Below are 126,335 nucleotides of genomic sequence, written 5' to 3' on the forward strand. Positions count from 1 at the left end.
AAGAACAACGCACTGCAATTAGAAGCAATGATAAATGTACAAAAGGTTTTCCTTTCTGCACTAGTGTAAAAGCTTTGTTTTGATTGTTGTGTTTTCTATTCACGCTGCTATTTTGCCAGGCGGGTTTCTTGTGTTCTTTGGCACGAAACCCACCAAACCAGTCTTTAAAACTCACCACACCCACTTTGGGCTTTAACCACGTCTCCCTCTGTTCTCTAAGTGACTGACAAGCTAGTGCTTATTGAAGCAAACCCTCCCTTTAGGCAGGAATCTGCTGTACACATGTATGAAGCCTCCCCCATTCTCATTCTAACCTTTCACCTCATTTCACTCCCAAACGGACACTCATTTTCTAGCGCAATAAGTGTGAATTGGTTGACACAGTTCAGCAGCGTGACTTGCTAGGGGTGCCCCCGGGGTGTTCTGCTCCTTGACCGAGCTCTCGCACAATCCCGGCTCCCTGGCTTTACCCAGAGGCAGTGACAAGGATAGTGTTTGGCATCCAGCTGTCTCTGGGCCTCTACTGATTCCAACCAGCTGCACACAGACACTGGTGGGCTGTTCCAGCTGACACTTGGCTACATAAACAAGGCCCTCTTATGTGCTTCTCTTCATTTATTACATTGAAAAAAAATGCACGTGCAAGCTAGTACTATAGGAATACGGCGAAGGTTTTAGGATGAGCACAACTACTACAACGCAGGAACTCAGATGAAAGAAAAACTAGCGGTACTTTTGGTTTATTTATTAATGAGTACAAAGCACACCACGAACGAATCTCTGCACAATATGTGGCGGTTCTACATGTGATCGGGGCATTCAGTGGCTGGGCGCCTGCGGATGACGTCACGCATAATCACGTATTTCTCAAAGGTATTTCTTGGTTGCTGTTTTTTAAGCCCCTGCTGTTCTATTTGCCTATTTCGATTTGCTAAATTAAAAAAAATTATAAAATGCATTACTGTCACATTAATGTGACAGCTCCGACGTCACTTCCTCCAATGCGCCCAGAAGCCGCCGCTCCATTCGTAGTGGAACGCTTTCGATTCTCCTGCCGAACTTGCAAAAATGCCGTTCACTCGGGCTGCAAGATTGTAGGAATATGTCTGTATTTAGTGCGAAATATTTCTTGATAAATCATTTCCATGTTTTCCAGCCAACCCTTAACCACAGTCTGATTCCCATAAAGCAACGGAACATTGACGTGACTTCTTCGATACGCACGACACTGAAGGATGATGCTCGCAAGCGTAGCGGTAAATGTACTTTTTTCTTTTTTTTTTATTATTATTATTTACTAACCCAGAACAGACACACACAACAAACAGGGGTGACAAACATGGAGGCAAAGAAATACATTACAAAAAGGTATTATTGTGGCGTGACGTCATCGACGGGCGCGCATGTCAGCGAAGAACCCCAATCACAAAAAAAAAAAAAACCCCAATCACTTCAATTACCGACACCTGTGCGCAAAAGTTAAGGACGACTATGACGGGTCGTCGGCGGAAAAAAAAGTTAAGGATCACTGGTGTTTTCGACACCTGTCGCGTGTGCACGTTCTGCGAGGAACGTGAGCAGCTGTCGTATTGAGAACAAGAGCCTGCACTGTGCTGCCCGAGACATGATTTGACGTGAGCTCATTGCCAGCAGCGCTTCACAAGTTGCACAAGATGGAGGCTGTCATATCGAAGAGCTACACAAGTTGGTGATTGTTGTTACCGCACCTGTAAGAGGGACAGGTCATTTCAGCTATCATCCACGCCAAATTAATTTCTTTAGGGTTGCAGCGTTTTCTTTGGCTTTTTCTGTATTGACTATTTGTGGTGATCCCAAGAGTATCAAAATGATAACTAAAGAGCGTAAAGAAAATAACTTGTTGATCCATGTGTAGAGAGCTACGCATTTACTACACAAAACAAATCAAAAACTTTGCAAAGAAAATGTCTTCTTATTCAGTTCAATAGCTTGCAGCATTTTATCCTTACATTTGGTGAACCAATAAAAAAAAAAGTCATTTTCAGTGTGAAAGGGTGGTCACAAATATTTGCATTAAAGTATGTCCAACTAGTTTTGAATATAAATCAAAGATGTAACCTTGCAAAACACAAAGCACTGTCAGTCTTAGACTCGAACTTTGCATTTCTGCATGAGTGATGGAGGAGAAACAATCTGACACGGTGCTCCACTAACATTTGGAAATGGATTACAAGAATTCACACATCGCTCTCTGCTCTGGTCTACAATGTGAAGCAGCCCATCGATTAACATCAGCCAAGCTAATCAATCACGCAGAGGACCCTGCCAAGATTAAAGACTCAGGAGTGCAGCTGGATTTGGCTTAAGACCTCAGACCCTTTTGAAGTCTTCACTTTTCAAACATTGACACAGTGATGTGACTCATGTATTCTATTCATTGTGGCTCCGTGCAAAGACGGTACTTTTTGCTTTTATTGCAAAGAATCTGACCTTGGCTACTCTCTGTTCACATGAGTGCTAAGGTAAACTTGATGTGGGGTTACAAATACTTGAAACAATACCGTCTTTAGAGTACCTTGGCGAGGACGTGTCCCGTGTGCATTTTCTGGGCCTTGTAATAAAGTTTGACTTAAGGAAAACTGCCAGGGTTGACGTCTGTGAGTGAGTAATACAAGACAGATTTTCGATTTGGGGAGTAGTCTGGTAGGAGTGGAATACCCTGTGGGTATAGTATAATGCTTGATTCTCTTGATAATGGAAAGGAACTATTTGGGGGCAGGTTCAGACAGACAACTGAGTCAAGATCTTTGGTCAACAGTTGAGTGCATTGTCCATTCTCAGTCCAGTCACTCCTTCATTTTGGCCTCCAGGTAGTTTTGAATCTTTTGAAAGTTCTCCTCTTGTTGACCTAGAGACTCCAGGAAGATGCCCATTGGTGACCTTTTGAGGCCAGAACACTCAATTTTATTCTCCAGTTTATTCTTCATGTTGCGGAGGCGAAAGGAAGAATGGGCCAGTATCACTAAAGGGGTAAGAAATTGGAAATGAGTCAACCATAGATATAGCTAATGCCGTGACTCCCAAGCACTGTAACATGAATGAAAAGTTGCCAATTCGACATTGAACGGTTCAAAATAATATCTCGTTTTCTCAGCTATCTAGGTCAGCAATGTATCTTGACAATGAAATTTTAAAAAAAAAATAATGTTTGTTACTTACAGGTGAGAGGTAAAGTGATTGCTGTCATGAACACCATGACGCTTCCCATAATGGTTATTAACATGTAGCTGGCCACCATGACAGCAATCACAAAAGCTGTGGGGTTGTGACTTTTGAAGTTCCTGATGGCCCTTCTGTTATCTCCCGCCCACACTGAGCCCAGATATACTGCTGAGACCACGGCAATGGCAGTGAAAATTCCCAGAGGGTTCAGCAAACTGCAAGACAAGGACAGGACATTGCGACTCAGTTCGGTTGGCTGACAAGCGGATTTTAATTTGGTCGCTAGCGCCACCCAGTGGTGAAAGTGAGTCATTGCAATAACAAACCTACACAATACACTGACTGTGATCATAATTGGATTACTTGCTAAAATTGGAAAAGAAATAAGAATTGACTATTAGAGATTGAAGTTCACTATGTCAAAGTTCAAAATTGGTGTTCACAAATTACTAACGCCGCTAAAAGTTGACTGTGACGGAATATCCAAAGATGGGCTATTTGCCTTCATACACAGGAACAGTGCAGTTGTTGATGAATAAGCGCTGTCTGTCACTCATATCGCTCGAAACGCTTCCATGAACAGCTGAATAAATAAATGCCATCACAAGCTTCACATTGTGCTTGCAAGCCTCATCACCACAGTCCCAATAACAGCATGACAGATCATTGCTATATTGAGCCAGACATTGTCACTACTTCAGCCTATCTGGCATCAAGATGGCTTCATGAAGGCCAAGTCCTGGAGAAGAATAAACATCCAAGCACAATATTAGGTGCACATAGAACATGCACTTGCATGCAAAATGTAATGTAATATTCTATGCTACGGTTGTTTTTTAAAGTGCTCTATAAATGTTGAGTTGAGGCTATGTAGCTGAAATAAAGAATTGATTTTATTTCAAATGACCAGTGCTTGTTCCCTGTTGTCTGAGAGGTACGCGTTTATTCATTCCTTCATTCGAGAAATTTATGATCTTTTGGTGTCAATGAGCATATTTTTTTAAACGTCATCTTGCACAACGTCCAAGCAGCTCACTCGTCAAGGAATTGACGACAGTTAAGAAAATATTTAGATGGGTTTTATGTGGCTGTCATCACAAAAAACTCCCTTGGCATTTGACTTAAAAAGTTCCCTTTTCCGAGTTGCGCATTAAACAGACGCATTGGTGAGACTTGCTTCCACAATCCAGCAGATGGAACGTTACTGTTACTTACCCGACAACAAGGAAAACACCGACAGACACGATCAGATAATTAGTTTGATAGTAGAGCAAGTTGCTAATAACTCTGTTATTCCATTTCGCCATATCTTTCGTGTCAGGTTTGGCAAACCTGTCCCACCCGGGAAAGAAATCACCCCACGGTCGGAGTGGCGTCAATTCGACGTTCGCCATCTCACACTTAACACTTTACTAATCTGACAGCAAGGCAACGGGAAGTCGCGTAAAAAGAGCGTCTGGTCACGCGAGATTATCGCGGTTGCGTGGCCTCCACGTAAACCCTGCTATTGGTCAGTGATCATATGACGCCACCAAAACTTCCGGGGTAGCTTCGTTTCTGAAATATGATGGCAACTACTAAGCGCGAGGCACTTTAAATGCTCCGTTCAGGTGACGAGTTTGTTTTAATTTACCATACGTGTCGACAATTTTTGTTTCTCGATGGTTTTGAATGAATATAGTTTATTTGGTGCGCGTGGCGGCCAAAATCATGTCTGCGTTCCAACGTGCTGTCACTACCACGTACAGTGCCAGCAGATCATTCAAACACGCTTTGTATTTTTCTTCCAACAGATGTGGAGCAAAATATTGAGAACTGGTGTGACGGTTAGAGCGTGCTTCTATTGGAGGAGTCTTTTCACCATGCAACTAAAAAGCAGCGAGTTCCAGGTTTTGTTCACCGATGGACTGAACGAACTGGCAGGTGAGACGCACGTCAGGTCACGTGGCATGTGGGTCTTTAGTCAAACTTTTCAAAATGGTTAGATGTGAAAATAAATTATTTGGACTGATATAGCTTGAAATAAGATTTCAAATGACACCATGGTCGCTTTGTCGATTGGATGGCAGATCCATCATCGTTTAAAATGTTCTGTGTTTGACTTTGTTAGAAACGTTTAAAAAGAACCAGTATGAGTTGAGAATAGCTGGAGGTGCTGTACGGGACCTGTTATCTGGAAAGCAGCCTGAAGATGTGGATTTTGCCACCACTGCTACACCTGAAGAGATGAAGCGCATGTTCCAAGATGCGGGGATCAGGATGATCAACAACAAAGGAGAGAAGCATGGGACCATTACAGCAAGAGTTAAGCATTTGCACATATTAAATATAAAAAAAAAAGAAATATCTAGTCAATTTAAAATACTTTTATGAACAGCACTTCAGGTTCTCATGACAAGATGCTAATTCTATGATCCTTTCTAGCTTCAAAATGAGAATTTTGAGGTGACTACACTGCGGGTGGACGTCCAGACAGATGGCCGTCATGCTGAAGTGGAATTCACCACTGACTGGCAGAAAGATGCTGAGAGAAGAGATCTTACAATCAACTCCATGTTTTTAGGTTATTGGTCCAATTATGCTTTTGAATGTTGCTTCCAGTTTGCTGTCTTGGGTTTGTTGACTCATCTGTCCCTTTCCAGGTCTAGATGGCACGTTATATGACTATTTCAAGGGATACGATGACCTCCAGAGCCGAACCGTCCGGTTTGTTGGCAGCGCAGAACAAAGAATTCAAGAGGATTACTTAAGAATACTGCGTTATTTCCGGTAGGCTTACCTTGAATTCAGGTGATTGAAACTAACAGTGATGTTCTGTTGACTCGTCTGTATTCTCAACAGATTCTATGGCAAGGTGGCCCTGAAGCCCGATGAGCACCAGCCTGAGACGCTGGAGGCCATTCGAGCCAACGGCTGTGGGCTTGCAGCCATTTCAGGGGAACGCATTTGGGTGGAGCTGAAAAAGATTGTGATTGGCCACCATGCTGCGCAACTGCTGGAGTTGATGTACACTTTGGGGCTAGCGCATTACATTGGTGAGACGTGCTATTGACCACTTCTGTCATCCTTGGTTCTCGTCAATTCACATGACACATTATGAAAAAGACACATTTGATTTGTGTTTCAATGAGATAAGACCAGCATTAACCTTACTGCAATATTCGGAGATACTTTTGATGAGGGGGGGTTTATATTTTGTGTCTTCCTAACTGTGGCTAATTAGATTTGATTACTTTTGGAGTATGGCCAAGCAATTTTTTCTTAATGACCAATTATATAATTTAATCGTACAAGGTGGGAGTCTCCAAATGCCGTCTGTTTAAAGCTATCCAGATCCAAATGTTTTGTTTTAGGAGCGAGGAAATCCAAAACTGGCTATGGTGACACACTGCTCACAAAAAGATAACGGGATCAGTCTCGTGAAATTTCATAATGAACCAAAGATGCTCATTTACGTTTGCAGGTGAATTTCATTTCACCTTCTTTCAACTTCCGAGTGCTCATGTCCAACTGTTCAGCGTTTCAGTGCACAACTTTCTGCTCTCCAAAAAGCATTCCGACATAACCTCAGCATATATTCAAACTAGAGCTCGGACTGGCACCCAAAATGCCGGTTTGCTCCGGCAACAACTAGCAACAACTTTGCTAATTGAAACAGAACAGACCCAAGAAAAAAAAATTGAGACTTATTTAGCGTATTTTCTGAATAGAGCGCCCCCTACTGGTGAAAAAAAAATCCACAGAAGCAGCCTGGTTCAAAATCGCGGAAAAAAGTAGCTTATAGTCCGCAAAATCCGATTTATCAATGAAATGAAATCTCAAGCAGTCGATTATGAAATGCAAAAGTGTAGCTCCACTCTCATTTTGTATCACGCAGAAAGCAGCTCCATTTTTTTGTTTTGACTGTGATGCAAGAATTGTTTAAAAGGCGCCTCATAAAACCTGCCGCGTCTGTTTAAACAGACGACTCGTTTGAGCACAACATTTCTTCACAGTCTGCGCGCATAATGACGCCGGGACTGACTGGGCAAGGGATCAATTCTCATTCCTCTCCTGAAGTGGTTTCAGCGCATTAACTGTTTGGGCCCTGAAGCCGCGTTTACGCCACACTTTAATCAAATCGGTTTGAAAGCATGACTTGTTTAAGGGCTCCCAGGCTCACTTTTCATCCGTTCTTCAACCCGACCTCAAAATGTTTGCCTCGCATGTCTAAAAGGCGAAGTGAACAAAACGACTTTGGTCATGGAGGTCAAAGGTCTAATTTGTTCATGTTCTTTGTGATTCCTCATCCAATGGTTATCTTTAATTGTGTTTTGCTCAGTAAACGAGATGTTATTTTCCTCGGAGTTTGTTCAGGTTCAGCAACCCGTTTCTTATCGTCTTTGCCATGACTTGATCTGTTTTGTTATCGCAATGAGCTCGCCCTAGTTGCGATTTTCAGTCGGCAAAGTTTACGGTTCATAGTTGCCTTTATTTATGACCTTTGCTATTTCTTGACGAGGTTTCCTTTTTACATTTTTTGTAGTTTTTCTATAACACACACTCTGGCCAAAACACTGAAAGTAGTCATTGGTGCCAAGGAAGTACGCTGAAGTTGTACTTGGCGACTCGCATCAAAAGCATAACACTCCTCCTGTCCATCCTCAGGTTTACCTTCCGATGGCAACGTCGATGAGATGAAGCGCGTTTGGCAGAATGCCAAAGGTCACTCCCCCAAACCGATGAGCATCTTAGCGGCTCTCTGCCGACGCTCAGAGGAAGTCGAGAGGATGGACGTTCGACTGAAGGTGTCAAAGGAAGAGAAGACGCTGGCTTTGTTTCTGGTCAAATACAGACAAGATCTCCGCAAGAATGATGACGAGCAAGATGGGCTCAAAACTTTTACAGACTTCATTGTAGATGTAAGTTTTGCCTTTTTTTCTTTGGTTTGTTGTGCGACAAAGTGAGGGCGGGGAGGACTTGTAGACATGCTCGTGACTCAAAGTCAAATGGCTACGTCCTTGTGCATTGCCTTAGTTTGCCACTATTAAAAGGAAAGTGGAAAATCAATTTCAATTCCTTGGCGGTTGGTCACTATTGGTATTTTTGCCACGAACTTAAACCTTCAAAGGCCTCTTTGCCGGTTCGTTTTTTTGTTTTTGATGTCTTCAGCTGGCGCTTTTATTGAAGCGAAAAGTGCACAAGTATGAGTTTTCGGATGAGTTGCATTTTAATTGCGCTAATTGCGTCTCAAAAGCAGCTGAAGTCTCATCCTGTCTTGTATCCCATCGAGCGCATCTCACCGCCGGAATACCGTCCATGTCTTGACAGAGTCGCGAACTGGACACGCGGACCAAAGTGTGTGAGCTGCTCAAGTATCAAGGCGAGCACAAGCTGCTGGCTCAACTGGGCGCGTGGACCGCCCCTCGCTTCCCCATCAGCGGCCACGATCTCAGGAAAATGGGTGTCATCACGGGCAAGGAGATCGGAGCTACTTTGCAGAAGCTTCGTGACATCTGGAAGAGAAGTCACTATCAGATGGACAAAGACGAACTTCTCAGTTACTTGAAGTCCTGATGTGCTGATGCACGCGTCCAAGACGAGCATGCGTGTGTGTCTGTGACCAGTTTGGATGCGCTTAAATCAAGTCTGTATTAGCACTGCGTGCGTGCGTGCGTAGCAAATGGACATTACGAGAGACATGCACCTCCATTGATGAATCCAATTTCATTCTAAATGACACCACAGGGCGGCTTTTTATACAACGACATAAAAAGGAGGACGATGCAACAATGCAGAGTATACGTTAGTGCCGTTGCATTTAATTTGCATAAAAGTCTGTCGTTTCCTCCACTTCATGGAATAAGAAGTAAGCACAGGTTATTTTCAATGTCATCATTGTGAATTTTTTTTCCTCCCAAGTACAGGCTTTACATTCATTTAAGTCTCCTGTAAATAGTCTGGCATCTATAAAGAACATTTTCCCACAACCAGTGATGCAAATATTTTTGTTGGCCTGCTTTATTTTATGCATTTAATCAAGTATGGAATTTAGAATGTGTCCTCAAAGACATTTTTGAGTTGATTTATGAATTTATTTGTACATATTATGAACAATTTATCCAAAATGAAAGTAATAATTTTGTCAGCGTATATAAAGACGCACTGTCACTGCCGTGTTGAATCTGAAATCGATTTAGTTGAAACTGCAGCACATTTATTTCACATGAATGGATTCCTTATCATTTCTCAGCGTTACATTGAGCGTCTCATGAGCCATTTGAATTTTTGCCAATGATTTAATCGTCATTAAGAAAACGAATTTCAGTATAAGTTTCTCCACTGTAACCGTGTCAAAACTGCTCTTTCAGTTGCAAAAGCAGAATCTCAATTTTGTGCTGCACAATTTGTGTTGGTAGATTGGCGCATCATCATCATCATCATCCAACACCCTTTGCAAGTCCTTCACAAAGACGTCAACGGTCGAGTCAACTTGCTCCTCCTCCTCCTCCAGACGATATAAAACATGAATGCTCTCCTCTTCCATCATTTTGGGTTTGCTTCCACTGAAGATGCGCAACACTTGGAGCTGATCGGACATAATCCACTTGACGCATATGCTCACCTGAGAGGGGGGGCGGGGATGCTTAATTGTCGCCTCTCAGTGCTGTGATGCGCCACCATGGATCGGCTCAGCGACAACTTCACCAAATCGCACCCCGATGAAAGCGAGCCCCGAGACGAGCGCTTGGCTCGAGTGGAAGTGGCGCTTCTCTCCGTCATCTTCATCACAGCCGGAATCCTCAACTTGGGGCTTTTGTTGCTGTTGTGGAAGAGGAGGAAGCAGCTGTCCAGGATGCGCGTGTTCGTTTTCCACCTGTGCGTTGCCGACTTGGTTGTGGTCTTCTTCCAAGTTTGCCCGCAGCTCATGTGGGACATCACCGACCGTTTTGTGGGCCCGGACGCGTTGTGTCGCTCGGTGAAGTACCTGCAGGTCGTCGGCATGTTTGCCTCCACTTACATGATCGTGGCGATGACCATAGATCGATATCAAGCAATCTGCCATCCCATGGTCACCTTCCAGAGGCACCGAGCGCGCTGGAACGGGACCGTGTGCGCCGCCTGGTGCGTCTCATTTGTCGGCGGCATCCCACAGGTGTTCATCTTCTCCCGCCTCGAAGTGGCTCCGGGCGTGTATGACTGCTGGGCCAGATTCGTCACTCCGTGGGGCTTGAGAGCCTACGTGACGTGGACCACTTTGGTTATATTCGTCTTGCCTGTTCTCTCCGTGATCGTGTGCCAAGTGCGCATTTGTCGCGCCGTGTACTCTTCCAACTTCCACCTCAAGTCGAACTACGTCCTGGAAGAAGACGCGAGCACCAAGGTGATGTCTTCCAGATCTTGCAGCGGGGCAGGCGTGTCCAAGGCCAGGGCGAAAACTGTGAAGATGACCGTGGTCATTGTGCTCACCTACATCATCTGCTGGACGCCTTTCTTCACCGTGCAACTGTGGTCCGTGTGGGACCAAGACGCGCCCACGGAAAGTAAGGCCAGAAAATAATTGAGAAGCACTGCATTAGACCAAGTTGCCTAATAGATGATGAAATTATAATCATGACAAAATAATGATTCTAAGTAATAAACATACAATTAGCCATATATTTAATTTCCAATGAATTGATGTCAGCAGTGAGTGTATTATTTTTAGGAACTTTTCTCAACGCCCCCCCCCCTTTCCATTTACTTCAAGTGGTTCAGTCCACCAGCTCCAGCTTGCAGAGATTTCAATTCATCATTTCAATTCTTAAAGTCGACGTCAATCAAAATGATTCATTTTATTATTATTAACCTTCTTTTTAAACCTCAAGTCGTTAGCGTGTGTACTTGTCACCCTTACTTTGAATTTCATCACGTTACCAGATGCAACCTTCACCATCCTGATGCTGCTGGCCAGTCTTAATAGCTGCGCAAACCCTTGCATCTACCTGATGTTCAGTGTGAAGTTTCCCCGGAGGTTGCTTGGCCTGTCGTCCAGAGGCCAATCTCAACGGCGGGAATCCACGCTGGAAGAAGCCACCATGGTCAGCTCCCTTTTCATCAATCTCAAGAACCTGTCAGACTCCAAACAGTTGCCTGGCTCAGACGACAACAAGGTACCGTGCGATGTTACAAACAAAGTATCTGTACACATTTAATCACAATCTGCAGGTAAAGAAGTCTAGACTCATTTTAGTAGTCAGATTTATTTCTATTTATTCCTGATGAAAGACATTGCAGCGAGAATTATGATGTGTTTGCCACTCATGCGTTGTGATAGAGTAAAGTGTTTGCAATTGAAAATTGTTGTTTGTGTGTATAATGTGCTGAAATGTCTCAGTCAACCAGTTATTTATATTTCCTTAAGCACTTGATGGGAATTATGTTTGCTTTGGATTGAATCCTTCAATTGAATGGACAGTGTGCCGCTCCTTCTGTTGTGTTCATCTTGGCCACCGGGGGCAGTGTGATAATGATGGTCGCAGCTTCTCAGTAAGATGCAGGAATTTTGGTCGTTCTTTCAAGAAAATGAAGAATATATTTTACGAGTATTGTCATGTGATCTGTCTACATGTGTTGCGCCACTGTTTGTGTTCAAATATACGTCGCTTACAAGGTTACAGCGCAGCCGCTCTGGTGCTATTTGTTTGAGAAATATATCTATTTTTGCAATGTATGCATGGTGTTCTGTTGATATGATGTGTAATTTGTGGTTTTATGTTTAGCTTGAAAGCAAACTTGAACTGGGAGTGGCAGTAAACAACCTGACGCCCCCCCCTTTTTTTTTTTAATTGAGTTCACTGCAATCAAGCTGATTGTCTCAATTTTTTGGTTTTCGAGTCAAAGCGGAAAACAACTCCAATTTCATCGTAAACAACAGATAAAGCATTTCGTTATTGCCTATGATTTTTCAGAATGAACAATTCCTCACTTATGCAAATGTGTCGTGTCAAAGGAAATGGACAATTACTGTATGTGCGTCTTTGGTCCTCTTTTTTTGGATTCAGCAAATCGATGGCCTCTAGATGACCGAAGTACACCGCAATGATCGGATTTGTGATGTTGTCAATGTGCACCAATAAATAAAGCCGTTAACAATCTATTACAATTAATTTGTTTCCTTTTGAACTGGTACAACTTAAAAAAAGAGAAGTATATTTGAAATTGGATTCATACAGTCTTTCTGCCATATGGGAATTTACTTTTTTTTTTGTTGCTATTTAAACTCAAAACTTGGCAACTGACAACTTGGCTGGTGTAGCCCAAAACAAGAGTCGTGACGTGAACTTCTCAGATGAGAGGCGAAACGCCTTCCAATACAAACAAAGCCGCCCAGATGCCAACGATTCAAAGAAATGACCTGGATGAATGAAGTTAAACAAGTTTGGCAAGTAGTAGCGAGTTCATTCCAAGAGACTTGATCTTTCGACCACATGGATAAAAGTACAAATATGTCATTTTGTGAAACCTGTCGGTGGCGCAAACAACATTCAGGACCGCGAAATTATGCAATAACACACAATCCATTAATCAACGTCGACTTTTATCACATTACTGCATATTCAATAACATTTCTTTAATCGTTCAACCCACGAGTTCATAAAACGGCATTTCGCATGCCGTCTATAAGAAACGCGCATCAAATTGCATAATGAATCCACGACATCAAATACGAAAGCCCTCAGAGGTATTTATTCGTATGCCATAAATGATGAAATTATGATAAGTATGGCAAAGTATATTCCGATTTAAGGGAAGTGACGCAAGTGATTTTCACATTCATAAAGTTGGGAAATGCTGATCTTCTCGGCTTTTCAAGTTTCTCCTGCGAGTTCAAGATGTGCTCGGATGAATAAAGCTAAATGTTTAATTCATGCTCCTCACTTCAGCATAATTACAACGAAACAGGCCTTGATGGCAGATTTTCTCCAGGAATCGTGTTATTCATCGCAACGTTCACGCCAGGCTCAATGTGTCCGTTCATCAGAGTCTCTCTGAAACTTTGAATGGCTGTGACCACTTGAAGATGTAGATCGAGAATTGATGGCGGTCAATTATTTTTTTTAACAAAGAACTCCGTGCAGAGTCGACGATGAATGTTCCACTAGCGTGTGCATGTGATCTACTTAATTTTCTAGCATGCGGCATGTAATAACAGGAAGGTCATGAAGCTCAGCCCATTATTAAATTTAATTATAAGCAATAGGAATAAAGCATCCATCCATCACTCCATTATCATGTACTCCGCGGGCAGATGTTGCTCGGTTGTGCACCGACAGACGGATTTGCTTGTGATGCGTGTGCGTGCATGTGTGCGATTGATTAAAGAAATGCTGCACTATTTACATGTTGCATGAAATAACAACACCAGAATCAGATTTTGCGCAGATAATATGTTGCTTGTTTTGATGTCCATGTGCAGTTTTTCTTATTTTATTTTTTAATGCAGAACAACAACGACTTCACAGCATCATCATATACACCATGTCAAGGGCAAAAAAAGCTCTCTCCATACAGTGGGGGAATCATCCCTGAAGATCGGCTTCAACGATGGTAATATGCCAACATAATTTGAGGACAAGCTTTGAAGCCTCACATGAGATTAAATTGATAAAAGAGCATCTATTTGGAAGGCGCTGTGCATAATTCCACGTCCGGTGTGGAGTACATGAGATGGGGGACTCGAGCACCGGCTGAGTTATAGGATTTTTTTTTTTCCATTGGAGAGGCCATGAGGGGGCCAACGATATCTCACCGGGCTGCAAAGCAAAAACATTATATAAATATATTAAAAATAAATAAAATAAAACATTAAAAAAAAAAAATAAATAAAAAAAAAAAATATATATATATATATATATATAGGTTCACACTTTCAAAGTGTTTCCTTCAGCAAGCATATTAAAAAAAAAGAAAAAAAAATGCTTTTGAAATGTTGGACCGTACTCGTATTTGCTTCAACTCTAGATTCCCCTTTTGATTGCACCATATTTTTTTTTCTTTTTTAAATGTATTTATTTATTTACATACACATGTATGAACTCTCAAGTTTCATGTCATATTGTATTCCAGTGTCATATTTTTAGGTGAGAGTTTTATCCAATGACTATTCAGCTAGCTTGTGTTGCCGGGCAGATTTCATAGTACCAAAGGCATGTAATATTGGCCCAAGGCCACACCAGACAGTCTTACCTGGCGACCGTTCGAAAATCTTAAATATGTTTTTGCTTTCTTTGAAGCATCGAGACGTTAGCTTGCTCAAGTGCACATGGACAGAAGTCAGCCAGCAGACGAGCGCCAACGCCAACAAGCTGCTGTCGTTTTTATCCACAGCCAAAGTTCTTACAGATACGCTACGAACGCCCCATCAGAGGCATCCGAGATATCATGTTTCTTTGTACTCTGTAATTGCAGCATTTATAGATATTTTTTCTTTTTTGACAGCCAATTGCGCACAGCTGGAGCCGGATCGACACCATGCGGGCAAAATACTTCAAGGACAGCTTGAAGGCACAGCTGGAAGAGTGACAAAAATAAGACAATGACGGTTGACCGCACGGCTGTACCTTAAACGGGAACACTTCCGAGAATCAATTGGAATCAAAATATTAATGCTTATTTATGAGTTCATTGTTGCATTTGTTGACACTTCCGTGAAGAGAATGTAAAGGTGGAAAAGGGGATGGTTGGCTCAGGAGGGGAAAATTGCTTAAGTGAAACAATTGCTGACATTTAAAATGGAAAGTAATTGCTCCGTGACCTTGACGCTTGAAGAATTAATTCAATGTAGAAAATAACTAATTGCAAAAATGTGCATCGTGCTCGTTGTCATGAGAGGATTTGAAAGGATTTTTATCCAACATGTCCAACGATGAAGTGGCTCAGATACCATGGAAACATACCTTGGATGTGAAGACAGCCACTTGCTAAATATATTCTGAGTCTGAGATACCGAGAAGCTTCAAGTACACTCGGCAAAATGCAAATCAATACACACGATACACATTTACAGCAGGCGTCAGCGGCAACGGAACAAAAGACTGCAGTGTCGTTTATTTCGATGGCACTCCTGCAGGTCTCTGCCTATTTACTGATTGATTGATTTTGGAAACCCTCAAGTGAAGCAAGTAAGGACGTCTTATTCTTATCATTTTCCAAAGTCACATTTTCCCTAAATCCATTCAGACTTTTTTGTGCATGGTTCGATGATTACAGAGAGGAAAAACAATATCTTTGGTGCTACATTTCAACAGGGATTAAGAGAAAAATGAAAATGAATGAGTGGGCAAAAATCCACATGGATGCACTTTTAGTGTATTTAATATGTACAAACACATCCTCTCAATGTCTATTTTTTTTTTATTGAAACGTTCTACTTGAATAATGAATTTGTAATCACACATCGAGTGTCCAGTTAGCTATGATCACCCAATTAGGGACGAACAATTCCAAAGTCGCTTTGTGAACGTTCAAGAGTGGCAAATCTGAAATCTGATTGGTTAAGAAAAAGGAAAGTGAGTCACATACTACCCTTTGGGATTCTTCTTGGGAGGAAGGCCTTGGGCTGAATACATTGACATGGCAATACGTCGAAACTGAAATCAGATTGAAAATAAAAAAAGACTTGACGTGCTCATATACAAGGTGCACTTCACTGAAATAGCCACAAGGTGTCAGTGTTGTTTAGCTGTATACCTGATCTCAGTTTTTAAAAGCAATTTTTAATTCTATTTGTATTAAAGTTTTGTACTTTTTGTCTACTCAACAGCATATTCGGTCAATTCGCCGCAATATGAATGAAGCAAATAATGCAACACTGACTACTTTATTATTCATCTGACTAATTTAAATTAAGAGCCATCAAAACTCCTTAATCCAAAGAAAAACAGTGCGACGTTTTGACGTTGTAACTGACATGAGCAGCTTTTTTTTTTTAATCGTTTTTGATTGGACATTTTTGTCATGTTCTTCCTGTTGTCTCTCGTTAGGTTTTTGTGTCCACCTGTCCTGGTCAGCTGTAAAGGATAATGTAAATGGCAGTCAATTTAAAACTGAACAAAGGTTGGACTGCTCGGAGCCACTTTTGTGATCCTGGCATGGAAGTCCATTGTTTCAGAGGGGTCTCGTTCACACCTCCTGTGGTGCAGCTGTGATCTAATCTTCCTGCATTCCTCTCCTGAATGTCTGGTCATTAGCATGGTCTAAACTTCAGTTACACTTAAAGGATTTCATACTTTTGACTATTAAAGGAATATAAGAGTTTGAGCTTAACATAGTTCATTAGATGTTGGTGCATCCAATGTATGAAAATGTGATATTGTAAAATGCTGAGAGTGTGACTGGTGGCGCGAGGCTGGTTGCGGGGGTTTGTGCATGAATGGAATGTTTTGGAAGCAGATGGTGATGAGCGAGACGAGATGACTCCGGGACCAGTGGACGAAGGAGAGGCCATCGGGGGATAGCACAAGCAGGAGGAGTCGCCACGGGATTCGGCGGGAGGAGAAAGACCAATGAGAGCGAGCTAAAGTTAACTGCAATACACATAGCCAATAGAATCATGCCAGGATGCCTTTGTCTGTGCCATTTGCATGTTGTATAGTATGAATCAGTACTGGGCAACTCGGGGGTAGAACACATTCGCTGGTGGCAAGAGAGGTGTAGAGCTGTATTGAGAGGGACCCAAACTCAAGTTGTAGATTTGTGTGTTAGGAATAAATCCACTCGTGTGTGAAAATGCCGGCTTCCTGATACCTTTCTATTGCAGAACGAGCGCGCATATTGTTGGATGTGTGGGAGTTGGGTAAGGTCGCAAATTGGAGTCAGATTACTTATTTGAGTTTACATTGGGTTAAAGTTAAATTCTAACATTGATATAAAGATAAATTCCAACAGCTGTCTTGTCCAGGTGTTCCTCGTTGTCTCGTCAATTTGCTTGCAGGCCTATTTCGTTCGCATCTTTCTTTCATTCTGTCTTTGCCAAGTCGTTGTGTTAGTTGCCTCTAGCTGTCTCTGTTCAACAAATCTTATCCTTGTTTGTTACTTTGAATCTTGTTTTTGGACTTTCTTAATTTTCTCTTTTGATTATTTCCTGTATCTTGGTCCTTTATTTTGTTCCTTTCAAATTCTATTATTTTTTATTTTATGTTTTTTGGAGGGAGTGCATTTCTACCTTGTTGTCCCCGGCATTTGACAACAGAAACGTCAATTTATTATAATCCATTTTTGCTCCGCTGGGTCAGCTGAAATGGGCTTATAACATATTTTCTTTATTTTATTATTTGTTTATTTTTTTTGCACAAAGTTTTGAGGCACTCACTGCAATTTCTGTGACTCTCAACGGCACGTGCGCACCTGACATACTTCGGGCAAACTGCTGCAGCTGCCTCAGGGTTGATGCAGGCAATTGTCCTTCTCTAGAGTACATTTCCTTTCAGAGATGTTCCATGCTGCAATGTTCTGTTCTTAGCTATTCGCGGATGTTTTTAGACTTTAATTTTTCATTTCATTTATTTGAATCTTCCCCTTGAGATGAGTCATCTCATGTTTTAAAGCCTAACCCTAGATGTGTTTATTTTTATCCTGTTGGAGGAGCTATTCCCTAAGTTTCCAGACAGTTCGTCACACATTTCAATTCAGAATGCTTTAAGTTTTAATTTTTGTTGTGTTTTTGTTCGAATATTTTTATAATTATTTTTGTACCCGTAACCAGAGCTGATGGAATTTTCCGTAAAACAAAGATTTTCATCAATCCAAACTCAGGACATTCCCTCAGAAGCTTTGTACCTTGCTCATTTGCATATTGGCGATTTAGTCTTTTGAGTGTCGAGTTTTTTTTCTTCTCTTGAATAGAAGTGTGCCAACAACCAAAGATGGGACAGTGCTGACGTTCTGTACTTGAGTAGAAGTAGAATTACTTGCGTAAAAAATGCTTTGGTTAAGTAGAATGACTTATTCAAATAATTACTCAAGTAAAGGTAAAAAAGTACAGTCTCTGAAATGTGCTTTAAGAGTAAACGTTAAAAAAAAAAATGGGGGGCCAATGTGTATATAGCTGCAAATCGCGATGATAATTAGTTCCTTGAGGAAAACGCTCAAAAATGTTGGCGGTCTGTTATTGGTAAAAATTGAGAGCAAGTTCGGGGGGGCCTGTCTGTTTTACAGCAAGACCTTTAAAAAAAAAAAAAGAGTGATAATGGCGGCGGTGACACTCGTGACCTTTGAGTTTGCCACGGTGGAAGAGGACGAGGCTGAAATTAAACTTCTGCTTCGTTTCTTAATAAAAGTCGATGTGCAGTGAGCACATCTAACATGAAAAGACGGCTTCTCTATTTATTGTTGTCATCGCCATGACGACCATGAAGAATGTTTATCTCAAATCTGACCACCGATGTAATGTTCCTCAGCTGTTGTGTAGTGAGGGTTGTCCTCTGCTAAATCATTTTCGTTCTTAGTTCATAATTATTAAGCCAAATCAATGGAAAGGCAACAATTCCGTTTCCTGTACACGCACACACGCTGGAGCTTTGCATCACTTGGTCAAATTAAAAGAGTATCAGTTGGGTTAAGCTGAATTTTAAATACAATCCTTGCTTTGGATCGCACTCATTTGTGCAGAGTCAATTCAAGTTTTGCTCGTTCATGCCGAGTAAACAAAGGCAAACAGTGTTCCAATGAAATGCTCCATCTTGCCAACTCAGGCGCAGCACAAATGGCAAAGTAAATAATTCATCACTTACTGCATTTACTGTCGCTTTTCCTAAGCACTGAATAATTGAAGAAGATATTGTTTTTTTTTCTGGAATATCCTGAATTTCCGATTTACTTTCACCATGAGACATTTCTTAGGATTTTGCCTTTCGTCACCCCCCCCCCCCCCGACATTGAATGTGAAATAAATCAAGCAACACGTGACGGACATGTGGATTTCATTCAGAAACGTTCACAAAATGACGGCATTGGGCAAGTCATCCAAGCTCCTCCCTCCTCGTCACCTTTTCATGGTGAACTGGTTTATGTGTCCGAAGTTCCGAACTATTCTCAGATTGAAATTGTATTAGAGCCTTGGTAGGGGTCTCTCAGGGGGAACGGGTATATATATATACATATATTAGTGGTGTAAGCCTAAAGTGATTAAAATGCAAAACTTAATATATTCTGCAAGCCTGTGGGTTGAAAAGCTCTCGGTTTACTGCATGCAATACCTTCGACATTTCTTCTTTTTTTTTTTAAGTAAAATCATTGAAGGACTCGGATTATTTAGTCCATAAGTCCACCACAGCTGATACTTAGAAGACTTGTGAGCTATTTCTATTTTATTGCGACAGCTTTGTTCTCATATCACACAAGCGAGAGTCTGAAGAATGTATGATTAGACATGACAGTAGCTGTGCAAAAATAGTCCGACTCATCTATTTCAATTACACAAAAATGTCAAACCATCTTGCCAAATTGCTTGATGATCACATGTTTGCATCTTTTGGGTTTAACACTGTCATCTATTTTGGGGGGAAAACGGCATCGCGTCTTTTTGTTCTCGTTCGGCTCGTCGGTCGCATCTCCGTTGCTTTGCTTTTATGAGGACTTTCAAAGGCGTCAGCGAGACCTAAAAGTGAAAGCCATCATTTGAATTTCAAAGGCCCGACAGAACACGTTGCTTCTATCGGCAGACGAAACGTCTTCCTGACAAGAGGTGCCTTCCCAACATATCATCGATGCAGAGACGCCTCCTTCCGCTGCCTGGGAGATGGTCAAGAAAGCATCCTGCTGGGTGTCATTGGGAGCAAACGTGTATTTCGTCAAAGCTACGTGTGTGTTCCCATTGCGCTCTTCGTTTAATTCAATCACTACCAGCCGAGTAAAAAAAAAAAATGTAAAAAAAATTGATCTCTGACGTCTTTAACCGTCAATGGCAGTAAATGAGTTATTACATGCAACATTTACATTTCAACCTTGAGAGAAATATTAAAAAAGGGGGCAGAAATATGGAGTTCTGCTGTGTAGATTGCAGAAAGCAGCTGCCATCACCTAATTAAGCATCACTAATGTGACGCCACTCCACTTTTCCTCACTTGGATTTATTGGAACCGTGCCCACCGCATCTCCATGGAGATGATCTTTCTGCTCTGTTGTGGGCTGCGCACTAAATGATTCCATTAGAGAGATTTTATAACGACTTAGTATCATCAGTTCATGTTGGCGCGGCGACTTGCAACATGCCCGGGGTACGGCTTTCGTGGCCGCACAATAAGGTGAAGGAGGCCATTACTGCAATAATACACTCAACTCTACTCAGTTGTATTCATAGAGCGCTTTTGAAAAAATGACAGCATTGTAAATGAATGCAAATCTAAGGTAAAAAGTAATACAGTTGGTGATTTTACAAAGACGTGTGGCTCGATTATCATTTGATCAGTGGTGAGCGGTCAAGGCCTTCGAGGCGTTCTCTGCTGGCCTAACATAATCAAGAAATCATGATCGTATTCTTCACATTGATGTCATATTATATCCTAGTAATGTATTTTTAGGTGAGAGTTTTTATCCAATCAGAATTCAGCTAGCTTGTGTTGCCAGGCAGATTTCACACTAGTCGTCCGAGGCCTTCAGAAAAAATCGTGCGGGCGTCGGTTTTGCGTCTCAAGAAGGTTTATACCGTTGATAGACAGTTTCAATAGCCAATCAGATCACGAGTTGATGAACGCGTCTTGTGATCGGATACTCACTCGCGAGGGGGCAGCGCTATGCGGAATCAACACACCTAAAAGTCGTAATTGGCAACCGTTCAAAAATCTAAAATAAATTCTTGCTTTTATAACCACAATGGCTGAAGGTGGGAAAAGTGTGGATTTAATTGCAGATACATTTTCAAGACTCGTCCAACAGTCGCTCAGTCGTGCGTAAATGTCTTTCTGTATATTATTTGTCCAGCCGTGGTGTCATAAATACAGTTTTAATACATCCAGCATCTGGTTCATTCGTGGTGCATATCCAATCAAATAATACCGAAATCACGGTTTGAAAAATAAGATGAAAGAAAATTTTATTGAATTTGTTATTCAATAAGCATGTGGCGTGTAAACAATAAACAAGTGATTGTAGACATTTTCTAGCAAGATACAAAGTATTCAAGAAATGTAGAAAGCTTTACATCAATTGACCTAGTTCAGAACATTCATCTTTCTATTGCTGGTTTACGGTCGTCTCGCCGCAAACAAAGTCTAAATCAAACGTGATTATCAATGTACAAAAGGTAAATGAAATCGTTGATACAACATTACATAGAAATGGCTAACATTATCCAATAGACGGCATATAAAGTCTAAACGTACTTTGTCAGCTTACATTTGAGTTCATAGATATATTTCAGTGCACGACAGTCAACGGTGAAGCTGATTTACGTGAGAATGATTGCGTCCTTACACTCCTGCTAAAGAAACAAGTGGAAAAGTCAGGATTTAGCCAGGGATGCAACGATATCCAAAAGACACCCTAAGAGAATATCACGATATGATAATCGTCACAATATTGTGGGGTGGCGATGTTAAAAAAATATATAAAGAACAATATCATATTTTTGCACATAACAACGACGACAAAAAAATAGACTTGGCCATTTGTTATGTTGAAGTATGTTTTACATTTAAACCTCCGACCACTTGGGGGCAGTGTGGTGTCAATTAGCCACAGGTCTATATAATCGATGGGATAATGAGACCCAGGTGTTGCTATTGGGAAAGCAAAAAGTGTGTGTGGTTTATGTAGAACACAAAATACAAGTACAAATAAAATAAAGATGAGAAGTTGTATATAAATGTCTCGATCCAATGTGGTCCTAATTATACATGTAAATCAAATAGTACAGTTAACATGAACTTCAATGTTCCAAATTTACAACAACTTGGGCTTTTTAAACAGATATTTTTTTTGCAGATATTTAATTTTGTGACATGACGACAACAATAATGTGGCAATTTTAATATCATGATATCGCCGATATCGTTACATCCCCTAGATTTACCCACATCTACTGAATCTGTGACAATACTCATGCTGTGCTCTCAAAACGTACTATAAATAAATCAAAGTGTCTCCTTTATTCAGTCAGACAAAGAAAGCTGCCAGCGTCTGTCAAAAATAGACGACGGGAGTTCAAATATGCTAAACTAAGGAGCGAGAAATGTTGCGTCTGAGAGAGATCCAAAGAAAAAGTGTGAAAAAGATCAGGTAGTTCACTTCTCCATGCACATATACGTCATATATGTGCTTCTGACGTGTCTCTCCAAAAAATGTGGCGGCTCTCACCACATGTAGTAGCTGCGCGTTGTGTCCACCTGGCTCCGCTTGCTCTCGGAGGAACCTTCTTTCTCTTTTTCGCTATCCGCCTCCCACAGATTGATAAGCGGCGGGTACAGCTCGTTCAACGGGATGGACGACGTTTTCTGCATGTACTTTTTCAGGGAATGGTGGTAGTTCTTCCTTTTCCAGCGCTTGGCAACGTAGACGCTCAGGGACGCCAAGCTGACGATGGCAAACATTGTCCCCATAACGGCAGCCACAGCCACGTTGGTCGCTTGGTCGGACACTTCCACCGCAAACGCCGTTTGTTTCGTGGTTACGTTCACGCATGACCTCTGCGTTTGTTGGTGGGTGTTGGAGACGGTGAGGCAGACCTCGTACTCGGTTCCTGGTAGTAAATGCGTGAGGTTGTACTCATGGACATCCACGGGCACCTTGGCGGTGTACGTGATATGCGGGTTGTCGATTTTCATGGTGGCAGATGACCACTTGAGGTTGGAGGTCATCACGTTGGCGTTGACCTTCCAGGAGACCAGAATCGAGTGGGAATCTGTCTGCTTGACGTACATTTTCATGAGCTGCGTGTTGTCGAGCAGAGTGCCGTTCACCCGTATGGCCGTCACTCTCGTGTCGGCTCCTTGTGAATTTTGAGCCACGCAGGTGTACCTGCCAGAATCTTCAACCTGAATGCGGGAGATTCTCAAGGTACCTTCACTGCTGAGGCTGTACTTATCAGACAGGCTGTCCATCATGACCTTGGTCCCCGTTGGGGTCACCCAATAGATTTCCGGCCGAGGCTGCGACATGGCTCTGCAGTCCAAGTCGATACTTGCGCCGATGTCTACGTTGAGGTGACTGTCAAAGGTGTCGTGGCTGATCATGGGCAAGCATTGGTTTGCTAGGTTCTTCTGCAGAACGTCCTGGACGCGCTTTCCCCGGACCTCGGTCGGCATGGCGCAAAACATGGATAAAGGTTCCATGAAACGAACGGTCGTCTTGTTGGCGGCCATCCATTGGATGACGCAGTCACAACGAAAGGGATTGCTGTGGATGCTGATCTCACGCAGGTTGGGGAGAGAATCCACGGTGGTCTGATAGAGGGCGTTCAAGGCGTTGTTGTTCAACATTAAACTCTCCAAGGCTGGGACATCACGGAAGGCGTGACTGTTGATGTAAGAGAATTTGTGATTGTTTGTGGCTTCCAGCTTAGTGAGCTCGGGAAGATTATCCAGAGCGTAGCGGTCGATAGAAACCAACTCATCCATGTTGTTTATACCCAGCTCCTTCAGTCTCAGCATGTTCTTGAAATCTCCCTCCTGAATCTTGTGTACGGGATTTTTGTTTAAATCCAGGAACTTGAGGTTAGGTAGTTTTTGAAAGGCTTTCTGAGGAACTCTCATTAATTTATTATCGTAGAAAGAGAGACTTTCGAGGTTGTCGAGGCCCACGAAGGCATTTCCGGGGATGTCTGTCAAATCCATGCCTGCCAAGACCAAGCTTCTCAGATTTCCTAGAGGCTTGAAGTTAAAATCCGCAATTCCTTGAACAGGATTTTCCCCAATCATAAGGATCTCTAGATTGGGCGTTGATTCAAACCACTGACTGCTGATAGTCTTCAACTTATTGGAATTGAGGTGAAGCCTTAGCAAATTATGGAGTCCAGAGAAAGCGTTGGCCGAAATGTTCTTGATCTGGTTGTGGTTTATGTAGAGCTCCTGCAGATTGCTGAGGTCTTGTAAACAGTAATCGAGCATTTCTGTGATCTGGTTCTCCTCTAAATGAAGCGTTGTGAGCTGCGACATATTTGTGAGGCCGATATCCCGAATGTTGCTGAAGTTGTTCTGGGATAGGTCCAATTCCGTGAGGTTGAAAAGCTGCTCCAGTTCTTCACTGGTCCTGCCGATGTAGTTGCTTTGCAGCAACAGAACCTGAGTATCACTCGAGAGGTTCCCGGGGATGCGTGTCAGGTGCAGGTCATTGCAGTCCACAGTGGTGGCATATCTGTACGTTGACTGCGGGGTGAACCAGGGTCGGATCTCACAGACGCACAGCTGCGGGCAGTCATTACTTTGCACAAGGGATATACTTGTTGATACCACAATCAGGACCGCAAACATCTGGCCTGGACCAAAGCATCCCAACCTCCATCTCGCCATGCTATAGGAGGACAGGAAGAGGGGCAGATGACTTTTGAAATGGAGTACCTAACAGTCATCAACCAGACTTTCACTGAATATGTCTTTGAGTCAAGAGGTGAAGCCGAATGACGTCTTGGATGGCAGGATTATGGAGCAGGATAATCTGAAAAGGACAAGACAAGGAAAGACATGAATAAAATGCAGTGGTGGGGGGTCAAGGCCTTCAAGGCCTTCTCTGCTGGCCTAACATAATCAAGAAATCATGATCATATTCTTCACATTGATGTCGTATTATATCCTAGGGTTGTAGTTTTAGGTGAGAGTTTTTATCCAATCAGAATTCAGCTCACTCGTGTTGCCAGGCAGATTTCATAATACCAGGAGCACGCACTATTCGTACGACGCCTTCAGATACAATCGTGCGGGCGTCTGTTCTGTCAAAGTCGATGAGCTTTCAGATTTGATGGACAGTTGCGATAGCCAATCAGATCACGACTTGGTTAGAGTGAGCCTTCTTGTTGGCCTTACGTTGAAGGTGATGAACGCGTCTTGTGATTGGATACTCACTCGTGAGGGGGCTGAGCTATGCGGAATCAACACACCTAAAAGTCGTAAAAATCTAAAATATATTTTTGCTTTTTTAAACCATAATGGCCAAAGGAGGGAAAAATGAGGATTTAATTGCAGATACACTTGCAAGGCCATTTTCAAGACGGAAATTTCAAGGGAAGCTAGGTCATTATTTGTCCAGCCGTGGTGTCATAAATGGTGGTATTATGAGGGGGATTTATTCAAGCAGGACGAAATAGGACTGCCACTGATAAAATGTAAAATGGAGTGATTTTGAATCAATTAACAATTTAGTGACTAGTCAAGCATGTCATGAATGAAACTATTTCATCAGGTAAAGAAGAACAATCGCTACCCTCGTTTCCTTGTAAGGCAATAAATTATGTGCAGCATCAACACTTTTGAGACTGCAAGTCAGCTCATTATGATGCAGGCGCAAAACACTGCTGCGAACGACTTGGAAATGTCTCAAAATCCTCCGAGAGCTTTCATCTATGCAGCAGGCCCATAAGGACGTGATCATTAACTTTTGAGCTGAACATCATTAAACACAACAAGACACCAGTGTGAAAAGATGCACAGCTACATTTTTAATGCAACAACGTCAGTGAAGAATGTAGGACAACGTGAGAAAAAAAAAAAAAGATTGGATGAGTTGTTACATAAGTGTAACCTCCCAGATCTTAAATTGGAATGAAGAGTTCAAGAGGAGGGAATTGGCGCGTTTGGCTCACAGAGGGTGGACAGAAATGTTTCTAACCACCCAAAGCAACATTTCTGTTGAATGATGTGATGTCCACATTTTGGAGATCTTCCACACTAAACTCAATATTTTTTATTTTTTTTTACCTTTAAGGACCTTTTTTGTGTAACTGCTTTTAGAGAGCATTTTAACAACAAGCATAGCTGCACACAAAGTGCTGGACATACAGTCAACAAAACAAAACCAATTAAAACCAACAAACAGCAACGTCAACCTTGCAATTTCCTCCAAACGGGATTAGCGTCGCAGCACATCTTTAACAAACTCTTTGAGTTTGCATTCGCAGCAACGTGAGAGATCCCATTACTCCATTTACCAAAGAAGGAAACCTTCCCGGTGTCGATATGCAGCAGTCCACCGTGTGGCGTTAAAGTTAACGTAATCTTAAGCAGCTCGACCTTAAGAGGCTTTCCGGCAAGAGAGCTGACTAATTCTTCAGAATGGAACCTGCCTGGCAACAGCGGCAGGGGAGACAGAAGCAGACAGCCGCCTCCTCCACGGAATTCCCTACGAAGCGTCTGCAGCAATGGTGATCGCTACGGGGATAAGGTGATGTGCTTAGAACTATCCAAGAGGCGGCGTTCAAGCGGCACAATAGGCGACAAAGTTGGAAAGAGGAAATTGAAACTCCAGCTGGGACCGTGACCATAGCAGTGATGTGACAAAAACAGAACGTCCCTTTCTTACAAATACCGTTTAACGAAAAGGTCTGAGATATACTAGACAGTAGATTAGTCATCTAAGATATTACATAGCAGTGCCGTACACATGCCGATCCAAGCAAGGTTCTTTTTAGTTTGATTAAAGGCAAACGATGCATTTACAAATAGTGGGAACCGAGTAAAGCTGCTTAAACGAATATGGAACCATTTTGAGTTTCGTATGTTCAGAAAATAAGTTCATAATACCATACATTAGACTGTAATTATGTAGTATATATTACTTTTACTACTCTTTATATTTTAATTACTTGATTGTTTGAAAACCATTATCAGCGTCCACCACCGATTTTTTTTTATGTGAAAAACAAGCCATGTGCAGCATCGTCACGTCAAGTCATTTTTAATTTTTAATTATAAAAATACACACACACACACACAAAGAGTGTAATATTTGAGTTCACAATTTTAGATGATTTTCTGGTAGAAATTAAAAAGTTGAGTTTATAGCGAGGTCACTTCATTTTTGTATACGCAAGCCAGAAATTAGGTTCATCTTATTTTTTTCCCTCCGTATATGGCAAACGATGGATTTATACAACAGAACATTAAAAAAAGTTGATCAAAGCCACTCAACAATGGACACATGAATAACATGCTTCAGAGGAAGCCAGTGTGGAAAAAAAGAAGAAGAACAACAACAACAACTGCTCAGCCGTAAGCACTTAAAGCATCCCATGAGGTCATTTTGCAACAACAAATCCTGACGACTCCATTGTCATCAAACTCCCAAAAGCCACAGGAAACCTTTAAAATACTCCAAACAACAGAAAACTAAAGGCAGGAAACTGAAAGCACGGACGTTGAAACAATTCATTAACCTAAGACGAGTGTTGCATTGAATCTTTGGTACAACGTAAATTACAGGACAATACTTCCTGAGAAACCCTCGGGTGACTCCTCAAACCGGACATTTTCTGCTCATTCAAAAAATAATATTTGACACTTTTTGCGCTCTAGCTGTCACGTGACTCCGATGAAATCCCGCTGCTTGAAGACAGCAAGGCCACGAGCCATCAACGATACTCACGCTATTGATTTTAAACCACGTAATCGCTTTCCTCGCCATCGAGTGTACAGTCTGAGTGGACTAATGGGGAGAAGCACATGTCGGATCTTTTACAGTTAAATTTCGTACTTGCATATGCACATGTGCTCGCTATAAACCCTCCTAAAAAAATCTCAGAATAACAGTACAACTGAGCCCATAAATCTTGGCTCCTTTTCAGTTCTTCACAGTTGTACTTTTTTTTTTTTGGTGTGAAATGAAGTCATGATACATGAAGTCTGGCTTTTCTTTTTCTTTCCTATTTTTTTTTTTAATCCAGTTAGCTTTACTTCTATTATTAAATGCTTACACATGTATATTAATTATTATATAATAATTCACATCATGTAACCTTGAGGAAAATTACTATATTGTTCTTAGGATACAAGATCGCCTCTATCAGGATATAACATTGTCCATATTACGCGTCACTAACTTGGAGTATATATATATTTTTTACTCTCTTTTTTGCACGAATGGGTGAAGAATTCCAAAATAGTTCCAGCCGGTTACACTTGCACTTGACAGACACCTGTTAGTCGAAACCTAACGGCAGCGCAGGTGAAACATCCTGAGCCAGATGGCACTGACACAAATAGTCAAACACAAACTCATTCTATAGAAGCCATACTGTATTTACTGTTCAACCAGAATGACTGCAGTAATGCCAAAGGAGATCATCTGAGCTGGACTCGAACTACATCTGTTGTCTCAGAGACAAAGGGACTAATACCTCAGCCCTTCTTATATGATTATATGAATAATGGTTCGAGGCTTTAGCTCAATAACTACAAACCAACCCCCCCCCCCCCAACCATACTGCAATCTCTCTCTTTCTTTCTGCCATACACCCTTGAGATCTGAATGCTGCTTGGGGCAGGAGGGAGAGTTTGGGGTGGGGGTTTGGGGGGGTGTTCTGCTGTTTCCTAAAACGTGCTGATGGACGCAGACACCTGCTTGCAAAGCACACGTGATTAATAAGTGCTTGTTAAAGTAAATAAAATGGCACAATAAAAGAATTTGATTTGATCCGAAGCCCCCTACAAAATAAAATAAAAACAATTACAGACAAACAGATTAAGTTTGCGAGGTGAGAAAGTGGAACCCAAAACTCTTATGGGATGACTCGCAACATGCTGGTAGTGTCAAAAATGAAATCATCATCGCTGTCTCGCCACACGTGTCCGATTGAAACTCAGCATCCCTCCAAGCAAATGGAAGTGAAGCCATCAGCATCACTCCGTCACATTAGTGCAACAGCTGCAGCAAGAAGCATCACAATCCACAATGGACCCCCTACCAACACGACCCCCATTATCTTAGAGAAAGGCTCAGCCGAGCCACAGACCAACTTCTTGAGCTTAGAATGCAGCAGACAGCTGCCCATATATACATATATATTCCATGTCATTAATATGCAAATCACATTTGGAGAATGTTGCGCACGCGTGCGGCTCCTGCGGGCACGGCAAGTGCGGCAAAGACATCAAAGTTTGTTTTTGACGCATTGCCGAGTCGACATATTCGGTGAAATCCTCCAATAGGGCGAACTGCAAACTTGATACTTTGAATAATCGTCTGACTCTTCAAGTGATGGGCTCGGTTGTAGGTGATCGAATCGTTAAATTGATGGACATGCCCTTGAGTGCGTCTGTATCCCAAATAAAAAAAAAATAAAAGCGCAGCTCATCATCGCTGCAGGAAGGAAAACACATGGACGGGTCATTTTTGCAGTTCATAACTACAACAAATGCATTTTTGACAACTTGACAAATATATTGTTCTCCCCAAAAGAGAGAAACTGGAGAAATCGAAAAAAAATCATGCTTTCTTGGCTAGGGGTCTCTCACCTTCTCGTCATTCCAATTCAATGACATTTACGCACCAGTCGGTTCCTCCAAAAAGGGCAACGCGTAGCAAGCCAAAAAGAACGTCTCGTCACAACAAAAACATCTCGAAACGTTTATTCCGTCCTCACGCCACGCCGTGTGTGTCCCACCCGATCAGTCCCGCGGCTGCATGGCACTCTGCGGCGAGATGGCCAACCTGCTGCTAGCCTCCAAACACGAATTGTCGCCCGGCTAGCACTCCTCTCCACCAACAGATGGACAGGGCGGCGGGGGGAGAAAAACAAATGATAAAAACACCTGGCGCTAGCGACACCAGTCAGCTGATTCCCCGGCAGCCGATTGGCGGAGCGCGACTGTCTGTCAAGCGCGGCCAAGCCAAGCAGCGCGCCATCTGCTCGGGCTTGGTGGGAGGAGAACAAAGGAGGCAGAGGGCGGCTGGCCAGGGTGGGGTTGTTAGCTAGGCGGGGTGGGGGGGGGGGGGGGGGGTGTTGCTTGGTGGTTGGACAGGCGGCCAGCCACTGCTCCTATTGTCGTATTACTCTTGGAAACATATCGCTGGCCAAAGCCATTTATCATCATTGTAAGCGGCTTGGCTAATGGATGGATGGATATATTTTTTTAGAACCAGATTAGGCTATACAGTAATTTATAATACGGCGTTATGGACGATAGTAAACGGCACTACTGTATTGTCGATAGTGAATATGGACAACCTGCATTGTTGCCTCATCGAGCATCCTCAAACGTTCTGTAGCGGTTTTCCAAATAGGTCGCAGGTGAGCTGGGGGCTGTCACAGTTAACTGTACACGCAGAACATAGTTCAGCAAACTGTACACGCAGTTAATAAACACAAAGCAACACAATACCGCTTCACAACAATAGTGTCTTTGCAACTGTAATTTATTTTATTCAGCTCTATTTGTTAATGCAAGTGTACCTTCTGAAGTATCAAGTAAAGTATATGATCACCTTGTGTTATCACATACACATTAATTGAAGGTTTTTGAAATCAGAAGCCAGTAAGTAATTGTTCAGCAATTTTTTTATTATTTTGAAAGTGGAAGATTGGTGACAAATAAATGAGTCCATATTTTTTTAAGTGCGAGTCAAATCATCGGAGGTTACAATGTTTCGGGTGGGTTCGCTATTAAGGATCTGACCCAAATCCTCGGGGTCTGCAATTTTTTTTCAGCGTGGCTGCTAATTTGACTTAGTAAATCAAATGATGTGAGCTTTTTTTCCCCCAGTTTGGCCGCTAAGTTCAGTTAGTGATCCAAATTATCTAAGTCGGCGATGTTTCTGCTGAGTCGGCTAATTTGAGTCAATGGACCAAATCATCTGAGTCCACAATTTTTCTGGTGAGTCCACTGATCAGATCAACTGAGTCTACATTTTATTTTCTCATAAATTCATTCACTTAAAGGGGATGTCAACCCCTCAAAAAAAAAATCTTTGCAATAAAATGTTCTCTATGTGTCTTCGCTCGTCTATGGCATTCTGATTAATATTGCGTTTGTGGGATATGAGAAAAAGCAGCAAAATTAACCCGTTTTTAACCACCTCAGGGGGCGGCCATTTTGTCACTTCTGTCGACTGAAAATGACATCACAGGTGCTTAGGGCTCAGGTAACAACCAATCACAGCTCATCTGTTTTGTGAAGCTGAGAAACTACATTTTTCCTTGGACTTTTCCCTTTAAATTGGTGAACCAAAAAAAAAAAAGAAATCAGATTCGGATTTGCTGGGTTGACTTTCATTGTGAAACATTCGCAGCGACCTCCTAAGATCAAATACCCCGAGACAGATCCAACCTTAGTTTGGTGTAGCGAACAGTGCGCACCTTTTTGCTTCTAATTGATTTTGAGTCCACCCTCATGACATCTCCCCTCTACATAAACCCGTTGAGCCTTTTGTATTTTTCTGCTGCAGTGTCCCATTTACAAAGACACATCATTTGCTCTACAAAGTCCAAATACAAAAGAAATAGTTTCCTTCTTCTTGAACACTCTGCGGAAAATGTTTATCTGTGGTGAGTCATGTCTCGGCAGCTAATACAAAGTAAGAAAAAAAAAATCATTTTTGGGTGTCTTCTGATCAACTTTAAAGCCCCGAGCATCCAACTGTCTGATGTATCTGGGCCAGTGCGCCGCTCAGTCGCGAGCAGAATCTTGCTCGCGCTGGTTTTATATTTAGGGCCTTTGTAAGTTTGAACAGCTGAAGGTGCTGATAACGTCTTGCTTAAATTAACAGCCACTCTGTATTCAGGGTATCAAGTGCTGCTATTGATTGTCACTGTTGTCTTTTTTGAGCGAGTAAACTGGATTGTCAAGCCTTGACATCACGCTGAGTGTGACATGGTGCATTGCTTAAACAATAAACATGATACAAAAAAAAAACTAAACAGATTATGAACATCTTTCTTTCTGATACCTTTTGAAATCCTTTCCAAGTGATGTGAAGCTGAGAAGTAGAAAAGTGCCCGAGGTGAGTTGCGGTGCGAAAATGATTGAGCGTCCAGGTTTCAATGGGAGCCTGATGTGACATGACGTGTTTTCCAGGAGGTCAAATTGTCTGCACAACAGATAGTCAGCTGGACTCCAGCCAGGAGGTGCAACACAGGGCCGGCAGCAGATGGAACTCTCAAATCAAAGATAGAAATTGGCTGATTTTTGAGTTATATTTTTTAAACAAACAATTCCCTTTTCTTCTTCCCTCCAGTCAACCATGTCACAGATTTGAAAAGTGTTCCTTTCGACGATCATCTCGCTCAGCAATTTGTTCACATGAAGACAGCGTTACTGTACAGCAGGTGTGGGCAAACTACGGCCCGGGGGCCACATGCGGCCCGTTCAACGTTTTAATCTGGCCCGCCGAATTTAAAAAAATTCAATGAATAAACCTTGTTAATGTTTTATTTTCTAAATACTGTATTTTTTTTTCAAATACATACATATTGTTGTAATGCTTTTCTTCACTTTCATTTAAAATTAAATTTATTTTTTTTCTCCAATGAAGTGAGGTTACCAAAACACTACTGGTCCGGCCCCTCTGTCAAATTTTAGAACCCATTGTGGCCCGCCAATCAAAAAGTTTGCACACCCCTGTTGTACGGCAAGGACCACCTGCATTTTTCTTTTATTCATACGTTTGTGTGCAGGATGATATTATGCACAATCGTGACCATGCCCTCCACAGATGAGGATTATGTTTCTCCTTGCGAATGAGGGAGTGGTGTTTGGAATATGCATACGAAAACACGGAATAAGAGGGTTTCTCTGTAGTCTGTCGACTGTGTGCAACCATAACAGAGCAGCCATCTGCCTCCAGAGATGACATCACAGAGCCCCAGAGGGGTGTGCGGCATTCGCACCACTAGAGAAGTGAAGTTACACCAGAACATGCACAAGAACACAGTCTTTAAATATTAATAACATCTGCCTCGTAACCCAACGCATGGTTTCGATGGGACACTCTCCATCTATTAAACTGCAAAGAGAGGTCAGCTGTTCACGTTGACGGGCTCAGGGAAGATAATCAACAAAAGTATTTGAATGGTCTACTTGTGTATTTTGCGTCTTTATTTAAACCGGGATAAATTTTCTTCATGCAGTTGTGTACGTGTTAGATTTTGTGAAATTATTGTGATTGGAACGTGTGAACATTTCTTGCTCATGTTTGTACCCAAATTGCAAATAGCGCCCTCTTTTGATAATGTTGAGAAATTGCATGCATTTTTTTTTTTCAAAATAGTTTCCCTTGTATTCTGATTTCAAATTTATTTTAGGTTGGTTACATATTTTCTACTGCACAGTTTTGCTGCAAAGCTCTGCTCCTCAGTTTTCTATTTTAAAAGAGTAGTGAGGGAAATCGCGAAAACCAAAGCGCATTTTATTTGTTTGTATTTTGCTTGTTTTTATCGACAGTCTTGTGTCAAATAATCAAGAAGATCTGGAACTGACACAACCAATTCTGCATTGACTTCCTTTAACTCAGTGCTTCTCGATTATTTTCTGTTATGTCCCCCCTACCAGCAAGAAGAAAACAATTTGGCCCCCACCCCACCACCCACTCTCCTCCGCACATAATAATCACATCTTCATTGCAAAGCAAACCTACACCGTAGAGTTGATACATGCTGCGCAAAATAGGCAATGAGAGCGCCACTGCCAACTACTGGAGTGGATGTGCAATTACACTTGATTGTAGTAAGGCGTGAAAAAGCATGTTCTCTAATCATTGAAAATGAAAAAAAAACAAAAACAAATACATTTTTGTCTGTTTGTAACATTTCATTTCAACGTGTATTCCACATTTGCATTCAGTTGCATGGCATTGAACACAAATTGATTTCATTCACATCGGACGAGACGCACATAATTACATGTTTGGATTATCGCACTCTGAACAAAAAGGTCTGTTGAAGCTTAAATGTGTATTCAAATCACATCTGACTGAGGATAAATCGTTTCTGTGGCCAAATGTCACGCTAAAAGGTCCCTAATCCATATAATCTGATCAGTGCGCTGTGAATGATTGTAATCCACTTGTAAACAAGCAACACACTTCTCTTGATGTGCATTCACGCAATGCCATGTTGCATTCATTCAAAGAAATAAATGCCACACAGCAATACTTTTATCAACATATTTGCATGTGCTCGGTAATGTGTCCATTAAACAAAAACAAGCAAAGCAAAAAAGAATTATTGTAATTTAGAATTTATTTTGGAACATGTGTCAAAACTGTGACTCAGCATATTTGTGTGTCCACATACCAAACAAACATGTTTTCGATTCAGTAGAGTACGTATAGTAAACTGGAAGCTCACAGAAAATTGTGAAACCTGCAGATAACACACTACTGCATTGGTCCCCAACCCATGGGCTGCGGCCCGCTAGTGGCCCGCCGTCCATTTTGGACCGGACCGCCACAGGCCGCACATGAAAGAAAAAATAATCTTGCAGTACTTCCAGTGTATTTATTATGCAAGGCTGAAAATATTTTTCATGTTAATCGGTCACATTACGCTCATATTTAACCCACAAACTAGCAAAATGAGTACGACCACGTTCGTAGCCTGCTCCGCACAATTCGCGGTGATCACCACCCTGTTGGCAGTCCGTAAAATTTAGGGACTTGCGTGAACCGGCCCGCGGCGGGAAATCATTTGTACGAGTAAATGCATTCAGTGGCAGGATGCAGACCAAATTCATACACTCGTGACTTTCGCTAATATGTCAACAAGTCCGCCATTGCATATTATTGACGCAGAGTCCAATCCTTTAGCCATTAAGCAGTAAATGCTCTACAAAAGGGGTGATTACACCTGCTGCTCCTCAGTCACAAGTATAATAAAGCGCTTTTAAACACATTAGGGTGACACTGGCCAAAGAGGATTGTTTATATGTTCCTCCCCCCCTCCCTCAACCAGAAATTCAGGCAGATGGAGCTTAAAGGCAGACGTCATGGGGGTCTCCATCTCCAATAGGAGCATCCAAGTACCGAGCAGCAGCCTGGCTGACAGGCCAAAATCTCGCTAGTAGCTTAGTGACCGGCTCACTTTTAAAAGGCACTTTGTTTGAACAAAGGGCCATTAGAAGTGAACAAACACGACACACTTTTGAATGTCGTCTAATCCGTGCAGGAAATATTTTGAAAGCCTTCCGTGGATGCGTATGAAGTAAATAGAGACATTTATCAACACAGCATAGAAGGAGTTTTAAAAAACGGAATTTGATTACAAACTATCTGTTCGAAAATGTTTCTTTAAAAAGGATTTTGTCCAAATATTGTTTCTTCTTATTCATTCACACTAAGTGAAATAGTATTTCTAACAATTTACTAAATTCATATGTCCTGACAATATTTGGTTAATAATGATCAATTATTTACATTCAATTGTCACCATGCGCCCAACAAGTGAAAGTGATGTCGGATACGATCAATCAATGTCTGCCCGCTAGAAAAAAAAAAGAAAAAGAAAAAAAAGACGAGTGAATGAAGCGTGTGAATCTGCATTTGGCATTCTGGCAGCTGGGGCGTCTGTCATTCATATGCATGAGGCAGGCGGGTGCCATTCTATCACCTTGACACTCAAGCTGGGTCTGTGACCTTGGACCAGCTTTTATATTGGAGCTGGGAAAATGGCCGTGGCTTGTGACTTGCAGACCTGAACAGAAAAAGTGCTGGAATGTGCATCTGCTCTGCAACACCTGCTCGGTAGTGTGCATTATACGCGAATAAATGATGGATGTCGGCCGGCGAGACTTGAGAAACTGCGACAAAGTTGGTTCCATCTTCAGCGAATGGTTAAGAAAAAGCTGGTGCTTCAGTTGTGTCTTCATGATCCATTTCCAAGGAGCAAATCTTCACAGATCATGTGACTTGGCCACATCCAATATGGCTGCGGCGTCAATCAAGGTTGAGGTTTATGTGTTTGTACTGCAAATTATGTTTACTGTACAAAATGGGCCCCCAAAATGGGCATCCATTCGGGACAGATGGACGGACCGTTCCGCTCCGTCCCTGGAACGGAATGCCCATCTCTGCTTAATTTACACGTCTATAACTCAAATTTCGACTCACGCAAAGCATGAGGCGAACATGCAATCTCCTTACAGGATGAAATTCAGTTTTCTGTATGATGAATTCAAACCAAAAGGAATTGTTGGACAGACTGTTCTGCTGTTTTCTCTCAGGGCCCAATTAAAAAGTTTTGCTTTTGTCTGCAGCAGGCGGTAAGTGTGAATGTGCAGAATCACATCGCTGACACACAGGCTTGAAGCGCTTCCCACTTTTAAAGAGAAAGAATATAGATAGAAGTCTATTCAAAGCATTTCAAGTATTGCAATCCTGAGAAAATGGAACCGTAGCCCAAATTTAAAACATTACGATTAATAGTAGCGACAGAATATGGCTACCAGGATGGCAGAGTGGTCTAAGGCGCCGCTTTCAGGACCCAGTCTCCCCAGGAGGCCTGGGTTCGAATCTCGAATTTCCCCATTGTGGGACTAATAAAGGGAATATTATTATTATTATTAATATGTTTAATGTTGTGAGATTATAAATGTATTAAACAAATGAATGGTTTTCTAAAGTTACATCCAACAAGAGTATATTGTGATGTTGAACCCACTTGATTCCTGATTTAATAGACTTGAAATCTTGGCATGTGGTCGAATCAAAGCATCTCTGCACATGCCTGGCAGCAGTCGAGCAGGAGTGAACAATTCAGGGACAATGGCAGCATGGCTAACGTTGTTTGCATGATGATGTATATTATTTAAATATGGATGTGCACAGAATGAGGGTTAAGGGGGAAAAAAGAAAAGCGAGCAGGTCAGTATTGCTACTGATGTGACCTCAAGTGCATGAGAAATAAATTAAATTTATGACACCTCAACAGTAATTAATTAATAGATGTAAAAATGACTGAACTATTAATTTTGGTGGCTGCTTATTGATTATTGAAACAGAATATTATAGTACCTTAAAACGAACAGATTGCTTTTTGTTAATCTGTTAATCTAAACGGCTGTGACTTTTTTCCCTTATACAGGCGTGCCATCTGCTGGTTTTCGGTTATTACTACAAACCTTGTTGAGGAAAAGACAGTATCCGATGAGACACAAGACACGCAGAGCATCGACGTAAATGGCTGGCATGTTACTATTAATTTATTTGGACTAACTTTAAAAGCGAGATCTCGGGACAAATTCTAATTTTCACACAACGTGGGACTTTAAAGCATGTAATTCTTCCAGTTAGCGGCACGGGGGCGCTAGTCTGCCCCGATAGAGCCGGAAATGGCACATGCGTGGTTTGTTGACGGAAATAATACTAAAAAAAAGGGGCAACCCTCCAGAGCGATGAATGGTTTAAATGTTGACTTGAGCAACGGTCTCGAGGATGTTGTTATTTCATTTAACGCGGATTCAACTGGGCATACGTTTCCCGTGTTCCAGGTAATGTCTCTAATCAGATTTGTCTTGAGTTTAGTTGTCATCTGCATAACGTGTGGTTCCACGTTTCCAACGGAGTTTCCTTTCTACCGGACGACGTAACCCGATGTGGGACGTTAATCGGAACTGAAGTCTTTTCACTAACTATTATTCTTTACTACTAATTTAGTAGTAAATGAACCTGAGTTAATTTAGTAGTAAGAAAAAAACACGATACATTCAATAAATAAACACTTAAATGTGAAAATAAACAAAAACAAATGAAGGGTGTGACAGCGTGTCCTCAAACCTCCGCGCAAATGTAAATGAAAAAAAAAGAAGTTAAATTACAAAAGAAAAATCACATCCCACTTGTTATATACCACTGTAACGTGACAAAAGTCGTTGTATGTAGTATTCGGTTTAGGCATTTGTATCCTATTTTTTTTATTCTAACCAATTTTCAATTTCAAATTACACAGCAATCAAATGTAACGTTTCTTTCTCACGTAAATATTCCCAAGTGTTTCCACAAATGTTCTTTATTTGTATTTTATTTTTTTCATCTCTGTATTTTTCAGTACTCGCCAGTCAACATTCAAGGACCAGGATGCGCTGTTGACCCCAGTGAAGTTACGCTTCCTGGCTGCTCCTGCCTTTCTCACTCTTGCGTCAGTGAGAGTTGTTGCTGCCTGCAGACCCACGGACAAGCCTACACTCGCGACGGCTCCTTGATGAACATTAATGTATCTGATGCCGGTCACTCCACCCCGGTGTTTGAGTGTAATGCCCTTTGTTCTTGCAGTGACAGTTGCTCTAACCGAGTGGTTCAGAGAGGGCTGAGACTACGTTTGCAGGTATGCGCCACGAGCACAAGAGGGTGGGGAGTACGAACGCTTCAACGCATCCCACATGGGACGTTTGTGTGTGAGTATGCTGGGGAGGTCATCAATTTTGAAGAGGCGCGACAGAGGCAACTTGCACAGAGATTTGAGGAAAATAATTATATCATTGCTGTACGGGAGCATGCAGGCTCAGGCGCCATCACGGAGACATTTGTAGACCCAGCCACTGTGGGAAACATAGGTCGCTTTCTAAACCACTCCTGCTTGCCCAACTTGTTCATGGTGCCGGTCCGTGTGCACTCTTTGGTGCCCAGATTGGCTCTGTTTGCTGGCCGGGATATCGATGTTGACGAGGAACTCACGTTCGACTACTCTGGAGGTTACAGAAACCAAACACCTGGACAGCTTGGCTTCACGCAAACTGACAGTGACATTCAGGCCAGTAGCACGGTCCAGAGGAAAACTTGTCACTGTGGTGCCAACAACTGTGCAAAGTTCCTGCCTCTGGATTTATCAGTTTTAAACTAACCTAAATTGAATGTTGCCTCATATTAAGTTGCAATTGGTAATAGGTCTACTGTGGGTAAAGCCTGTGTGTGTGAGTAGACACACACACTAACATGTTCTGTCTCATAAAATGGAGGGAACTCCTTGACATGTCTTTTTCAGGCATCGGTGAATACTTGTTCTGTGCAGAATACGTATCAGTCATCATGTCCTGGCACAAAATATCGTATTACTCCCTCAACACGTGTTTGTCAGGAGCAGGAGGACTGATGGGCCTGGCTCTTGCTAAATAGGTTTCATTTATATTAACATTGCTCAGATGTTATTATAAGAGTAAAATCCTGGTGCCAGGAAATAATTTTCCCTTCCATAAAGCAAAACCTCAAATGGTAATAAATGTCGCCATACTCTCACTTATGTCACCCTCAAGAATGTTTCTTTTCTAGATCTTCACAGCTTCTCCTCCCTTTTGGACCTCAAGAGAGGTGGGACCAATTAAAATGGGCTTGGGGATATTTTGATTTAGAAATAAGTTTTATTCCCCAGTCAGATGAGGAGGGGTGGGGGGGGGAGTGTCCCACTTTAGTATGACTACTTCTGAAATCAGGCCCTCCTCTCCATGTGGCCCATTTTTTTACTTGACCCGCTTTCATCTTATTAATATCAACATCTGGGTTAATTAGAATGTCTTTCATGCAGAAATAGAACCATTGCTCCAGCCACACTGGGCCTGGGAGACACGAGAATGTAGGAGTGGACAAGCAGAGGCTGATTTCAGCTTGCTATTTTCTCATCTCGTAAAAAAAAAAGGGTGAAAGGTGTTTTGTCAAATTATTTTTTTTTCTCCTTGCATAGTCTTGCCAGTGCACAAAAAAAAATCGATATAAAATTATCCACCTTCTGTTTTGTTCACTGACGTTACACTGTTAGGTTTAAAGATCATTCTTCCGACTGATTGAATCAATCCTACATATGATCTTCTTTTTCAACACTGCCCGTCATCCTTTTCCAGCTTTGTCTGGCGTTAGTTATTTAGAGGAAAACCAAACACTCAGAATTTTTATATTAATGTATGGTAATTAGTGGATCAAACAGCTGATGATGTTATGCCGTGTTTTAATATCTTTAAAATATTTGTCTTCCTTCTACATATGTATCCCACGGTCCTTTCAAGGTTCATAAGAACAACCTCAGTTGTGTGAATCATTCTTGTTTGAGTCCCTGCAATCCCCATGGCAACAGAATGTGTGTACGGGTGGTGATTGGTCAGTTCTGGTTGTGTCTTGCATGCGCAAAGACTGTACTCAAATCTGGACCGTTCACAAGAGCCAGGCTTCAAACAAATATTTTTTTTCCGGGGTGGTCACCTAGCAACCGCCCGTTAATCACATTAGGTGAACTGCACATGACGGTAAGGATGCTGGGCGAGGCGTGAAATAGACACATCCTTTATACTTGGCAGATGTTGAGTTTGTGTAAAAGAGATGAGGCACAGAGTAAGAATGCGTCCTAAACTATTATTTATCATGCTTCTTATAATTAAACTCATTCACTGCCATTGATGCTTATAGAAGCCCAAAAAGTGCATTCATTTTACCTGGGCTGGTCGTGAATGGCCTTTGCTTGAAAATATTGTCACTGCAACCTCTATATCAAATCAAATCAAATTTAGCAGCCCCCCCAAAAAATCCCAATTCTATCTCATCTGGTGCAATGCTGTGCAATACAAATTATAAGGATATTTTTTTTACACAATACATAGCATATTACAAAAAAAATACGACTGACCTCACACTTAAAAGGTTTATTAAGTATGCCAAGGGAAAGTGCGCGGCTCTGCGGCCTCCCTTGTGACTGATCATGACAGATTATCAGCAATGAAATCTGCTTAGAGAAAATTCTGAAGGTCAAATACGTGGCATGAGATCACTTCCTTGTCTGATGTTATTCTTCTGTCGTATGAGCAGCGGAGCACACGAGATGCCTAACAAGATACGCTTCCTTTCTCCTGCAAATCAAACACCTGGGGGATAATTGAGATCAGTGTGCAGGTGTGTGTGTGTGTGTGTGTACGGTCTGACATCATGATTATGTGGTAACCAAGGGGATGTGATGAAGTTGTCCTCAACCCCGCGCATATAATGAAGAGGCCAACTACTTTTTCGACGCAAACATTTCAATTGATTGACATCCAATCCGAGTATGCAGCGAGGCCAATCACATTGTGATGAATTACGGATAAAGCATTAGGTCTGAAACTTGTTTTCCTACACTGCAAAACCCAGGTCTAATAATCCGTTCCCCAAGGGAATATGTGGGCCATTATATCAGCATAATTGTTTTTTATTTTTAGGGAGGACGTTCAATATGTTAATTCAGGATGCTGTCACGGTGTCCTATAGTCTATCTTAAATATCTGCGTTTATTGTGTTCTTCAGTTCAAATGATCAGCAATTCGGAAGACAAAAAGCATTGTGGAGAACGCCGATGCGCCCGTTCCTTGAAAGTCTCTCGATGCGAGTCTGAGAAAGTCGCTGCCAGCCACTTGTTCATGAGTGAGCACTGCGATCAGGTGGAATTAAAGTTAAACCTCTTAAGTCGTGACTCTGAGACTCACTCCACCCCGCAGGGACATGATGTCATTCGCAGCTCCTGCACGTCAATAGGCTGGCAGACAGAGAGGAGATAATGGATGGACTTGTGTTTGTGTGTGACCTGCGCGTACACTTCGCAAGGCTTGGGATGTCATGTCGAGGATTTCGACTGCGCTTGTATTCGCACCGGCTCGTTCTGTCCTGTAATGGTTTCCTTCACATTCGCTAAGTGAGCTTAAGAAAACCTGGACTCCATGTTCTACAGTGCAAAAAAACGGAGCAGTGGACACAGTTAAAAAAAAAAAAAATAAATTCAGCAGTGGCGCGCAGGGCATTTCACACATCGTTCTTCAGTGAAGTCCGGCTTAGTCCGACTTGAATAAATACCTCTCATAAAACCGTCATTTATGACACAACGACTGGAGAAATAATATAAAGAAAAAGGCACTTACGCACGACTGAGTGAGCGTTGGACGACTCAGCATTTCTTGAAAGGTTCTTCTTGAAAATGGCCTCGCAAGTGTATCTGCAATTAAATTACCTCCTTTGGCCTTTGATGTTTGGTGGTTTAAAAAAGCAAGACTATATTTTTGATTTTCGAACGGTTGCCTGTTACGACTTTTGGGTGTGTTGGTTCTGCATAGCCCTGCCCCCTCACGAGTGAGTATCCAATCACAAGACGTGATCATCGCCTTAACGTGAGGCCTCACTGTCATCAACTCGTGATCTGATTGGCTATCGCAACTGTCTATCAACTACAAAAGCCCCTTTGAGACACAGAACAGACGCCCGCACGATTGTATCCGAAGGCCTCGGACAGATAGTGCGTGCTACCGGCATCATGAAATCTTCCTGGCAACAAAAGCAGAATTCTGATTGGATAAAAAAAAACTCTCAGCTAAAAATTCAACACTAGGATATAATATGACAGCAATGTGAAGATATGATCATGATTTCTTGATTATGTTAGGCCAGCGGAGAAGGCCTTGAAGGCCTTGACCGCCCACCACTGATATTCAGAGATGCCTGGAATTAGTATAAGCATTCTACTTTTAGTTCAGAATGACAGATAAGCCATTAACTATGGTTGTTTTTTTCCCCAGTGGCGCTGTGACTTTAGTAGGTCACTGTCCCAGATCCAGAATGGCAGTAAAAGCCAAGACACCGTTTATGGTCTTGTGGAAAAGTAAGTTATACAAGATTTATCCTGATTTTCAATGTTAATTATCCACACTTGGTCAGATTTGAATAAACGAAAACAACAAAGACAACCAAATAGACTCTTTGTTGTCCTCACGTGTAGTAACTCTGAAATCTCTTGCGCAAGTACAGGTTGGTTTGCAAACACGGTCAAAACAAAGAAGCAATCAGAGACACAGACAAGAATACTGCCAACCACTGTGCCCACACACGGCCGCCTGGGGAAGGCCTGACGTGCACATGAGGATATTCACTCGAACGTACGCGGAGGGTTGAATCTCGCAAAGCTGGAACACCCACACGGATGGTTGCTACTTTTTTGAGCATCACACTGTCGCCTCTGTGTTTCTTGCACGCAGATGCTCTGGCGCGGGGAAAGAAAATAGGCCCCTGCTATGTTTCCATGGTGGAAAGCAGAAATCAGGAAGTCCCGCTCCCTCTCACGGAACTTACAATCACATGCTGCATCCTACTAAAAGACTTTGGCCTCCTTGAATAACAAAATGATAATAAAATAAATAATAATAATGATAAAAACAAATACTCCAACTATTTTGCCCCTCTCTGTCGTCAGTGGTAGCCAGTCTTCTGTACACGGTATCCATGACAACTGAGTATTTGCTGCTCGGTCGTCTACCTCTCTTAGCGTCAAAGGTGGCAAAAGCCTGGTAATACTTGTAGTGGCAGACGGGTTATTACCTCAGATATTGCCACGTCGCGAAACTGATGATGCTCTTGACTGACGCACTGTGACAAAACACGTCGCTTGAGTTTGCAAGTGATGATGACGCAACATGCTTTTTACTTTTAAACCTTTATTCTACTTCTGATATGAGTTAAAGGAATGGGATCCCTACAAAGTATAACCACCAGCATTTAACCTGCAAAACAAGGAAGTGGCTGTCTGTCAAAAATAAAATCACAGGCATGACTGAGATATTTTCTTTCTGATTAGATCAATTAAAATAATGACATACTTTCTTCAATTTTGAATCATACTGCAATTTAAATTATTGAGGAAAAAAAAGAACACGTGCCCATTATCATTTTCTAGTTGTTTTTTTCCCCTAAATGCATATGATGTCAATTTAAAGAATGATTTAGCAGAATGTCAGAGATTATGGGTTCACCCACACACTTTCGCTTTTGAGTCATCTGTTGTACGTCTGCTTATAGAGGAGTGTGCTCCACTTACTGCGCAGGGGAGCGCCCTGGGATTTGAATGGGTCAGCTGCAAATAAACCAGATCACTCAGACTTGAGGCTACCAAATTTGACATCATTACATTGGTTGCTTAATTTCCTGGTTCATCCACAAAGCAACAAAATTATTTGTTTGAGTATATCGTAAAAAAAAAAAAAATCAGAACATTATTTTGAATTAATGTTTGAACAACAAACACCAAGTGAAAATGAGTCCACAAGTCAAGGTTTTTGATCGAGCACTGCTCAAACGAAATGCTTTTTATTCACACCCTTTCACTGGTTGACATGCACAGCTTGAACCTCCTTTTATAAACCATGACATGCGCGTTTCTGCTTCTGACATTATTTACCAAAGACAATCTCCTCCGGAGGAGATCGGATCAGCGCTCTTGTGGCCTTTTTTTTCCTTCTTCCATTGAATTTTAACCTTACCAACTGGGGTTTTTAAAAATGATACAAGTGTCGTATAAAACTAAGATGGAGCGTCTGCAGTAGTACAGTACCATCGGTAAACAAAACCTTCAATGCCATTTCATTTCGTCAGTCGTTTGGCAGAGACAGAGCAATTGAGCAAACAAGGTAAACAGCTTGAATGAATTTTTCTTTTTGCCGGGTGCGACGGGACATCTGTTTTCTACTGCTGTCGTCTGGATGTGTGAAGTGTCATTTGAAAGGAAGAGGCTATGTGAGGTTAAGTGCGTGGAAGGACATCAATTGTAATTACAGAGGCATTCAAACCAGATTGTTGCTTCAAAAGAAAACATGATGGAAATACAGACACAGATATCATGTTCATTGGAGGGCAGGCCAATTAAATCTGTAGATTGGGGGGGGATCAAATGTGTTTGTCTTGGTTATAGTCGATGAAGCCTAAAGGCTAGCATGCTACCATAATTTGTAAATGATCTTGGCCTACTATTGAGTGTTTCTTATGGTGATTGATAAAAGTTGGACTATGGTAGATGGTGTAGCGAAAGTATATCTAGCCAATACGGCTAAAATTGCTAGCTTGACACGAAACTGTTCAGCTAGCTTTACTTCCATGTCTGCCCCTATTTTCTTTACAGAACTTTTTCAGAAGTGTACTCATCTTATCTTCATTCACAGGTTGTATTTTTTTGGCAAACAAACCTAAAAAAAACCTTTGGTGGCTCTGGCACGCATCCAAAACATTTAGTGTTTGTCAAGTCAATGTTAAAGTACCTAATGTTTCATCCCATCTCAACTCTTTTTAACGTTACTGAAATGTACATGCGTGGCAAATGTACCATGTAAATAAAGTTGTATTGTATTGTATTGAATTGTATAATTTATTGACAGCGTTAGAGAACGACATTTCCCATGGATCATCGCGGCAGTATAAATACGCAGGAAAGGGGCGGGCCATCAGTGACATGTGGAGGAGTGGAAACCGATTGTGGCTCAACGTTGGCTCAGTAGTCAGAAGAACGCCGCTCACTCTCAATCTCAATCTCAATCTCACTCTCACTCTCTCCCTACCTGGACTTCCACCACCATGGGGACTTAACCGAGGATAGCACGGTGGAATTGATCCTCTGCTGACCTAATTAGCGTCCGTTGCTTTGGCTGGTTTGCTGCCTTAACTTAATTTTGGCCAGGTAATGATGTGTCCTTTCGGTTTAATGTTTGAGCCTTCAGCATCTTTGCGAAGGAAGTAGCCCACGCGCTCATTTCCAGCTCCGACACTGCAGTTTTGTTTTTGTTGTTGTGGTTTATTTTCAGTAAATGTGCGACTGTGCGTGTTACACAAAAACTACACTCTCAGCGAGGGTTGGAAATTGGCCTGATATTAATTTAAACTGACAACTGGACCGTGTTTGTACAGGAGACACAATTGTCATATCATGCATATTTATCATATACAGTGAAAGCTAGAAAGTTGCTTCATGAATGAGAGAGTTTGATTTTTGTCACTCTGTATATTGTTGATGTTATTTGTGTGACTGTATTTTGATAACCAAATGCATTGTAAATATAGTAAATTATTGGAGCGTTTGTATGCTTGGAGTGAGTTATATTTAGTTAAATTCACCAAAATGATTCACACTGCATTCATTTGAGTGGAAAACAACATCAGGTTATTTTAATTGCTACACGATTCGACCTGCCATTGTAAAGTTTTACTTGTACCGGTACACATCAATCTTCCGACTTTAACTTTAATATAGCACACATTCACAGTATTCTAATGACACAGTATTCGGAACACTAATAAAGATAAAGATGTCCTTTATTAGTCCCACAATGGGGAAATTTAATGATTTCTAATTCATTAGTTTGGGAAAGCGTCTCCTCCACATTATGTTTCCTTTAAGAATCATATCAGATCCAATACAAGAGCTGCATTAAAAAAAATTCCTTTACGAATATAACAATGCTAAAATGAAGTATGCATAGCTAAATGAGATTTTGGTGCTCATTTTCAGGAGCAGTTAAGTGAGAGGAGCTATGTCGGACAAGATGTCCAGTTTCCTCCATATTGGGGACATTTGCTCCCTATATGCAGAGGGCTCCACCAGTGGCTTTATCAGCACCTTAGGGTAAGTGTAACACCCTGTATGTTAATATTCATGACTCGATTTCTATTCAAAGACCGCCAGGTCAGCAATGTTCTCAAGTGGTGACCTCAGTGTAATGTACTGTACTTTCATAGCCCATAACATTGTTCTCCTCAAGTCTCAAGGAAATAGATGGATACTTTTCTTTATGTCACAAAGATAATAAATACCTTCTATTATGGTATCAATCAAATTATTAAGCAATAATTGGAGCCAATATTCATTTTCTGTAAAAAGGAAAATATTGGTGTCAAAATAAAATAAATACAATTCTTAATTTTAATGAAACGTCTTTAAGCAGATGTTTATTGAACAATTTTCCTGAGTTTCATAATGATGATGATGATGATGATTATTATTATTATTGTTATTATTATAATCATTATTATTATTAGAAGTTTTTGACAATGCAGCAAAACATTCAGGGAGCAACCAGAGTCATGCATGTCTTAAAAAGTTACACGAAAACCCTGAAAAGCTCCATATAGTTTTCTCCAGTAAATACAGTAAGTCCTCCAAAATTTAAAATGACAGAAATGTTGACATTTCATTTATCTTTGGTTTGATTTCAACACAGTTTTAAAATGATTTATTATTGGCCATCAGATTAAAAAAAAAAAAAAAAGGCAGATGATGGTATTCGTCAAAATGCAGCCCGGACGATAATCAGCTGTGTGAGCTTCATTTTTAGTTTTCTTGCCTCATGAGGCCTTGAGATTTAACATGATCGATACTTTTTGTATCACAAAGCGGAAAAGCTCACCGTATGTGCATGACATGAGCTACTGTATGCGTTGAGGGCTGAAATTCAGGTGGCCAATCAAAACGCATCCTCCGTGCACACTCCAGCAAAGTTGTCAGCGACTACGCATGAATTGCTAAATAGGCTCTTTGTTTGTGGTATAAAACACACTGGACGTTATACTGTGTGCAACCTGAGAAATATTTTCCATCAATTATGATTGAAGTTCAAAGTGCAGTCAGATGAATAATGGCTGATGGACGCGATCATTTTTTTTTAAAATTTAACAATACATTAAACTGTAAGTGGGCTATAAGGATTCCCCCAGCTGGTCGAGACTGTGTTGTTACCTATCATTACATAATCTCAATCACCTTATATATGCTACTGAAAATAAAATATTTTTTTTATTCAGCGTGGTAGGCCTTTCCTACGTGCTACTTTATCTTTGTTACGCATCAAGTCTCTTCTCTTGATAATTTCAAGAATGATATTGTTTGTCCTCTCCCGAGGTCACAATGAGTGTGGCGTCTCTGTTGCTGCCAATCGATGCCTTTTAAATAGCCTGCAGTGCGGTCTTCATCCTCCGGGTTCCTCGTGTTTGCCGCTCACCTGAGGCCACACTTAGAAAACATGCTTTACCACCTATCGGCTCTATGCGTCATACACCTTTTCGAAGACCACCTCACGTCAAAGCGCATTTGTCAATTTCTTTGCATCTGACACGGTTACGTTATGCTTTGTAATCGTTTCCCCGCATCTGCTGCAGGGAGCTCTTTTTGATAATTAACTCATTCACTCCCAGCCGAGTAAAGAAGAATGACGTCTTTAGCCGTCAATGGCAGTCAACGAGTTAAAGTTGAGAAGACCATGTGACTTAAATAGGTTAATTGTATCAGGTGTTGCTTTCACTGCCGCAGTGTTGGAATGTGAGCCCCGAGAGAGATAGCTGCAACTTCATGGGCCTTTGCTGGCCTCCGTGAGTGTCCGTCATTTTATTCTTCGTAGGATAAGCTCTTTGTCCTCTTAGAATTGGCAGGTAACAATAAATGCAGTTGCAGTTGAAAATACTTGCCTGCCATTCCTCGGTAAAGATGATTTCAAATCAATGTTAACCCTGAAAGCTCAACGGAAGCAAACATTTGCCATTTATTCCCTCAGGGTTCTGTACTAGAACCACTCCTTCACTCAGGCTGCACTTATTAATAGAAGGCACTCTAAAGGAGACCATTCTTTTATCAGTCCAACTTGTGCAAAGTACAGTAATTGATTAGTTTACGGTAGCACAGGAAATTCTACTGCTGGATATATGTGTATGCAATTGGGACTTGAGATTGCAGGGTTGTTTTCATTTTTTTAAAAAGGGGGTTAAACTGATTTAAATGTTAATTTTGGTACCTGTTTCCTTAGACTTGTGGATGACCGCTGCGTGGTTCAACCCGACACTGGTGACCTTAACAACCCGCCCAAGAAATTCAGAGGTAAGGCGGCGGGCCCATCAAACACTTTTTATTATGAGTCTGAATTTTGTGGAAGTTTTTGCCTGATTCTGAGTAAGGCACAGTAGATAAATTCCAAGACAGAATTAACGACTGTCTTTCTCAAAATAAGACCTGTGGAAGTACAAATTGCTCTGTTTGCTCAATCAACCCCGATTGCCTTCTTTGTTTTCCTCTCAGTCGTTTGTTGTTATTGGCCAAGGCTTTTGATTCAGATTTCAGATTTTACAAATATTTGTCCCCGTAACAAAAAGAGATAGAAAAATGTCTGCTCGGGTTTGAACTTAGCCTGCTACCTGTTGTGTCGAGCTGCGTTCGTACGCTCACTTAAGAGTTGTTGCGAGTCGGGCCTTCCTTGTAGCGACATTTTAAACTTGTTTCTCAACAAAATGGTATGTCTTAACATGGCACGGTTTCACAGTTTGTTTTATTTTGCCCTCTGTCCCCAGATTGCCTTTTCAGACTGTGTCCCATGAACAGATACTCGGCACAGAAGCAATTCTGGAAGGCCGCAAAACCTGGCGGCAACAGCACCACTGACACTGTTCTCCTCAACAAACTGCATGTAAGACCCCATGGCAACTGGTTCGACGTCGCTTTTGACATGAACTTTGACCTGCGCAACAAAGTGACTGAATTGAATTCTCTACAGCGGACTTGATTTGGAGTGTAATTGTTGACTTTTCTCTTCGATGTAGCATGCGGCTGACTTGGAAAAGAAGCAGAATGAGTCTGAGAATCGCAAGTTGCTTGGGTCGGTCATCCAATATGGAAATGTCATTCAGGTACGTTCAACAACCTGAGAGATCAAAGTTAAGTTTTCACTGACTTTGTCGTGCCATCGATGGTAATGTGCTGTAGCTATTTACAATCATTTGTACCAACCTAAGATTTTTTTTTTCTCTCCGAAGCTGCTCCATTTGAAAAGCAACAAGTACCTGACAGTGAACAAGCGTCTGCCTGCACTGCTGGAAAAAAACGCCATGAGAGTGACACTGGACTCAGCGGGAAATGAGGGCTCCTGGTTCTACATTCAACCTTTCTACAAATTGCGCTCCCTAGGAGACAGTGTGGGTAGATTGGGCTGTGGGTCTCAGAGAAAGTATTTTACTGCATGTAAATTTCTAATGAGATAATAATAATATATTACAAATAAATATTAACCATATCTTTATGTGTGGGCGGTGTATTAATAATTTTGGGCTTGCCTTTTTACGCAGGTATTCAAAAATGTTAGAAATAAGCACCGAAACATTCTTGAGCAGTCCCAATTGTGCCATTGTAGAGAACTACTGTAGTCATCCATGATGCGGGCCATAGCGCCCTCTAGCGTTCATTGTAAAATTCTTCACCCGTTTTCAAGCGCGCCACTTTCTCTGTGAAAATATTTCGTAGATTGTCATGGGAAATGGACTAAAAATATTTATTTGGTATTGCGAAAGTGTGGTTGAATTTTGCACATTTTTTTTTCTGCTGCACTCCTGAAGGTGGTGATTGGAGATAAAGTTGTCCTTAACCCCGTGAATGCTGGACAGCCTCTACACGCCAGCAGTCACCAACTTGTCGACAACCCAGGATGCAATGAGGTATATTTTTCTAAATGGCGAAATCTACTGTTATGTTTGTATAATACTTCATTACTATAAATTGTATTTCATTATATGTATTCATGCATTTTAATTGTTGGCCTTCTCTTTCATCTAGGTTAATTCTGTAAATTGCAACACCAGTTGGAAAGTGGTTTTATTCATGAAATGGAGTGACAACAAGGAAACCATCCTCAAAGGGGTCGGTGCATTGTTTTTATTTTTGGTGAGCGACATGGCAGAACGCAGCGTCCTTCTAAAATCCATTTGCAATGGCAGGGAGATGTTGTCCGGTTGTTCCATGCAGAGCAAGAAAAGTTCCTCACGTGTGATGACCACAGAAAGAAGCAATACGTGTTCCTGAGAACAACAGGCCGCCAATCTGCCACGTCTGCCACAAGCAGCAAGGCACTCTGGGAAGTAGAGGTTAGTGTGTTCTTTTTCTTTCTGTTGCAAGATGTGTGGAGTCCAAACCTGAAGTAAGAAAAATATTCTTGTTGACCCTGGTTTACCTTTCTTTATGAAAGTTTTCTGACTTTGTCTTCCATCTTGACCTTGGCAGGTGGTCCACCATGACCCATGCCGGGGAGGTGCGGGCTACTGGAACAGCCTGTTCAGGTTTAAACATCTGGCAACTGGTTGGTATTTGGCTGCAGAGGTGGGTGAGGTGTGTGTCTCCACTTTTCTTTTTACTGTACTAATTGGTTACAGTACAGCAAAATGTTTTTCTTTAATAATAAATTCACAAAATTATGGAGGTCAACGCCTTGCTCAATAGTCATCCTTTGTTATATGTGGTTTGTCGGACAGGTGAACCCTGACATTGAGGAAGAGAGTGTTGAGCAGCGATCGGCAGTAAGTCACTTTGATTGGCGTTCCACTATTTAGCTATATCTATATATATATATATATATATGTATGTGTGTATATATATATGTGTGTATATATATATGTGTATATATATATATATATATATATATATATATATATATATGTGTGTATATATATATATGTGTGTATATATATATATGTGTATATATATATATATATATATATATATATATATATATATATATATATATATATGTGTGTATATATATATGTGTGTATATATATATATATATATATATATATATATATATATATATATATTGTTGATCTTTGCTTTCTGTGCTAGGTGGTGGACTTCACACCCTTTAACTTCCAGGTACCACATAAATACATTACTAATACATAAATGTATTACAAACTGTAAGTAGTCATGAATTGTCCCAAATGGTGTGCTTCTCTTAGCGTGTGACACTTTTTAACTGAATCAATTCGCTGCTGATTCATTTGTTATTTGAAAACTCCACTAGGGGGCAGACTTTTACTATAATCAGCCAGGGTCCAGGCTAATGTGTGCTTCTGGATTCCTCAGCATTATGATAGATATTTGATTATAGATGATATATTTTTCTCAACTTGAGGACTGTGTCTGTTACATTGTTCGTTTTCATTATCCAGCTGGATTCAGATACTGAAGCTTTACGTGGCCGTCTCCGGGCCCCTCAAGAGAAAATCATGTACACCCTTGTCCCGGTTCCAGATGGCATGGAAATCTCATCCATCTTTGAATTAGACCCCACCACTTTGAGAGGCGGAGACAGCATGGTGCCCAGGTACAAATTAAACACGTTAGAAGAAACATCTGTCGCTGATTCACCCTCATGCTTTCAAATTTGGCTAAGACAGCTATTTACACTCTTAGAACTTTCATTACAGTCAAGATGACTTAAGCTGGGGTGCACACTTACTTATTTTAAACATCTTAACAGATTTTTTTTCCCAAATTTGAAAGAATGCCAGCATTCATTTGTTTTTTTTATTAACCTTGCTTCATTCCTCAGTTCTGCCATATTTGTCATTTTTTAGGAGTTCCTATGTGCGGCTAAAACACTTGTGCACCAACACCTGGGTTCACAGCACCAACCTCCCCATCGACAAAGAGGAGGAAAAGCCTGTTATGTTGAGAGTGAGATCAATAGAAAAGCAAGTCATTTATCAGATGGACCAATGGATTTACAGTACATTAAACATATTCAATTTTTTTCAGATTGGAACGTCAGCGGTGAAAGAAGACAAGGAGGCTTTTGCCATTGTCCCGGTGCCACCAGCGGAGGTGCGAGATTTGGACTTTGCCAACGATGCAAGTAAAGTCTTGGCGTCAATCGCAGGCAAACTGGAAAAGGGCACCATCACGCAGAATGAAAGAAGGTCAACATGCTACCAGCTTTCGAGGTTTTAACTACATTTCTATGAATCAATTTTATTCTAAACCCGCACATGCTCTCTGCAGGTTTGTGACCAAGCTTCTGGAAGATTTAGTCTTCTTCGTCGTGGACATCCCAAACAGTGGACAGGATGTCTTGGAGATCATGGTGAACAAACCAAACAGAGAAAGGCAGAAACTCATGAGAGAGCAGAATATCCTGAAGCAGGTTTGTTTCAACCCTCAGAAAGTCCCTCAACAATCCAAAATGTTGCCATTTGAATTGCTCGCTGCTTTTTTTGCAGATCTTCAAACTTCTTCAAGCCCCTTTCACCGACAGCGGTGACGGTCCCATGCTGCGCTTAGAGGAGCTGGGTGATCAACGTCACGCTCCTTTTCGCCACATTTGTCGGCTTTGTTATCGAGTGTTACGTCACTCTCAGCAGGACTACAGAAAGAACCAGGTGGGTGAACGCGACTGCTTCACGCTGACGCGAGAATCTTCATTCTGTGGTGGTCATCCTTTCTTGTCTTCTTTTCACAGGAATATATCGCCAAGCAGTTTCGCTTCATGCAGAAACAAATTGGTTACGACGTGCTTGCAGAAGACACAATAACGGCTCTACTTCACAACAACCGGAAGTTGCTCGAGAAACATATCACTGCGGCCGAGATAGACACATTCGTCACACTTGTGAGGAAAAATCGGGAGCCAAGGTGAATTTGAGATTTTAGTATTATTATTATTGCATTGCTGAATATATTATGTTGTGATTAAAAAAATGGCAATGAAGTGTTTGTTAAGCTATCTCTGGTATTTGTTGTGACGTGCACATAGGTTTTTGGACTACCTGTCGGATCTTTGCGTGTCCATGAACAAATCCATCCCTGTGACGCAGGAGCTCATCTGTAATGCCGTGCTTGATCCGACCAATGCTGACATCCTCATCGAAACTAGGTAAGCTTCGTCATTTCGGTTACAACTGCTGATTTTATTTTGGAAATTTAAAAAAATGTAAATGATGTCTCTTCATTAGGTTAGTTCTATCCAGGTTTGAAGTTGATGTAGGAAGCAATGGCGACAATCCAGTCGAGGCTGAAGATGAAGAGGAGGTGTGGCTATTCTGGAAGGACAATTTCAAGGATATTCGCAGTAAGAGCGTACGAGAGTTGGCCCAAGATGCAAAGGAGGGTCAGAAGGAGGACTATGAGGTGGTCAGTTATTACAGGTCAGATATGTTTGAACACACATTTTGCTTTCTTTACTCTGTGAAATAATAATAAAAAGTATGTGAGTTCATGTCAGGCAAAACCTGGCGTCACCTTCTGCGGAAATTACAGCAACAATAATAGTTTCACGTTTTGGGCAAAAAACAGAATGCATACAGTTACTGGCAAACGTCATCCACGTGATTTCTTGATAGGTGCCAACTCAACCTTTTTGCCCGGATGTGTTTGGACCGTCAGTACTTGGCCATCAATAAGATCTCTGGACAGCTGGACGTGGATTTGATCCTTCGCTCTATGTCTGATGAAGATTTGCCCTTTGACCTGCGGGCGTCTTTCTGTCGCCTCATGTTGCACATGCATGTGGACCGTGATCCCCAAGAGCAGGTCACGCCTGTCAAATATGCGCGTCTTTGGTCTGAGATCCCCTCTCAAATTACAATTGATGAGTGAGTTCCTTAAAGGAATATAGTAATTCCATTTCTTGTTGTGACAAGCAATTGACTGTCGATTTCGTTCTTGCGTGACTTTCCATTTGTCGTCCCAGCTACGATAATGATGGAACCAGCAGAGATGAGATCAAGGAGCGATTTTGCCTCACCATGGATTTTGTAGAAACCTACCTAAGAGAGGTGGTGTCACAAAATATTCCCTTCTCTGACAAGGAGAAAAACAAGCTGACCTTTGAGGTATTTCTTTTTGAATTTTTGACATGTATTAGCAGAAAACAAAAAAATAAAACGGTAAATTGTGTTTGGGAGATTTTGTTCAGTTATAACGATGAAAAAAAAAAAAAATATATGAATGATCTGAAATTTGAGAGAAATAAAATAAAATAAAATATTCAGCGTAAAATCAACTCTATTTTATTTCAAATTGTACTCTGTTTACTGAGACCAAATATTCAAATTTTTTTCGAGTACTCTTCAAAATTGACTGTGTACGCGTTGTTTGTCATGGTTGTCAATTTATTTTCCATCAGGTGGTGAATTTGGCAAGAAACCTCATATACTTCGGCTTCTACAACTTCAGTGATCTGTTACGGTTGACAAAGATACTGCTGAATATTTTAGACTGTGTCCACGTCAGCACCGTTTACCCCATCAACAAGATTGAGAAAGAAGAGCAAAACAAAGGTTGGCAACTTGCTCCTGATTCTTCACTCGTGGGATTTCCGTCATGGTTGAGGTTTGTGTTTCTGTAGCTGGCAGTAATGTGATGAAGTCCATTCACGGAGTCGGGGAACTAATGACCCAGGTCGTGCTGCGAGGAGGCGCTTTGCTGCACACCACACCGACTCATCAGCCAGAGGGCGATGTAGTTAAAGCCCAAACTGAACCAGAGAGAGAAGACATTATGGTCATGGACACCAAGCTTAAAATCATTGAAATCCTTCAGGTGCGGCATCAGACGACCGATTTTTGTCGGAACTAGTATCGAGCGCTGTTGTTTGACTTTGACCTTTCTCTTGCCTCAGTTTATCCTAAACGTGCGGCTGGACTACAGAATCTCCTGCCTACTCTGCATTTTCAAACGAGAGTTTGATGAAAACAACCAGCAATCGGAAAACGCTGCCAGCCAGAATGGAAGCAATATTGTCACCAGTCAGATGCCAGGTATGTGAGGGCGCACCCAAAATCTTGACTGGTTGATGAACGCGAGTGCACTGTGCCGCAAGCGCAAACGCGGTCGACAATCAGCTTCAGCTCGCTTGAGCACAGCCGTGTATTCGGAGGGACAGTTTCTCCCGCCACTTGTTAATGATGTCCGCCACCTTGCATAATCGCATTCTATTAAAGTCAAGGACAGTGTCTGCAATTACACAAATAACATTTTAATCACGAGAGTAAAGTGATCATTTTACAAGAATAAAGTCGATAAAATGTGCAATATTCTTGTAATAATATTTTTTTTCTAAATTTTATCAGGAAATCTTGACTTTGAAAATATTGAGGAGCAGGCGGAAGGAATATTTGGAGGAAGGTAATTCTCAAATCATCTTGCCACATCATCTTGGATAGCTTGAAGCAAGATTCAGTTAAGATAATGAACTTTTTTTTTTCCCTTTGGCCATTTAGTGAAGAGAACACCCCACTTGACCTGGATGAGCATGGTGGACGTACGTTCCTAAGAGTGCTTCTACACCTTACCATGCATGATTATCCTCCTCTTGTATCCGGAGCGCTTCATCTGCTCTTCCGACACTTCAGCCAGAGGCAGGAAGTTCTCATGGCTTTCAAACAGGTAGCGTTGTTTCCTCCGCCGCTTTTTTTTTTAAATCTCTTACAGTTCTGGATATCAGTGATGACAAAACGTTTAATGCCTCCATCCTTGTGCAGGTCCAGCTCCTTGTGACCAGGCAGGATGTTGATAACTACAAGCAGATCAAATCAGACCTTGACCAATTGCGGTCCATTGTGGAGAAGTCCGAGTTGTGGGTTTACAAAAGACAGGGAGAAGATGGGATGGATGGGGATGGACCCTCCGAGTCAGATAACAAAAAGAAGGTAAAGTGGTTGCACTTTAAGGTTACGCACTAATGCCGGGGGTTGCTCGCTACAAACTAGGCTGATCTACCTTGTCTTCTCTTCTAATTTGTTCATATACTATACAGGTGTAGTCTAAGTAGCTTTAAAGCAGTGAACGGAGTTGTTTGCAGTACTGTACTATAATCCAGTCCATTTCACACGTCGGCCTTCAGTGAAGTGCTGCTTAGTCCGACTTGAATAAATCCCCCTCATAATACCATAAATTATGACTCCACGGCTGGAGAAATAATATACAGACACACACTTTGGCACTACGGGGTTATTGGATGACCTCAGCTCACGAGAGCTCGCTTCTCTTGAAAGGTCCGTCTTGAAAATGGCCTCGCAAGTCTATCTGCAACCAAATCCACAATTTTCCCTCCTTTGGCCATTGTGGGTTGAATAAGCAAGAATATCTTTTAGATTTTTTTTTTTTTTTTAAAGTCGCCGGGTAAGACTGTCTGGTGTGGATTTGTTGATCCCTCTCACAAGTGACTATCGAGTTACAAGACGCGTTCGTCACCTTCAACGTGAGGCCTGCGAGATGGTCTTACTGTCACCAGCTCGTTATCGCAACTGTCTATCAACTCAAAGAGCCCGTTTAATGTATGTGCCACTGGACCATAAAATCTGCCTGGCAACACAAACTCTCACCTAAAAATACAACACTGGCATATAATATGACATGAATGTGAAGGGATAAAAATAATCAATTAACTTTTATCGTAAATATGATCACAATTTCTTGATTTGTGGTTATATTAGGCCAGCAGAGAAGGCCTTGACCTCCCACCACTGTTGTAATCAGTTAAAGCATCCATGTTCTGTTTTTTTTTTTTCAGGAGGACTCTCTAAGTTCTGACAAGAGCAGCACAGAAAGCACAAGCAACTATAACTACAGGGTTGTAAAAGAGGTATTACTGCTTTATTATGAATTTTCATTGAACCGTCTTCTTTGCCGCTAAATATTTGTTCCCCATTTCTGTCCAGATTCTGCTGCGTCTCAGTACGCTTTGCGTCCAGGAGGGGAGCTCAGGGAAAAAGAATAAGAAGCAGCAGCAGAGGCTGCTGAGAAACATGGGCGCACACTCCGTGGTGCTGGAGCTTCTGCAGATCCCTTATGAAAAGGTCCCTACGTGGTTGTGAGGTTCAACACTCCATCTCATACAGTTGAACATTTACAGACGCCAAAAAAAAGGAGATTCTGTGTTTTCTACGACAGGGTGAGGATGTTCGCATGCAGGAAATCATGAAACTGGCTCACGAGTTTCTGCAGAATTTCTGTGCCGGCAACCAGCAGAACCAAGCTCTTCTTCACAAGCATATCAACCTCTTTCTTAACCCAGGGGTGAGCGACATGCTCAAATCCGATTTGAATGATTTGAATTGTCTTGTTTATTATTTGCTCGTGCTTTTCCCTGAAGTCCTTTTCTGCTCTTTCAGATTCTAGAGGCCATCACCATGCAGCACATTTTCATGAATAACTTCCAACTCTGCAGTGAGATCAACGAGCGGGTGGTTCAACACTTTGTCCACTGCGCCGAGACGCACGGTCGACATGTCCAGTACCTTAAGTTTCTCCAAACCATCGTGAAGGCGGAGAATAAGTTCATCAAAAAGTGTCAAGACATTGTCATGGCTGAGGTTTGACATTTTGAGGATTTTATGAACAAGTGTTGTAAAAAAAAAATTGCAAATACATTTGTTGGGTCTTCACCTTTAAATGTTCCGATCGTAGTTTTTGAGCATTCAAATTTTTTTCCTTGAGTGCTGTGAAATGGTTGCGAGCATCTGTGACTCTGACCCCTTCAGCTCGTCAACTCAGGAGAGGATGTCCTCGTCTTCTACAACGATCGTGCATCCTTTCAAACATTAATTCAAATGATGCGCTCGGAGCGGGACCGTATGGACGAGAACAGCCAGTTGATGTACCACATCCACCTGGTGGAGCTGTTAGCGGTCTGCACCGAGGGCAAAAACGTCTACACTGAGATCAAATGTAACTCCCTGTTGCCTCTGGATGACATCGTGCGGGTGGTCACGCATGAAGACTGTATTCCTGAGGTGAGAGCGCTTCTTTTTTACATTTTGGTTGGAATATATTTAACGTCGCAAATTGCTCAGATGTACAATGAAATGTGTGACTTAGTTATCGCCATATTTTCCAGACAACCAGTCGCTCCTTAGTATAAATCGAACCGGGCCAAAATTGCATAATGAGGTAGAAAAAAAACATACATGAGTTGCACTGGAGTAGAAGTCGCATTTCACTCATGATTGGATGATTCTCTTGAGAGATATTTGTGTTCAGTCGTTCTCAGTCGTCTTGGAAAGGAGTAGGAGATGTCGGTGCATAAATCTAGAGCGCCCTCTTGTGGCTGTCTGTGAAACTACATTTTTTTCATGTATAAATCGCTGCGGAGTATAAATCACAGGACCAGCCAAACTATGAAAAAATGTGAAATTTGTAGTCGGGAAAATATGGTCGTTGCGGTGTTGCTATCCATGACATCATTATCATTAAATCCCGTGTGAAGCTTTTAAAATAATATTTTTATATATTTCCTCTAATAGAACTGTGAAAATCCTCTTCCCAAATAAATCCAAGGTTTTCACATGTTGTAGATAAAGATTGCCTATATCAACTTCCTGAACCACTGCTATGTCGACACCGAGGTGGAAATGAAGGAGATTTATACATCGAACCACATGTGGAAGCTGTTTGAAAACTTCCTGGTGGACATTTGCCGGGTAAGCAGGGCTCAACACCCGAATTAAGGAAAGAAAAAAAAAGCCCCGCTGTCACGCACAAACGACTGGTATGATAGAGTTGATCACACATGTTTATTTATGTCTAGGTGTGCAACAACACCAGTGACAGGAAGCACGCAGATACCATGCTGGAGTGTTACGTAACTGAGACAGTCATGAGCATCGTCACGTGTTTCTTCAGCTCTCCTTTCTCAGATCAGAGCACAAGCTTGCAGGTAATTGAACTGGTTGCGGCGGCATTTTTCAGAACGTCGGCCAAGCAGTTGGGTATTAATTATGTCGTACAGTTTGCAGTCTTTGTCAGCGTCTGTGTTATTGACTCCCCGGTTTTCAGTGTGATGATTGGATTGATTGAACCATCTACAATTAACGTAAACAGTTCGAGGCCAGCCACAACATGAGCACTCGAAGGAGATCCAATACGCAACATGCAATGCTAGAGTGTCCAAGAAAAAGAAAAATAGAAACAGCTCAATTTTATTTCTCAAGTTATCATTTCGATTAATTCGTTGCCTTAGGGCTCATTTCAGCTCGTGTTGTCACTTGTTGCTTTAATTATATATGTTGATTTAAGCAGTACATGCACGATAAAATACAAAATTCCTCTCTCCGCATAGATGGCTCGCAATATGTATGTAAGTAACAATCACTTTTTCCAACCTATCCCGAGTGTTACATCAACTTTTTTTGTATGTGATTCAAAGTGTTTTGTGGTCAAAGTAGTACTCTTTCTACTCTCTGTATGTTTCCCTTGGCTTAGTCAGCACTCTGACTTTGTTGTTCCCAAATCTGTGGGTGTGTTGCTCAAGGTTTTGCTGGAACTGGGTGTAGGTGATGCAATACCTCCAAATGGTCACTCCGTGTCCAAGCCCCAAGTTGGAGTGCTTGGCAGGTCAAATAGTTTGTAATGTTGTGGTTTGTCGTCACGTGCAGTTTCCCAGTGACATTTCACCATCGCGTTCATTTTAATTTCAGTAGAAAATGATTTTTTTTTTAATTTTGATTATTTTCACACCAGATTTATCAATCATATCATGACCCTCTTTTGCAGGCTGCCATTCTGGGAAAGATAACTGAGGTATTTAATTATTCTCTAGGGCTTAGACCAGACAATAGATTTGTCACCTTGTAGCAACCAGCTGCTAACCACCGCTGTGATACGCAGATTGATCCAAAAAGCTGGCTCTCTAAAATCTGAACAGCCTTCCACTTTAGTCAGGGATTCTACTTTAATAGTCATATTGAATATATGATATTTTATGATACTGTTGACGTTCACCACCGATATTCTTTTACTGTTCATGATAAACTAACGACAACACGATTACGCTATATCTTGTTTTTTGTTTGTTTGTTTGCAGACTCGTCAGCCCGTATTTGTCCAGCTGCTGCAAGGGGTTTTCCGAGTCTTCCACTGTAACTGGCTTAACCCTGTACAGAAAGCTTCGGTGGAAGCTTGCATTAAAGTACTCTCGGACGTCGGTATGATTTGACACCAACGTACGATTGTTGCTTAAAAAGTCTGATGCACCAATTCTTCAACCCCTCACACGTTTGCATGATTTTCAACCCAGCTAAGAGCAGAGCCATTGCCATCCCCGTGGATCTGGACAGTCAAGTCAACAACTTATTCGTCAAGTCCAATAATGTTGTGCAGAAGAGCCTCCTCAATTGGAAGCTGTCGGCTAAGAACACTTCCAGACGAGATTCGGGAATTCCGACCTCCAAAGACTACAGAAACATCATCGAAAGGCTTCAGGTGGGCACTTGTGATGTCGGTCGCAACAAAAGGACACGTATGAATGCAGAGCAACCAACCACATGATGCGCATTCGCATTCGGGGGAAACAATTTCAACAACCCGAGCTGTTGCGTGTCAAATTCTTTATAACGCATGACTGTGTGTTCACTGGAAGTCTCTGACGTCCCTCCTAAAAGTCATTGAAAGCACTTTGGCGAAAGCGTGCCGTTTCTAGACTGTGTGATTTCGCAACCTTGCTTCTTGCGCACTTTGAAATGGACAGCCAATGGTCCAAGCGCGTTCATGCCCGTTTCCTGTCACGGGGCGAGTGCTCCAGCAACCACCTTTCATTTTTAGAGGCCGAGGAATCACATGTTTAATATTACACTCGTATGTGCTGGATAGGAAGACTTTGGCTTGCAAAAAAACAAATGATGGTTGAGGTCATCTGAAAATTGTCCAGTCATGCCTCTTTTGTTGATAATTTTGATTAAAATGTCCAATTTTGTTTGCAGAATTATTCGATGTAATTTCTAGTTAATTGACCAGTAGACCGGACTGGTTTGCAAGGCACTTACTAGGAAATATAATAAGCCTAGTCTTGTTCATTTTGTCTAAAATGTTACTGTTTTGTTGTTTTGTTTTTTTTAGTTTACAGAGGCAATACACCTTTTGTATAATTTCTAGTCCAAATGATTTTGTCATGAGTAAGGTAACCGAACCATTTCTGAATGTTTATACCAGAATGTATTCTGTTTTTTGCCATACGGCATTCATCTTCTTGGCGCATTGTAGTTATAACTTTCCAAAAAGACACAATTGACTGTCCAAATATTTGTAAAGGTTGTGAACTCGCTCCATCTCAATAAATTGACTGCTTGTTTTATCTCAAAGCTGGCTCCAATGGTTTTCCTTTGCAGGACATCGTGTCAGCTCTGGAGGACCGTCTTCGGCCGCTCGTCCAAGCTGAGCTTTCGGTGCTTGTGGATGTCTTACATCGTCCTGAGTTGCTCTTCCCTGAGAACACCGAAGCTCGCAAGAAATGTGAAAGTGGAGGATTCATATCAAAGTATGAAACTACGAGATGTGTTTTTTCTTTTTTTTTTTTTTGATCTGGTCAATGATACGCTTTGAACCCATTAACCAGTTCTCACATGATACGCTCACTTGGCTACGAAGTTCTGCCTGATACGAGCTCAGACTGGATTATAAACAAACTGGCAGGGCACGTGGAGCCGATGCCGTTTCTGGGATTATCCTAACGCTTGGCTTTTGTGGAGTCCCTTAAAGTGTCAACTCTTAGCACAGCCAGCAAATCCTGAACTCAGATGCCCTGCGATCATTTAGGGAACGGAAGATGTATTTTTGGTTTGGATTTTAAACTAAATATTTATGCAACCGCACCTGAACGATTTTTCCATACATTTTCAAATTGATCAAATAAAGTGCCAACTCTTTGATGTGTGGCCACCAAATTTGTTTCCATAAATTCACCAGACAACTTTTGTGTTCACTTCAAGACTAACAACATAAACAACATGTAACGGGTGTATTTGTTTTCTCTCTCCATACGCTGAATGCCAGACTCATTAAACACACCAAGCAGTTGCTGGAAGAAAACGAAGAGCGTCTGTGCATCAAAGTACTGCAGACTCTCCGCGAAATGATGACGAAGGACCGTGGCTACGGAGAGAAGGTACCGACAACCAAACTCCAGGAAATGTTTTCCCTTTCCTGCTGTGCAAAATTTCCCCGTGACAAATGTTTCAATGGCAATCGATCATAAAGTAGATAAAGTGAGACGTGTACTTTGTTGTTTGTAATGCACCACAACAGATTCAAAGAAGAAATTGCACGGTGCGCCAAAATGTTCCTGAAGCGCAGAAATGCAGAATTGAAAGGAATTTTTAGCATAGCTGATACGGCATGACTCCTTCTTGTGACTGGTTGCAGGTCAGCCATCACATCGTTTCGAAGCTCCAAAATTGCAATGTTCATGAGACCATGTGTTGCCAACATTTGAAAAATGCTGGCACGTCACAATTTGTCTCAGGTTTGAGAAATCTCATCACGCGGCACTTAATTCATTTTATTTTCCTGCCGGCACGTTCAGCCGATACGATCGGCGATTTATTTGAATGCGCTGTCAAGTTTGTTGCGTGGTGTCTTAACAAGCTGCTACTAACTTTACATGTTGTCCGTGTGACTAAGCCTAACACACTAATTGCGCTGTACTAATTCCGCCCCTATACTTTTTTTTCTTCCAGCTGATTGCCTTTGATGATGAAATGGATGTGGCTGAGGTTGATTATTTTTTGATTTTTTGTTATTTTGATTAATGCACATATCACTCTCGCTGGCTCTAGTGGTTTTAAACATGCTTAATAGCATCTCATTTTTAAGCTTTGTTAGCAGCTTAGTCCATCCCATCCCAACTGAACCACTTCAAATACTCCGGGCATCTACATGGTGCATCACATGTATTAAAAAATGGCAGTTTATTTCCCAGTATGCCTGCATATTTGGAGAATTAATTTCAAGGTGTTGCGTAAAATATCTTGGTAGGTTCAACTGCAAATCTTGCCTTCCTCTGACATTGAGAAATGTCAGACAGATTTTAACAAATAATGCAAAAGTGTTTTTTGTTTTGTGCATGAAGGGCACCAACATAACTGTGATCAGTCACACAGTTTTGTGTTTACCCGGGATACATACAAACAATCAAAACAAATAATTCTGAATCTCTGTGATGTTTCCCCACGCGCTGTAAGTGCCCGGTGTATTTGGTCAGTACTAGCTCCTTTCAATTGTCATTTTCTTTTTAAATCTAGCCTATCCTGCAAGTTTGGATAGTTTGTGATATGCATTGTGCTTGAGTCTGTCGTTCCTTCATATGGTTAGGTACATTGTTTGTGTGCTTTTTCCGTGCGGGGATATTACCTAGGTCCATATTTACGTGCGCTTGGCCAGATGTGCAAGTTGCACACTTAAAGGGGATGTCAAAAAAAAAAAAATCTTTGCAATAGAATGTTCTATTTGGTCTTCACTTATCTAAACATGACATTCAGATTAATAATGCGTTCGAGGGATATTAAGTAAAGCAGCAAAATCCACCAGTTTTTAGCCATTTCAGGTGGCGGCCATTTTGTCACTTCTGTCAACCGAGAAATTGCTCAGGGCTCGGCTAGCGACCAATCACAGCTCATCTGTTGGTTGAAGCTGAATCCTGAGAATCTGTGATGTCACTTTCAGTCAACAAAAGTGACAAAATGGCCGCCCCTTCAGATGGCTAAAAACTGGTGGATTTTGCTGCTCAACTCATATTCCCCAAACACAATATTAATCAGATCCGTGACTCGTGAGTATAGTGACTTGAGGAGGGGATTCTCCCGATCACAGGGGCCAGACAGCGTGGGATGGCGGGCATGTCATACGTATGTGTGTGCGTTGCAAAATGATGCGTGATCATGACCAATGTCCACAAGGAAGTGAACAAAAGCAGGTTCCCCTTTTTCAGTTGTTGTTGTGAGTAGGATGTCGCAGGGATGCTGGGTGTGACTTCATCCCGTCTCATTTGTCATAACTGACTGTCAAAATGGAGGTCATGTCTCGTTTGGTTGCAGGGTTTGGTGGTTTTCTCTTTTTGGGGCTTTTAGGATCTTTGTAAGCGAAGAGTGAGTTGATATATTTTGAGATGCTTGACATGAAAGGGTTGAAAGAGAGTTGTGTGCCCCTTTCTGCGTTAACACATTCATGTCAGAAAGAATTTAGATCTCGGCTAGATTACTGTAATGCACTTTACTTTGGAGTCAGCCAGTCCTCCTTCAAGCGCCTCCTGCTGGTCCAAAATGCTGCTGCTCGCCTTTTAACTGGAGCTCGAAAGACGGACCATATAACAATTGTTTGAATACAAGAGCATGGTTTTTTTTTTAAGCTTTTCTTTTTTTGTCTTGGCACTTTTGTCTTAACCATTATGCAAGAATTGTAGTTCACTGACCACCCCGACCCCCTCCTGCTCCACTTTTGCTCTGTCTGTAGGTTTTGCGACTAGGTAGCGTTTTCTAGCTTTACAAGGAAGCAACATCCACCCAGTATCGATCTATTTATGATTCGTAATTTTGATTTGATCGCACCCTTTACTTTAGAAAATTCAAAAACAATGCCGTACTTTGCATTTGCTCATTATTTTAATGACTTGTATTATTGTCGAGTATAATGTTGGGTTTACATTGCTCTCATAGAGAGAGGAAAACAAACGTCCAACTTTCTGTCAACATCAGGAGACACACAAGAACCTTTATGCCTCTCTGTGACACACCACAATGCCCCCTTCCCTCTTCCTTTATGATCTAATCCTTCCAGATATAGAAAGTTGACCAAACGCCAGAAAAGGGACAACAACACGTGAACACGCTGGCACTCTTGTAATCAAGCCCGATTATATCATTCACTCCATGTGCTCATGCCTCCCTCACGTGCACGTGTTTGAGTCCGTGAGGCTATTTGCCATTAATGGGTTCACACTGAGAGAATGTCTTGATTTCACCCCCAAAACGGAACTTGCTTTACTTATTTTTGTATACAGAATGGGTTGAAAGTGACACATTCGATCTTATTGTGTTATGCAAATGAAGTGACTCTGACTTCTTTCTGTCCGCTTTTTCTTACCACTCACTTCCGTCAGTTTTCTTTTCTGCCAAACAACCTCAAACACACTCGGCTTGTCCTCATTCCTCCCGCCCGACTGCCTGAGAGGGTGAAATTAGGAGGCTGTTTTTTTTTGTTATTTTTTTTTTTTTTCTCTCTCTCTACACTCAGTAGGGGCTGCTGCAAGATTCTTAAAGACTGTCCCACTTTCCCCACGTTAATACTGCACGATTCTTGGGCTCAAGCCAGTTTCAGGAAGCTGTTGCATAAGAGCCAACACCCCTCCCTTTTTTTTTCTCTTTTCTGGAATACAAACTGTTTACTGATGTGGCAATTGACAATAAAAGGGCAGCTGACGATGTTCACAACCAAACGCAACAAGTCTAGTGATCTGCAGAGGTGGTATGACTTCTAGGATGTATATCGTCTATTGAATACTTAGAAAAATCTACACACCCTTGCCCTTTTTTTGGTAGTATAAAAAAAATGAAACAGCTCAATGGGACAAGAAGTACCGGTAAAATAGTTTGATCGGAGAAGCAAAAGGAAACAACTGACATTATTTATTTGCACAGGTGTGCTCACCCTATTCTAACCGGTGATTTGAACGTGTTGAGAATGAACCAATCACATTCAAACTCGTGTTAAACGGGAGTCAGCACACACCTGCCACTATTTGAAAAGTGTCTGATTAACCGCATATAAAATTCCGCTGTTCTTTTCCTGGCATTTTGGATTAGAGAAAGCTCCAAACGTATTTCCAGGACCTTACATTCTGGAACACAGAGCAGATCATCATCACAATCACCATTTACAGAATATTTTAACTGTGCTTTTGTTCATATAAATGCTCGTGCAATAGAACCATGGAATTATCAAGTACACACTCTGCAGTTTTTCAACTAGTATTCTATAATCTGGTCTTTTTTCAGAATGTCCTTATCGTAGTGTTCTTCTGTTCTTTCAACTCAATTATACGCCTGGTCATTCCTCCAGTGCTGTAGATGAGTAGTCGCCATCCTTTTTTTTTTTTTTAAACCGTGTGCCTGGGCTTCACAACTTCCCTGCGAGGTCATCCAGCAAGGACCTGTTTTTTCAGGCCCCATATGAATGGCTTCCGGCCCGACAGTGGCCCGCAGCCTGGTGGTTGGGGACCCCTGCGCTTGATGACGCATAATTCAAGACAGTACACGTTGCAATGCCATCCGCAAATATGCTTGTTACTGTGTCTTTGTGTCATGTGCATGCAGAACGTGAACGTGCGTCGTGTGAATGTTTGGAGCTTACTGAAAGTGAGCAATGTTTTGCTGCAGTGTTGAATTGTCGCCGTTAGGGATGGAAGTGACTCTCCATGTAGCAACTAACGACTAACTGACCATCTTCAAGCCTTGACTAACATCATCCTTTTATTCCCTATCAGCTGGCACCTCCACCTGAACCTGAAGTCTCTGCTGAGGTGTGTTTAAGATCGACCTGGTGCCTAAAACGAGTTTTTGTTCTGTTTCCCTGTCATCGGTTTAATCTAATTCAATCGAGATGAATATGGCTCCTTTTGTAAAATCTTAATGCCTCCGATGTCATTTGATCTCCGCGTACATTTCCCATCCATTTTAATTTTCATTCCGGTTTTCTTTAAATCCAAAGTTTTTGTGTGAAGGAAAAAGTTAGATTTTCTTTTCTTTTTTTTCTTTTCTGTATGCGTCGCTAGCTTGCGTCCCTTTCATTGCAGTGGTTTGTGTCTCCCTCACTGGCAGCTTGTCACTCACATACTTGACTAAAGAAACGAGAACTTCCGCCAAAGAATTTTCAGCTTTGAAGGAGTCACAACATGCCAGAACTTTGAGTTGCTGACAATGTGACACTGGCAGTTTTTTTTTTGTCTTTTTTTTTTTTTTGATCGACTGTTGTTGTAAAATAGCCTTCTTCCAATTTTGTCTTGTTTTAGTTGGGAATGAGCAATCCGGTCATTTCTTCAACACGTTGATGTGTTTTAAAATTCATTTTACATGCAGTTTATCTGAACCCCCCCGCCCCCCCCCCCCTGCATGACACCGATTTACCCCAGCTTGATTTCATTTGCACTTGATGCACAGCATGCGTGTGAATCTAATATGCACTATTAACAAATTCCAACCCTTTCACTGTTTTTTTTTTTTTTGACTGCTTTCTGCTAACGCAACTCACCCTTAAAAGGAGCTTGATCCCAACCAGCCTCAGAAGCAACTGGAGGATCAGAGGAGGGTAGGTACTTAGTTTTGTCCGCTTCGGGGCTCCATCTTCTGCTGACAAATGACTAACTTTGTGACCCCTCAGTCACATGACCTCCACAGCGTGGCGCCCACTCACCTTGCTCCCCCACATGGGTGTGAATTTTGATATGCAGTGGGTAGTTGTGTTTTAGTGCATTTTGTATTTACATCTCCACTCAGATGGAGTAAATTAGATGCTGCACTGATTTTCACCAGGACGACGTGCCTATTCCCTCCTAAATACATCAGTGTGGTGACCTTTAATCAAAGTCAGAAGGCATCAATCAATAAGAATATGATGTTGTCCAAATGGGGCAATTAGTGCTTGGGATTCTTATTTTTGGGTGAATTTCTTTTGATGGACTTAAAAAAAAAAAAAAAAAACCTGTAATATTACAGACCACTAACTTGTACTGCCTCTTGTCATGATAGGGAGAGGCTTTGCGGCAGATCTTGGTCAACCGATACTATGGAAATGTCAAGTCTGGACAGAGGAGAGATAGTCACACACCCTTCAGCAATAGTCCGCTTTCTTCTGGATCACAAGGGAAACCTCTTACAGGTAGGTGCTGTGATGCAATGTGCACTGGTGAAAATGACCTAATTTGAAAAAGGAAAATGATAATCAGAACATTGACCAAAAGCGAATTCATTAAACTTGATTGTTGACATCGAAAACATGCTGGATAAAGGCCCTCGAGAACTGGTGTTGGACACCTCTGAGCTAAACTATTAAATAAATGCTTTTAACATCGTTTATTGTGTACTTTGTCATAAAGATCCAATGAATGACGGTCTTTTTCTTTTTTTTTTTTTTGTGTGACTGCAGTTGTCAGCCTTGGGGTCGGAGGCCGAGGTGAACTGAGTTTAGCAGAGGTCCAGTGCCACCTGGATAAAGAGGGCGCTTCTGATCTGGTTATCGACCTCATCATGAACGCGACCAGCGATCGCATCTTCCAAGAAAGCATACTGTTAGCCATCGCGCTACTGGAAGGTGGAAACACAGTCATCCAGGTAAGCAGAGTTTGCTGGCTTGGGGGGGAGGGTGCAAGATGGCGTGGGAGGGGTATTAGTAAATTTCAAAATTTGCATCGTCTTAGCCTTGAAGCTTGGAAGTGTATTCATAAAATTCAAAAAAGTGTCATCTGCATTTTATAAATTGAGTTGTCAAGGGTCCCAGTCCTCCAAAATGACATAATTTAAATGCCATATTTCTGATAACAAGACACGACATACGTGCAGAAGGTCCGCTGTTGATGCTGAATTTACGTTCTATTGGATTTTTCACACTTGCTGATCGTTCCCAAAAATCCTGATGGCGTAAAGCCTAATGATGACCGTTAACCGGGAACCCCGTGTGTGGCGTTCACTCTCTGAAGCTGATCAAACGGGTTTTTATTTGTCATAAAACTAAAAGAAAAACGTGAAAAAGGTCAGTTGTGACTGACTTGTGAGTGTGTGCCAATCATGAGAGCTTCCCACAGCAACTTTCTGTGAATGTCCTGACCCAAAAAATAAATCAGATATGCAGCTGTCTGCTGGTTGTAGATAATGTGCGCTTTGCGCGCTCTGCGTAATTTGTGTTGCGTAATATGCGCTCCTCTTTGCAGAGTAGCATTACCTGACAAGGCCCGACTCCTCTGCGTACACAAATGCACTCACATGACTCGTGTTACATAAGCCGCTGCCTGCCCGGGGGGATGACGCCAGTAGCTCTGGCCTCCTAACACTTCAGCCGAACTCTTAAATGGCTCATGCTTTGCTTGTGAAAAGAGGCCAATAAATGCGCCAGCCTGTCTGAGGCCTCAGGAGAAAGTCAGGAGATTTCAGGAGCTCTTAGCAGCTCTGGTGCCCAAGATGAACTCATTCGACTTGTTGAGCGTGCACAGAGGTCGGAGCACAAAGGGCCTCACTGTCTTCGGAAGTTCCCTGCGGCATGCATTTTGTCATGGATGTGTATCTATTGTTTGGAATCGAAGGCAATGGTAATTGTTCACTTTTAGATGCTAACTACTTTTTCGAGGCTTTAATGGAAAATCTGAATGTTTTGTTATAGTTTCCCTTCCTGTTAACGTTTAGAAAGCTTTTAAATGAGCGTATCTGAGTTAAACATGCTGCAGGTGTCGTCGTCCTCTTTTGGTGCGGTGTTGGCACATTGAGAGATCATGTCTGGTGTGGAGTGAATTTAGAACACCAGCGGATGCATCACATTTCTATATCTTACATAACGCCGGGTTGCCTTGCCCATTTTGAGGACAGAGGGCTTCTTGTTGTCCAAAGCAGGACAAAAACACACCCAGAGAGTATGCCTCGGAGGCTGTTTATTTGCTTTTGGGTTGAGCCATGACAACAAATTTTGCGTGGAGAATTGAACAGAGAGACGATGAGCTACAGCCGCTCTCAGTCACAGGATTCAGAATTTGCGTTTGCCGGATTTGATACGGTGGCACGAAGGTGCATGAATAAGCATAAAAGCAAATTTCGCCCTTCTGATTAGGGCTGCACTCCTGCCCAATGTGTTAGTGTGGCAGCCTGCCAACACCTCCCTCCTCAGATAAACATTCGTGGGTTACACTTTTGAAACTGCTGGCAAGACTTGAATGCAGCCCCACTCACAACTGAAAATCTGGGCCCTTAATTCTTAATCATGTCAAGAATTCTAAACGTGAACATATCCAAACTTGCTTTCTTGTAGTGTTTATTCGTGCACACTTTTTACAGTTTATTTTTATTTCATTATTTAATCTTTAATGAATTTAATTGATATATTTAAAGCTCACTCACTGCCAGCCCAGGTAAAATGAATTTACTTTTTGGCTTCTATACTCGTCAATGGCAGTGAATGCGTTATTTAAATTATTTGTTAAATTGCATTGGAGAGGCGAGCTCTCCTATCTCGTACATCGAGTACAATGCCAATAAAGGACATTCTGATTCTGAAAGATTTAAGATTTGATTATGATCGAGAACACTTAAATAATACCTTCTTAAAGGAACGGCGCAATCCAGTCAGTCTAGAGGTGAAACATTGGCAGATAAGCTGCACTTGCTATGCGCTATAAAACCACTCAACGAATAACAATCTCCGTTCATCCGCACACCCAACCACACAGGCTCGCGGATATACTCGCAGGCTAAAAGGATCAAAACAATCCGGGGAGGGTGTGTGCGTGGTTGCGAGTGTTATGTAAGGAAAGAAATGTAGACACTGCGCTGCGCCATCCTCACGCTGTCTTCATGACCTCAGATCCTGTCACACCAGAAAACAGGTGCCACTCTCTTACTCAATAGGCTTTTTGTGGCTCCCCTCGGGCTTCTTAGTATGATTTACCACCCGCCGCGTTCTCCCACCCACTACAGCGTTTGGGTTCAATTTACAGTAAGCTCGTGGCAAGCTTAAAAAAAAAAAGCCTCTGCACGCACAAATTATTTTCCGGAGTGTTATTAACCTATCAGGAGTCTACAATTGCACATTAGCCAAGGGAGTCACCTTTGAAAGCACGTTGAAAATATATTAACTCATTTACTGCCATTGACGGCTAAAGACGTCCTTTTTTTTTTTTTTTTTTTTTAACTCTGCTGGTAGTGAATGAGTTAAAAATTCGGTCTTTTCAGTCTTGAAGTATTTTAGTCAAACAAGCGCATGTTGTTGTAGTCGTCGTTGGAATCACTTGCCAGTGCTAATTCTTCAGTCATGCCAAGTGTCATCTGTTAATCAAGAAGCTCATCTCCGCCGTGACTTGCTGGCTCAAAGATGGCGTGGAAACAAATCAATAGTGCCACTAATGATTTTGCCGATCAGCTGTTGGATGAGGAAGGCGCTTGTGACATAAGACGCTTTTACATAACAAGTCTCTGCTGCTGCGGCAGTCTGTGATGTAGCAGAGGAGATAACAGTGCCACTTTCCGGACATGCAATCTGCTGATCGCATATTTTAACATGCACATCTGCATTAGCAACCCAAAAATGTAGTCCATCCTGTGGTTCAATGTACTGAAGATGAACGTTCATTAAAGGCGTTGAATCATTTTCATACGGCGCTGCTCATTCAAACCGGCTTGTTGTGTTGAATTTGGAGAAACGCCCGCAAGATTTGGTGGGGTGTTCTTGTACTATTGGTTCATCATTGCATAACTGTGTTAGTACATTTTGCAAATAAATGTGACGTAAAATTGACTCTGTAGTATATAACCAAAGAACAGGTATTCTTTGAAGAAATGAAACAAAAGTACACATTAGTGTTGTGTTTATAGCAATTAAATTAAGACCATAAAGGAATAAAAAAAAACAATCTGCAATCCTGGAGAGCTATTGACAGTCCGGACAAGTAGGTCGAATGACTCCAAATCAGATCACATCTTGAAAATAACTTAATGCTTGAAATGTTCTCAGTACTCTCGTCAAATCAGATGACTGCACACGTTCATGTTGCTATGTCACTTGACATTTTATGCTTGGGCTCTTTGCTTGGTTTTCTCGTGACCTTTTGTATACTCCTCTCTCGGTGCATCATCTTTTCTTTCTCAATTTTCTTTCCTAATCCCTGAATGAATGAAAAGCTCTTTAACAAAGCGCCTAAAATCCATTTTTCAGTATTTAGCAGGACCTGCAAATTTGCAACATACTAACGTGAAACAAGAAAGATATTAGTCAGAGAAAGGCATAGCAGTATCGTGTTTTGGGGGAATTTTGGGAAAAAGCTCATCTATCGTGGCTGGCGTTTGCATCATGCTTTGTTTGCATTGAATTTACACCCAGTGAGCTTCAAACATGCCTCCACGCCGCACTGTCCGACACGCGCACACGCAAACCCGAACACGACTTTGTACAATTCCAGCAGCAAAAAGTAGGGCAGGTTTGAGTTGAGGTTTCCTCTCCCCACTAATCAGCTTCTGTGAGCTGATGTAACAGTGTTCGCGCTGAAGCGGCAGCTTGCCTTCGCTGTAACCACTCAGCTGATTATTGTTCTTACATAAGGAGGGAATTGTTGAGAAGAAGAAGATAGGACGCAACATCTGAACCTGGTGCCGAAATACAACAGGTTACACGTACAATGCCGCAGAACAAGGCCATCCTTTGTCCAGACAGCTAGACAACGCCAGATGTCCAACCTCACTTTGATTTCTGCACAAATCTGTTAAGAATAACTGGCAAGTGTTGGCCTTGTTGGAAAGGTTGCATAATTGTGATCCACATTGCTGTTACGTGGTCTGCGGTTTGGAATCACACACTCACACACACACACACACACACCCCGGCCCACACACACATGCACAAAAAAAAAAATGCTTTGTTAATTTTAGCGTCTGCACAGCTGTGTGTACGCATGTGACCACATGTGCTGCATGTGCGTGATTGGCAATATTTCTTCACCAGTGCGTGGAACCGTGATTTGATAGTTTGCTTAATATTTCCAAGTCATGAGTAGCTGTCATTGTTCTTTTTTTGTTTTTTTATCCACTTCAATACCCGTGTTCAAATATTAATGCCCGAAAGTGCCACAATGGTGTAAAGTCTTGCTTTGTCTCTGGGAGAATAGCATCCATGACCTCTGTCCTAACTTACCTGCTAGTATTGATGACTGAAGAACACATCGGAAAACCCGACGGAGACGCCGCCAACTACTCCGGACCTTCTGCACATGCGTGAGATGTAGTACCCCTCCTTGCCATCGGCGGCGCTAGTCAAGGCATAACCTTTGATGGTAATGTCCAATAACAGCGGAGTTTTTAAATGACAGTGATTACGTTCTGTCCAGCCAGCCATCATGTCCACAGAGGAGATGTGAAAATGGGCAAAATTCATTTAGTTCTAGAGAAATAACTTCCATTTTCGTTTCATCTGGTTCTTGTCCAGTGCACTGATTGGCTAGTTAACAGCCAATCACAGTGCTCAGTTCAGCTTGACCCGATTCTACATGTCTAATCGGCCGAACACATCCCCAGACACCTCCGACTTCACAAACAGACGCCGTGTACCGACTTTCCGACGGTCGACGGCGGATTGGGGTGTTGAGGCCTTATCGTCAACCTTGTCCTTTCGGTCCTACGTTCCCATTTTTTTTTTTTCATGATTTCATATTTCACTAAAAGCAACCACAAACAGCTTCTCTTTCAATTTTCCCCCATGCAGCGCTCATTCTACCAGCGTTTGACGGGCGATAACAAGTCAGAGAAATTCTTCAAAGTGTTTAACGAGCGCATGAAGCTGGCCCAGCAGGAAATCAAGGCCACTGTGACCGTCAACACCAGCGACTTGGGCAACAAGAAGAAAGATGACGAACCTCCAGACAAAGACACGCCTGCACGCAATAAAGGTTAGTAGTGATCGGAGGGATAATAAGATATAGGTGGCTCAGATTAAAAGACGAAGAACACTTGTGCAACCATTCCGTGGTGCATCTTGTTTTGTCCACTGCGGCACACGTACACTGGAAAAGAAACGGGACTTCCTCAAATTACTTTTCACATTCAATTGTTTTAAATGGTCTAATGCAAAACCTGATTGACTAACTCAGGCACATTTGTCTGTTTTCCTATGTCAAACGATTATACTTAAAAAAAAAACTGCATGAATGCTATTCGTTCTTTGGTCTAATGACTCCAATTGTGGTGGTTAGTTAAGGATGTGCCCCAGGTGGCTGTGGTTACCGAGGAGGTGAAGGAGCAGCTGGTGGAAGCCTCCGCTGTCACCAAGAAGGCCTTCACCACGTACCGCCGTGAGGTCGAAGCCGAAGAGCACCAAGCGGCTGCCGACAGCTCCGCCTCAGCGACCGCCGATAAGGGCCAAGAGGATGGAGAGATGAGCGTCATCATCACCATCATGCAGCCAATCTTGCGCCTCATGCAACTGCTGTGTGAAAACCACAACAGAGATCTGCAGGTCCCGTGCAACATACAAGAGGCCATTTACATAAATAAACTTACAAACTTTTTTTTTTTTTTTTTAAATCCCCACACTCGTGTAGAAATGAAACTCGGTTGAAAATAGACACCGGTTGCAGAACTTCTTGTTGCAGCTGTTTCCATGTCTGGTGGGTCTCAGTCTGGTTTCACTATGAGCTGTGTGTTGTTATTTAGTAATGGCCCAACTCAAGTCAGCCAGACTTCCTTCATGAATTAATTTCCAGAAATGTTTAAAACATTGTTTGAAGTGGTGTTTGGCCACTTTTTTCGTAACTCACAGCTTCCGTCTTCTGTTAAACATTTGTGATGGCTGATAGATGCACAAGGAACACTTGCGTCTTTCAGCATGGCGACTCTTAGAATTTTGCACAGTTTAACATACTTGAGTGTTGGTGTTGGAGATTTGGAGTGATGGATCACAAATTGAACTCCAATCTCTGATCCAGTCAGATGTTGTCATTGCTTTATTATTTTCTCCATCCTTTTCCAGAATTTTCTACGTAATCAGAATAACAAGAACAACTACAACCTGGTTTGCGAGACGCTTCAATTCCTGGACTGTATTTGCGGCAGCACCACTGGAGGTCTGGGGCTGCTCGGACTCTACATCAATGAGAAGAATGTGGGACTCATCAACCAAACGGTGGAAAGCCTCACTGAATACTGCCAAGGTCCCTGTCATGAGAACCAGGTGACTGGCACATCGAGGCGCACGGACGCAAGCGCACCCAACTCACAAGTTTATGCAAGGAAGATTGTCTCTGGTTTATCGGATTTGGGTTGCGTCAAACAAAAAGTGGGTGTTTATAAATTTTAAAAAATTTGGTGAACACAACCTAGTTTGGTTTGGGCTCTATTACGCGTTCTTTCATGGGCAGCACCCAGCTTTCATGCTCGAGCTTTGCTGCCGCTCTGATTTTTTTTTTTTTTTTGACAAAAGCAACATCAGCCTCCTGTTAGTGTTTTGCTATGGCTCGTGCAACGTCTCACATGATGCTGCCATTCTCTGTTCCTGCTATCGCGGAGTAATTCTCTGGCAAATGTAAAACTGGAGAGACTGCAGCAACTCACTGTTTGCATTTGGCGACCTTTCACTTGCTTAATGGGAATGGAAAGCGAAAAACGGTCTGTTGCTCATTGAATCAAAAGTGAAATCGCCTCGTGATGAATTTCTTTTTTTTTTTTGCAACCAATCCTCTGATTCAGACTGAATGTTTTTGAGTGACATGATGTATTAGCCAAAATAAGCAAAAGGAGATAAGCCTTCAGCAAACTTGACCTGCTGTCAAGAAATATGACCCTCCTCCTCAGCACATGACTGGGTGTGTGATATCCAAATTTAACTGCATATCAGTCGTGATAGGAGCCGCCCTTAAGCTGTTTTAAGCTATAAAATATATTTTTAAACAACAGATGCACAGGCACGTGCTTGTTTGCTCGGAACTAGTTGCGCTCTGCTCAATACACCATCTTGGAAATGCACCGTAAAGTAGCTACAAGTCAGCGCCAAACTGTGACAAAATCTCAGAAGTATATTTGGTAGTCTATTGGCGATTATTTTGGCGATTGACCGCTCCAACGTAATTATCATGTGACGGACTCAATTATAAATATAGGAAGGGGAAAAGTGGGGTTGTGGGAGACTCGGATGAAATAAAGCCAATATGTGGGAAAGCCCTTGAATAATTGGTTGCTTGAAATAAATTTCAATTTTTGCTGTGTTAATGTATTGATTTGTGTTTGTCCTATAGAACTGCATTGCCACTCATGAATGCAACGGGATTGATATTATCATCGCGCTTATCCTCAATGACATCAATCCACTTGGCAAGAAGCGGATGGACTTGGTGTTGGAACTAAAAGTGAGTGATTATTCATTTCATCGTATCATTTTCCATCCCCTCCGGACACCCCGGCGATGATTCGATAATTTGCGCGGCAACCTTGTCTAGCATATGTTGGCCAGTTTTGCAAAAATTGCAGAAACCTCTACGGAGCCTCATAATTGTCTTCAGGAAAATGGCATTTTTAGATTCCACATTTTTCCGGCATGTTTGCAGCACTGCGCCAAACAATTTAGGCAAGCATTCGATTTGTTTTCGCAATAAAGCAATGGCAACAATGTAGAAATATGATGTTGCTCAGGATACTTTGCTCATTTTTGCTGCGTTTGTTCTTGTTGTTCCTGGTGGTAGAAGGTTCGAGACATGCAAAACTTAAATGGTGGTACGGGGGGAGAGAAGGAATCCTGAATCACCATCAAAATGTAATTGGTTCTTCCTTGTCATTAAGCCACTCCTCCACCAAGTTTTGTGGGCGTTGGCTTTGCATTTATCTTGCTTACTATACTGTAATCTACTTTCTAATGTCAAATTAAATGTCGTGAAATTTAAAACTTTAAAACAAACATGAAGCAACACGTTTTTGTTTACTTTTCTGTGCAATGTTCCCTCAGAATAACGCCTCCAAGCTGCTTCTTGCCATTATGGAGAGTCGCCATGACAGCGAGAATGCCGAACGGATCCTGTACAACATGAGGCCTAAAGAGCTGGTACGTGATCTAAAGCAGACAAATTCTCACCGAAGGAGATGTGGATATCGTCTGACACGCTTTCTGTGTAGGTTGAAGTGATAAAAAAGGCATACATGCAGGGTGAGATAGAGGTGGAAGAGCCTCAGGAGGGAGAAGACGGAGAAGAGGAACATTCTGCATCGCCACGAAATGTTGGCCACAATATCTATATCTTGGCTCATCAAGTAAGACCTCATTCGCGTTGAGAACACTCACAAGCACACAAAGTACTGCATACATTTTTTTGGTATACCCTCAGGCTGTTCAGAACCAGAGAGTTTAAAGATTGTTTTCCGTTTGAAGAGCACATTGAGAATGTGCCGCGTCCAGTTGTTCGGCATTCGATAAATGAAGCAATGATCTCCGTAAACGTCACGTTATGTTTGTCGTTTAAGTTGGCCCGACATAACAAGGAACTGCAAGCCATGTTGAAGCCAGGGGGGACGTACGGAGAGGGTGACGAGGCGCTGGAGTTCTACGCCAAGCACACAGCTCAGATTGAGGTCAGTTGCCGTTGTTTTGCCGTCATCGCTGAATTGATGCTGTCGTTTTTTTTTTTTTTTTTTACAAAGACAAGTGCAATATTTCTCCTTGTTTTGCTGGGTTAAAAAAATGTGACAGGTAAAAGGATGTGATTTTTTTATTTCATTAGTTAATCTTTAATTAATTTAATTGATATATTTACTTAAACTATTTGTTATATTGCACTGGAGTACAATCTCGTTGTACACTCAGTACAAAGACAATAAAGGCCATTCTGATTCTGATTCTGATTCAGAATTGGCTTGGGCTTTGCTCACATACTGCACACGCTCCAAAATGAAAAGGACATGCTCACATACTGCCCATCTGCCCAGTCTGATGAGATTTCATTTCACAAATTGTGCCTTTTACACTCATCGCACCGTCATAGAAGTGTTCGTTTCGCAATAAATGTATTTTTGGTGGTTGTCATTTTAAGTGGTAAAGAACTTGTAATATTTTGACCCTCAAATAAAAAAAATTTAAAAAACTAGAAACACTTTTCAGTATGCCAAAGCGGTGTTTCATATCATAGCAAAAATAAGAAAGCTATAGATGTACCTCAATATTAATGAGAAGCTATTGCGATTTAAATGACGGCTGCTGTTGTGGTTCTGTCCAGATTGTCCGTTTGGATCGAACCATGGAGCAAATCGTTTTTCCCGTGCCCAACATCTGCGAGTTCCTTACTCAAGAGTCCAAGCTCCGCGTCTACTACACCACCGAGCGCGACGAGCAAGGCAGCAAGATAAATGACTTCTTCTTGCGCTCCGAGGACCTTTTTAATGAGATGAACTGGCAGAAGAAGCTGCGAGGTACTCAAGAGGCGACTGGTAACACAAACACCGTTCCCTGTGCGTCTTCCTCTTAAATAACTTCATTCTTTCTAGTTGCTATTTTCAGCTGCGTTCCTCTCATATCTCTCCAGGCCTCGGTCAAAACAGAGATATTTATCCTGATTTTTTTTATTATTTAAGCTCCACTTTGATCTGTCCAGGGTATAAGCCACCTGTTTTAAATTAGGTGTGATAAGATAGAGTTGAGATTATTATGATACATGATGCTCCAGGACAGTGGTACTCTCATTTTCACCGGGAATTCAATTAACGGCACGAGGTGATTGACAAGGGAGCCAGGTGGGAGGAGGTGGAATCGTTTTGGGGAAATGAGACAATCGCTCCTCAGTGCGTTTTGTTTCGTGGCGACGTCAACGAAAGATAACGTCCCATCGTCGACATGCGTCCCGAACAAATTATCCACAAAAACCGAGTGCCCATTTCTTTCTTTATTTTTTTTTTACTTGCTGTCCGGAACCCAATTGATGCTCAAGGCTTTTATGGTGGCAATTCAGAAAACAACACGAACAACCAGTGTTAATTGATTCTCAGCAGACATTTGTTTTTTTTTTCTTTTTTTTAAATAATATATTTGTTAAGAAAAAACATTCATGGAGACAAACACTAATCCAAATCTTGCAAACATGTTATGCAAGACCAGTCCAAAAGAGCCAGATCCTGTCTTCAGGCAAATCTGGCAACAGCCTTGGCTATTAAATAACAAAAGATATTATTAGTTTGGTCATTCGATTCTCACTAAAATGAAGAAAAAGTTGATTTCTTCACCACATCCAAATTAATTGAAAAAAAACCCCCCAAATTCTTAACCTTGGATTTGGTTCGGTTTGCATTTTTGCGACACTGGCCTCACAGAGAGATAGAAGTGGACACAGCATGCAAAACATGATCGCGTTTTTAGGAGTGCTAGAACTTGATGCTTTATTTGTGTATGAATTTTGGGCTCAAGCCACTCAGAAGTGTGTTCAGTTTTGTTCCCCGGTATTGTGAAGCGTTACTCAACTCAGTAACGGTACTAATATTCCAAGAATATAAATAACTTGTTCTACCATTTGGTTACTCTAACCCGTTACCTTTGTTGACCGGCTGAGAAATGTTGTCTGCAAACAAAGCGGCCGCCTTTTGTTCCTCTTGTGGTAGTTGAGCGTGTTGTGGCTTGTCAAGCGTGATCGGACACAAAGCATGATGATGATGATGAAAAATACAACCTCTCTTCCTACTAAAATGAATAAGCACAAGCAGAGAGCAAATTTTTCCACTGATGCTCAGCCCTTGTCATGAATGACGTCTTTTGCTAAACATCTGAAAGTCCCCACCCTCAGTTCCTCTATTTTAATCTACAGGCAGTTGAAAAAAACAAACAAACCAAAAAAAATAAGTTTTGGGCATTGCACTGATCTCCTGACTGCAAGCTTGATGACTTTATTTTTTTTAAACTCATACAGTTTGCCGTCTTTGATTTACAGCAACTTGGACTAATTCACGAGCCTTCCAACAAACTGGTTATAAAGCACAAAATATATTGAAGCCGTTGTTATCCATGCAGTCACAAATCAAATGCTGAACCACTTCTGAGGTTTTGTTCTGCTGTTAATTATTGTCGGACTGTTCTATAAAATTCTCTTTGAATTGTGACCTAAATAATTGTTCTGAATGTCTTCATGAGTGTGAATGATTCATCTTTCAGCCCAGCCCATCCTCTACTGGTGCTCCAGGAACATGTCTTTCTGGAGCAGCATCTCTTTCAACCTGGCTGTTCTCATGAACTTGCTCGTGGCCTTCTTCTACCCTCTGGAAGGCTTTCGTGGAGGTTAGCAAGCCAAGATTGCATTTTGGGGGCGCTATTTGAGTTGTATTGATTTTAAATCTCCCCCGACAAACACGGCTAAGATATTAATAAGAATGTCTCATCCGGTCAGTAGTAGCTCATCTGTAAGGACTTTTTTATTATTGTATAATATTTAATGACCGGTAGTCATGCAATATCTTTTATTTGGCTTTTGATTAATTTTCTCTCGTGTAGATTTTTTTTTTTTATTTGGTAATGGAAGGGAAAAGGCCATGGCAATGACCGCAAAAAAAGTCAAATGATCTCTTCAGAGAATCAACAGAAAATAAAACTCGCTTTCCCTTTTGCAAACTAAGCCTTTATATTAGAGAGGTGAAAATCTTAACATCACATGCTTTATTTATTTATTTTTATTTTTTTTCCAAGCGCAAATATTCCCTGATGCGGAATATCTGTGATAGGGTGGACGTGCTAGTATTTACGGAACGGTTCTTGCCACCTTTTGGTAAAACTGGATAAAGTCCCCTCATTGCTTTTTTTGTGCTACTTTCAAAAATGCATTCTCTTTTCAGGTGAGTCAAAAGTTCTCACCTGGTCACTTGGCCAAATATTCTCCTTGTTTTGCCGAATCAACTTTATTTTGACGGTGTATTTTGGGCTTTTCATGCTGACAGTGCGGTTTTTTTTTTTAGTCCGTGGCCCGTGGACCAGGAATTGCATCTGGTGTTTAAAAAAAAAAAAAAAAAAGAGAGACTTAAAAACTGAGCAAAACAAATGCGAGCGAAAAGAAAACATCTCGCTGCATGGATGAAAGTTTGCTTGTATATATATTTTTTTAAGATCAGCCGACACAATGTTTTCTGTAATTTTGCTTTTATCGTCATGTGCTAAGCCAGTGAAGACGAACAACAAACAAAACACAAAATGATCCGTGTTGAGTTCTAATACTTTGGCTCACATGAAATAATTGGTGGATTTAATGAAAGAAAATCTGCTTTCTAGGTTGTGGGTCAGGTGTAAATAGGAAAGACGTGTAAAAATAACTCCTAATGTGAAAATACTTTGTCTGCAAAAAAAAGAGGAATTGGTATCACTTTCACGATACTTTTGGAGGGGAGTGTAGATTTTCCAACATAAAGTTTACTTGAGTAGCGATAATAGATGCTCGTAGACCATTTAGCTGTTTTTGTGTTTGTGCTGGCCAAGATGATATGTTTGGTCGTCCCCAAAGTTTTCATTTCCTGCTATGGTCAACATAGACACATTGAATTGAAAATACTTTTGCGTCGAACCCAGACTGCTAAAGCTGTTGTTGGGCTTCCTTAATGCAGATATCTTGAAACTAAATAATCTGTGCAAATAAACGCGGAATATTACATAAGTCTGTTTTGTTCCGTGAGATGTTTAATCGTTGAAGGCATGTGCAAAGGCACGGCCACTAAGGCTTCTATTGTTCCAGAGCCGAGAGAAGACTCGCATTGTGATACTCATGAACTTTCAATTGTTCTGATCTCGGGTAGAACGGCGAGATCCCCTTTGTTGGAACTTCCTCAGCGGACTAAAGTTGTTGTCTGAGCAGCTTCAGAAACGTCATACGGCTATTTGTGTCAAAGGTCCTGGAAGCTGGAGGCTTCATTCTAGGACTTGGCAAATAGTTTGTAATATAATCATGTAGTTAAAATTATTGCTTGATTAATAAAAATATGTTTTTTATGAAAAGAGTTTTACATCGTCCATTTTAAAAAGGGAAAATCCGAATGCATTCCTGCCACCAACCATGTACAGGTAGTTCCGCCCACAATCGTTTTTGCTGCAGCGTAAGCAGGAAGAATAAATGACTATTCTCAGTCAGAAGGCGTGACGTCCAAACTCTTTGCTGCCACGGCAACGTGCTTCAATGCAGCAACCCTGGTCCGTCCCCGATGAATTCAGCCGGAGCCAAGTATATTTTTAGCCCGCCGGGTTATGTAACAAGTACGTGTTGCTTGGATCTGAGCACGGAGGCGAGCAGACCCAAATGATGTCGCCTGCGATAGACATGAATGCTTTCCTGCTCTTTCACCTCACGTTTCAAATTCGAATGCTGTGTTAAAATAGGACTGAGGGGGTCTACTTAAAATGAAAACCTAAAAAAAAATGCTGTCAGCTGTCACATATTCAAGAGATTGTCAAAATACCACCCAAATGATTCTCGCAGTACATGTATATCCAACTTCATGCGGATTTCTTTACAATAGTGAAGAAAATTGTTTTGTCAAAAATATCTTAGGTGCTGGGAAATATGTAAAAATCGAAATAAAAAAGTAAAACAATGGTAAATACTCACGACACCTTAAATGGCGCTATGCTAAAGCTGCGTCCATGCTAATGCTAATTCCATTCTAAAACCATTATTTTTGTCAAGTTCCATGTGAAATCTCTGATAATTGAACATTTTCTCCACCATATAAATGCTTGTAAAGCGTGACAGCTGTCTTTCCTCGTCTTCAGGAACCCTGGAACCTCATCTATCCGCCTTGCTGTGGCTGGCCATGCTGGTTTCTCTCGCTATTGTCATGGTTTTGCCTCAGCCGCACGGTATCCGGGCGCTCATTGCCTCCACTATCTTGCGGCTCATCTTCTCCGTTGGCCTGGAGCCCACATTACTTCTGCTGGGTGGCTTTAATGTGAGCGTCAATCTGCAACGACGCGCAGCCGATCCAGTCTTTCCACTTTGAAATCAATGTCATTGTGATCCGTCTCATGTCGCTGCATGTTGTGTTGCCAGTTATGTAATAAAGTCATCTTCCTGATGAGCTTTGTCGGCAACCGAGGAACATTCACGCGGGGCTACAGAGCCATGATCACGGATGTGGAGTTCCTCTACCACCTACTCTACCTGATTATCTGCACCCTGGGGGTCTTTGTCCATGTCTTCTTTTATAGCCTGCTAGTGGGTGAACACACACAAAGACAAAAATGCTGCAGCAGCCTGCCGTACAAATTGTAAACCATTCATATTTTCTCTTTTCAGCTCTTTGATCTTATTTACAGGGAAGAAACCTTGCTGAATGTTATCAAGAGCGTAACTCGCAACGGCCGCTCCATTGTGCTAACAGCGGTGCTGGCTCTTATACTCGTCTACCTCTTCTCCATCGTGGGCTACATCTTCTTCAAAGACGATTTTATTTTAGCTGTCGACAGGATACCCAACAAATCCTTGGGTATGTCTCGGGACAGGGTTTGGAGTTCTTTTAATAATATTTATTGTTTACCGTTTACGTCACTGTTTTATTTTTGTTGCGTATTTATTGTCGCTTAGCTACACTGAAAAAAATAAATGGCGTTGCTCAATTTTATTTCGTCAAGTGGTTGCCCAAAAGAATCATCGACCCTAACAGATTGTTTGATTTCATGCAACCACTTGATGAAATATAATGAAGTAAATGTAATTAATTAATTAAAATTAATTAATTAATAAATTTTTTTTTTTTTGTATGTTGCACAGAACTGACCAGCCAAGACATGTCTACCACTTCCCTACATAACAAAATGTTCTTTCAGTTTCTGTCGTTTCGAAGTCATCTAATTATTCTCCATTGTCATCCCAGTACCCTTCTGCGGTAGAAGGTCAAACAAAAAAAAAAAGGAGTTAATTCTGGGCTTAAGTCTTGCAGGATTTGCTAAGGTCATGCATGACAGTGTCAAGTCTGGATTTTTGTGGGACCTTTACCAAAAATGTTGAATTCCAACTTAGGGGCATTTACCGTAACTTAAGAGGTTCGGTTTGGCATAAAAAAAAAATAAAATAAATAAAATTAGGTAGCCTACACACCTAATATGCACTAAAAATACAATCAACACAGAAAATTTAAATTGTATTTTTTTTTTTTGCTGCATGTTTTGCCTTGAATCCTTCCAGAACTTGGAGCCAGTATTATGGGACAATTCTTCTCAGGTGGAGTGTGCCAAAAAGAAAATGGAGAAAACTGTTCTTCAGAAGCTCGTAAGTAGGAAAAAAATTTTTTTTTTGCACAACACATTGGTTTGGTGAAACATTAAAAAAAAAACAATTTGTGCACGCTTGTAAATTTAATTTAACAGTCTCCAGTCCCTCACAGATGATTTCATCCAGTTTGGCAGTTGGTCAGCCTGGTAGTCAGAATTCAACTGGCTGAATTTATTGGGAACTTTTGAGGTTGCCGGCTGAAATGGCAAGGCTCCTTGTTGTCTCAGCTTCAAACCTTAAAATTGGAGCATGGGGATTACCGCTCAGGGGTTGTCGACCTTAAGCACAAGCAAGTCAATGGCTCCACTCAGTGATGGCGTGGGGCGGCTTTTGGCCTCAAAGAACAGCTTCTTGCAAACCTTGGTGGGAAAAGCTTCCACTGGGTGAGGAACGGACGTGCTACCTTCAAATCCAGCTAACCGTGATGAATCCCTCAACTGCTTGTGGCACAACACTCTCTTGTATTCGCTTCACATGACCGCCTGGCTAATTATGGCTGTTGCCGACTTGTTTTGTGTACTGCATTTTTTTACATTCCCAGAAGATTTATGACCTTAAAGACTTTAATGTCGCCCAATCATTAAAAGTGGATGATGTTCACTGTTAAAGAGGTTGTTTTTTTCTGTGTGTATTTTTCCCGTAGCTTCCGTTGCCGTCCAGCCATCTGCGGTGGTGATAGAGGACAAAGAAAGAACATGTGATTCCTTACTCATGTGCATTGTCACCGTATTGAGTCACGGCCTTCGGAGCGGAGGAGGTGTTGGGGATGTGCTGCGCAAGCCATCCAAAGAGGTACGGAAAACAAGTCACACCCAAATGGCCTTTCGGAGTGTTCTTCTAAAATGATGTCGTCCAACAATAGTAAGGAATTGGAGAATAAATATCCAGTGAAAATCATTTAGTGTATTTTAAATTCAAAATTCAATTATTAGATGCTTGTGCTGAACATCTGAAATTATATATCTAATTATCAACATTTAAAGGGGACGTCAACCCAAAAATGTTCTTTTCAAGAATGTGATCAAGGAAGGCCCATGAGTAGAAACGTGGCATTCTGATTAATATTGCGTTTGCGGTATATGAGTTAAGCGATTAAAATCCACCCGTTTTGAACCATCTCAGGGGGCGGCCATTTTGTCATTTCTCAGTCCTCAGCTGACGACCTATGGTGAAGCTTCACAAAACAGGTGAGCCGTGATTGGTCGTACCTGAGCCCTGAGCAACTGTGATGTCATTTTCAGTCGACAGAAGTGACAAAATGGCCGCCTCCTGAATGGCTAAAGACAGATTAACTCATATTTCACAAACGCAGTATTCATCGAAATTCCACGTTTAGACTAGTGAAGGCGCATCTCAGAACTCATTTGGATCTATACGAGTACGGTGAGAATGGTGAGGTCAAACTCAATAATTGGGCGTACCGTATATTCATGCAAGTGCTAAAAATGGTTTTTGGTTTTTGGCATTACCAGGAGCCGCTTTTTGCAGCCAGGGTGATCTATGATCTGCTGTTCTTCTTCATGGTTATCATCATCGTTCTTAACCTCATCTTTGGTGTCATCATTGATACGTTTGCTGACCTGAGGAGTGAGAAGCAAAAGAAAGAGGAAATCCTCAAGACTACATGTTTCATTTGTGGTAAGAATCAGACCACTTTTTTTTTTTTTTTTTTTTCATCATTTCAGGTTTAAGGTTTGGCTAATCATTTTTGTATGCACAGTGGACACATGCCCCTGTTTACGTGTGTTTTAATTTAAAAGTGAGATCAATGGATTGTTTTTTATTATGACAAAAAAAAAAAAAATCTTTGTTTCCTTGGGTCATTTTCCCACATCAAGGGTGGCAAACGTTTTGAAAACATGGCATTTGGACTTGACTGTCTTCAAAGCGGCATTAGCTTTAACCATGCATTCGAACCTAACTCGCAGCACAAAGGCGATGCAGCATCACAACAGTCTAGAAATGGGCTGCATTTCTGGGTAGTGTAAACATTGCAACGCCTCCGTTTCCCAGAATGACTGGTTAGTCACTTCAGGTGCTGCTGGGGAGGAGGTGCAAAGTATTTATCTTTTCTTTTTATTTATTTTTTTAATTTCTTTGTTTTTATTAGTATTTTTTATGAACTATTGGTTTGTAGACCTGTTGTTTCATACAATCCTCCTCTTCCATCACCCAAGTCTTGTTTGTTGTCTTTGTAACGCAGCTTGTTGATGTTTGACATTCTAATTAACACTTGCCTTCATTTTTTTTTTCTCGAACTGTTAGGGGTTAAGACCCATTGACTGTAATTTAGTGCATCAAACAGTGCACAATTATTTTTAGCAAATGAGTACTCGCCCCCGTCCTCGTGATGATATTTCCTCCTGCTTCCGTGCCCCTTTTTGCTGAGGTCACGAACACAATTACGTCATGTTGCCACAAGTTGGCATGAAGGAAATAAAGGTCAAAGTTTATTTATTTATTTTTTTTTTTTTTAGAGAAAGCATGTTGTTAATGTGACATGGTGACATTTGTCCTCTATTCCTTCAGGTCTGGAGAGAGATAAATTTGATAATAAAACGGTCACCTTCGAAGAGCACATCAAAGTAGAACACAACATGTGGCACTACCTGTTCTTCATCGTCCTGGTGAAGGTGAAGGATTCAACTGAGTACACCGGCCCTGAGAGCTACGTGGCTGAAATGATCAGGGTAAGGTTATCGGAATGCACTCACAGCGCTGTCGATTATTTTTCAAATTCCACCTTTGCCTCTCAGCATTTTAGCAAACAACTTGAAATTGAGTCATCAGCAGCAGAGTTTTGTTTTCCCGCACCGGTATTACACACGATTGTCTTCGCCCTTTTTGAACCACGAGTAACAAAACAGCATTATGTTATCCCGTTCCCTTGAATTCTTCTGAAGTATTATTGCATGACTCGGCTTTGTGAACGGAGAATTAACATCCAGACCGTCTGCCTGTGGCATACATTGCTTAATCCTCCTGGCAGCTGGGCAACATGCACACACGCGCACGCTTGCACACAACAAAAGAGTTATTGACCGTAATTTGACTGACAAAATACATCTTTCAAATACAAACGGCAAGATTTTGCCTTTTGAAGTAGTCCCCTCAAGTCTAACGCACTTTCCCAGCTTTCTCTGCCATGTCTTTATGCACTCCCGTAAAGATTCTTCCGCGATCCACCGCAGCTCCGTCGTGGCGGCCATATTGCTTTCGACCACGTTTTCAAAAGGGTCCCATTTTCTGATCTCTTTGAGCTTGGGAAAGGCAGCAATGGTGCGTTATTCAGATGATACGCCTCTTCTCGCGCGCTGAACAAAGCAAATGCAGCAGGATGTCATTGTAAATGTGCTGGTTGATTGTCTGGCCTACACTGAAAAGGAAAACTCACAGTTTGCAGTTCCAAATATTGAATTTGTTACAACCGTCCAGGAATTTTTCTGACGCACTTTGACTCCCTATTTGCCAATAAACCCAGTCAATGACCAAAAAAAAAAAAATGTGTCCAACTTCAAGCTTTTTAAATATAAAAAAAAAAAATCTGATGTTTAGGCAAACATGAAGCCACGGTAAGACTCCATCACACTTTCTCATTTAAATCTGAAATCATCTCCTGGCTGAGGTTGAGTACTGGCAATTCAGTGTTGGAAAAACAGTCGGAAACGGATGTACTGACAGTCAGGATTCGTGTCATTACAAAAAAAGAATGCACGGTTTCTCATTACATACAAATGTGTTCATCAAGCGTGCTTTTTTTCCCAACAAAATAGAAATTGGATTGATTCATGACCGATTGATCAAGCTCACTCAATTGCAATCCAACCAGAAAATGTCAATTTTACTTTCAAGTTGTTGCTCCGCTGATGTGTTTCTAATCGGACCCCATCTTGCTCACTTCATCGTCTTTTGTCTTGACGTGTTTCTCTCAGTCTTGTGAGCAACCACCTGATTTGGGATTAACCCCCATCACCCCCCCCCCCCCCCCCCCAAATAACCTCACACCCTGTTGAACCAAAATGGGATGGCCAAAGGCGCTTTATTAGCAAACAAAAAAAAAAAAGCGTAGAGCGCAGGCACATTTTGTGTTTGGCTGTTTCTTTTATTTTCTTCGCACCACGGATGATGGTTTTGTTTCTTGCTAATTTTCTAATTGGTACAAACCAATTAGTTAATTGATTCAAAATGATTTAATTCTGCACATGTTGTAATTGTTATCATATTTAATTTTTAGCACCAGTACGGATGTGTTGCATTTGGTGATTCAATACAACTTTGATTTGTCAAGCTGCCATTGATTTAAATACTACAAAAGGGATTTTCCGTCAAAAAATTGTGATACAAATCTAAACAAACGTGCTCAATAATCACTTAAAACTTAAAAACCCGTTTGCTCAAACGCAGCTTTGGTCCATACAACTCAACGCGTCAATGAATCCAAACCTGGAAAACAAAACACACCTGTTACTTGTGTGCTCACGTGGTACGTTTAATCACAAGGTGCTTTCTCCCGTCGTGCGTGTCATAGCCACACGTAAAGTACCTGGCAGGAAAAGATGTTTTCGTGTCAAAGCCGCAAGTTTTCATTGTACACTCAGAATAAAGAAATTTGCCTCACTGTTCCGATAATTTTGGACGAGATTGTGTCCAAATTTGCAGCCGATCTAATTATCTATTAAGCCCTGTCTCGTACTTTTGTTTCATTTTATTCGAGAACCCGATGAAATAGTGTGCAAGAAGCATCGGGAGAGAAGACGGTGGCAAACGGACTCCTCCGGCAATGACTTCGATTGACGTCAGTTAGGGTGAAGTGTCACGTATACAACATGCAGCCATGACTCATCATCGCTCATTGCCCTCATTTTGTTGGCGTATGTGAAAGCCGGCAGCTACTCTCATTGCTGTGCTTCTTAAATTTGAAGTCTTTGTAGATTGCTCAGATTCGGTGTTTTGGGTTACATTTTTCTTTTTTTTTTTTTTTTTAAATAGAGCTGCTACCTTGGCTCTGGTCTTGCGCCATGGTAGTTACAACAAACTCTGTATCACGGCCTCTGTGACTTGAAGAATGAAGACAGTGGTTGTGTCATTGCTATTGAATCATTACGACAGTCTGAAGCTCAGTCAACACACTTGCAAGCCACGTTTGATTTACGTCCCGGAAGTGGAACTGCGCATGCCATTTTGCTCGTCCTTTCACAATGAGTGTGCTACTCGTTGTCATAATTTTGTGTTATTCCCCTTCACCACCTCTTTGTGGTGCCTACACACATTATGTTCATCATAACAGCAGGCCGACATCACCAACTCCAGTTTTTGCTATAGCTTCTATTTCTACATCTCAAATCATTTTGTTGTTTACTAGTTGAGTAATATCGGTCACAACATGAAAAAAACAAAACAAATCGACCCTTCTCTTAGGTGGCCCTCAACTTTTCTCCGTGGCAGCATCCCCCTGTGCATTATTCGTAATGACCGACTTAGTTAGGGCTTGTGGGAAAATGCGTTGAAGGGTTAAACACTGACCCCTTTATATGACTCATGTGGCTAATTTGGAGGTAGGTTCAGACAGCATCCGTTTACAACGGCACGTGGTGGTCAAGTCAGTCTCCGAAGGAAGGAATTCACCCAAGTTGACCTTTTGACCGTGCCGGGTGAAATAGTCTGCGACAGGGGTCACCGACCTGTTTGAAACTCAAGTCTACTTCTTGGCAGCTGATTAACGCAAAGGGCTACTCCTTAGACACACATGTATGAATAAGTCATACGTTAATTAATTCATAATTAAATAAAATAATAATAAAAATAAATAATTAATAAAACAAATTCGCCCTCGTGAGATAATAAAGATGCCTTAAAAATTGAACACTAGAATGTTTAAGTTATGATGCTGGTTACAGAGTCACAGTTATTGTTGCTTTCATCATTCATAACAATACACAGTTTGAGGTTAAAAATAAAATAAAACAAAATGGAAAAAAATCATTTACAAATTATCTGAATAATGTTGATGACACTGAATACGTTTTCACTTTATCAATCCAGGAGATAAAAATCACGCGACACGAATCGATGCATGTGTGCCGTCTGAAATGAAGCTAACCTTCCCGATTTGTGTCCAGGAGCACAACCTGGACTGGTTTCCTCGGATGAGGGCCATGTCGTTGGTCAGCAGTGATGCAGACGGCGAGCAGAATGAAATTCGAAGCCTCCAGGAAAAGCTGGAGTCCACCATGAAACTCGTGTCCAACCTCTCCGGCCAGCTGACCGAGCTCAAGGAACAGGTTGGTCGCGCAAAAACGCAAATTGGAGAAAATGAATTAAAAAAAAAAAAAAAAGGGTTTTCAATTGCCTATAGATGCCACCAAGAACTACTTATGTCTAAATGAAACCAACATTCTTCTTCGTCACCAAGTTTTTTTTTTTTCGTTGTTTTTTTTTTCCAAATTCAAATTCAAACCGTATATTTGAAGCCATTCAGCTGCTCGGCGTGAGTAAATTAGGGTTAAGTGTGTGCTGTTGTAGCAAAGTTTTTGCAATATTGTTTCTTCCCGTAAACACAATTGTACAATTCGGCTTCACCCTTCAATTGAGAACCGCTGGTGAGGAAGTGAATGTCACCGAGACCTTTTGACCCAGACAGAAGGAAATGATGGTGTTGCTAAACACGTGTGGTGTACGGGCTTGCTTTTAGAACACAATTTAAAAAAAATCTTGCTTTCATTTAAATTGTCTTGTAATCTTCCGATTTAAAAAGGACAAAAAGTCCATTAATTGAAACGTAATTTATTTCCCAGAACATTTAATTGGGTCAGGCAAACCAAAGTGGTTGTTTGTTTTTTTTTTGTTTTTTTTTGTTTTTTTTTTATTTATTTTTTTTATTTATTTTTTTTAAACAGACTCATGACGACAATATTGGGCCAATGTGAATGAAAAACATGAAAGCGAAAGGTACAAAGTTAGATAAAGTCAACATTTAAATCACTGCCAAAACTGTTGCTTTTGCGTCAAGGCTCAAATAAACAACTACAGAGTTGACTCTTAACAGAAAGCGTGTGCTTTGACTCTCAAAAGCTGGTGTTTTCAGTATTAGTGTTGCATATCGTGCGGCTTCCGTGCGATGACAGACGGAGCGCACAGAAAAGATCGGTACTCTTATTTAATTTTTTTAAAAAATTTGTCCTCCTTGCGTCCGCTTTGTCCTCTTTCAGATGACCGAACAGAGGAAGCAAAAGCAGCGCATTGGCCTGCTGGGACACCCACAGCACTTGAACGTAAACCCCCAGCAGCCGGCGTAGGCCCGAGAGACGGCGCCTGAAGCACCTCAGCATCAGCCTTACGTCCGGACAGAGCAGTCCTCGCTCCCGAGGAAGCACGTGACCGTTGTGAGTACAACTTTAGACGGAAACGCTGTCGTATACACTAGTTGTCGTCATTATTCTGGTGTGTAGCTCCACTCACTTCGCACATTTGCACTCACCCACCTTTTTTCTTTCCAGTCCAGAAAGGTTTTTGTGCCAAATGTTTTTGAAGTCATATAACTTGATCCATTTGCGGGTCGCCCCCGTGAATTGGGGAGGTTGAATTGTCCGTTTTCATGACCTTCCATTTCAAATCGCATTTCTATTTTAGGCCGTGCGAGCAGTATTATTATTATTATTTTTTTTTGTATTTTGTGCAATATATAAACTTCAATATGCAACTTTCAGTTCCATAAAACATTTCCCAGTGTTGCCCTTTATTTTGTATTTAAGTCTTACTTGATAAAATAAGGACTTGATTTCCATTTTTACTTGCACAACTGTTGAGATTATATTTTATTTAAATAAGATGACCGCCTCTTTTTTTTTTTTTTGTATTATGGGTTTAAATTAAGGGTACTGCTCTCAATAAGAAACATGTTGGGTTCTCCTTCATCAGTGTAAATCCAAATGTCATTCTCATCAATAGTGATGGACGGTATTTTTATTTCTCTCCATATAGACTGATTGGTCAGTTAAATCTACTTACCTGTGTTGAATAATTTCTTAAGTGTCATGAACCCAGTTTTGGTTGCCGGAACATTCTCAGCTGAGCAAACTTAAATCAGCATTTCCACTCTGTTGCAGCAAACGTGCTCGCGTTGTGACTCTTTTTCTTTATTTGTGCTTGCACTTTAATTGTCCTGCCCTGCTCAGCCATGACTCGAGTTCGAATAAGCAGTAGAGAAAATGAGATGGGATGAGATGTCTTTTTTTTTTTTAACGGTATGTATGTGTAAAGTTTATTGCTTGCCTTTGTATAGACAAACTGATTGGTTGAGAAGAATTGTTCATTTGTAGGATTGTTAGAATTAATGATATAAAATCAAGGCCGTGCCATTTTGTATATTACAGTAGAAATATTTATTAAAATGAATGTAATTATTCTTTACTTTGCATTTTTTTGTCTTATTTTTTTAGATAAAACATGTATAAGTTCCAAGACATCTTGTTAGTTAATTATCGTCATTTTTTTTTGTTCCTGCATACATTATCATGCGTGATTAGCCCTCTCCGCAATGACTCATTTTGTATCTCAACGTCTGAAAGATACGGTTACCTCATTCATTTTTATAGATTTTTTTAATTACAATGTCATTTCTGTCATTTAACGGTAGCAAACTCCAGAGTTTAAAAAACACAACAATTTGCACGTGGCCAACAGCAAATTTCAATCAGAGATGTCTTTATGTGTCCCTAAACTTATTTTGGATGTTGATTTAAAAAAAAAAAAAAAAGTCTTTGCTGTTTTCTAGCACATCAGGTTGTTGCGCTATTTTTTTCTTTCTAACTTTGACCCATAAAAGCGTGCATGATGCGGCTTTTACCATGCGGTGTTATTTATAGCCATGATATTTCAGAAATAGTTACTGAACTAAACCTGTAATTCAGAAATATATAAAAAAATATTATTATTATTATATTAAAATTCTTTTTGAAAACCTGATGTTATAGAGAGAAAACATGGGCAGATTCTGAATTACTGCAAAAAGATAATTTTCAAAAGTTTTCTTACATCTCTGATTAAAAAAATAATAATAATAATAATTTGATAACCATAATTTACTGGATCCAAAGTTTGTGCAGTGCCCGTCTACCCTTGCGCCACATCCACACAGTCTAATGTATTTCCTTCGGATTTAAAATGCTTTTCTTGTCTTCACGGGCACTCGCATTTTTTTCCACACTCTGGGCTTTGCTTCCGCCAAACAATCAGCTAGCCACAGCTCACACTTCCCTGCACATAAACTTGTCGGCAAGAAGAGCAAAAACCTCCCATTGAGCAACGCTGAAGCACAGCCAAACACCGCACACGCTCTGTGGTGAGTTGAGATCCAACCCGCGGTTGCACACGTAATTGCTTCACTACATTAAAGCGAGACAGGAAATAAATAAAAGGTCTTGAAGGTGGTCTTGAAGCTACTCGCAAGATCAGATTGTAGCTTCTCTTCACACCCACCACCTTCCTCACATCTTTACCCAAACAAACACCACTAGCTCACAAGAGCATGTGAACGGCAGCATTGCTAGAATGACTTGTTTATGATGGAGCATTGCCAAAAACGAAATGTTACTGGTTTGTTGGCGTAGTTTTGGAAAGTACGATCAATTAAAACATAAAACATATTCACCCCCACCCCACGAATTTTGTTGCACACTCCAAATAAAAATGTACCTGGTCAAAAATTCAATAATTAATTGAGGTATCGATGACATAAAGATATTACGACATTGGCGTCCGGCAGTAACTGGGGCTCGCCGTCTTGTGATGTCGCACCCCGAGGGCACCGAGGTTGTTTTTCTCGCTTGCAGTTCGGAGGCAACGTGACACAGAACAAGCAGGTCCAGTTTCAGAGTTATCATATTCATGACAGCAAGCATAAACCGCAACGCAAAAAAAAACTCAAGCATGCTGCCAAAGAACTCAGACAAGCACTTGGATGCTCGCCACGTTTGTCAAAATAACACGTGTTTACCATCTGGCGTTCTTAATAACTTGTAGCTTATTGTGTAAAGTTCAAAACAAATCAGACTGAACAGTTAACGTTGATTAAACGTTAATGGAAAAGCATTTGTACACGACTGCCAATCCTTGTAGCCAATTTGAAACTGTTTAAATCAGAACTCGTCGCAACAGCGAAGAAAGATAAAATAATCCATATTGATCTCTAGAGGGTAATGTAAGTCATACAGAAAGTAATTTAAAAAAATTAGTTATATGCAACTTTTGAAAATTGTATCGAGTGACGTCGGTGCATCACTACACTTGTCCCACGTGACCTATTTGTTTATTTTATTATAACATTTATTTGTTGCGTGCTGCGTGAGTGACGATACAATCCAAAAAAGAGGACGTTATCAGCCTGCTGCGCTACTTTCTGTCTTTGATAACAATGTGTGGTGAGTTGGGGTGCGAAGGACAAAAGCTTGCGCACAGTCCAAAGAGTCGGAGCGTGGTGGTACACGGGACTCGACTCCCGTGGGTGGCGATAGGCCTACTACTGGAATGGGCTGTACTTGGCCCGCGTGTGCGCGCGTGCGCGCTTGCGTGCACAGACAGGAAGCTGCGGCGCGGAGTGGGGGGGGGCAGCCTTTGAAAGCGCCGTCCAACACGTGAGGCTCATGTGACTTCACAGTTGCTCAGTGTTGTTTTGAGGCGAGGGACGTGCCTGCAGTCACAGGACTTGTTCCACACGTAGGCATCGACCCACCCGCCCATTCCTCGCGCGCACTCAGTCGGACCGCCGAATCGCGTCTGTCATAAACAGTGCGCACACTTCGGAGGGCGACAAACGCGCTCCCGGGAGACGGAAAGCGAAAGAGTGCACGAGATACGGAATATCGAAATCGGCTGCGGGACTTTTTTTTCTGCCAAGCATCGGATCGTTTCTAGTTGTATGTTTTTAGTCACTTTTTATATTTGAGCGACATGGAGGGGATCACGAGGGCGCAACCGCCACCGTGTGTGACCAAACACCCATCGCTGGATATCGCTGACATGCAGGGGTAAGGATTATATAACAAAATAGTGTAAATGATACTAAATAATTAAAAAAAAAAGCCCATTAAAGTAATTCACTTTTTTTCAAAGGATGGATTTTCCCATTTACGTGTACAAGTCGAGAAGAGGCATGAAACGATGCGATGAGAGCAGGGTAATTTCAAGTTCCAATATGTCATATTTAAAAAAAAAATGTATATGTATAAACTCACAAGATTAAGACTGTCACTTCTACCTGCAGGAGACCTACAAGCTGCCACATCGATTAATCGAAAAGAAAAGAAGAGACAGAATCAACGAATGCATTGCCCAGCTCAAAGATTTGCTGCCAGAGCAGCTCAAACTTACAGTGAGTGTTTATTTGACTTTCTTGCATGTCTGTGAAGCTAACACACACACGCACACACGCACCCACCCCCCCACACCCACACACACACACACTTTAGTTTTTCAGGTATTATGAAAAAAAAACACATTTAAATGGAAAGATCAATTTGGGCGCTCCAAAAAAAAAAGCGACAAAACTTTTTTTTTAAACATGTATTATAATTTATCAATATGGTTTTTTTTGTACTTCTAACACGATAACGTTGACTGAATTCTGTCAGGCGTCACGTCGAAGTGGATTGCATTTGCATGACTTCCCGGGGAGTTTGAGGCTTAGCCTCTGTTTGGCTACAGAATGTGTTACATAAGAAAGATCAACATTCTTATCGAAGGTCTTCCTGTTTTTAGACGTTGGGTCATTTGGAGAAAGCGGTGGTGCTGGAACTCACTCTGAAGCACGTGAACGCCTTGAACACTCTGCTGGAGCAGCAGCAACAGAAGATCATCGAGCTGCAGAAGGACCTACAAATAAGTACGTTTGACAAACGGGCGTGTGTGTAAAGGGAACCTTCATTGATTGCAGCGGATACATTCACGCTTCAATAGTAAAAATCCTCTAAACAGTAAAAGCATATTTAAAAAATAAATAAATAAATAATTTTTTTTCCCAGTTTTCCTTGCCCATTTATACAAATTAGATGCTCAGCGTGCACGCTTCAAGCTGTTTATCACTCCTCATAAAACAAACAAAACAAAAAAGCCAATTACACACCCCCATATTTAAACTCCATCCTAAATATCCAACTTCATCGAATGAAAGTCTGCTAGCTTAACGCGAACGTTTAATGCAAAATCCTAATTATTATTCCAAATGATCACAGATGTTCATTTAAAAAAAAAAAAAAAAGAACTTCATTAATCAATGTAGCATAGTCAGAAACATTGAATGCGATATAGCTTAACCGGAATGCAAACAGATGACAGATGATAGATCGCAAGCTAAATCGCGAGAGCAAGATTGATAGATGGAATATTGAGATGGGAAATTTGGTTTGATGGGAAACTTGAAGTTACATGTGATGCATTGTAGAGTGATGTTGTTCTCGCTAACATTGCACCAGGTGACCATGGCGGTGACGACCCAGACGTCAGCGAGCAGATGTTCCGTTCGGGTTTCCACCTGTGCGCAAAAGAGGTCCTCCACTATCTAGCTCGGCGAGACAACAGTCAGGACCTGATGCCCTCCCACGTCATCAGCCACATCCACAAAGTCGCTTCGGAGGTTCTCCAACATCAAAGCGACGCGCTCGTCAGCGAGTCCGTCTTTCAGAGTTCGGGGAAACCCAAGAAACCCGCAGAGCAGCCCTCCCCAGCCACCGAGGGCCGGTCCAAAAACTGCGTTCCCGTCATTCAGAGGACTTACCCCGGCGGGCTCGGGGAGCAGAGCGGCAGTGACACAGACACTGACAGCGGCTACGGAGGCGAACATGACAAACGTGACCCCAAAGCCCGGTGGTCGGACAGCCACAAAAAGGAGGCGGAGCTCAACGCCGTCAAGCAGGAGGGCGGCGAGCCTCAAGCCAAGAAGTCGCGATCTGACTCCTCCGAGGACGAAAGCCTCTCTGCTCTTGCAGCCGGAGGTCCTGGCAGCTACGTGGCTTTCCCCCCCAACCAGCCCCCGCTCTGCCTCCCCTTCTATCTCATCCCCCCTGCAGCTGCAGCAGCGGCGGCGTACCTCCCCATGCTGGAGAAATGTTGGTATCCCGGCGGCATGCCAGTCATGTACCCGGGCATGAGCGCCGCTGCTGCCAGCTTGGCCCCAGACAAACCCCCCCCACCTGTGGTCATGTCCCAGGGGGCGGGGTCTCCAGCTCCTCGCCAGAGCTCCATGGACTCCCCTGCACTCCCCAAAGCTTTAAGACACATCTACCCGTTAAACTTGGAAACCAAAGAATAACAGACTTTCGGGGCTCAATCAAACCAAAGAAGGCCCCGAACTCTTCAAACTGTCAACCAGCTTCTATCGTGCGCTCCTCCTCGTGGCTTTCCGAGCGTCATGGCGACCTGTTGCGTGACTCTGAAACACTGTGAAGCTGCGAGAATGTGAGCGCAGGAGTGGAGCCGAGTTCTTCTTCGCTGCACTCTGCGTTGAATGTCAGAGGTTAATCCAGAATGTACGGGACATAAGCTCCCAACTCACAAAAGTATGTATATGTATATGTTTAGACCTGTCTATTGGCACACACACACACACACACACACACTTATGATGAATGTAAGGATTAAACAAAAGACCCTTGTACTCTACAAGTAGACGCTGCTTGGATTTGCTTTTGATGCAAAAACAACAGATCTACGGTACTACTGATCGAGTGTTTTTGTCTCCGAGTTATAACTGTACATTTTTTTTAACCAAATTCCTTTTCATGTTGACCACAATGTATCACTCATCCTCCGGCTATCTACATATGAGTGTTTGTAAAGAATTCAGGGCGTTGTCACCGTACGAGGTGTGTCACTCACGAACATTTATGATTTCCTCGTGACACACGACTTTTTCTTTTTTTTTTTTTTTACGTGCGTCCAAATCGATGTCCTGTGAACTCGTGTCCTTTTTATTGTTCATGCTCCTGTCTACATTTTTATTTTTGATACGTGACCTAATGAGTGTATTTGCGTCGCCACCCGAGGAGGTTTCACGGTAGCCGTATGCCAAGCGTGTACATAGCTTTCGGTTTCAACCCGACTTGTGTCGTCTCTCAAATTCCTGATCTCCACTCATGGTGTTGCCTTTGACTCTTTAGTGCAGACACACTCGCGATATGTATTTTGCTTTAAAGTGTGTCTGTGGCAAACGGAGTGAATGTAAAGTGGAGACAAAATGTAGTCATAGTTTTCTATAGAAAGAGGTACTCTGGATTTTTATTTTGAAATATAACAGGCTTGTTGGTCGGAATTTTATAAAGTATTATTGATATATAGCCTATATTAAAGTATTAATAAAGATTTTTTTTTTTAATTCCTAACCTTGTGGAATCCACTGCTTATTGGTGTACGTGTTGTCGCTAGCCACCCTGACTGCTCCAGAACAACACATGCTTGCATAACACTTGCATAACCCATCAAGTAGGCAAGCGGCTGTAAATCAGTCGCATGTCTTAGATTACAAGCTGTAAACATATCAAATTCTGCAAGATGTCAAACAATCTGTACGTAGACGTCTTGGTAGAAATGTGCAGTAAAACCTGCACTCATTAGTCAGTGTTTTTTTTTTTAGGCAGCAGAAGGATTAACATTGGATGACATTTACGGAAAGAAAATGATATTGCAATTTATGCTATTGGTTATGAACAGAAGATGAGTTTTATGTTTTATGGGAATAATGATATTTGAATATAACATCCATTTACTTCCTAAAGGATATTTTTAAAATGCCACTAGTCCATTGAGGGATCGAATGCTATTAAATGGCTGTTCCAGCCCTAAATGTAAAGGACGGACAAAAATAAAGTCACATTATCTGCAGGAATAGTGCTCTTTTTTTAGTTTGTAGCTTTTTTTGTTTGTTTTTTTAATCTGGGAAGGGCAGCCCTATAACTAATTATTCTGTTGCTGTCGTGGTTTCAACAATAGTGTGGCATACCCTGAGAGTTTCCACCATATATGTGTATCCTTGTAAAACTTGGAAGACAAATTGATTATTTGCTAAATCCAGCGATTTATGCATCTCCACACAAATTGGACCACTTGCTCCACCTCGTGGTGTGTTTGTGTATATCAGCTCAATGTTGAGAATTAGGTTTCAAAGTCACAAATTACTAAATTTGGAGGACAAAAAAACTGTATCAGTTGTTATTTTCCCTTTAACGTCTTTGAGTTGTTTCTAAGTTCCCTGTACACATGCAAATCGTGTATACACACTCACCCACACACAAATATATATATATATATATGTATATGTATATGTATATATGTGTGTATATATATATATATATTTATATGTGTATATATATGTATATATATATGTATATGTATATATATGTATGTATATATGTATATATATCTATATATATATGTATATATATATGTATATATATATATTTATATATGTATATATATATGTATATATATATATATATATATATATATATATAAATGTATATGTATGTTTCTTATCATTTTGAAACATTTTTAAACTTAAACTTTTGAACACCTTTTTAATTATTATAATTATTCCTTAGATTAAAACATTTATCATAGACGCACGTTTGCTTTATGTTAGTTCGTATTTTTAATTTCGTAAAATCACTTGTGCCCCTTAAGTTATAATAGCAATCCTTTCTGATTTCAAAAAGCTTTTGAATGATTTTACGAGTGCCAAAACTTAAAAAAAATAAATAAATAAGTTTAAAAGAGACTAAATTTCTGCATAGGTCGTTTTGGAGGAAATGTTGCTAAATCTAGTAACAACATTTCTTTTGCATCATTGCGGTCAAACCGCCACGCGCGGTCCGTTCGCTCGCAAGGTGCCTTCAAAGATCCTCGGATTTCTCAAGTAAACGTTAACGGCATTAGAAACCGGTTGTACTAGATTTACATGCAGTACAACAATAATTGTTTCGAACTATCTTAGTCCGGTCAAGTTTGTCTTTGGCAACTTTACAATTTCAGGCATTATTCCTAACCAAAGCTTTAATTTTGAAAAACCTCGAACGGAAGTTCTGATTCGCTGCTCCTCTCCGAGAAAAACATTTGCGAGCGCTTGTGTTCTTCCCAGGTCAAGGCGGCGTTCACGGACCATTTCGCCACAGTCGTGATGCTGCTGCCCGTCCGTGTTGCGGTGGTGCTAGTCGCACTGGCGGTATCATGCAGTTCGGATTTTGCACCCCCAACAGTCGACATTAATATGGATGACGATCCCCATGTGAGATGGTTGCCGATTCTTAAACTATTTGACTCCGACTTCCTCAAGAAAGCTGCTCAAGAGGTCATAGAGTAAGGGAAACAGATTGCTATATCGTACCACTTGCTTTCAATGGAAATGTCAAACGATTACTCTTATATTTATGTATTTAATTTAATGAATTATTTTTGCACACTTAACAATGTGCGGCAACACAGGGCCACGAACTGCTACTCCATGTACACTTATTTTACCAGTGTTGAGTGGCTTGTGGGTCTGGTACACACACACACGCGCACACAAAAAAATAAATAAAAACTACGATTATTTTACGGAAAAATCATATAATTTCATACTCTAAAAAAAATCCTCCAGATGAAGTTATTGGTTGATTAGATTAATAATATCAGGAGAACAAAAAAATTACATTTTTAATTATGCTCATTTTACTACAAGAATAAATTAAGCCATATATTTTCATGAAAAAGTTGTGTATTTTAGAAAAGGTTGTTGCTCACTGAACGTTCACAAGCTGAGCCGTGATTTGTCGTTTCCTGAGCCCGCACCACGTGTGATGTCATTTTTAGTAGAATTTTTAAAAAAAAAAAACTTTATTGTTGCAAACTGTAATCAACAGTAAAATGTTTTTCCTCTTGATCTTATGCTTGTGTTAATATTTTTTTTTCTTGTCAGAGCGACAGTTCCAAAATGGATTCATGACATTCTCAGATCTGTGATAAATGTCTCGGAGAAGTTCATCCTTACCGAGCCTTACGGTGAGGAGATCCGTGGCATGTCCTCCTACTTTGGCAACAACCTCACGGATATCATCATGCTCAACTTTGCCTACGAAGCATCTGCGTATGTATTCTTTGCGACATATTCATTCATATTATGTGTTGTCGAATGTTAACGCATTTATATCCACATCGACGCTAAGTCAATTTTTTGCACTTGCAGATTCTGCACGAGCATTGTGGCTCAGGACAAAGATGGAAACGTGTACCATGGCAGGAATCTCGACTACCCGCATCCTATTCTGAGGAACGTTACTGTCAATGTAATCTTCCGGAAGAACGGAAAGGTAAAACGCTTCACACCTCGGGGTTTTTGAATAGGATGTTGTTCGAAATAATTTCGGCGCTTACGGAGTACCTGGAGAAAACCCACGCATGCTTGGGGGGAACACGCAAACTCCACACAGGAAGGCCAGACCCTGATTCGAACTTGATTCGCACCGCTGAACTGTGAAGCCATCATGCCAATTCATGAACTGCTTCAAAATCGATTCATAAAATCTTCCTTGAATATGGTCTGACAATGCTTGCATCGTCACATGAAACCTCAACGGTATCCTATGTAGCAACATCACTTCCACTGTCACCTCGGTACAATGCAACCTCGAAAACAATCTCTTCGAGGAATCCCGCAGAGCCGCTGATTGATTGAAAACTTAACCCCTGCATATTTATCTTCGTAAGACATTTGCAAATTCACCTATTTGTGAATGCACTCATCTGCCGATTTTAATTTTTTTTTTGTAACGTTTCCTCTATTTTTATTCACCTCATTATTCACCAAAGTGTTTTTTTCTGAATTTTGGGGGTTATTTGTGAAAGGCTGCAGCTCACCTTTGACCCTAAAGTGGACAAGAGCCAAACTGTCACCATCATAAAAGTTACACAAGCAGAATTTTTAAAAACAAAATGTGGCGAGAGAGGGCCACAGGAAGTAAGTTGCATCATATGTTCTTTTTTTAAATTTATTTATTTATTTATTTTGTATTTATTTATTTGTTTATTTATGTATTTATTTATTATTGTCACCTTACGCTTATTGTACTGAGCAGCCAGGACAGTAAACAAATCTATTCTATTCTATTTTCCATTCTGTGGTTGTCCTCAAATTTTTTTTTCTCTTTGCCACCAAATCCTTTCATCAATTTTTGAACGACATATTTATCCACAAAACTTTCCCTCCAACTTTAACAACTTTATACTTTGAATTTCGATGTTGCCCGGATGCCAAAAGTGACCACCCAACCTTTGACCAATTGCAGGTTTCTTATACTGGAACCACCTTTGCTGGCTACGTTGGTCTTTGGACAGGGCAAAGTCCGTACAAGTTCACTGTCTCCAGCAACGAGCGAGGTAGCGCCACACTTCCTGCGCCGGCATCAAATGCTCAAAACATGCTGCGACATGAATATTGCTTTGTGTGCATGACCAGGCACGGGTCACTGGTGGCAATTCTGGAATAATATGTTGTCAGTTTTCCTGTTGAAGAGAACTCCAGTCAGCTGGCTGGTGAGAGAGGTGAGAGGAGGAAAGAGCGCGGATGGAATCAGAGCAAAATCTGGTCTCTTGAACGCAATAAACTGTCACCCACTACCCCCCAAACACGCACACACACACACACATAAACTGCTGATATTGAGAAACTGCAAACGCACAAGCAAAAAATATTCCAAGTGCCACAACACCGAGGTTCAAATAAACTTTTTATTAGGAATTTTAAACGGTGACATTTGGTCTCCTGCGCAGACTCTACAAGAGGCAAAAGACTTTGAAGATGCCGTCCTGCGCCTTGCCAAAATTCCCATCATCACCGAAGTGTATTACATCGTGGGCGGGACACGGGCCGGCGAAGGGGTCGTCATCACCAGAGACCGAGAGGGCCCGGCTGACATCTGGCCGCTGGATCCACCGAATGGAGTGTTGGTGTCGTTTAAGATGGCCGCAATTCTATTGTTCTGTTCGTTCACTGGTATGACGTAACTGTTTTGTTTTGTTTGTTTGTTTTTTTTGTTTGCTTTAGATGGTTCAGAGTCGAGACCAACTTTGACCACTGGCTTCCTATCCCAGTGCGGGATCATCGAAAGTGAGCTGTCTGGAATATGACATGACACGACAAACACATTTGATATGCAACATATATCGCTAAATAATGAGACGAAGAATTGCCAAGAGTTATTTTGGGGATGAAATTGCATGAACTTTATTTTTTTCGTTTCAAGAACTTTATACTTGTGAACTCTGAAGTTGTCAAAGGGCAATTGCGATGCATTTGAGGGGCACACAAGGAAAATGTGTCCTATAATGCTGTGCGTGTTAGAAGCTCAAGATTAGCTGTGCATTTATTTTTGTGTCTTGACACACTTTTTTTTTAGTTCCATTTGAACTTTTTGGCTCAATCTTAGCATATTTCTGACTTGGTTAATGCGGTTAATGCTGTACCAGGCTGTAGGTTTGAACCAGCGCAGGAAGGTTGAAAACGGGACACTTTCAACTCTATTGTGTGTATGTGGAGGTGTTGCTTCATATTTAAAGTGCAACTTTCTTTGAGATTATTTAATGACGAGTCGCACTGAGCAGAAGACGGGAATTTAGCGGCGACGTTTTAAAACCTGAACCATTACAGGAGAAGCGCAACGTCAGTTGCGATTCCACTCGATTCTCGACACTAATATGATCCACGATCATCTCTCGTTTGTAGAAGAGCAGCAGAAAAGGCGATAAATGCGACGGGTCAAGAGCATTTCAATATCTACTCGCTTTTTCAGGTAAGTCAGAACAAATCAATCAATATTCCCCGGACACATAGACTCCTAGCACGACCCACTTCTGTTGAAAGCATTTTGAAAGAATGAAACTTGTAACGTTGTCTTTCGTCAGGTTTTGTCGCTATTTCCAGTGTGTAATGGGTAAGCAGAACTTCTGTTCATTCGCTTTGCTCTCATTTTTGTGGCATTTCATGTATTTACTTTCATTGTTTGCTGTTGCAATTACTTCACAGGGGTACAATTTATACAACAACCATGAGTGCAACAACTCCTGAGAACTACACCACACTTGTCAGGCCAAAGGTATTTATAGTCGATGGCATTGTTTGATATTCTTTCCTTCATTTTATTCAGTTCCTTTTACAACAAAAAGCAATGCACCGCCCAACTAAATCATGCCGTCCACTTTAAATCTCCTCTAAGGGCTGCCACATGACTCAAAGACCTGAAGTGGAACCGTGATTTTTACCTGCGTCTGACTGAAACGGATGAACAATTTTTACATTTTTTTTAATACCCTGTGTAGCTGCAAGTTAAAGAAACTGCCTTCTCTGTGATCATCTGCTGGTCATGTTTTTTTTCCAAATCCGCAGAAGTCACCAACTCTGACCTCTTACAGATTTCATAAACTGCTTATTTTTTAGGGAAATACAGATGAAATAATTATTTTTGGTTGTGGTGTGACGCTGTTGTTATTAATTACATACATTTTTATCTGGTCATGGGATATTCTGGGAGCATAATTTAGGGGTGGTGACAGTTTCAGAGCGCATTTGAAAGGGGATAAGGGTACGGCATTTTACTCCCCAAAAAAAACAAGCACAAACGCACTACATTAATTCGACAGGTATGCCATTCACACACGCGCGCGCACACGTGTACACGCACACGCACTAATATATTTGGGAAACAACTGGATATAGGTAAGCAACAAATTAACCTTATCAACCACTGTTACTGTGATAATTAAATACTGAAATATCAATAAATAATAAATGTTTAATTTGTGTCTACAATGACCATATTGTGAAACGATGGCTGTGAGCTCGCAGTATTATGCACTTGTGGCGGACATGCACAATACATGTAAAAAGTCTACAGACCTCTGTTCAATTGATAAATGTTTATTGCTTTAAAATAAGTAAGGCCGAGAGAAATCATTTCCAAACCTTTGACCTATATCGCGTCAGCTCAACTGGGAAAAATATCAATAAGACGGGAAGTAAAAATAAACAACGTATCATGGTCGTTGCGTGTGTGTGCATACTGCGTTAAGCTGAATTGACAATAGTGTGTTTTATGTATGTTTTGTTTCTGATAATAAAGAAAACACAGCACATAAACTTGAGTTCTAACGGCAAAAAAAAAGTTCAGGGGTCCTTCTTGCGAAGTTACAAATTCCCATTTCTAATGACTACCTGAACGCAACTGTAGATCACATGACGCGCCTCAGGCACAACCTACTTCCGGTGTAGATTGCTACTAACCTACAACTCACGTCAGATCAGAAAGTCGTCGCTATTTTGAGCAGCGTGTCATCCAAGATGCTTGCCCTCATCAACAGGCTTTTGGACTGGTTCAGGTCGCTGTTTTGGAAAGAAGAAATGGAACTGACACTTGTGGGTCTTCAATATTCCGGGAAGACCACATTCGTCAACGTGATTGCTGTAAGTCGCTAACAAACATGCTCCGTCAGTGTGGGCCCAAGCATGTGAAAAGCTTGCAAGCCAATTTTGTTAAATGTCATTTGTACGGTGCATTATGTTTAGTCCCAATGTTCCCCCCCAAAAATCAATCAATCAATAAATAACTCGACTGCAAACAGGGCGCAACATATTGGCAAACACCCAAGTCTGGTGCGCGTGTCTACTGACGAAGTTGACAGTGTGACTGGGCACTTCTTGAAATAGTCACGTGGATGTTACGGCGAGAGTTGTTATAGGTATGACCAATGCATGTCAACATCATCCACGATCACTGCAGCAAAATCATCCAGTGTTGCAATCAGGGACTCCTGTCTGGATTTACAAGGCCTGCATTCATCACCATTGAAGTCTTCCTGGAAATTGCTTCATAATAGAATGAATTAGTTAGGCAGTCATTTGCTCTTTACTTGCCATGTGTTCCACCCTTACCTAAAATCATAATTTTCCTCAAACTGTTTTGGTGTGGGTGTAGCAAGATGGATTAGTGTCAACACCCCAGACTCACGGTTGAGAAGTCTCAGGTTCAAATCTCAGCTAAGATATGAGACTGCTCCCCTGATCCCCTAATGTGGTCAAACGGTACAGACAATGGAGAGTTGGGTTTGGGTGAAAATGCTTCAAGCAGTTGGTGTCTTTTTTCAGCATACACTGTGAAGTGAAGATTGTGCTTTATTTTCACTTGATGTTGACAATCTCTTTGTTGTTTTTGCATCAACAGTCAGGCCAGTTCAGTGAAGACATGATCCCTACAGTTGGCTTCAACATGCGGAAAGTCACAAAAGGCAACGTGACAATCAAGGTAGGTATGTGAACTAGGCTAGCAGGATGTTTTGTATCCTGTTGTCACAGCGTAATGGATTTTTTTTAATTTCCTCAAGTTGCAATTTTTTTTCAAGGTACATATGCATGTACAAATCTGTGGCTTTACCACTTAAACTTTTTGTGTTTCGTGAAACAAGTGGACTGCATTTCTTAAACACTGAATTTATCATCTTCATTGTTGGCAATCTCCAGTCAACATCACACTTGTCAAGTTTCGGAAAAGGAAGATTATACCTGCTCATATCGGAAAGGGAGAGAGCATTAGATTTAAATACATATTTAAATGTATATTAATAAAATATTTTTTTCTCCTCAGATATGGGATATAGGTGGACAGCCCCGCTTCCGAAGCATGTGGGAACGCTACTGTCGAGGAGTCAACGCGATTGTGTAAGTGTGTGGAGTAGTCAGTATGTGTTCTAGTTCCTCTTTTTTTTTTTTAAGCAAAAGTACATAACCGAACAAGGTGCCTTTGAAGTTCTGTTGAAAATGTGTCAAATAAGAAATATTCTTCCGACTAATGTGTCGTCTGCAGCTTTTGTTGTGATGACTTTTCTTCACGATGTCTTCAAGGGCTGCTCGGTTATGAAAAAAATATGAATTCTGATTATTTTAGTAATAATTGAAACAAACAAGCACAATGGTGACGGAACTAATGAAACTGTTAGGTCAAAGTTTTTTTTATTCCGCGTATTGTATTTCTCCAGCTACATGGTGGATGCGGCAGATCGAGATAAGATAGAAGCATCCCGGAATGAGCTCCACAACTTGTTGGACAAACCACAACTTCAAGGGATTCCGGTAAGTCGCTTGATATTTCCCACCCAAGATGGTTTGAGGAAAATTCTTTCTGTATTTGACCTGTAAGAGATTCATCATCCTTTGTCGTCGTCGTCGTCGTTTTTCAGGTTCTAGTGCTCGGCAACAAACGAGATCTACCCAACGCGCTGGATGAGAAGCAGCTTATTGAAAAGATGTGAGGCACCCAAAATGATTCCCTCGTCACACACCTCATCGCTCACGTCACATTTTAGTTCTACTGTCCGTATTAGCAGATGGAAAATGTCTAAGTTATCCAGTGAACTTTTCGGACCCAAAGTTGACGAGTTCAGAGATTTTCAGTGTGCTGAACTGGAAACTTGTTGTCATGTTGGTCTTTCAGTTAAGAAATGTCAGAGTGTTTAAAAAGGGACACAAGCGCCAAATCCTGACACAATTCCTTTGCAGTTAGATTAATATTAAAAAAAAAAAAAGTTTTTCCTTTTTCTTGACAAACGCACTGACGCATGTATTGTATCAAATGCAAAACTCTGTTCTTGAAATTATTTTCAGAGCATTATTTTGCGCCACTGACACTTTATTAGTTACACATGCGCGAGTGTGTTCATAGTTGTTTTTTTTTGTAATGAATCGAGATGCCACAAGGTAGTGCAAATTTTGTCAAAGTGAAGCTCCTCAATTCACTTCTCGCTCGCACCAAGATGCCAGAAAATGGTGCAAAAGGAGTACTTTGATTTGCTTTGGCCTAAACATAACAAAATATTAGAATCATGGGAAATGCCCTATAATTAATTGCGCTAATTCTAGCAAATCAACTTTATAATTAGAACCCACTTTTTGACAAACAATGTTTCTTAACACAAGTTGCAATACATCAAATAGAGGAAATTTTCAGGAAATAACGAAGCATACGTTTCCCTAAAAAATCTGAACAGGTGAATTTGTAAATGCCAAATCTAGAATATTCAGCGGTTCAATGTAGTTTTTTTATGGTGAGATTTATTTATTTTTATTTATTTATTTTCATTATTTTTTAAATTAATTTCTTATTTATTTTAATTATTATTATGATTATTATTATTTAATCTGGTTGTTCAAACAAATCCATCAATTTATAATGTACCCGATATCTTAGTTATGCGACTGCGATTGGAGTTACTTTGCATGTCACCGAAACATCTTGAGGATTTCGTCTTTCGTCTGCTTCCCTTCAACAGGAACCTGTCAGCCATTCAAGATCGGGAAATCTGCTGCTACTCGGTATCCTGCAAAGAGAAAGACAACATCGGTACGTCATGCCGTTCACTCGCTTTCAAGCATTCCTTGCGCTGGTTGCCGGTGATGACGCCGACTTTCCTCGGGGCAGATATCACATTGCAGTGGCTCATCCAGCACTCCAAGTCACGGAGAAGCTGAAAGCCAAACGCAGCTGCGGCCTGAGCCCCGAACACTTCTGGATCGTCCACAGTCATCCTTCTAACTGCCTCTGTCAAGTATTTCAGCTCTTTCTGCCTCCTCCCTCCTGCCGCCGCCGCCGCCGCCGCCGCCGCCGCTCACCCAGTCACTACTCCTGTCGCTGTCGTTTATGTACAGCACGATTAGAACAACTCTTCTTTGGAGTCCTGAAACGTTTTCAGTGCTAGAAGGCGGATCGTTCATGCACATCACGCCTTACCGCCGCCCGTCCTTTTGGGCATTTTTCGCCAAACAAATGACATTGCAAATGTTTTGTTCTCATAATTCCCCTAAGAACGTCACAAATGACTATTTGTTTGGCGTTTACAGTGCCATTGTGGGTTTTTTTTTTCAAAGTTTGCCAAATGGGGATTGCGCTAATGCCTTCTGTCACCAATGAACTCTGAGCAACGTAGCCATAATTTGCCCCTGGCATGAAATTGCCTAATTTGCTACAAGGCTTGAATTCAAGTTTGTACAAAGATGAGGAGATGGTAAAAATAATGAGCGCTCGCTTGTGTCTGAGGCAGAAAAAAAAAAAAAAAAAAAAGGCCTGCGGAGTTTTAAGTGCCTTTTGGCCGAGTGAGAGCTCCAATCAGACAGTCATCGCCCAAGGCGACGTTGAACACGCGATTTTGAAATCATAACAGAACAATGTAAATTCCTTGATTACACAACAGCCATCGCCTGTGAATCTTTTGTATGATAATCTGGGCGGGAAGACGTCGCTGCACTAAGGTAACACCTCACGTTGCAAGCAAATTGAGAAAATGTAACATTTCAGTCAGTTGATGGGTTTCAGCGTCTCTTGCCTGTATTGTGTAACTTTAAATGGGAGGGACAATTAACGGGTCTTTTTAAGAAAAAAAATATATATAATGTGGCGGCTTTATGGGTGTGGCCAACTAGCTGGTTTTGTTGTCCTGCTCTTGCTCAGTTTGAATAACAGAAAATTGAATGTTCGTCTCGATCAATCATTTAGTCACGCTGAGAGCCGACGCGTTCGACGATCACTTTGAGTGTCGTTGTCTGTAAAAGTCGCCAAAGACTGATTTGATTGTCGTTTCATTTCCTCTCGTTGGCAAGACCGTTTTCTCCCTTTTTTTTTTTAAAGTGACGCCTGGGTGGCGTTTGTTCATTTGGTCATCACGTCTGTGCGGTTATCCATCCCACCCTCCTCGGCGTCATATTGTCCCGTGTCTGTTGGTGGTGAGCAGAATACTAATTTGCAAATATTGTGACCGCAGCTCAAGTGAAGAAGAGCTGTGAAGTCGGGCGACCAAGTAAACTGGGAAAATTAAAAAAAAAAAGCGTGGTATCTTATAGCAATTTGTATGTGCATGCGCTAATATTATTCACACTCAATTGCAGACTTATGTAAATAAGAAGTTGGCATTTTTATTCCAACAAATGCTCCTGTAGATGTCATGCATTCTTTCCATGTGATTGCTAATAAATTTGTTTTTTTTAAAGGGTTTCTATGAGTTTGTCTCGTGTCGGCCACTAGGTGGCGGCAGAGGACTTTGTTGCGCTTGTTCTCTGCACTCAAGAGCCATAAATTCGGTGTCCTGGAGCTGTTTGTTTTAAAAGCGAGCTTTTAAATTGATCATCAGGCTGTAAATTTTGGACAGTATGTTCAGTTTTATCCAGCCATCCCTTTTCTTGAGCGCTTGTCATCATTAGGGTCATGGTTGAACTGGACCCTGACACTGAACTGCTTGCCAGCATAGAAAGTTAATCAAGCCCACTCACATTCTCGTCTATGGTCAGTTCAGTCTCCGTGCTGCCGTCGATTTCATTCTTTCTTTTCTTACTGATGCTCATTTACGTATAAAGGAAATTTTGCACATAGCTCAATCTTCAAGAAGGATTTTAAATTAGAACATGTGATGTGCGGTGTCAACACAAAACCTTTAGACTTGTGCTGGATAGCAAAAAGAAAAGCCTCCTCGAATTGTTTTATTAGTGGTTAATAAGATGCAGTTTAAATGGCGCGAGACGCGTGCTGACTCGAATTTAACACGAGCTCGGATGTGATTGGTTATTTGTGAATTAAGCCGTAAGAGTGTGTGAACGCTTACTTCCACACTCAAAGATTTCACCCAAAATTGTTGAGTTGTAAATTTTATAGGTCCAATTAAATGTGGGAAAAGTTTTGAAATGATTCATCTTGGGCTTTATTATTCTTTTTTTGGTACAAAACGAACTGGCATTTCAAAAGTGGTGTGTAGACATTTTATATCCACTGTATTAATTATGAATTTTACATTTCTGAAGGCATTGCTTCTGTCATTGATAACTGACACATTTGTGCATGTGTGTGTGTGTGTTTTATTTTTTTTGTGTGTTCTGCATAAAATGTAACCAAAACGTAACACTCGTCCCAAGTGAATATAAATTGAACGTCGGCGCAATGAAATGTTCTTACCGCTGCGACCACAAAGGTTTATTCTGGATGTAGAACGACTAGGTCAGCTGTTCCAGCAGCTCTTCTGTTTAATTAATGTCGTTTCCGAAAGTCAGCATTTGCAAACACCTGCTGCCATTTATTGTAATGTCACCGTTGGACCTGTGGACGGTTAAGAGATGTTACCTGATGACTCCCATAGGTCGCCGCCTTGCAGCCGGCGTGCGCTTTGCTGTTGCAGTGACCGCAAGGGGATTACAAAGCGGTTCCAAATATGCCGCAAGGATTTATGTGGCCAGCAGGTCGTTGAGTGACCTGAAAGTGTGACATACCATAAATGTCGCTGCGCTCATTATGTAATGCATGTTTCACATGTTTCACATCTGCCCTGTTTGCACTTTGCACTTCTGATTGGTCTGGCTCAAATTCTTAGTGCGGATATGCAGGACATAATCTTCATCCGGACGCATTTTCGGTATCACTGAAGATGACGTGCTGATGTTTAATTTGGAATTAATTCAGTTTGCTGACTAACATTATTGGACATTCTCTACACTCTGTCGACAATTTGTGAAACGCAAACCTTTGTTAGCAAACACCTCATTCAACGTGTGTGTCGCGCGTGTGTGTGTGTGTGTGGGGGTGTGCCAGGGTGTGTGTGTGTGTGTGTGCGCTCGTGAACCACCATTTGGAACTAATCGCCATGTGTGCAACGTTACTGGATTCATACACAGCTGTGTGGCCTATTAGCGTCTTTCATTTACTGTTGTGCTTCTCAGTTATTTTGTTACGCCCCCCCCCCCCCAGCTAGAAGAAAACAATCCTTGCCCCACCACCCACTCTCCGCCGCAACTATAAATAAGAGCATTTTCGTTGCAAAACAAACCTCCACCGTAGAGTTAATACTTGCTGAGCACAATGGGCAATGAGAGCGCCACTGCCATCTACTGGAGTGGATGTGCAATTACACTTTATTGTCGTATAACGGGAAAAGAACATGTTCCCCAGGGTCACACGCGCCCCCCCCTCAGCATCGCGCCGAGCTTTTCCAGAAGACACTTGCAAAACGTCACGTTTCATTTTCAGCAACCTTGACTTTTGTTGTCTCTCGTGCAAAAGTGGTCATGCAGAAAAGCGAGTGAGACCTCCAAAATGCAATCATTTTATTTGCACTCACTGAGCGTAATCTTTCATGTCCTCTGTTATCCAGCGTTGTCGCTTGTGAAAGCGTTGGCACTTCACCTTGCCGCCTCGGCCTCCCTCCCCTCCGATTCCATTAAAAATCCGAACTTCAGCTCCCGGGGCTCCGATCAAACTGAGCGCTTCGTGCATTTGGCCAATGTGACTCATATTTACATATAGATTGACTACTTATCGGTCTGCGCTTTTAATATAGATTTAATATAATCCACTTTTTTTTTAATCCATGTTGGATTTATGGACTATACATTTAAAAGAAAAAGTTGTTGTCGGTAGTGCAGTTTTTATGCGCAGAATTCGACTTGGTCTGCGTGATGAGAAGTATGGAGTCAATATGCGACTTAGCGGTCTATCAAACCCTCCTTCTGTGTTTTCGATCTTTGCCTCCTGATTCAAATGATCAGAGTCGTTATTCGGCTTCTGCAAAGCTGAGCAGGATAGCGGCCCTCGAGGGGCGCGGTTGCCCTCCGCAACATTAAATCACTTTTTAAAAAAAAAAAGTTTGACATTATAATGCCTGTAGTTTTAAAATGCTACGGCCTATATTTGTGTCAAACCTGTTCTGCTGTTATTAAATCAACGATTGTGTAAAAAAAAAAAATCAAAGTATTACTTGTCAACTCTTCATAATGCAGCAGCAAAATGTAAGTTTTTTTCGTGTCAGTCGGCCGATGTACGAGCTCGTAATGTGTACCATAAATTGACGCTACTGTATGCTCTCGTCTTTCTCCTTGAAATCACATCTGTCTGTATTTGATCAGATCATGATCGTTTTCGTTTTCTTTTGTATTGGAGCGCTTGAGATGCTGCAAATAATTTCGATTTCCTTCTCCGGACTCAATTTGAATCCCAGCACCAGCGTGCTTTGGTCAGATTGGACGATGCTCAGTGAGGACAGATGTTCCCAACGGGCCAGACGAGCCAAGGGCCGGACCGGCTGAGACTTTTGGACACACTCCAAAGAACCTCCCTTTGATATTGCCGACTGACTTGGCAGCATTTTAAAGAAAGCTCCAGAAGAGAAGAGGAGATGTGCTCTCTTGAGACTTTCGCCCGTTTTTCAAGTTCCCTTGAAGTTACGTTGAACTTCCATCCATCTGCTCTACCAATTTTTCTCTTCAGGAGGATGTCGGAAGTGAAGATGATCTTTGCTGACTTTAGTCCTACTAACACGAGGCCGGAGGCAATTCTGCAATTGCATGTGGTAACAAATAATGGATCAAGACCAGAGCTGGGCACTTGACCCTTTTTTTACTGGTCAGTCCCTTGCCCTCCGGCCTTATTCATAAAAATTATATATTCATTTTTTTTAATATTCATAAAAAAATAACGTGTCCGTGCATGACGCTGCTGCGGGGGAGATGCTAACGGCAGAGGTTGATTTTAACCTCATTAGTGGGCTAATTTATTATTCAAATCCGCTTAGCTTATTATGGGCTTATTAGTCTTCTTTCGTTTCGTTCTTCTTCTCCACGAACGTGCCCAATGCACGTATGTACGCACTGTTGCAGTTATAGGGCTTATGGTATACCTCGTTAACCATTTGCCGCCTTTTTTGACCCTTTAGGGCCTCTGCACTTGTCTTTTGCACTTGTCGAAGCTGAAGTGGGTGAGTTGTGGCGAACACAATTTTCCAAATATGCACAACTGTGGGCACCAGCGCCTCACATTTGCCACATTGCACAGCTGGCGATCCACTCATACGCATCCGCAATCGAAAAAGCCATCTGAGTCGGAGTGAAGTGGCCACGCTTTGGACCTCAAAGCTGGCACCAAGCCAATTTGGATGGAAGAAGCGTTTGGCTCTGATCCGCTGCCAGGGGGCATCTTCCGAGCAGACACAAGGTTGCAAAATCTCACAGTTCGTTCCCTGTGCAGCCATGACGGAGTGATTCATGAGGTGGCGTGCAGACAGGTCAAGACAGATCTTGACTGCATTTGGTGGACTTTTTTTTTTTTTTTTTTTTTTTCATTCCCTTTTATTTTACATGCGGGAAATAACTGCATGGCTTCCTTTTGCTCATACAGCACAAGCACAGGTTCCCCTCGGGGGTCTCGTTCTAAGCCCGGAGTCCTGCTGATGAGAAACAGCTGCCTCAGTCACACACGTGAAACGTACGACTTTGACACATTTTAAAAAACGTTGCCTGCCTTTTTTTTTTTTTCTTCGCGACGAGTAGCCCGAAGAGAGAAACTTGCATGGGTTGTATTAAAACGAAGTCTGACTAATATAAATAAGTGTCGCCGTGATGTATTCTTTTCCCCTCCGAGAGCACGTTGGTGTTTTCCGCAGCGCGTTCTCGGTGCGCAAGATTACTTAACTGTCCATTTTAATTCCACACTTGCCAGCGTGTTGTTGTTGAGGCACTTCCAAAAGAAACTTTTGCAGTCACAAAGTGTTTTGGTTGATTTTGGAATGTTAGTTTTTAGTTTCAGCTTTCCCTCGCCTTCCTTTGTGAGTCTCGTTAGTTGATGGTGCACACACGTGCTTGTCATCCCGGCCCCTTGCGTCGTCCAATCAGCTCCTTCCGCCACTTGCGTCTCGTCCAGGTGTTCGTCTTTGTCTCGTCAGCGCGTGTGTATTTAGGGCCTCGCTTTCGTTCAGTCTCTGATCAGTGTCAGTATCAAGTCAAGTCTTCCTTCTTATTTTGTTGCGATGGCCAAATGGGATTTTTATGAACCGCTGAAACATTTGAAGCCTTCTGTTCGAAATGGCTTGAAGTTTCAAAGCTTTAGTGATGATGACAAGAAACTAGAACTGCCGTCAAATACTATTGAGACTTTTAGACAGTATAATAGTAACAATGATTGGATACCTTGTTCTTGTGCAATATGCGCCTTCAGCAGTTGTTTTGGTGAATTGTGGTAGTTTTTGAGTAAATAAAAAAAAAAAGCAAGCAAATGGCTGATACCTTGTTTAATGTCGAGCTACGAAATCTTTTCCTGAAGTCTTAAGTAAAAAAAAAAGTGTGAAACGATGTTACACAAAGAAACCGCGACTCATATGTTCACACACTAGTTATAAACATATCTCCATACACACAGTAACAAAAACTGTGGCACAGATAATGTCTATGCATTTTAAAGATTTTTGTTCAAAAATATTATTTTTTTTCCACAGTCTTTGGATTTAGACCAGGGGTGGGCAAACTTTTGGATTGGTGGGTTCTAAAATTTGACAGAGGGGCCGGACCAGGAGCAGATGGATGGAGTGTTTTGGTAACCTAATATCATCGGATCGCTTCTATTGAGGTGCTTTGGACTCTCCGTCTCCAAACTGATGGATGACCTGTCTGACTTTATCTGTGCCGGACGGACGCTTCGCTGTCTGCGGCCCAGAGATTGTCGCTGCCGGCTGCTTTATCAGCGTCGGACTTATCGAGCTGTCATCCTCTTGGAGCGAAGCTCCCAGGCGCCGCGTCCAGCCATCGCTCCCTGAAGACCTTGGCCAGCTTGTCCACTTAACGGGCTGGCACCCCACTTAACTGGGACCTGATCCTTTTTTTTTTTTTTTCACTCACGTGTCGTTTGTGCATTCCTACTTCTTGTTGACAATTTCGCACGATTATGACAAAATTGTTATCACCTTTATTTGGTCAAAAGAAATAATTTCCATTTGCCTTCTTGCGGCGAAACGAGTTGTTGTCTGAAATGGAGTAGTGTTACATGTTTTCTGCAAAGGCTTGTTGCGCATTTGAGTCTGGCGTGGAAACATAGCAGTTCCCTTCCCTCTTGAAACTGCGATGAGCAACTGGAGGGCTTGGTGGAGAGCCAAGCGAAATCAGGGGCCTCCTCCTCCCGCACATTCTGTTTTGTTTCAAGCAGAATTGCTTTTTGTGCCGTGGTCAGAAAAGCAGCAATTCATACAATGTCGACGTGTTTAGTAAACCACAAACGCATGACGAGCATCTTTAGTTTTCGCATTTATTTTCCCGCCAAGGTTATATAGTCAGCGTTTGACATTTTAAACTCGTTCTATGGATATCAGAGCTTTGGACTGTCGACCATAGCTAGCTTAAAGTCATTTCAAATAAAGTCGGCTTAAGATGTTCTCGTCTGTGCACGTCAGTGGCGTTTGAGAGCGGAGACAAAGGCTTGATGATGTTTCACAATAGTGAAGACTCGTTTTATTTATGACAGTTATTGAAAAAACTCGTTTATTAATGCTGCCTGCGGCCAGTGCAAACTGTAAGCCGCTTCCAAGCCTGGAGGAATGCACCATTGCGTCAGGATGGGCATCTGTCTTAAAACTTTGTCGTGCGGCCATGAGCATTTATTTAAAGAATGTCACTGCCCGGGTTAGTCATGACGGAAATTCTGCTACTGCGGGTTGAAAATGACAGAGAAAGCACAGAGCCTAATAAATAAATAAATTACGCTGCTCATCTGCTTGTGTATTTGGCTCCAGCATCATCTCTGAACTTGCATGACGTGACACAAATGCAAAGTGTTTGACCTGGCGCCACTTTCCGCCAAGGTGACCTGTCACCGCAGTCTTTCGCAGAGGCCGACCATTGCCCTGCCCGGGGGAGCTGTAAAAGTGTTAACGCCTTCTTCACTTGGCGTGATGGTATTAGGAGGGAAAGCCTGCTCACAGGAATGTCCACCTGTTCTTCTGGGGCGAGCGATGGCTGCCCCTGAGTGTCTTCCGAAACACCCACTCCGACTGCAGCTTACACATACGAAGAGAGAGAAATGGCATCGCAAAATAAATTAAAAAATATATTTGGGTTATATATATTTATTTATTAGTGCTGTCAACGATTACATTTTTTTCTAACTAATTAATTTGCAAAAAAATCCGTAATTGTGATTAATCGCATTTTTTCTACAATTGTTTTGTATTAGTATTTACTTGAATAATGTAATTAATGTAAAATCACAAATATAGCTGTTCTAATAGTTTTCTTTGATCTGAATATGATCTAAGTGGGGTCATCTTTACAGGAATTTTTCAGTGTAAAACTCAGTTGTAAGCACCACACTCCAGCAGTGTTGGCTTGGACGGTCCAGTGGGAACTTGAGCAGGGTGTTTTGGTGTTTCTCAAGATGTACAGATAATTATGGTACAGTGTTTGCAAGATATGCAAATACATTTGTGAAGTAAATAAAACTGAGTTCAAATATTGAGTTAACGCTTTCATTTTGACAGCCCTAATATATATATATATATATATATATGTATGTATGTATATATATGTATGTATGTATGTATGCATGAAGAGCTCTCATACTGGAGGTCATTAAGTTGCGTCAAGCACGAGTATTAGCTCACGAAGCACCTTCTGCTGACCTATTCTGCGTCATCGAGCCTAACCTTTAAATATAAATATTTTCGTGACATCATTTAATATTTGCCAATTAACAATTTGACGTAAACCTCAGCGACCCGGCCGCGATGTCATGAAGCGGCGGCCCCGACCTCCTCCTGCGCCGTACTCTCATAAACACGGAACAGAAAGCCACTCATCACGTTTCATGCAGACAGCTGCAACAACATGCAGATGTTGGCAGAACCCCTGGCAACTGAAGCTCCACGTTAATTGTATCCATTTACTTTTCAAACTGAAGTCAGTGACCTGCGCTTAGTTTATGCATGAGGGCTGATTATTACGTTTTTTAGTGAGTAATGTATATTTAGACAACTGCAGCATGATTTCCTGAAAAATGCCGTTATTTGTCTGAACTTGGCCATTAAGCTGTTATTCAACATTAGTAATGGGTAATTTATTAGCCCATTACTAAATCGGCCCGCTTTAGGTAAAAGTCTCAACTCATGAATGTGTGTCATGGAAGGCCGCGACATTCTTCGGAAACTTGTGTTCAAGGGGCAAACGACAACAAATGATTTAAGCCGCCACACCTTCTGTGTTGCTCTTTGGAAACTCAAGCGCAGGTACTCCAAATGATTCCTTTCTCACACTTTCAATCTGGATGTTGACAAGCACGCGATTCGCACTTTTCTCGATGTGTGGCTCCAGAAGAGGCTGGCGGGGTGTCAACATGATTGCAGGGTTGGGAGCCAATGTCAGTCACACTGCAGCTGTTGTTGAAAGCTTCGTTTATAGACTCTTACCTCATCAGAACCGGGTTATGAAAATATCAGCGCGGTGTGTAACGAAGGGAGGCACTTGAGTGCGAAACGGATAGCGTGTCATCTTCACTGTCCCGATAGAGCAGAAAGTCATGCAGATGATTTTTTTTTTTTTTTTACTCTTCGGAAGTGAATGAACAGAACTGTCACGGAATGCTTGCATTGAAACGGGGCATTGTTGGAACTCGAAGGAGCTGTTATTTCAACTACCTGCATTTTCCATCTGCCACCTCGAGCACTGCAGTTTTTCTCATTTTTTTTTCGAACGCTAACATTCAAAATCTTTAAAAACAACTTCAATCCCGGAAATAAAATATGCAAAGGAACTCTCAAAGGCTTTCAGAGTTCAGCTGTTTGCGTTGCGGTTATCATATCAATATATAACTGTGTCTATGCATGCTCAAAACAGCCAAGAATGTGAAGTGTCAAAAATGTGTTAACAGCTTTCTCATAAATTACACGAAGAGGCGCGTGGGCTTGCAGTGCCGTTGAGAAAAAAAAAATTGTACAGGGGTTGTGATCTAGGGCCCTGCGGTCTGTCAGTCTGGGGGAGTGAGAGTGCGCCGGTTGGGAGGTGAGTAATCGACTGTCCGGCGTGGGAGAGAGAGAGATGGACAGCAGGAAGCTCCCTTAACAGGACTGACCAAGAGGCCTGGAAAGCAAACGGATCAGGGAAGAGGCGAGAGAGCCCTCGAGAGCGTCGGGTGAATGCTGGAATGGAGGATGTGCCAAAGTGTGAGTGTGAAGATGTGCGATCATTGACTTTGGAACTGAGGTCGTCATTAAAGGTCATGGCTGCTAATGTCTGGAACACATTTTGTTAATGAAAACTAACAAAATAACGACAACTAAAAAAATAAAAGCATTTTTGTTAAGGAAATAAAATAAAAAACTGCAATTGCGTTTTTTTGTTTTAATTTCTAATGAATTAATTTAATTAATTGATATAATGCACAAGCTTTCAGTGGAAATTCTATTTCGGTATTGTGCTACATTGTTAGCTAGAGAAGAAGGAAGTTGTGTTTGAATTGTACTTTAATATTCTGCTTAATTACACATTACTTAGTGACCTTTCTTCCATATCTTGCACTTGACACATGCTTCACAATATTAGAAAACTAAAACTAATACTAAAACTAATAAAAAATCATTTTAAAAAGTTTCAGAAAAAATAATACAAACTATCAAACTTGCTCTAAAAACGATTTAAAAGTAAAAAAAATAAAATAAAAATCCCAAACTATTTACAACTTTTTTATTTTGGACATCCTTCATAAAGACTTTATGCATTGAACATTTTTAACTATCAAATCGGCAGACTTAACTGGATTGTGCTGAGCAACCAGGACAAAGATGCACGTATTATTTTCCCTCTTAGTGACAACTTTGCTTATTTTAATCCCACATTCAGTGGTTGTTACCCCAACATTTTTTTTCAATAGCATATTCCCCTGCTGGGTCTTTATAATAACGTGTGTAGTGCTCGTCTAAACTCGTGCCAGCGGGCCACTTCAACTCCAAGCAGTCCCTTTATGTCACTCCACGAACATGAAGACGTAGTTTGACTTTCCTGACAGTCATTATCTCAACTGCAACTCAAAGCAGCAGAAATGATACTCTTCCTCAGAACATTGCAAGAATCCATATGCCTTCATATCTGCAATCTCATTGTGGTCGAAAACACTGGAAACTTTTGTGCTTGATGCCCCCCGACAACAGACGAGCCAACCATGACCGCATAATGTCGCCAGTATGGGGCTGCCTGCAATCGTGTTTGTGCAAGTATGCCTAACGTTTTTTTTTTTGTTTTTTTTTTGATAGAAAATCTTTTTTTTTTTCCACAACTAAAAGTGCCTCGAGCTGCAATTGTCTTATGTGAAGTGGAGCATTTGTTAAATGGTTTGTTGTCATCACAATACGACCCAACAAAAGTTTTCTGTTTCACAAGATAGCAGCCCGGTCTGATGTTCAGCGTCCCCAGAATGACGTCGTCGGAATCTCCGCGGACATCTTGACGACGACAAGCGTTGCCAGTCTATTCTTTCTGCTGTGTGAGATGAAATGACAGCTTCTCCTCCAGCGAAACATTTCACCGGGATGAGTCATTTTCCTTATCTGTCTGTCGCCGGCTATTGTTTAGATTCTATTACCAGTTAGGTGATTCAAAAAAAAAAAAAAAAAGAAACAAAAATCATATTGTTGTTTTTGAAAGAACACACGACAGTGATACATTAAATGAAGGTTGTTGGAGACCATTTAATATTTATGATATAGTGTTGATAATTTCTTATTTCATCTTTTATTTCCACCTTGCACATTTTTCTGTCTTCCTCACTTATCGCTTCCTTGAGAAACGTGTAGTTCGGCATTTTATTTCTCATACACGTCCATCATTCTGTCTTTTTTTTTTTGTTATTTTTTGCACCTTCCTCTTCCGTGCGAGTACCAGATTCCTTCCTTGCAAGTTGAGGAGCGCCACACTCCGTTGCTCACTGACACTAATTCACATTGAAAGTCAAGAGCCACTCGAGGCCCAGCCGCTACACGCCAAAAAAAACCCCCAAAAATTAAATTGCATTTTTTTTTACAGCTGAATGCACTCTTGCAAGACTTCTGTTATAGCGTACATTTCTAGGATTATTTTTTACCATAACAGCTACTTTCTTGCATCCAGCCGTTGGAGAGGATTGTGGCGATGCAGACGAGGAGACACTAGAGTTCGACTTTGAGTCTCTTTGAACAGACTTTGACCAAATGGACACCTCTCAGTCTTACTTTTATTTGCTCTTTTCATGTACGGTAGCTTTGGCTCCACCTGAAAAAGGATCCAAGACATGCCCGCCACAGGAGTGCATCCTTGCTTCGCCGTAAAAGAAAAAAAAAAAGTGCTCATTTCTCTGATCTCTTCAGCGATCCCCTGGAGAGAAGTTTTTCATCTCTATTCCCAATGAATCTATGAACAAAAAACAAAAGACGGCAGTGTTCTTCAAAGGCAGCTGAGAGTGTTGAGTTTCTCATTCATATCACATGAGCATCTCTTTGAAATTCCACATGAAGAACACAAGGAGGTTCTCATTCTGGATTTTGTACAAGTATCGCTCTTAAAATTAAAGTCGGGCCGACAGGTTGAGTGGCTTACAAAGCTGACATTTGGATATGACCAGATTGGTCGCATCGCTTAACGAGCTAACGGACGCGTACCATTACTTATTGCAATAATGAGGATATTGATTCCATTTTTTTTACCATCGACTACAAACGCACCTGTTGGCTACTCATTGTGAGAAACATAATCAGTATCGGTGCCCACGGTAATGTAAGTTCTGTTGGCGGACTTGAATAAATATTGATGGGAAAAAAATGCCATCATCGCCACCTGCTGGTGTGGAGTGCGAATTGCAGTCAATTTCTCAGAAAGCTTGCGGGTGTTTTCATTTGAAGCTGACATTTTTTTTTTTACTGGAATCCCGCAAGTCAAAGAAATTGGAGCGGCACAGGATAAAAAGATCACGGGAGCAGACAGGAGCGGGAGGGTCCATGAGGAAGAGGGGGTGTGAGAAAATGTTTTTTTACTGGAGCTGACCTCCAAAATGGGAGCCGTCCGGGAGTGGGAGTCATTCTGAACAGGAGCCGCACATGATGGGATTTGTTTTCACCGGGATGGAACGGGCAGGATTTTTATTTTCAACAATGGTCCAGTATGCGCTGGTCTCGTGTCACCCCCAAATGTGGATCAATTGATCTACACGGCGGAAAATTTGTGCCAGAAGTCACGTGATAGTTTTTGTAGAATTGCTTTGTTTGTACGTGAAGGATTTTTTGGGAACTTCATGGTTGTTCTGTTTTTGCACTTAAAGGATGTGTTTTTTGTACTTGAAAGATCCTTGCTTTAGACTGTTTCAAGAGTGAAAATCACTTCCAGGTAAAAAAAAAAAATAAAAATCTGTTGCTGCTTCAAATTTACCTTGTGCCGGTGAACATTTATGCTCCTTAAATTATCCTACTTCAGAATACTTCCTGGTGGAATATTAACGCTACGTTTTACAGCTCGCAGGTTACGCATGGAAAAACAAATGTCCCGTTCAATTGTGTATCACTGTTGTGGTTCCCCTGGGCCGGGTGAGTGGAGCGTGCTGGTTCTGGTTTGGATGAACAGAGCTGGTATGTGTAGAATTTGGACTTGGCTTTCTATGTCGCAGCAGTGGCTTGACCTTTCTCTGGGTCTCATTAGGCTCCTTGTCTGAGACACGGAGGCATGTCGAGAGGAAGGCGGAGGCCAAGTCACCGTCGCTCTCCATCCCTTTACATTGTCACTTGGAATGACCTCAGAGAAGCAGTCGATGACATGCATGTCTTTCAAAGGAGCCCCTCAAATATGAACTCCCCGTTTAAACACGGATTAACTGTACGAGGGCAAAGAGCCTGCGGGTCTATCAGAGTGAACATTTCCTCTCACCGTTTGACGCGTGCCAACACCTGGCTGAGATAAAACAGACCTTGCAGTCGTCATACAGGAAAGTTGGCATATTTAAAAAAAAAAGCTCTTTCTTAAACATAAGAGTGTGTATTCTATTTTTTTTCAAAATGTGATTTATATCAGGCCATCTATAAAGGCTACAGCGTTCCAGTGAGCACTCGTTGTCTCGTCGTACTGTTTGGGAGAAGAAATCTTGAAGAAGGAGCACAGAATCTTTGTTGCATTTTGGTTATGAAAGATTTTTTGCAATTACTTGATGATTCACACTTTATGATGATATTATTTTGCTCTGATTAAAAAAAAAAAACCTTCATTTTTCAAATGTTACAACTTGGGGTGAAGTTTGTTGGACACACAAAAAAAAAATCTAGTTGATGAATAGTGAATTTCAGCTAAAGGGGTGAATAAATAACACCTTGAGTAAGAGTTTATATTGGAAAGTGTTGCTGAATGTGTCACTCGGAGTCATTAGCCACTTCCTCCACTTTGCAAGCGAGGGCCGCATGACCCTCGTAAACATGATGAACACACCCCGTCTTGAGATACCCGCTCAGGTCAACTGGAAAGACGGGTGATGATGAATATGTTTTATTGTTGAAGAAATTCAAATTGATATAGACCTACTGTAACTTCTCCAAATGGTGTTACTTGAGCCTGTGTGCGCAGCTCCTCGTCAAATTCATATTTAAAAGCTCTCCTGCCACCTTGCAGCCGCAAATGCGTTTTTAAGACGTCTCAGTGGCGTGGCGGCGCATCGCTTAGCAAACACATGCCATTGATTAATGCTCAGCAAGGATGCTTTTATGGGGTTCACTGTAATGCCACACCGTAAGTTGGAGAGCATAAACTGCGCTTGTTTGACTTTAATGGAAACGAGGGCGAGGGGAGCCCCGCGCTCGCAAGCGTCCACTTCTCCGGTGCGTTGGCCTACAAATCCACCAATATTTTTCTTCCTTTCATACAAAAGTCATACATTTCCCCTCCATACCCTCGCGAGGATAAGTCGTTGGGATAATGGATGGATGGATCTTGAAACCCTGAATTTTATAGATTGGAATTTCCATGCATTGCTTTACGCGGAAACAAAACTGATTGTTGCGTATAAGTCAAGTCCAGATGCTTGCTGGAACTTGAAAATGCTGTCAGTGTGAAAACGGTTAGTGCTTATGCACGTTTAAACAAAAATGTAAAAAAAAATACTTCAAAATAACAGACCAACATGGCGACTGACCACTCGTATAGATTTGTGCAAAAATCTGAAATGAATGACATTTGGATGTTTCGTCCTACCACGGGGTGATTTGAACATGCAACATTTGTTGCTTTATTTCTCACTGGAGGGAGAATACCAATACCGATAATTTTCGGTTTTGTTTAAATGTGTAATCCCACTTTGCACGGGAACTGAGTTGCCCTTCACAAATGCATTCAGTTGAACGTCTTAAAACCTGGTGATTGTGGACGGCAGTCTTCCAGTCACATATGAATTCATAACAATTCACTTTAATGGACACATAAAATTGTATAATGCGTAACAATTCAAAAAAACAAAAAAAAAAACAACAACAACAAAGTAGCAGCAGTCTGGCCTGATCCAGTGAGTTGTGTCCGGGGCTCATTAGCGCTCATGACTCATAAAAAAACATGGCCGCAGCTGTGGCTGCTGTTTGTATATTTTGTGGCGTTGGTGCACTGAGTTAGCCGGAGGGATTGAAGCTGATTTCTCTGCCCAAGACTTTGGATTTTGGTGGGACAACTTTTACACTGACATGGGAAACTACTCCAAGCATCAGGTACTAGACCGTATTTTCACGACCATCAATCTCGGTTACGGGTTAACACATATATAAGGCTCACCGTATTATTGAGCGCAGGATTAGTAAAACATACGCTATCTTAAAACACATGTTAGCATGCATGCATGCTAACATATGTTTTAAGCTAGCATGCATGCTAATGTACGTTTTTAAAAAGGCAGCGGGAGCAAAACTGAGTTCAGTTGTGCTTTACTGAAGTATTTAGCGCGTCTGGTTCCCTCTCGTCATTGTCAGATTCAGTCTCGTTGCCGTGCGGCTCCTCAGAAATGACGCCGGATTTCGCGAAAGCTCAAACAATGTTAGCCCAAGCATTCACAATCCATTCAGCCATTGTGGCGTAACTCTAATACAGTCACTTAAATATTTACACGGTGAAGAGTTTGTGTCCTCCCTCGCACTCACGCACTAGATAACTAAATCCACTCATTACCACAAAGGTGAAATCCTTGAGTGCTCAAGTTTGTGGTTTTCCTGGCACGACTACTCCTACACTTGCTGACTAAAGAGTGTAACTTGCACAGAAGGGCCTTGTTACTCATACCGTATGTAGTCTTGTGGTCAGAATTTATCGAAACTTAGTCATAAAATAAATTGTGCTTCGCAAATAGTGATTCAGGGGTTTGAATGCGAATGAGATCCTAAGCATGACCTCCAAATTTGTGTTCTACACCTGAATCATTATTTGCGGCACGTGAGTCATCTGCGATCGCATTGGTACAACGTGCCTGTTGCATGAAGAGTGGGGTGAATAGATTCCTAACTTTGACTAATATATATATATATATATATATATATATATTCTTATATTATATTTTATGTGATATTTTATTTCTATATGATAGCTACGTTCACACGTCCTGACCGTTTGTATTATACGATATGTGTGAATCCTGCCAAGTGCCATTTATCTATTCCCTGTGCTACATAACGAAAGACATCCCAAGAGGTTTTAATTCATCTGTGTTGCATCACGCCACGGCATCTGGGACCATTTGTTTGTGGCATTTGAAGCTTTCCGATGAGCGGATGGAACCTGAGAGCTGATTTCAATTCCCATGAGTTGAGGATGCGCATCATCTCCCGTGCTCCACCAATGCCCCTCCGCAGATGTTATTGAGTGTGCGTTTGTAAATATTTACTTTTGGTGAGAAGTCCATGCTCTGCTTTTCTAATGTTCTTTATATTTAAGTGCATTTTTACCCCAAATGCCCTCAAAAGACAATTAAAGGAAGAGGAGAAAATGCCCTCTTGATCTAATTTGAATTCTCATTGAAAATTAGCCCCCAAAAAATATGTATTGAAAGATTTTTATTTTAGCTCACATCTGCGTTCTTTCTAATGAAGATTAAACGCGCTTGCTGACTCAAGTCTGCTTGGATGCAAATCATTACCACGGATAATTACTAGATTAATCAGCAAAAAAAA

The 126,335-nt window shown here is 41.4% G+C and overlaps 9 protein-coding genes across 22 annotated transcripts; 7 read left to right on the forward strand and 2 right to left on the reverse strand.

Moving 5' to 3' along the window:
* Positions 1 to 1,184: 1,184 nt before the first annotated feature.
* LOC148326745 (PRA1 family protein 3-like) lies at positions 1,185 to 4,645 on the reverse strand. Its single transcript, XM_088308466.1, has 3 exons — positions 4,417 to 4,645; positions 3,199 to 3,416; positions 1,185 to 3,001 (listed from the first exon to the last, which is right to left on the reverse strand). The coding sequence occupies exons 1-3, from the start codon at positions 4,593 to 4,595 to the stop codon at positions 2,826 to 2,828; spliced, it is 573 nt and encodes a 190-aa protein (XP_088164592.1). The 5' UTR covers positions 4,596 to 4,645; the 3' UTR covers positions 1,185 to 2,825.
* Positions 4,646 to 4,665: 20 nt separating this feature from the next.
* trnt1 (tRNA nucleotidyl transferase, CCA-adding, 1) lies at positions 4,666 to 9,170 on the forward strand. The gene is made up of 8 exons (XM_088308464.1): positions 4,666 to 4,811; positions 4,995 to 5,124; positions 5,312 to 5,505; positions 5,626 to 5,764; positions 5,844 to 5,970; positions 6,043 to 6,236; positions 7,849 to 8,102; positions 8,512 to 9,170. The coding sequence occupies exons 2-8, from the start codon at positions 4,995 to 4,997 to the stop codon at positions 8,755 to 8,757; spliced, it is 1,284 nt and encodes a 427-aa protein (XP_088164590.1). The 5' UTR covers positions 4,666 to 4,811; the 3' UTR covers positions 8,758 to 9,170.
* A 473-nt stretch (positions 9,171 to 9,643) lies between these two features.
* On the forward strand, positions 9,644 to 12,315 carry avpr2b.1 (arginine vasopressin receptor 2b, tandem duplicate, 1). The gene is made up of 2 exons (XM_088308465.1): positions 9,644 to 10,724; positions 11,101 to 12,315. The coding sequence occupies exons 1-2, from the start codon at positions 9,863 to 9,865 to the stop codon at positions 11,373 to 11,375; spliced, it is 1,137 nt and encodes a 378-aa protein (XP_088164591.1). The 5' UTR covers positions 9,644 to 9,862; the 3' UTR covers positions 11,376 to 12,315.
* An 8,921-nt stretch (positions 12,316 to 21,236) lies between these two features.
* On the reverse strand, positions 21,237 to 30,005 carry lrrn1 (leucine rich repeat neuronal 1). 2 transcript variants are annotated; one of them, XM_088309745.1, is made up of 2 exons: positions 29,633 to 30,005; positions 21,237 to 24,810 (listed from the first exon to the last, which is right to left on the reverse strand). In XM_088309745.1, the coding sequence occupies exon 2, from the start codon at positions 24,663 to 24,665 to the stop codon at positions 22,512 to 22,514; it is 2,154 nt and encodes a 717-aa protein (XP_088165871.1). In that variant the 5' UTR covers positions 24,666 to 24,810; positions 29,633 to 30,005; the 3' UTR covers positions 21,237 to 22,511. The 2 variants fall into 2 exon arrangements, with proteins under 2 accessions (XP_088165871.1, XP_088165870.1); XM_088309744.1 differs by having other exon boundaries at positions 29,598 to 30,004.
* A 7,389-nt stretch (positions 30,006 to 37,394) lies between these two features.
* setmar (SET domain and mariner transposase fusion gene) lies at positions 37,395 to 43,013 on the forward strand. 2 transcript variants are annotated; one of them, XM_088309454.1, is made up of 4 exons: positions 37,395 to 37,562; positions 38,120 to 38,395; positions 42,588 to 42,670; positions 42,817 to 43,013. In XM_088309454.1, exons 1-4 carry the CDS (start codon positions 37,404 to 37,406, stop codon positions 42,926 to 42,928), a joined length of 630 nt encoding a protein of 209 aa, XP_088165580.1. In that variant the 5' UTR covers positions 37,395 to 37,403; the 3' UTR covers positions 42,929 to 43,013. The 2 variants fall into 2 exon arrangements, with proteins under 2 accessions (XP_088165580.1, XP_088165579.1); XM_088309453.1 differs by lacking the exons at positions 42,588 to 42,670; positions 42,817 to 43,013 and having other exon boundaries at positions 38,120 to 39,307.
* Positions 43,014 to 45,306: 2,293 nt separating this feature from the next.
* itpr1b (inositol 1,4,5-trisphosphate receptor, type 1b) lies at positions 45,307 to 92,750 on the forward strand. Of its 12 annotated transcripts, none has more exons than XM_088309764.1 (64): positions 45,307 to 45,508; positions 46,337 to 46,450; positions 48,621 to 48,691; positions 49,159 to 49,274; positions 49,408 to 49,494; positions 49,621 to 49,779; positions 50,197 to 50,295; positions 50,414 to 50,497; positions 50,575 to 50,721; positions 50,858 to 50,962; positions 51,106 to 51,150; positions 51,473 to 51,502; positions 51,802 to 51,956; positions 52,210 to 52,309; positions 52,391 to 52,551; positions 52,634 to 52,775; positions 52,852 to 53,010; positions 53,091 to 53,263; positions 53,385 to 53,504; positions 53,584 to 53,775; positions 53,971 to 54,222; positions 54,321 to 54,462; positions 54,756 to 54,909; positions 54,978 to 55,171; positions 55,251 to 55,389; positions 55,702 to 55,756; positions 55,852 to 56,017; positions 56,113 to 56,280; positions 57,144 to 57,215; positions 57,292 to 57,429; positions 57,524 to 57,649; positions 57,745 to 57,945; positions 58,114 to 58,365; positions 58,927 to 59,052; positions 59,160 to 59,288; positions 59,691 to 59,708; positions 60,125 to 60,151; positions 60,435 to 60,555; positions 60,648 to 60,832; positions 61,735 to 61,883; positions 62,399 to 62,510; positions 63,082 to 63,117; positions 66,882 to 66,917; positions 67,655 to 67,702; positions 68,143 to 68,272; positions 68,540 to 68,724; positions 73,844 to 74,027; positions 74,331 to 74,593; positions 75,107 to 75,307; positions 76,368 to 76,478; positions 77,072 to 77,167; positions 77,239 to 77,373; positions 77,584 to 77,691; positions 78,333 to 78,564; positions 80,252 to 80,374; positions 82,844 to 83,019; positions 83,121 to 83,285; positions 83,367 to 83,556; positions 84,255 to 84,338; positions 84,985 to 85,133; positions 85,814 to 85,979; positions 86,871 to 87,031; positions 90,461 to 90,622; positions 91,550 to 92,750. In XM_088309764.1, the coding sequence occupies exons 2-64, from the start codon at positions 46,359 to 46,361 to the stop codon at positions 91,634 to 91,636; spliced, it is 8,391 nt and encodes a 2,796-aa protein (XP_088165890.1). In that variant the 5' UTR covers positions 45,307 to 45,508; positions 46,337 to 46,358; the 3' UTR covers positions 91,637 to 92,750. The 12 variants fall into 12 exon arrangements, with proteins under 12 accessions (XP_088165890.1, XP_088165892.1, XP_088165895.1 ...); XM_088309766.1 differs by having other exon boundaries at positions 78,333 to 78,543; XM_088309769.1 differs by having other exon boundaries at positions 78,333 to 78,525.
* Positions 92,751 to 94,895: 2,145 nt separating this feature from the next.
* On the forward strand, positions 94,896 to 98,713 carry bhlhe40 (basic helix-loop-helix family, member e40). Its single transcript, XM_088309777.1, has 5 exons — positions 94,896 to 95,365; positions 95,451 to 95,514; positions 95,602 to 95,709; positions 96,096 to 96,219; positions 96,809 to 98,713. Exons 1-5 carry the CDS (start codon positions 95,289 to 95,291, stop codon positions 97,642 to 97,644), a joined length of 1,209 nt encoding a protein of 402 aa, XP_088165903.1. The 5' UTR covers positions 94,896 to 95,288; the 3' UTR covers positions 97,645 to 98,713.
* Positions 98,714 to 100,266: 1,553 nt separating this feature from the next.
* On the forward strand, positions 100,267 to 105,155 carry LOC148326752 (N-acylethanolamine-hydrolyzing acid amidase-like). Its single transcript, XM_088309102.1, has 11 exons — positions 100,267 to 100,682; positions 101,284 to 101,451; positions 101,551 to 101,674; positions 102,650 to 102,740; positions 102,820 to 102,905; positions 103,134 to 103,306; positions 103,408 to 103,470; positions 104,086 to 104,152; positions 104,265 to 104,293; positions 104,386 to 104,455; positions 104,576 to 105,155. The coding sequence occupies exons 1-11, from the start codon at positions 100,504 to 100,506 to the stop codon at positions 104,612 to 104,614; spliced, it is 1,089 nt and encodes a 362-aa protein (XP_088165228.1). The 5' UTR covers positions 100,267 to 100,503; the 3' UTR covers positions 104,615 to 105,155.
* Positions 105,156 to 105,601: 446 nt separating this feature from the next.
* Positions 105,602 to 110,387, forward strand: LOC148326753 (ADP-ribosylation factor-like protein 8B). The gene is made up of 7 exons (XM_088309747.1): positions 105,602 to 105,819; positions 106,577 to 106,657; positions 106,997 to 107,070; positions 107,388 to 107,481; positions 107,589 to 107,656; positions 108,678 to 108,748; positions 108,827 to 110,387. The coding sequence occupies exons 1-7, from the start codon at positions 105,697 to 105,699 to the stop codon at positions 108,874 to 108,876; spliced, it is 561 nt and encodes a 186-aa protein (XP_088165873.1). The 5' UTR covers positions 105,602 to 105,696; the 3' UTR covers positions 108,877 to 110,387.
* The last annotated feature ends 15,948 nt before the right edge of the window (positions 110,388 to 126,335 follow it).

This window comes from Idiotropiscis lumnitzeri, chromosome 11 (assembly GCF_059441095.1).
Source record: "Idiotropiscis lumnitzeri isolate Australia: NSW breed Sydney's pygmy pipehorse chromosome 11, RoL_Ilum_1.0, whole genome shotgun sequence".
Lineage (NCBI taxonomy): Eukaryota > Metazoa > Chordata > Actinopteri > Syngnathiformes > Syngnathidae > Idiotropiscis > Idiotropiscis lumnitzeri.

Excerpts from the sequence above, each read along its gene's own strand:
- LOC148326745 (XM_088308466.1), bottom strand. The coding sequence starts at position 4,595 with ATGGCGAACGTCGAATTGACGCCACTCCGACCGTGGGGTGATTTCTTT. Across the intron at positions 3,417-4,416 it reads GGTGTTTTCCTTGTTGTCGG|TTTGCTGAACCCTCTGGGAA; the intron begins GTAAGTAACAGT and ends CTTGTCTTGCAG. Across the intron at positions 3,002-3,198 it reads AATCACTTTACCTCTCACCT|TGATACTGGCCCATTCTTCC; the intron begins GTAAGTAACAAA and ends TTACCCCTTTAG.
- trnt1 (XM_088308464.1), top strand. The coding sequence starts at position 4,995 with ATGTGGAGCAAAATATTGAGAACTGGTGTGACGGTTAGAGCGTGCTTC. Across the intron at positions 5,765-5,843 it reads AATCAACTCCATGTTTTTAG|GTCTAGATGGCACGTTATAT; the intron begins GTTATTGGTCCA and ends GTCCCTTTCCAG. Across the intron at positions 5,971-6,042 it reads AGAATACTGCGTTATTTCCG|ATTCTATGGCAAGGTGGCCC; the intron begins GTAGGCTTACCT and ends TATTCTCAACAG.
- avpr2b.1 (XM_088308465.1), top strand. The coding sequence starts at position 9,863 with ATGGATCGGCTCAGCGACAACTTCACCAAATCGCACCCCGATGAAAGC. Across the intron at positions 10,725-11,100 it reads CCAAGACGCGCCCACGGAAA|ATGCAACCTTCACCATCCTG; the intron begins GTAAGGCCAGAA and ends TCACGTTACCAG.
- lrrn1 (XM_088309745.1), bottom strand. The coding sequence starts at position 24,665 with ATGGCGAGATGGAGGTTGGGATGCTTTGGTCCAGGCCAGATGTTTGCG.
- setmar (XM_088309453.1), top strand. The coding sequence starts at position 37,404 with ATGGCACATGCGTGGTTTGTTGACGGAAATAATACTAAAAAAAAGGGG. Across the intron at positions 37,563-38,119 it reads ATACGTTTCCCGTGTTCCAG|TACTCGCCAGTCAACATTCA; the intron begins GTAATGTCTCTA and ends TGTATTTTTCAG.
- itpr1b (XM_088309764.1), top strand. The coding sequence starts at position 46,359 with ATGTCGGACAAGATGTCCAGTTTCCTCCATATTGGGGACATTTGCTCC. Across the intron at positions 56,018-56,112 it reads TTCTCATGGCTTTCAAACAG|GTCCAGCTCCTTGTGACCAG; the intron begins GTAGCGTTGTTT and ends ATCCTTGTGCAG. Across the intron at positions 57,946-58,113 it reads AAGACATTGTCATGGCTGAG|CTCGTCAACTCAGGAGAGGA; the intron begins GTTTGACATTTT and ends TGACCCCTTCAG.
- bhlhe40 (XM_088309777.1), top strand. The coding sequence starts at position 95,289 with ATGGAGGGGATCACGAGGGCGCAACCGCCACCGTGTGTGACCAAACAC. Across the intron at positions 95,515-95,601 it reads AACGATGCGATGAGAGCAGG|GAGACCTACAAGCTGCCACA; the intron begins GTAATTTCAAGT and ends TTCTACCTGCAG. Across the intron at positions 96,220-96,808 it reads GCAGAAGGACCTACAAATAA|GTGACCATGGCGGTGACGAC; the intron begins GTACGTTTGACA and ends ACATTGCACCAG.
- LOC148326752 (XM_088309102.1), top strand. The coding sequence starts at position 100,504 with ATGCTGCTGCCCGTCCGTGTTGCGGTGGTGCTAGTCGCACTGGCGGTA. Across the intron at positions 100,683-101,283 it reads GCTGCTCAAGAGGTCATAGA|AGCGACAGTTCCAAAATGGA; the intron begins GTAAGGGAAACA and ends TTTTCTTGTCAG. Across the intron at positions 104,294-104,385 it reads CTATTTCCAGTGTGTAATGG|GGGTACAATTTATACAACAA; the intron begins GTAAGCAGAACT and ends ATTACTTCACAG.
- LOC148326753 (XM_088309747.1), top strand. The coding sequence starts at position 105,697 with ATGCTTGCCCTCATCAACAGGCTTTTGGACTGGTTCAGGTCGCTGTTT. Across the intron at positions 107,071-107,387 it reads CGAGGAGTCAACGCGATTGT|CTACATGGTGGATGCGGCAG; the intron begins GTAAGTGTGTGG and ends GTATTTCTCCAG. Across the intron at positions 107,657-108,677 it reads AAGCAGCTTATTGAAAAGAT|GAACCTGTCAGCCATTCAAG; the intron begins GTGAGGCACCCA and ends TCCCTTCAACAG.